Source organism: Lathyrus oleraceus, chromosome 5 (assembly GCF_024323335.1).
Source record: "Lathyrus oleraceus cultivar Zhongwan6 chromosome 5, CAAS_Psat_ZW6_1.0, whole genome shotgun sequence".
Lineage (NCBI taxonomy): Eukaryota > Viridiplantae > Streptophyta > Magnoliopsida > Fabales > Fabaceae > Lathyrus > Lathyrus oleraceus.
This window is the reverse complement of record NC_066583.1, coordinates 359,223,743-359,367,921: the sequence shown is the minus strand read 5'-3', so window position 1 is coordinate 359,367,921 and position 144,179 is coordinate 359,223,743. Positions and strand designations below refer to the sequence as shown.

Genomic DNA, 144,179 nt, shown 5'->3' with positions numbered 1-144,179 from the left:
GATTGATTAATTAAATCGGGACAATATTTCTCTTTAATAGGAAGAAACTTAAATTAAATGAAATATTTACGTTCGCTAAATCGAAACCGAGTTTTATTCTAAAATCTATATTGTCGTTGTCGCGGTTCAACGTGTTAAAGTATAAAATTTATGTTTTTGAAAATCAAGAACTTCTAATTATTTAAAAAGTCATTTCGGGTGAATTTTTTTAAGACGATACCAGTTGTCGCTCGCGTAGCACCAGAGTTTAAACTTACAAACGTTTGTTGCCGCAACACATTTATTCTTCTAAACACTTCTTTTGAAAATGATTGTTTTTTCAATTTAAAATAAGCCTTACTATCGCAATTAATTTAGTTTAAAATCTTGTTTTTATTTTCTTGCTCAGATACGGGTTCATTTCTTTCGAAACGGAACTGATATCTCTAAGTTTAGCACTTTCGCGGTAATCGATTGCAGTTTAAAACATTAAAAATCGGTTCCAAAAATGAATCCCAATTTAACCGATAATTTCCAACTTAGATGCAAGTACCGTCAAAATGACAGTCCTCATATTCAGACCCTAAATGGTTTAGCCGGACAGGTTTGACATAATATTCATACTATGCATAGCAAATACAAGTCTAAACATAATGATATAATGATGATAGTGAGTAATAGTAGTAATTAGCATGCAATGTGAATGTATCAGGACAATACGTGTTAATTCAGTTTGATATATTTATGCAAGTGATCAAAACATTAGGAATTAAAATAATCAAAACTAACAATTATAATACTAAGTAGTGAAATGGTAAAATTAAGAATTAAAATAATAAAGGAATATGTATTGAAAAATAATACAACTGCGGAATTGGAAGCAAAAAACTTGTAACTAAAATTCTGAAATTAATATGGCGACATAATTACAAAACGAACAATCCAAGAAAAGTCTGTAAATCTTAAAATCATAGCTCTAGGGTGCACTTATCACTCGATATGGGCAAATAAGTGCTTTTCAATGAGTGTTTTTCTGCCTACTTCAATTCTAAAAACATGGATATTCAAAACCTAAAAAATATGGGTTTATATAGTGCCTAAACTAGTAGAAAACTTCCAGAATTCATGCTAAGGAAGTGGGAGAAAAGTATGGGAAGTGGGAGAAACGAATTTCACGCAACTGCTATTTTTCAGCTCCTAAAGCCCATGGCGGGCGCCATGAGTGTTAACTTGGTGAACATGCGCTGACTGGGGGTCTTGGCAAACGCCATGCCACTATGGCGAATGCCATCAACTTCAGAGCATTTTTTTTTGCATTTTCTTCAAGGTGGGTGGCGCCTCATGGCTTCCACGTCATGAAGAATGCCATGGAGGTCGCCACCAGTACATTTTCTTCATTTCTTCTTTGTTTTCAGCCGTTTTCGTCTCATTTTCTCGCGTACCGACTTCCACCTGTAAAGTACCTGAAACAAACACAAACTACCAGTATAACACTACAAAGAGAATAAAAGATCTTTGCTGAGTTGTCTACTGTGAAAGGTGTATTGGATCATCTTAAGGAGTCTACTCTTATGGTCAACGTTAATGATACTGAAGGTGCCTCTGCTCCTTCACCTGATAATTTACCTTAGAACTTTCATGCATCATGTCATACCATCACATGCATTTTATGCTTATTTTGTCTGTTTCAATTTTAGACTTATTTAAGTACATTATACTATCTTTTAAATATTGTTATGGAAAATGTTGTTTTATATATTTTGTGGCATGTTGAGCCATTATTTTGATATGTTGATCAACTTTTGTGTTTGATCAATCTTTTACCTCGTATCTCTTATAATTTTCCAAAATTGTGTATATTGGGGTTATGCATGTGTGCAAGTTTCTAGTTCTTAATTAATTTGAATCTTTGGCATTGTGTTCCAGGCTTTATGTTTTTCATGGCTTTTCGTTTGTGTTTTTCTCTCTTTTTTATATTTTTCAAAGGGGGATAAGTTGTCGAGAGATTATTGATATTTACGTGCAATAAGCGTTTAATGCAGGGGGTCATGAGAGCTCAAGTCTTAAAGTGTATACTATCATCGTTCAATAAACCAGATTTATGAATCGTTTAATACCACTTCAAATTCAGATAATTTCTCAAATCAAATTACCATTAATATATCCAAATTTTCCAAACATAAAAAATGGGGAGACTGAAATTGCAGTCATTGTTGGTATTGTTTTTAGTTGTGATTGTTTGTCAATTTTCATGTATATTCATTATTTGATTTATCGTGTGTTTGTAATTTTTACATTATATGAATTTATTTTCAATATTGTTGTTGTAATTCATTTGGAATAATTTGTATTTGTTCGCTTCAGTTATATGTAGTTTTGTGTACCTTTGATAAATCTATTCATTCAATGTCATAGTAGTTGTATTCATGTCTTTGTCTCTTTTTTTAGCTTAACAATTGGTTGTGTATCAATATTTTGAGTATTGCTTGAGTCACAATTTAGAATACTTGCAACAAGGCTAGAAAGATGTATGATTAGAATCATGCATTGTGTGACTTGAATCATGAAGTCTCGTGAAAGTTGGGAGTTGGCTTTGTCTCATTTGAGTCGAATCAAGAAAGAGTGTGATTTAAATCACAACTCCATTTGACTCGAATCATGAGATATACATGACTCGAATCATGTCCTTTTTCCCTTCTATCTAACCTTTGATTCAAGTTGTTATTTTTTTGATTCGAATCATTACTTTATAATTTGATAAAAATATATTGTCTTAGTTGTTTTTAGAGAGTAGAAACATGTGAGTGTGTGTCAACTCTCTTGCATCATTTTTCATCCTTTTCTTTTTCTTTTATCAATGAGTGAGAGTTGATCACCATGAGAGAGAGAGAGAGAGAGAGAGTATCTGAACAAATAAGAACACACATCTCTTGTAACATTCATTGTGTCATGTTGTTGTAGTGAAAAAAGAAACCTAGAGAGAGAGGATTGATCAATCAAGTGATATAATTGATCAATCTCTGAGCATTTCACCAAGAACCTAAAAACCTGTTGTTGCCAAGAAACTTGAGAGAATCTAGTGTGTTCTACATTCACCAACACCTAACTTCTTGTTAATACCTTACGATTAACCTCCTAAAATATGGATCTTGTGAGTTTTATTATTGTGTGTGTGTGATTCTTCAGATACTATTCATCATCATCAATCTTTGTATGTACCAGGTGGAAGAATTGTTTCTTGGGCATAGATTTTGGTTGTGTTATTCACATAGACGGATGGGTGTCTCTATACTCCATTGAAGACTTTGGTGAAACCATGTGAAGATTGTCACATAACAAAGTTGGGAGTTATCCAATTATTCGAGGCTAATGGTAATCGCTCGGATAAGTCTTCGTCAAATTCGAAGAAAGAATGTTGCAGAAATGAAGCTTAAAGTAGGTTATTGTGGATAGCATGATTATTGGATTAAGATTATTAAGGATCTTGTGTGTAGTAGTTAAGTATATGCATCAACATGAGGAATTGTCATTTGATTTATGTATAGGTTGTTGGTGTTCGGATTGATGAAAGTTCGTTGTATCAAAACACTTGTATATTAACTTTGAAAATAGTGAAAGTCTTGATTATTTCTGAATGGTTATAACCATTAAAGAGCGGGGTAGGCATAACGATGACGGTTGTCGAACCACTATATATGTCTTTATACTTACTCTCTTCTCTATCTCTTTAATTTCTCTTCATTCGTCATGTTAAAGTTAAATCATTACATAGTTTGTATGTCATCTATGTTAGGTCATGCTTGTAGTGATTTATTTTATAAGCATAGGTTTGTGTTGCATCCAACCTATCAAATCATGCTTAATTTGAATGTGATAAAAGGCATGTCTACGTTGACATTAAAATTTCTTTGGTTAAGCATCTTGAATGATCATATTTGGTTTTGGTCATTGTTTGATCATACTCTTAATGATGACATTGAAATATATTTGTTAGAATTCATATCGATTAGATTATATGCTTCTATTCTATTTTATTTTATCTTTTTCCCATCAAATTCTGATTTTGTATTAAAAGTTTTAAAATAAGTTTTTAATGGGATCAGTCTATTCAACCCTCCTACTACACCTTTTTCACACTTTTATTCCCAACCAACATTAATGTTGAGTCCTGTTATAACAATCTCCTCCAACTTTCTCTTTAAAAAATAACAAATTGTATGTTTAAAGTTTGAGAGCCCTTCGATAATGCTGTGGATTCCACTTGAATAGTTACGCCTATTTGAGTGTCTTATAGGTATAGGTAGGCTATCCGAAAATGTGTATAGTCTCCCAATGATGCTTGCTATAGTGAGGAAGATGTCATTGACTGAATGTCCCTTTAGAAATGGTGGGTTCCCTCTATGTAACCGTCAATATCCTCCCACTATTTTGTCTTGACAATCTCATGCAGCCATTCTACTCGTGAATTGTTGGTGTAAGCCCTAGAGGCCAATACTTTTGGTACTTAAATTGAATTATTTATTAATAATAAAAGGATTGTTTCTTTATTATGTTTGTCTAATAAAGTCCCTAGAATAGATAGTTCGTTTAATGTATCAAGTGTGACTTAATCATGAGATAACATTAAACATAAGGAAACTATTCTTAAAGTATCCATAGTCAAGCTTTATTGTGAAGTGGGATAACATTAAAGCATTAAGACTATTATGTATATAGACTAATGATCACATCTCATGGATCATGGATAAGGAGTTATCAAGTCTTAAACATAGGTATGAATATTAAGAGTAATATTTATACTGGATTGACCCGCTATGAGAATACTATATAGAATGTTATGCAAAGTGTCATAAGTTATTCTCATGGTGATAATGGTGTATACCACCCTTCGACCTGAAACCACTATGGACCCTAGATGTAGAGTCGAGTGTCTTATTGCTGATCAAACATTATCCATAACTGGATGACCATAAAGACAGTTGATAGGTACTCCACGAAGCATGCTAAGGGGCATGAGTGACCTAGATGGAATTTGCCCATCCTGCGTAACAGGATAAATGTCTATGGGCCCAATATTGAACTGGACAAGGATGACACGGTCTATGCCTTGTGTTCAATATAGACATAAGGGCAAAAGGGTAATTATACACATAAGTATTATCACAAAAGGATTTGTCAGATCACATGACATTTTCGTGTCTTGGGTAGCAGTGATGTGTTGCTAGATACCGCTCACTGTTTATTATGTTAAATGCGTGATTTAATATAATTGCCAATGCCGCGAAAACCTACAGGGTCACACACAAAAGGACGGATTAATGAGAGATAGAGTAACTAAGAAATACCGTAATGTACGGTGCACTTAAGTCAATTGTAGAACATCGTAAGGTACGGTGTACTTAAGTAGAATACGAAATATGGTAGGGTACCATGCGCTCAAGTGATTTTGGCATATTATAAGATATGGGCCACATACACTTGAGTGGGCTTTTTAGCTTGCAGCCCACATAAGTGGTTCTATAAATAGAACCCTTGTGTAGAAGCGGTTGTGCAGTTGCAATTTTGTTTCTCTCTCTCTCTCTCTCTCTCTCTCTCTCTCTCTCTCTCTCTCTCTCACACACACACACACACACACACACACACACACTCAAAGCCTTCCTTCGTAGCACCTAGCACATAGATTGAAGGAATCCGTTCGTGTGGACTGAGTAGAGGCATTGTCATCGTTCAACATTCGTGATCGGTCCGTAGATCTGCACCAAAGGTTACAATTGCCACAAGAGGTAACAATTCTATCACTGATCATGCCCATTTGTAAGGATCACTAAAGGAGAAATTTTAAATTTCGCTGCGTTTTGGATTGCTCTTCTCCTTCAGTGGTATCAAAGCCACTTACGAAACCATGCATCTGATAGCTGTTTATTTTCTGTATTTTCTGTATTAATACGATTAAAAGACAGAGTGAATCAAAGAATAAACGAGTAATTAAATTTGGCATCATGTGTGTATGATTTGGATGATTGATGTTGACTATGCTTCGGAATCCGACATTAGTATGGTGAAGCAGCGATACATCGATCGTCCATAGGTTATGAAATTGAGATCGATCAAGTTATATATATGATATAAGTAATCCTGATGCAAAATACGGTATATATGATATATTGTTTCTGTTTCGTTCATTCAAACACTTAATGATTGTTTTCCTTTGAGCGATCAATGGTCGTTTGCTTCTTGATCCGACATTAGTATGGTGAAGCAATGACATGTTGATCAATCATACTGAATTAACAATCGAGGTGTGTTTGACGGTCTGAAATTGGTATATTAGGGTTAATGACGGCACAAGGGTTGTGTTGTCAAAGAGTTATGCGATTAGGGTTGTGATTGCGCAAGAGTTGTGCTTTAAAGTATCAAGTGTTGATGCGAAAAACGACGTCGATTTCAAATGAATTGTTCATTAAAAATTTCGGCCAGGGGCGCTGCCTCTTCAACCCCGTAAGGGGGCACTTCCCCCTTGACCCCCGTCCGCTGATCGGTCAGCGGAACCCCCGTCCCACTGACCGGGTAGCGGACATCCGGCTAACTCTGCATAGTGTGATTGGTCGCCGAAATTTAATTTGGTTTTTGTAACACCCCAAAATTTGCCCTCCTCATTCATGCATTCACTTTTTAGGTCATTTAGCATTTCATACCACATTGCATCATGTCAATCGGAATTAGCTCCAAGAAGCTCGGACATCATCCAGGACATTTTGTGGGTTCTACTTAGACGATCAGTCAACACAAGGAAAAGACTTGAGGTACTACCAACAGGGCCAGATGGGGCCTATTCACCGTGCAAATCGCCAGGCTGGAAGAAGCAAGAATCTGCTGCTGAGCTATCATGCTCGCTAGGCGAGCAGATGCTTTGCCTAGCGAAAAGTACTGCCATGCTCGCTAGGCGAGCAGGTCCTTCGCTAGGCGAAGGGCGTGCACTTCAGAAAATATTAGAAAGATTTTGGGCTTGAGTTGCCCTCATTTGAGCCCACTACCCACGAAATCAGTCTATAAATATAAGAGTTGCAGTAGAGGACTAAACACTTGGAGTTTCACTGGAGTTTCACCGAAGAAAGGTCTTGAGAGAAAGAGACCTAGGAACTACTATGCAACAATCTTCAGGCAACTCTGAGAAGTTCACTCCGATTCACACACTCTTTTGCCTCCGCCTCACGCAAACCCTAACAGAGCTTTGCAAATCCAGCCGCGTCGTTCGATCGGCCTCTCTCATCAGGTATGCCTTTGTTCCTATTACTCTATGCGTTGAATTTGAATACTATGAATGCATGAGGTAACACCAGGTTTTGCACACGGGTTTATGCTTGCGTATGAATATGTGAATAGTGTCTTGAATGTTTAATAATTTCGTTTCCGAAAGGAATGCCATAGGGTTTGGAATCCTTAAAATCGTACAGTTATCGATGGGAAATTCAAAACCCGCAGGCGCTCGCTAGCCGCTTCGCTAGGCGAGCACGCAGCAAAGCTTCGCTAAGCTTTCGTCAGGCGAGGCAGTAGCGAACGCAACAGTTTTCGTTTTTTCTTTGTTCTGTTTGTTCTAACCTGTCTTGTGTTGCCATGACATTATTTTCCTTAGATTTCATCTTGTTTGTCTAACCTTTTGTCGAGTTTTTGTGAGGACTCACATACTCTTGCAGGGATACCATGCGGAGGTTTATTCTGATTACTCGTATTGACTGATTTTCTTTGATGGTCTAGCTGGAGAGATCTCAGGGTTGCTAATCCTTTAATTGCTGTAACTTCGGATCTTTATCCGTGTGGTAATTTTTTTCCCTTTCTCGTACTTTATCGCTTTCTTAGCTGGAAGACCTCGATAGGAGGCAATGTTTGAGCCCCTTGGTGGCATTTTACTTTAAGATACATGTTTTGTGTGGTGTGATCGCTTACCCATAGGACACGAGGCTTCAGATAGTCTCCCGTTTGCATGCCAATTAAGGTAGCACTGTTCCTTCGCCTAGAACTTCCTTTTTGCATGCAACGCGAACAAACCCTAAAACACAAAGCAACATGTTATCTCCTTCTACTACAGGCGAGTAAGTCTCCAAAGGTCGAGCATCCGGTAGATTGCGTAGTGACGTTGTTCGTCCAAAACCCAATCCATAACCCCGTAGTTAGCCGAACTACGGCTTGCTCTGATTCTCATTCCAGATGAGATACATAGGCATAAGACGCGATGTCTTAGCGAGCACACCCCCCCCCCCCCAACCCATAGGTCAGCCGAGCTACGAAGACTCTGATTCTCATATTCAGATGAGATACGTATGCAGTGGATGCGACATCCGCGCGAGTCATTTCTCTTAACCTTTTTTAGTAAATAAACACATTAGATAAACTCATACCTTTTAGACAAGAACCACAAAAGTGGATCCCGTAGAGTACTATGGATGTGTAGGGGTGTTAATACCTTCCCTTCGCATAACCGACTCCCGAACCCAAGATTTGGTTGCGAGACCTCGTCTTGTCATTTCCTTTTTTAGGTTTACTTCGAGCGTTTCCTTTCCCTCCTTTGGGATGAATAACGCACGGTGGCGACTCTTCTGTCATTTTCTTTCGCCGGTTGTTTTTTCACGCACTGTATTTTTTTAGGTTGCCACAGCTGGCGACTCTGCTGGGGACATAAGAAGTTGACATCTTGCTGGTCCATCTTCCCTAAGCGAGTCCCTCCTAGCTTTTGTGATTTCTGGTTCATTGGGTGTTCATGCTTTTGTACATTTATTTACTTACTTGCTTGCATTCATCTGCTGTATCTGTTGGAGCTGTTGTTTGTTTGTTGGGATGGGATGTTCTACGAGATAAGCCCATTACCCAGGCTTGAGTGTACACACAGGTTTTAGAGTGGATGATCATGAGGCTTGCGTGGCATGTTGCTACGTTAAGTCGTTCGTGAAGAACCACACCCAGACGAGGTTTCTTTTGGATATATTATGTCCTACGGATGTTCCGTAACGACATGATGTTCCTTTAGAAATCGTCGACTCTGGTGACCATTTCCCGAGAACTCGGTCGAGGCCTCTCCTCCGAGACGTGATTATGTTAGCTCTGGTGGGCGCATTCTCGCTGATCAATCCGAGGACCCCGAGACTGGGAACTTGCTTTAGGATGTCCTGTTGAGGGGAGTCAATGGAGGTCTTTTATCCCGTAATAATGCCAAACCTTCAGTGGTAAACGTATTATTCGCGACTGAAGGGCTGAAGTTGACGAACTTCTGTTCTTAGAACCTACCAGTGAAGGGCGGGCTAAATACAGGAAACCTTAACCTCCAACCAACCCGGTTTTCTGGAGCAGAGCTTTGATCTTGTATTATATTCCTCAGTGGTTTTCTCTTCAGACAGTGCAACCCGACAGATGTTCAAGCAGATACAGCAATCCTGATTGACATGCCACTGCATTGCATTCACATCATCACATCATTTGCATTCATATCATTTAACACATGTTTATCCATTTCAAGGGGGTTTACATCTTCTTCTTGATTCCAATCGGAGTTTTTCTGGTTCTCTTAAGATGGATATTGGCAGAAAGAGACTTGTCGTCTACAAGTTTCCGGTGGTCTGTCTAGAGCCCATCCAACAGTTGATGAAGTTAATGGATCCTGGTTCTCTAGAAGGATTCCGAGAGGATTACGGTCTGATTCTAAGTTTCGTCACGGTTCTTTCCAAAGATCAACATGACGCTCTATTCACACTGCTACAGTTCTATGACCCTCCACTGAGATGTTTCACTTTCCCGGATTATATTTTGGTCCCTACTCTGGAGGAGATTGCCAGTTTTCTCAGAGTTCCTATCAGGTCACAGTTATTGTTCTACAGTTCTGAGTTTCTGTCCGATCTCAGTATGGTTGCTTCAACCACATATTTGGAGGAATCAGTCTGGAAGGCTAATATGTGTCAAAAGGGAGAAGTTAGTGGTTTTCATCTGAGTTTCTTACTGGGAGAAGCAAAGAAGAAGCTGGAAGACGGTAACCAGAGGGGTTTCAAGGCTGTGTTGGCTCTTTGTGTGTATGGGATTGTCTTGTTCCCTAATGTTGCCAAATTTGTGGACATGGACGCAATACGCCTCTTCGTGTTGAGAAATCCAGTACCGACCTTGCTAGGAGATTTCTTTCATTCAGTGCACCACAGAAATAAGAATAGAAAAGGGGGATTGTTGAATTGTTGTGTGCCTTTGTTTTATAAGTGGTTCAGTTCTCACCTACCCAAATCAGGAGTGTTCGTTAATGTCAAGGACTCGTTGAGTTGGTCGAAGAGATTGATGGGGTTGAGAGCTGAAGATATTTCTTGGTGGTCCGACCGGAGCTTGCTTTGGGCAGATATTATTCATAGTTGTGGGAACTTCCCAAATGTTCCGTTGGTAGGAAGAAGAGGAGGAATCAACTATAATCCTTCTCTAGCAGTTAGACAGTTTGGATATGCTTTAAGAACTCCGCCTTTGGAAAAGGATGTGGAAGAATCTCTGTTTTTATATTCTTCGCCTGATTTGACGGTATCCCGTAAGGCAGCTGAGGCCTGGCTCAAGGTGATCAAGAGAGGAAGAACCGTCCTTGGAAAAGGAGATTGTAGAACTTACCCTCGGTATGAAGAGTGGCTTCAAGGAAGAGTCGAAGAGTTTGGTCTGCCGTTCCCTATTGAAGAACCTTTGTATCCACCTACTCCTGAGCAGTCAACAATGGTGAGCCGAGAGGAGTACGACAAGTTGAAGAGTGCCATGGAGGGACTTCAAACCAAGAACTCAGAGTTAAGTGAGAAGTTGCAAGACTGTATGCATCAATTCCAGGAGGCAGAATATCAGAAGGGGGAAGCCGTCAGAGTGCAAAAGGAAGCAGAGAGGAAATTTGCTGTGGAGGCGGACTTCTTCAGGAAGACAGACGAAGCCTTGAGATCATCCAGTTCTGAGTTGAGGCGAGTCAAGCAGCAGTTAGTAGATGCTCATGGTAAATTAGCTGGGTGGAAGGAGCAATGGGATGCATTTTCAACTTCTCGGAAGGCAAAGGAGGAGGAGACAGTAGCCGAACTGACTGGTCAGATAGAGAAATTGACGACTTTGCTGAAGGGGAAGAACAACGAGCTTCTATGTGCCCGTTCTACTAATGGCTACATCACATATCAACTCCATGAGGCTCGAGGACAGATTGAAGAACTCAAGGTGTTGGCAGGTTTGAAGAAATCCAGACTTGAAGAGGTATTCGGAGAAGATGATGGGAATTACTACAGAGAGCACATCAACGAACTGGATGGGATCATTCACAAGAGGAATCTGCTTATCCGGCATTTGACAGAATCTCTAGATCATCCCGACACGGTGGCATTACTGGATGAAGTGAGGAGCAGTCCTTATGGGTTGTATACAGGAGGCTGATTCCTGGTTTATGTTCCTCCCTTTACTTTTTGTTTTGTTGCTGTGTAGTGATAATCCACAGGCTTGTTGTGGGGATCCTCTTTTGATGTACTTTTGGCTAAGGCCCCTTTCCTGGAACTCATTTGTATGTTGGTTTCCCTTTGTTGCATCTTGATCTCAGAAGTTTATCCATGAATCAGTCTTCTTGCACTATTCGCCTGATGTGAGACCGGAATCAAGGGGGTAGAATACCTTTTGGATTTGATAAACATGTCATTGCATTTACATATCCATTGTCATATCTTGCATAACAGGTACCGCTGCAGTGTTCTCATATTGTTTGGTGTCCCACTAGCAGGATAGCTGACTCAGGCATTCACCGATACGGTACCCGAAGGAATCAACAGAGAGCGATGGAGAGCCTACAAGCAGAGCTCGCCGAGATGAAGATTCACATGAATCAATTCATGGATTTGGTTCAAGGGGTGGCTCAAGGACAACAGGAGCTTAGATTGTTGGTGCAGAGGGATCCCCCTATTACTCAACCGGAGACGTTGGCTGATCCTCCAGCTGGAGAGGCTAATGGTCCCAATGGACCGGGGCCTATCCCGATCCCGCATGTCAACCTAGATCAACAACCCATTCAGGATGGTCAGGATGATCAGTTCCCCTTGCTTCAGGAAGACTTTGGCATGGACCCCATGTTTAGAAGATTGGAAGAGAGGTTGAAAGCAGTGGAAGGACAAAATCCTCTGGGAGTAGATGTTGCTGACTTGGGGCTGGTCCCAGGTGTGAGAGTGCCACCGAAATTCAAGGTCCCGATATTTGACAAATACAATGGCAGCTCTTGCCCCAAAACTCACGTGCAAGCCTATTTCCGGAAAATGGTTGCATACTCTGATGACGAGAAGCTACTTATGTACTTCTTCCAGGACAGCCTGGCTGGGGTATCCTTGGAATGGTATATGAGGCTGGACAGAGCCCACATCCGTTGCTGGAGGGATTTGGCAGAGGCTTTCGTGAAGCAGTATCAGTATAATGCAGACATGGCTCCGGACAGAACTCAACTTCAGAATCTGTCTCTTAAAAGCAATGAGTGCTTCAGGGAGTACGCTCAACGCTGGAGGGAGACAGCTTCCCGTGTTCAGCCCCCGATGTTGGAAAAGGAAATGGCCAACATGTTCATGAACACTCTGCCCGGACCTTACTTGGAGCGTCTGGTAGGTTGCAATGTTTCCATTTTTGCTGATGTGGTCTCTACTGGAGAAAGGGTGGAGAATTACCTAAAGACCTATAAGAGCCAGAGTGGAGGTGGATCCTCATCAGGGGTGAAGAAGTCGTTCATTCAGGGACAGAAGAGGAGAGAAGGGGATGCAAATGCCATATCTTCTTATCAGAACAGGGATAACCAGAGGAATAACTTTCAGAATTATCATCAGCAACCGTATGTTGCGGATGTGACCATTCCAGCTGCAGCACCACTACAACAACAACAACCACAACGTCAACCAGCTCAGTATCAACAGCAGCAGCAACCGGGTAACAGACCCGCTTATCAACAGAGGCAAAGGATGATGGACCGGCGTTTCGACACCCTTCCAATGTCGTACGCTCAGTTGCTTTCTAGTCTTCAACAACTACAACTTGTGCAACTGCGCACTCTGGCTCCTCCTGTTAGTAGACTTCCGGTGGGTTACGACGCCAACGCTAGGTGTAGCTTCCACTCTGGGGCACCTGGCCACAATATTGAGAACTACAAAGCTTTTAAGCACGTAGTTCAGGACCTCATAGATTCAAAGGCCATCGACCTTGCACCGGCTCCGAATGTCGTTAACAATCCCATGCCCCAGCATGGTGGTGCGAACGTTAACATGATAGAGGGAAAAGCCAAGTCCATTAAGGATGTGTTGAAGTTGAAGACTCCATTTTTGGATATCAAAGGATGCTTGCTGAAGGCCGATGTTTTCCCCGGTTGTGGGAAGGGTTGTTTGGATTGTGCCACTCAGAGTGGAGGTTGTTTGAAGCTACAGCAGGGTATCCAAGCTTTGCTCGACAAAGGTATCCTCCAGGTTGAAGATTTGTTTGTCCAAGAGTTTGTGGAAGGGGTTGAGGAAGAAGGGTTTGAAGATGCTACTGATGAATTCGCAGATGTTGTTCCTACTGATTCTGTAATCCATGATGATGTAGTTATTTTTTCCAATGTGGATGATCCTGATGTAATTGAACTTGATCCCGATGTTTCGGATGCTTGCATTTCAATGAATGAGATTTCCGAGTACGACTGTGATATTGCTACTATCACTATTTTCTACCCAACTAATCAGATCAGTGTGCCAGAAGCGCAACCCGTGCCACCAGTGCGACGATCTACTATGACCATCACAACCCCTGGTCCTTTACCTTTCACCAGTGAAAGGGCCATTCCGTGGCATTATGGGGGGAGCCTGTATACGCACGATCATAGGGTGGAACGACCACTGAAAGTAGAAGAGGGTCAGAAGCCTGAACTTGACGGTCCCGCAGTGGATAATGTCGGTGGAATCGGCCGATTCACCAGGAGTGGTAGATTGTTCTCACCACCGGTTACCCAAGCTGATAATGCTGATGCTGTGGCGAAAACCAAAGGCAAGCAAGTCGTGAATAAGGGTACCTCTGCACCCCAGGATGGTTCTGAGCCAACTTTTACAAAGGATGTGGACGAGCTTCTGAGAATCATAAAGAAAAGCGACTACAAGGTAGTCGATCAGTTGATTCAGACTCCGTCCAAGATATCCATTCTCTCACTCATGTTGTGTTCGGAGGCACACAGGGAGGAACTTCTGAAGGTTCTTAATGCTGCATATGTACCTCAAGAAATCTCGGTAAACCAACTAGAAGGGATCGTCGCCAATGTGCATGCAAGCAACGGGTTGGGTTTTACCGATTCTGACTTGACACCAGCCGGACGCAATCATAACAAGGCTCTGCACATCTCGATGGAATGCAGAGACACCGTGCTATCGCATGTTCTGGTGGATACAGGCTCCTCTCTCAATGTGCTACCCAAGAGAGCCCTGTCGAGGTTAGAAGTAGAGGGTTTGGTCTTGAAACCTTCGGATCTTATTGTGAGAGCTTTCGATGGTTCTAAGAGATCGGTGTTTGGAGAGGTAGAATTGCCAATTCTGATTGGATCACAAACCTTCAACACTGTCTTCTACGTGATGGATATCAATCCTTCCTACAGTTGCCTGCTGGGTCGTCCTTGTATCCATAATGCTGGGGCAGTCTCTTCAACTCTACATCAGAAGATTAAGTTTCCGGTCAACGGACGAATTATCACCGTCTGTGGTGAGGAGGACATCCTGGTCAGTAACCTGTCTACATTCAAGTATGTAGAAGTAGAAGGTGAAATTCATGAGACTCTGTGTCAGGCCTTTGAGTCAGTTCAAGTCAAGGATGCAGCTCCGGTGGAAGAGGTTAAGGCGGGTGCCTCTATCTCATCCTTTAAGCAGGCACGGGCCGTGGTGGATTCAGGTGTTGCTCCCGGTTGGGGGCGTCTGTTGGAATTACCAATGAAAGAAGATAAGTTCGGGATTGGGTATCAGCCAGTTTTGACTTCTACAACACTTCAGGGGCCGATCACTTTCTCCAGTGCTGGCATCATTCAGTATGGCCAGGTCTCTGCGGTCAACGAAGAAGATGGGGATAGTGATTGTGACATTGACAACTGGGTGCGTCCGAGGATCCCGGGTGAAGTCATCGACAATTGGTCTTCTGAAGAGATTATCCAAGTCACTCTTCTTGAAAAGTAATTTTCTTTGTTTATTCATGCATATCCAAGTCTTACGTTCCGCCCAGGGCGTAATGACTCATTGTAGGGCTCATCTATGTGACACTTGCATTTTTATCATAAATAAAGGACGTATTTTTGCATTCAAATATTTCGTTCCCTATCTTTCTATTTTTGCAGTTTTTCAAAATAAAAATGGCAATGTTTTGTTTAGTTTTCACTTCTTGTTCACACTCATAAGCACATACCATCACTCATGCAAATGCACATCACCGGATCCTATTGACAACGTTTCTGCTACGGCTCGTTTCGACTTTGAAAATCCAATCTTTCAAGCTGAAGAAGAGGGTGATGAAGACTGTGAACTCCCTGAAGAGCTTACCAAGTTATTAAAACAAGAGGAAAGGGTTATTCAACCGCATCAAGAGTCTGTTGAAGTGATTAATCTCTGCACCGAGGACGCCAAGAGAGAAATCAAGATAGGGGCTGCTTTAGAAGACAATGTGAAGAAGGGGTTGATTGAATTGCTGCAAGAATACGTTGACATCTTCGCCTGGTCTTATCAGGACATGCCCGGGCTGGACACAGACATCGTGGTACACCGCTTGCCTCTCAAAGAAGGTTGTCCTCCGGTCAAGCAGAAGCTCAGAAGAACAAGACCAGAGATGGCTATCAAGATAAAGGAAGAAGTGCAAAAGCAGTTGGATGCAGGGTTTCTAGCTGTCACCAATTATCCGCCATGGGTTGCAAACGTCGTCCCAGTACCTAAGAAGGATGGAAAGGTACGGATGTGTGTCGACTACCGGGATCTGAACAGAGCTATCCCTAAAGATGATTTCCCATTACCTCACATCGACGTTTTGGTGGATAATACAGCTCAGTTCTCGGTATTCTCCTTCATGGATGGCTTTTCTGGCTATAACCAAATCAAGATGGCACCAGAGGACATGGAAAAGACAACTTTCATAACCCCATGGGGCACCTTCTGCTACAAGGTGATGTCGTTTGGTCTGAAAAATGCCGGAGCAACATATCAACGAACTATGGTGACTCTGTTCCATGATATGATTCATCATGAAATCGAGGTTTATGTGGACGATATGATTGCCAAATCTCAGACAGAAGAAGAACATTTGGTGAATTTGCAGAAACTGTTTGAGCGTTTGAGGAAATTCAAACTGAGACTTAATCCGAACAAGTGCACTTTCGGGGTGAGATCGGGAAAATTGTTGGGTTTTATTGTTAGCAGAAAAGGGATTGAGGTGGATCCCGACAAAGTAAAAGCGATACAGGAAATGCCAGAGCCAAGAACAGAGAAGCAAGTCCGTAGTTTCTTAGGGAGGTTGAACTACATTGCAAGGTTCATCTCTCACCTAACAACCACGTGTGAGCCAATTTTCAAATTGCTGAGGAAAGATCAGGCTATCAAGTGGAATGAAGATTGTCAAAGGGCTTTCGAGAAGATAAAAGAGTGTCTACAGAAACCTTCAATCCTTATACCTCCAGTTCCTGGGAGACCTCTGATAATGTACCTGTCAGTGACTGAGAACTCGATGGGGTGTGTATTGGGACAGCATGATGAGTCTGGTCGAAAAGAGCATGCCATATACTACCTTAGCAAAAAGTTTACCGACTGTGAAATCAAATATTCGCAGCTTGAGAAAACTTGTTGTGCTTTGGCCTAGGCTGCTCGCCGACTGAGGCAGTATATGTTGAACCATACTACCTTGTTGATTTCTAAGATGGATCCAGTGAAATACATATTCGAGAAGCCAGCTCTCACCGGAAGGGTTGCTCGTTGGCAAATGGTACTGACAGAGTACGATATCCAGTATACATCCCAGAAATCCATCAAAGGGAGTATTCTGTCAGACTATCTTGCTCAGCAGCCGATTGATGATTATGAGCCGATAAAGTTTGATTTTCCGGATGAAGACATCATGTTCCTCAAGATGAAAGACTGTGAAGAGCCAGTTATTGAGGAGGGACCTGATCCAAACGAAAAGTGGACTTTGTTGTTTGATGGGGCTGTCAACACCAGAGGAAGTGGAATTGGTGTTGTCATTACAACTCCGAAAGGTGCCCACATACCTTTCATCGCTCGTTTGACTTTTTAGTGCATAAATAATGAAGCTGAGTACGAGGCCTGTATTTTGGGTATTGAGCAAGCCATTGATCTGAGAATCAAGACTCTGGACATCTTCGGAGATTCAGCTCTGGTGATCAATCAAGTGAATGGTGATTGGAATACTCTCCAGCCCACTTTGGTCCCCTACAGAGACTACACGAGAAGACTGTTGACTTTCTTCACAACAGTAAAATTGTATCATATACCTCGTGATGAGAACCAGATGGCAGACACACTTGCTACTCTATCCTCCATGATCAAGGTAATTCGTTGGAACCATGCTCCCAGGATCGATGTGATGCGCCTTGACAGGGCCGCATATGTGTTTGCTGCTGAACTGGTAGTCGACGACAAGCCTTGGTATCACGATATCAAGTGCTTTCTGAAGAATCAAGAGTACCCTGCAGGGGTATCCAACAACGACAGAAAGACTTTGAGAAGATTGGCAGGCAGTTTCTTCTTGAACAAAGACAATGTGCTGTATAAGAGGAACTTCGACATGGTTTTGCTCAGATGCGTGGACAGACACGAAGCGGACATGTTAATGCAGGAAGTTCATGAAGGTTCCTTCGGTACTCATGCCGGCGGACATGCAATGGCTAAGAAATTGTTGAGAGCGGGTTATTATTGGATGACCATGGAATCAAATTGCTTCAAATATGCTCGGAAGTGTCATAAATGCCAGATTTATGCTGATAAGGTGCATGTGCCGCCAAATCCTCTGAATGTGATGACTTCGCCGTGGCCGTTCGCTATGTGGGGCATTTACATGATTGGAAAGATTGAGCCGGCAGCTTCCAATGGGCATCGCTTCATCCTTGTTGCCATCGACTATTTCACCAAGTGGGTCGTAGCAGCATCGTTCGCGAATGTCACCAGACATGTGGTTGCCCGTTTCATCAAGAAAGAAATCATTTGTCGCTATGGGATTCCCGAAAGAATCATTACTGATAATGGTTCTAATCTCAACAACAAAATGATGAAGGAGTTGTGTCAGAACTTCAATATTCAGCATCACAATTCTTCCCCTTACCGCCCTAAGATGAACGGCGTTGTTGAGGCGGCAAATAAGAACATAAAGAAGATTGTGCAGAAGATGGTCGTCACGTACAGAGATTGGCATGAGATGCTACCCTTCGCCTTGCATGGGTACCGTACTTAAGTACGTACGTCGATTGGGGCAACCCCTTACTCCCTGGTGTATGGTATGGAAGCAGTCCTACCTGTTGAAGTGGAGATTCCTTCTCTAAGAGTCCTGTTGGATGTCAAGTTAGACGAAGCCGAATGGATTCGGACAAGGTTCAATGAGTTGAGTCTTATCGAAGAGAAGCGAATGGCAGCCATTTGTCATGGGCAGTTGTATCAGAGTCGGATGAAGAGAGCCTTTGATCAGAAAATGTGTCCTCGTTGTTTCCAAGTCGGAGATTTAGTGTTGAAAAGGATCCTTCCTCCTCAGACAGATCACAGGGGCAAGTGGACTCCTAACTATGATGGACCGTATATTGTCACCAAGGTTTTTGATGGTGGGGCCTTAATGCTTGCAACTATGGATGGTGAAAACTTCACTTCCCCTGTGAACTCAGACGCAGTTAAAAAATACTTCGCATAAAATAGACTCGCTGGACAGTAAAAAGAATAGTCCAGGCAAAAATGGGCATCCCGACGAACCAAGAAAATGAAAAGGTTCGGGCAAAAATTAGAGATTAAAAAATAAAAAAGATTGTACACCCGGTAAGTTGAAAACCTGAAAAGGCAACTTAGGCAAAAATGAGTATCCCGGTGGATTGAAAACCCGAAAAGGGCGATCCAGGCAAAAATTAGGGATTAAGCGAATGACTGCGTTCTGAGTTAGTTCTGAATCTCATCTCATGTCGATGACTGGAAATTTTCGAAAGGTAGGAAACAGTCCAATCACCTTTTCAGAAGGCTGATCATCTGGAGGATCTTGAAGACGGGCAAGTCATAGCAGAATTGGAACCCAATAGAAATCCATTTCACATTGCCATTAGATTAATTTCTGTTTTTATCTTTTGTGCGATTACCTCTTTCCAGGGATTGCTTCCTGATGTAAATGCCTATTCAGAGGCCATTCAATCAATAAAATCATGTTATTCAGCATATCTCTGTTTTCATTTTCATTTTACTGTTTTGTTTGCAAAAATGACGTCCGAATTTTTGATAAACATTGCATCATGACACATAAGGGCTTTACAGGTACATGCTTAATAAACATTTAAAATTGCTGTAAATTTTAAGTGCTTTGGATCGTCTATTCAGAACAGATACCCTCGGGGCATTTCCTTAAAATCCTCTGCAGATGATCATGGATATCTTCTCCAATGAAGTCGCCAACAGACGAATTCGGTGTCTTATCCCTGCAGAGCTGATCAGAGTGTTGGATTCTTCAATCCCCAGCAGGTTCTCACCACTGTACTTCCCCAAGCGTTTGTTTCAGGACATACACTCCCCAGTAGAGTTGACAGTGCCAGATTGTATATCCCCAGCGGAGTTGATAGTGTCAGACTGTATCTTCCCAGCAAAAGTGGCTGCTCCTTAGAGTTCGAGGCCAGATCGATAATCCCAATGCCAAATCCATGGTTTCTTTCCGTGAAGCAGAACCTCGGTACCGTATCAGTGTGTGCTTCCCCTGCTGGGTCATCTCTCGCAGATCGTGGTTTCCAGAACCACTATCGCTTTCCCCAACAGCAGGTTTTCAGTGTCGTTCTCTCCCCAGTCAGAATCTCGGCATTTCATCATTGCTAGAACACCGTGTGGCGGGTCATTTCCCCACATAATTCTTTGCGTTGTGCATCTCCAGCAGCCTTGCCAAGGTCCAGAAGATGGTGATCATTTCCCCAGCAGATCCCCTTGCCTCAGCTTGGCATTCTACCCAGCATTTCGCATCCCTGCATGTAGAATCATATTGCATTGCATCCTTCCAAATCGCGTAGCATTTCCATTTTCATGGAGCATTACGCCATTGAAAAATTCAAACATACGCATGTAAGCATAAAACATTCTCGGTATCCCAAGTGATAAGCTAGAAGTTGTTTCCAGTACTCATACTGAAGATTGTTCATGACTTACCTTTGTTATCCCCAGCAAGTGTCATTGGCCCATGCGCCGCCTCTATTATCTTTCCCTATTTCTGCCGATGCTGACAGGCATGAAGTTTTTCCGGTATTCAGACCGAAGTGGCATTCAGGCCAATTTTCCGGTATTCAGACCGAAGTGGCATTCAGGCCAATTTCCGATATCCAGACCGAAGTGGCGTTCAGACCAGTTTTCCGGTATCCAGACCGAAGTGGCATTCAGGCCAGTGTTCCGGTATCCAGACCGAAGTGGCGCTCAGGCCATTTTTCCGATGTTCAGATCGAAGTCCTTTCCAGTATTTAGACTGATGAGCGGCATTCAGGCCATGGTTATTTCTGTGTTACCATTTATTTTGGTATCCAGTTTAACATTCCTTGTCGATATTCAGACGGACTTTCACCGTACCAGACAGATTCTTCTTTCAAGATCACCTCTTTGCCGATTCTGACAGGCATTGTTACTTCACTTCACTTCAGTGCAAATTTTTGGGCTTTTATTGTATTCAATCCCTTGATACCTCGAAAGTACGAAAGTCGCTGCCATCTTCTTTCCGGGTCTCCAGTTGATTGAATAGGGGCAGCTGTAACACCCCAAAATTTGCCCTCCTCATTCATGCATTCACTTTTTAGGTCATTTAGCATTTCATACCACATTGCATCATGTCAATCGGAATTAGCTCCAAGAAGCTCGGACATCATCCAGGACACTTTGTGGGTTCTACTTAGACGATCAGTCAACACAAGGAAAAGACTTGAGGTACTACCAACAGGGCCAGATGGGGCCTATTCACCGTGCAAATCGCCAGGCTGGAAGAAGCAAGAATCTGCTGCTGAGCTATCATGCTCGCTAGGTGAGCAGATGCTTCGCCTAGCGAAAAGTACTGCCATGCTCGCTAGGCGAGCAGGTCCTTCGCTAGGCGAAGGGCGCACACTTCAGAAAATATCAGAAAGATTTTGGGCTTGAGTTGCCCTCATTTGAGCCCACTATCCACAAAATCAGTCTATAAATATAAGAGTTGCAGTAGAGGACGAAACACTTGGAGTTTCACAGTAGAGGACAAAATCAGTCTATAAATATAAGAGTTGCAGTAGAGCACGCAGCAAAGCTTCGCTAAGCTTTCGCCAGGCGAGGCAGTAGCGAACGCAACAGTTTTCGTTTTTTCTTTGTTCTATTTGTTCTAACTTGTCTTGTGTTGCCATGGCATTGTTTTCCTTAGATTTCATCTTGTTTGTCTAACCTTTTGTCGAGTTTTTGTGAGGACTCACATACTCTTGCAGGGATACCATGCGGAGGTTTATTCTGATTACTCGTATTGACTGATTTTCTTTGATGGTCTAGCTGGAGAGATCTCAGGGTTGCTAATCCTTTAATTGTTGTAACTTCGGATCTTTATCCGTGTGGTAATTTTTTTCCCTTTCTCGTACTTTATCGCTTTCTTAGCTGGAAGACCTCGATAGGAGGCAATGTTTGAGCCCCTTGGTGGCATTTTACTTTAAGATACATGTTTTGTGTGGTGTGATCGCTTCCCCATAGGACACGAGGCTTCAGATAGTCTCCCGTTTGCATGCCAATTAAGGTAGCACTGTTCCTTCGCCTAGGACTTCCTTTTTGCATGCGTGTTCCTACAACGCGAACAAACCCTAAAACCCAAAGCAACATGTTATCTCCTTCTACTACAGGCGAGTAAGTCTCCAAAGGTCGAGCATCCGGTAGATTGCGTAGTGACGTTGTTCGTCCAAAACCGAATCCATAACCCCGTAGTTAGCCGAACTACGGCTTGCTCTGATTCTCATTCCAGATGAGATACGTAGGCATAAGACGCAATGTCTTAGCGAGCACACACCCCCCCAACCCATAGGTCAGCCGAGCTACGAAGACTCTGATTCTCATATTCAGATGAGATACGTATGCAGTGGATGCGACATCCGCGCGAGTCATTTCTCTTAACCTTTTTTAGTAAATAAACACATTAGGTAAACTCACACCTTTTAGACAAGAACCACAAAAGTGGATCCCGTAGAGTACTATGGATGCGTATGGGTGCTAATACCTTCCCTTCGCATAACCGACTCCCGAACCCAAGATTTGGTTGCGAGACCCCGTCTTGTCCTTTCCTTTTTCAGGTTTACTTCGAGCGTTTCCTTTCCCTCCTTTGGGATGAATAACGCACGGTGGTGACTCTTCTGTCATTTTCTTTCGCCGATTGTTTTTTCGCGCACTGTATTTTTTCAGGTTGCCACAGTTTTAATTAATTAAAAGAATTAAAATTAATAATAATGTGTTTATTATTATTGTCTTGTGGTGATCAATTATGGCCTTAGTTTTCCTTTATTTTGTTTTGGGTTTTTAAAATACGACCTGCGTGTCGTGCCTCTCTTTTAATCTCTTAATGTAACTTCTTTTCTCATCTCACTCCCTCGTATGTAAAACGAGTTTCTTTTATGTAATGTAATGTTATGAAGAAAGAGAAGAATTCAATATCAAAGGAGGACAACCTTGAAGATCTTGCTTGGAGAAGCTTAGATCGTTATTAGGTTAGTTTAGGTTCTCTCATTGGCTTGGGAGAACAATTGCGCTAGGGGCCATAACTGTTTCATTATGTATGTTGATGCATGTGAATGTATGTTGATGCATGTGAGAGACGATTTATATGATAAATAAGCCGGTGAGATCAGAATAATTGCAAATTCTCTCAAATTAAATATTAAGTTTATGCTTTCCAAGTTTTAGCACTCATCAAGACTAGTATCGGATAATGTAGGTTTCGCCTACGCGAGATGTATGTTCTATATTAGTAAGGTGCGATAGGATAATTGTAATATCCAAATGCTAAAACAATGGGTCAAACTTAACTAAACAAATTATAATAAGATTATATATGTTTAGAAGCAAGAGTTGGAAATGATCCATGTGATTGATTGGAATAAGGAGTTATTCATCCAACTAAAATATTCTAGAGTTGTATTAGATACAATTGGAAGGAGTTCCTACTTAAATAACCTAGTTTTGTGTAATCCGCCTATGCGGATTTAAAACAAAGTGAAATGTGGATCTCGACCCACTAGAAAATCTTCCAACGGGATTTTTCGAATCAAATGGTGAGGGTCATTTGTTTTAAGTAAAATAGTGGGAGCATAGTTAATTAAAGGCATAATTAAATATGTTATTGATACTTATATTTTCATTATTTTCATGTAGATTACCATGACAACAAATACCTCTAACAATATTTTGCGATCAATCCTTGATAAGGAAAAATTGTCTGGGACAAATTTTCTGGATTGACACCGAAATCTGAGGATTGTCCTCAAACATGATAGAAAGTTGTATGTCTTGGAGAAACCTGTTCCTGAAGAGGAACCTCCTAGTTCTCGACCTAAGGCAGAAAGAGATGCTTATAAGAAGCATGTCGATGATGCCAATGAAACTGCTTGTCTCATGCTAGCTACCATGAACTCAGAGTTGCAAAAGCAACATGAGAACATGGCAGTGTTCAATATGATCGAACACCTGAAGATGCTCTATCAAGAGCAAGCAAGGCATGAAAGGTTTGAAGTTTCAAAAGCCTTTTTTCAAGGCAAGTTAGCTGAGGGAGCCCCTGTAGGTCCCCATGTGCTCAAGATGATTGGGTATATGGAAAACCTTGAGAGGTTGGGTTTTCCCCTCGGAAAGGAACTTGCGACTGATTTGATCTTGCAATCATTGTCAGATAGATTCAGTCAATTTATCATAAATTTCAATATGAATGATATGGACAGATCTCTTCCTGAACTGCTAGCCATGTTAAGAACTGCTGAGCAGAATCTGAAGTCAAAAGGGAAGTCCATTCTGATGATCGGAAATGGAAAGAGACAGAACAAAAGACCCACCAAGCAGGGTGATAAAGGGAAAGGCAAGGAAGTTGCCAAACCCAAACCCAATGTTGTTGCTTTGAAGCCTAGTGGAGGCATAGCAAAGGAAGGCACCTACTTCCATTGCGGTAAGACCGGACACTGGAAGAGAAAGTTCCCAAAGTACCTGGAAGATAAAAAGAATGGAGTAGAGACTTCAACTTCAGGTATTTTTGTTATTGAAATTAATTTATCTACTTCTGCATCATGGGTATTAGATATTGGATGCGGTTCTCACATTTGTACCAATGTGCAGGGGCTAAAAAGGAGTAGAGATTTGGCAAAAGGTGAAGTTGACCTACGAGTTAGCAATGGAGCATAGGTTGATGCTTTAGCCGTAGGAACTTATGTATTGACTTTACCTAGTGATTTAATAATTCAGTTAGAGAACTATTATTATGTACCTGCAATTAGCAGGAATATTATTTCCGTTTCTTGTTTGGACGAGTTTGGTTTTTCATTTATAATAAAGAACAATTGTTGCTCAATTTATTTGAATGATATATTCTATGCTACTGCACAAATGAACAATGGACTATATGTACTTGATCTTGAAATGCCTATTTATAACATTAATACTAAAAGGATGAAACCTAATGAGTTAAATCCAACTTACCTTTGGCATTGTCGATTAGGCCACATAAATGAGAAACACATTTCCAAACTCCATAAAGATGGACTCTTGGACTCTTTTGATTATGAATCATATGAGACATGTAGATCTTGTTTAATTGGAAATATGACAAAGTCTCCATTCACAGGAAAAGGTGAAAGAGCTAATGATCTTTTGGCCCTCATACATACTAATGTATGTGGACCACTGAACATACCAGCCAGAGGAGGTTTTCAGTACTTCATCACATTTACTGATGATTTCAGTAGATATGGTTATGTGTATTTAATGAAACACAAATCAGAGTCCTTTGAAAAGTTCAAGGAATTCAAGAATGAAGTACAAAACCAACTAGGTAAGAATATTAAAACTCTTCGATCAGATGGAGGTGGTAAGTATTTAAGCCTAGAGTTTGATGACCATCTCAAAGAGTGTGGGATCCTATCCCAACTTACTCCTCCTGGAACACCCCAATGGAATGGTGTATCTGAGAGAAGAAATCGAACCCTGTTAGACATGGTCTGATCCACGATGAGTCACGCCGATCTTCCAAACTCCTTTTGGGGACATGCACTATTGACAACAGCTTACACACTTAACCGTGTTCCATCCAAAAAGGTTGAGAAAACACCATATGAGATATGGAGTGGTAAGAAACCACATATGTCTTACATGAAGATTTGGGGTTGCGAAGTTTATGTGAAACGACAAATTTCAACTAAGCTTGAGCCCAAATCTGACAAATGCTTATTTATGGGGTATCCTAAAGAAACAAGAGGGTATTACTTCTACAATCCTTCTGAGGGCAAAGTGTTTGTCGCTCGAACTGGAGTTTTCCTAGAAAAGGATTTTATTTCCAAAGGAATCAGTGGGAGGAAAGTAAAGCTTGAAGAAATTCAAGAATCACAAAGCATTGATACACCTATGGAGGAATTAGAGCAGGAAACACAAGTAGTTATGGAAGAGAAACCTGCTCAAGTAGAACAAGACCAGCGTAGGTCAAGCAGGATACGTTACCTACCTGAGAGATATGGATATCTCATCATTGATCAAGGCGATGTATTACTCATGGATCAAGATGAGCCTGTGACCTACCAAGAGGCCATAACTGGTCCCGAGTCTGAGAAGTGACTAGAAGCCATGAAATCTGAAATGGATTCCTTGTACACAAACCAAGTTTGGACCTTGGTAAAGCCTCTTGTAGAAGTTAACCCTATAGGATGCAAGTGGGTCTTCAAAAAGAAGACTGACATGGATGGTAAGGTACATACCTATAAGGCAAGACTGGTTGCAAAAGGATATAAAAAAACTCATGGGGTTGACTATGATGAAAACTTTTCACCAGTTGCAATGCTTAAATCTATTCGGATTTTACTTGTTATCGTTGCATATCATGATTATGAAATATGGAAAATGGATGTCAAAACTGCTTTCCTTAATGGGAATCTTCTTAAGGATGTGTACATGACACAGCCTGAAGGATTTGACATACCAGAAGAAGCCCAAAAGATATGTAAGTTACAAAGATCAATCTATGGATTGAAGTAAGCTTCAAGAAGTTGGAATCTTCGTTTTGATGAAACAGTAAAACAATATGGATTCATCAAGAACGAAGATGAGCCTTGTGTCTATAAGAAGGTTAGTGGGAGCATGATCATTTTCCCGGTATTATATGTAGATGACATATTACTTATTGGAAACGATGTCCCTACCCTGCAACAAGTAAAGTCTTGGTTGAGGAAATTCTTTTCTATGAAGGACCTAGGTGAATCAGACTATATATTAGGAATCAGAATCTATAGAGATAGATCACAAAAACTGTTTGGCCTAAGTCAGAGTACATACATAGACAAAGTGCTGAGACGCTTTAATATGCATGATTCCAAGAAATGATTCATACCTATACGACATGGCATGTGTCTATCAAAAACACAATCCCCTTCAACTAAGGAAGAAAGGGATCGCATGAATAAGATTCCATATTATCGCATTACGCGAAAAACCGACGGGAAACAAGAACAACAGAGCCGCCACCGTGCGTTATTTATCCCAAAAGAGGGAAAGGAAACGCTCAGAGTAAACCTGGAAAAAGCATGGTCTCGCGACCAAAGAGAATGGGATCGGGAGTCGGTTATGCGAAGGGAAGGTATTAGCACCCCTACGCATCCGTCGTACTCGACGGGATCCACGCACTAAAGGAAGGAAAATGGTTGCTAAACACTGCTCAAACACACACACACTGGCTGAAAGAGACACAAGAAAACAGACTGAAACTGACTCGGCAGGATATCGCATCCTGGGCCTACTTAGTCTATCAGGCATAGACATCAGAGTCGAAGTAGTTCGGACTGGGGAAACGACACATGCTCGCTAGGATATCGCCTCCTATGCATACGTATCTCCTTGGACGAAGGAGAATCAGAGCATTCGTAGCTCGGCTAACACGCACACAAACAAACACAGGAAAACGTGGAGCCTGACTGCCAATCACTGGACTTACATCAGCATCCGAACTAACAAACACACACAGGGAACCAACTGCCAATCGCTGGACTTACGTCGGACTCCAACCAGAAAAGGAGAAGAAAACTCACACAAACAAAACAAAAGGGCGCCCGGAGAGATCAGCTCATCTCCTGCCTACGTACCTCATCTGGTATGAGGATCAGGGCGACGTAGTTCCCCTACGGAGGGACACAGGACTAGCCTAACCAGATAACAGAGGGAGACACAACACTAGGGAGACTACGACTCTAGCCTAGATGTTATCATGCAAAATGATCCCTAAGTTAAGGTTTCTAGCTAACTTGCACAGGGAGCAAGCCTATCCTAAACATGACTTGCACAGGAAGCAAGCCACACCTAACCTAACTTGCACAGGAAGCAAGTCAAACAAACACACAAGCACAAGTAGCACACACTATATGCAAACAATGGGCTCAATCAAGGTTAGGTTTTAGTCGAGGGGTCATATCAACCTCAACAAACAAACCACTGGAACTGGGTAGTGTTAGCTCTTAACCTTGCCATTGAGGGGCTAAGGTGAAGCAGATGAAAGGTGAGTGAAGATAAGACTTCACAGCTCTTATCCCTGGCCTGGGAGAGCTTAAGATAAGAATGTGTGGGTTCAGAAAGGGGAAACCCTTCTACACATTTAAAACTGACTCAACTGTACAATTGTACAAGATCTTGGGTTTGTATCTGTAATGCATCAACACAGTGGTGTGAGCAAAGCAGATGACACACAGAATAGCAGGGGATAGGTTGCATATCCCTTGGGTTCTGCCAATTGCCTCTTCACTTAGGAGGTCTTTGACTCTATACAAGGACAAATGTAAACAGTCACAAACATTGCCTCTTAAGGAGGACTTCAGACAGTTGCCTGGCCAAGTAACAGGCCAGGTCTTCCAGACTACATGAAGATGAGAAAATATACCTCAATGCAAATTGCTATTCAAGCAAAGCAAAGCAAAGTTCATAAGGAACTATAAGCAACCAAAGTACCAAATCTGAAGTGCAGTTGAGCTACAGTTGTTGTTTGGTTGCAAAATGGCAAAAACAGTGACTCCACAAGCTTCCAAAAGATGAATGGTGGAAGGATTTTGGCTCAAGAATGTTCAAGGAAGCTCAAAACACGATCTGCCATGGATGAGTTCTTGAATGGCAGCTGAAGATTTCTTGCTCACAGTTGGGAAACAAGGCTTCCAATGAGCTCAAGAATGATGGTATATGATGCAGCAACCAACCAAGGCTCGAGCTCTTTACAATTTTTCAGTAAAAGTCTCAAAAATGAAAAATGAGAAGTTGAGAGAACGAGAGTTTTTTTTCTGTTTAGAATGTGGCTGCTAGGGCTTTTTCAGAGTGGAATTGATGTATTTGTATGCTGTTTAGTGTTTGCATTAGTTGGCTAATGGAAAAGTTAATCACACTTTGCATAATGACATATTTTGACCATTTTTGCTAAAAACATGCCATTTCACAAAGGGTGTATGAATATGCTCGAATTGGGCCTTGGACAACTTCCAAACATCATTTCTGATCAAATACAAGTGGTAAAGATCATGGCAAAGGCTTATTTTGAAAAGTCAATTTTTTACTTCACTTGAATTAATCCATGCCACTCCAAAAATGCCATTTTGATTGGTGATGTTTTGGTGAATGGTGATGACATATTTGGAAAGAGGGCATCAAATGTGACTTGTAGCAAAAAACCCCACCCAATTTGGCCAAATGGTTTGAGAGATATGGCCTTTTGAAGTTCAAAAATTTCTGAAAATGATTTGATCATAACTTGCCAACCATACATGGGAATTGAGTGTTCTTGGACTTTTTGGAAATGGGAGAACAAGATCTTCAACTTTAATGTTGGGCAAAAATTCATTTGAAGCTTGTATCATGATGTAAGTTTGAGGATCAAGACTTTCCATTTTTGGCAAATTCCAATTATAGGTCAACTTTCTATTTTTGGAAATTTCTTGACTGGCTTCAAATTCTTCCATGATGATGTTTGACATGTTATATGAGGCCTATATGGACATGAATGAACCCTCTCAAACCAATTCCCACCGTCAAATCACTGATTAAATGCACAGTTGACCAACAGTTGACTTTCTAGGGTTTCTGGTAGACTGCACATTGACTGATGACTTCTGAGCATCCAAACCTTGACCAAAACACTTCAAAAGGACCCCTAGGTCATGTGAACATGTTAGACCAACCCTAGGGCCTTGGCTCAATGAAAATTTCACTTGCTTGACTGATTGACTGATCTCCTGACCAGTTTGACCTAATCTGTCTGATGATCTTGCACTTGGGCAAAAGGGACAATGCAATGTTATGCAGTGGACTATGTTAATGCTATGACCTAATATGAGAATGTATGTACAAAAGGTAGATGTAAATTTGAGGTGTTACACATATGCATCTGCAATAGGATCTATCATGTATGCGATGTTATGTACTCGACCAGATGTCTCGTATGCTTTAAGTGCAACGAGTAGGTACCAATCTGATCCTGGTGATGCTCATTGGGTAGCTTTCAAGAATATCCTTAAGTATTTGAGAAGGACTAAGGACTCATTCTTGATATATGGAGGTCAGGAAGAGTTGGATGTAATTGGATACACCGATGCTAGCTTCCAGACAGATAAGGATGACTTTAGATCGCAATCTGGTTATGTGTTTTGCTTAAACGGTGGCGTTGTGAGTTGGAAAAGTTCAAAGCAAGATACAATTGTTGATTCTACAACCGAGGCCGAGTATATTGTTGCCTCAAGTGCAGTAAAGGAAGTTGTTTGGATCAAAAAGTTTATTAGTGAACTTGGCATAGTTCCTAGCATTGTGGATCCCATTGGTCTCTATTGTGATAACAATGGTGCTATTGCACAAGCTAAGGAACCTAGATCTCACCAACAAACCAAACACATACTTAGGCGTTATCACCTCATTCGAGAGATAATAGATAGAGGAGATGTGAAAATATGCAGAGTACCTACACTTGACAATATTGTTGACCCACTAACAAAGCCTCTTGCGCAGCAGAAGCATGATGGCCATACTAGATCTATGGGCATTAGGGGTATGCCTGATTGACTCTAGTGCTAGTGGGAGATTGTTGGTGTAAGCCCTAGAGGCCAATACTTTGGGTACTTGTATCGAATTATTTATTAGTAATAAAAGGTTTTTTCTTTATTATGTTTGTCTAATAAAGTCCCTAGAATAGATAGTCCGTTTAATGTATCAAGTGTGATTTAATCATGAGATAACATTAAACATAAGGACACTATTCTTAAAGTATCCATAGTCGAGCTTTATTGTGAAGTGGGATAAAATTAAAGCATTGAGACTATTATGTATATAGACTGATGATCACATCTCATGGATCATGGATAAGGAGTTATCAAGTCTTAAACATAGGTATGAATATTAAGAGTAATATTTATACTGGATTGACCCGCTATGAGAATACTATATAGAATGTTATGCAAAGTGTCATAAGTTATTCTCATGGTGATAATGGTGTATACCACCCTTCGACCTGAAACCACTATGGACCCTAGATGTAGAGTCGAGTGCCTTATTGTTGATCAAACATTATCTGTAACTGGATGACCATAAAGACAGTTGATGGATACTCCACGAAGCATGCTAAGGGACATGAGTGACCTAGATGGAATTTGCCCATCCTACGTAACAGGATAAATGTTTATGGGCCCAATATTGAACTGGACAAGGATGACACGGTCTATGTCTTGTGTTCAATATAGACATAAGGGCAAAAGAGTAATTATACACATAAGTATTATCACAAAAGGATTTGTCAGATCACATGACATTTTCGTGTCTTGGGTAGCAGTGATGTGTTGCTAGATACCGCTCACTGTTTATTATGTTAAATGCGTGATTTAATATAATTGCCAATGCCGCGAAAATCTACAGGGTCACACACAAAAGGACAGATTGATGAGAGATAGAGTAACTAAGGAATATCGTAATGTACGTTGCACTTAAGTGAATTGTAGAACATCGTAAGGTACGGTGTACTTAAGTAGAATACGAAATATGGTAGGGTACCATGCGCTCAAGTGATTTTGGCATATTATAAGAATGGGCCACATACGCTTGAGTGAGTTTTTTAGCTTGCAACCCACACAAGTGGTTCTATAAATAGAACCCTTGTGTAGAAGCATTTGTGCAGTTGCAATTTCGTTTCTCTCTCTCTCTCTCTCTCTCTCACTCAAAGCCTTCATTCATAGCAGTTAGCACTGAGATTGAAGGAATCTGTTCGTGTGGACTGAGTAGAGGTGTTGTCATCGTTCAACGTTCGTGATCGCTCCGTAGATGTGCACCAAAGGTTACAATCGCCACAAGAGGTAACGATTCTATCACTGATCATGTTCATTCGTAAGGATCACTAAAGGAGAAATTTTAAATTCCTATGCGTTTTGGATCGCTCTTCTCCTTCATGAATATTCTTTTTCCCCTCCAAACGTTCTTTATGAGGTTCCTCGTGAAACCATTGACGCCCTAATTGGAGTGTAAGTCTCTAGGTGAAACATCTAAAGAATTTGACATCAAGTTGCGATTATAATAAAAACATTGGATCGAAAATGATAAATATTGTTCTTCAAGTATTGTTGTTGATGATGGTGGTGTAGACGAACTCGGTACAACAATCTTCCTAATATAATTATGAAAAACAGCTCTCCTATTTTGAGGAATGAGGGCTAGAAAAGCCACAATTTTATATGAATTTACTCATTAGAGGTTGGAAAAAAACCATAGTTTCCCCATCCAAATATATAAATCCGGAGAGGTGTAATTTTTAAAAAATGATTGAAAATGATAGTAGCTCTCAATAAAAATCTCAACGTGAAAACACCACTAAGCATGCTACACATCCAAACACAACTAGAATGTGGTGCCATAATAAACCCAACTATAATTTTGTTTCATAGCACCCATACGTTTTTATTATTAAACATTTGGCATTTTGTTGCATAATTATGTGCTCCTCGTGTTTCCAATTAATATTCAAAGTTATTGCATTGAATGTGACTTAGATCCAATCATACAAATCAGAATCCTCACATATGTTTGTCACACATAAACCTTCATATATAATGTGAGTAATAATTTTTTACATATGAAATCCAAATTCTATAGAATAAGAAAATCATTAGGAAAAAAGCCATGAGACTTGGACCTTCATCATGTGATTCATAATATATTTATAAAAAAAACTATAAAAGTGCATATACTCAAGGGTAAGGAAAGCATAATGGAAAAAAGAAAAGTAAAAAGAAGAAAATCAAAGTATAGGTCTTTGAATTTAACATGTATTTGGAAAAGCAAACTTTGTAAAATGTGTTTTACAAGACCGAAAGGAAAAAAAATAGTTTTGTTTTTGTGGATCGATGAAGTGCTAATTTCCTAATATTATTGTTTTGTTTTGTTTGATTTATAAATAACTATGGAAATGATTTTGCCTTGGAATTACAAAGTGATGATGGAAAAGGGTGTTGTTGTTTTTGATTGCCACTAAGTGAAGAATGATATGATACCATTCGTGTGTTGGTGCTTGGTAGAGAGATTGATGTCTTAGGAATAGCATGACCCAAAGGAAAAGTCTATATGAACTAACTTTTCATATAACTTCACTCAACAATAAAAATGGTGGGTGGGGTTAGAGTAGGGACCATAATCAATAAACTATGCAATATTTCCCATCAACATATAATTGGTGTCTTCTTTTGTCTTATTGTTAAAATTATTTTCCATTTTTATTTTAGAAAATAAAATCCAACTTGGAATTTTTGAAGACATGGGAGGGTGTTGCAAAATTCTTGATTGAACCTTGTCCCTAATAACATGATCATCTATTTATGCGTTTTTTTGAACTCATAAAGGAGACAGCCAAGATAAGTTTTGAGAAGGTGAAAATGAAATATATATATATATATATATATATATATATATATATATATATATATATATATATATATATATATATATATATATATATATATATATATATATATATATATATATATATATATATATATAATTTGTGTATCAGGGACACAAATTAAAAATTAAATAAAAAAATATTATCTTAAAAATTGAAAATTCTACACTGACTTTAATAAAAATATAGAATAAATAAGTTAAGGATTACAAGCCTAATCATCTATTTTTTCAATTCTTTAATTTCTAGGAAAATGGAATCATAATCTAAAGTTTGTTGAAATGTAAATAAAGTCAGACTAAAGGTTATTCAAATTAAAATTCAAACTCGGGTTGTGAGGAATAATTCATTTTTAACTAATGTTTTTTTTAACTATTTGGACCCAATCATTTGATTAAGAATAATTCTTAAATGTCTCAATCAAGTTGAAATTGCAAACCATTTTTTCAAATATTGTAGTTGGACAAATGAAACTTGGTTGGGTCTCATACTAGAATACATTAGTATTTGAATATCTAAAATTGAAATTTTTAAGCATAGACATACATGTTCATAACTCCATCTACAAAGCTATCAAGTGTTGGAAGCTCTTTTTGGATGAGCAAAGACTGATTAATAGAAACTCCTAGATTGGCAATAACATTGATAAAAATCAAAATAGTTAGGAACCTCTTTCTATTGGATTTTTTTAAGTAAATATTGATGCAATCCTTTCGATCCATGACTTTGAAGATTTATAACATTTATATACAATGAGGGTAATTTGACTGTGTTACAACAATGACATGAAAAAAAGGAAGGTTAAAATAAGGCCATCATAGTTGAAGTTAGAACTATATTTAACACCATTGACCTTGCATCGGATTGTTGTTTCAAAAACGTCATTATTGAATGAGATTATGAAGTTTTGGTTTGAGCAACCAAGTTTAAAAAATACCCTAAAATCACTTGGTGATAAATTGCTCGCAATGAGAAGAAAATGAACGAGGTACGAGTTTCTTTCATTAAGTTTCATTTAAAATAAATAAATAAAGAGAGACGAAACACTAAAAAATTAAATTAAATAGAGATTAGTCTTAGGGTGGCAATCCCCAACAAATCAGCCATAAACAAAGAACTAAAGTTAGTTGGAGATTGTCATAACGAATCAAATTGAGACCATGATCACAACTCATGTTTGAGAGAGTATCTACACAAGCATTTGCTTCATACTATAAATAATTTATTTTGATCTCCCACTCCATAACCAAAAGTTGTCTGCTAAATTAGTCTCTAACATGCAACACTACTCATACTTCCTTTAATCAACGTATCAACGATAGTCTTTGAGTCATGAAGCTCAACTTTTGAAAATCCATGAGCTTGTGCAAGACATAAACCCTCAAAGACACCCGAAAGCTTAAAAACATAATCATTATATCTTCCGAGATTTTGGAAAAGCCACATAAGCATATACCCTAGTAACTTCTAAGTAACCCATGACACCTTCTCCTAGCATCAACAATGTTCAAACAAACTTAATCCTCCTCTGGAGCTCTCTGTGGGATCACAACTTACATATAACACCTACTTTTATGAACTGGACTAATGTTTTAAGCTAATTGATAATCTTTCACCCATTTTAAAATCTCATGACATAGTCATTATGGTATGTCGAAGGTATCATTATGCAGAACCATATCCCTCTGTCTCCAAAGAAAGTTGCAACTAATAGCCCACAATTTCGATCAAGTACTTCCCTCCTTACCTCCATAATCATTTATATTGTTGAGGAAAACTCATTATTTAAATTTTTCTCAGAAGAAAACTTTATGCTGCCTCGTGGAAACACAAATACACTATATGACTTTGGCCAAAGGGAAGTCGCACATTACATGGAGAATATCCTCTATCTCATCCTCGCAATTCATGCACCAAGGATTACGTAAAAACATTTTATTCTTAGTATGATTCATAAGAAATATATCGAGATACAAGTGTTGATTAAGTCACTCCAAACACAAGAGGGGGTGGTTGAAAATCAATGTCCAATTATAAATAAAAAAACTTGACTTATAAAAATATTTAAGTTAATTTTTAAAATGAACAGAGAATGAGCAGTGTACAAAATGAATGAAAGAATGAAGAAGAGATGAAGAGAACGAGATACAACATAAATAAAATTAAACGAAGTAAAAATAAAGAGATAAGAGAAAGAGAAAATGCACCAGAGATTTATACACGTTCAACTTAACCACTTTCCTTATTCTTGATCCCAAGAGTTTTCTCTTAAGAGTTCCACTAAAGATGTTAGCTTTTCACATATAAAGCCCACAAACCTTCTTAGAAAAAATTAGAAGAGCATCAATGATAGACTTTGACAAAGTAATTTCCACTGCAAAAGACAATTGCTTTGCTTTCCTCAATGACAACTTAGTTTTGGCTTGGTTAATGAGATAGCTATAATCTAAACGAAGAGGAGCCCTTCCAAATAACGAAGCACCAAAGTACTTTCTAAATGTGGTATCCTTTCAATATCCCAGTAAGTGGGTGAAAGAGGCCATCGAGTTTGTAGGTATGTTCCTTAAGGACATAATACTAGTTTTGTCTTAAGAAACCTATTGTCTAAATAAAAGACAAAAAAAATCTGACACCCAAGCACATAACTCATCTGGTTCTCTGTTTCTTGAGCAAATAGGAGTAAATCATTGAAAAACATCAAGTGAGAGATCAAATGACTATTTATCCCTTCTCTTAAAGGCTTCCAACCCCCATCGTGTACACCTTGCAATATAAAATATCACAACTTTTCCATACAAAAAATAAACAAATAAGGAAAGATAGGATCTCCTTGCCTTAAACCGCGTTGAGGGTGAAGTAGTCTGGTTTTTCCCTATTCCATTTGACATTTGTTCGAACACTAGTCATCGAAGCCATAATCACATTAATAATCTCACTCAGGTATGTTATTTCATGCAACATCTGATGAATAAATTTCCAATAAGACGGTCATACACCTTGTCTAAGTCTACCTTGATATCAAAATACTCCAATTTGCCGCTAACTTTTCCCATACTATAGGTAATCTTTTGAGCAACCACAATATTTTCATAGATACTCTAATCATAAATGAAACTAGTCTGATAAAGGAAGCAATCTTTAAGATAGATTTTTTCAGCCTAGTAGTCACCATTTTTCTAACAATATTGTAGAGAGTATTAAAAAAAAGTGATTAATGAACTATAGATGATCCACTTTTAGAATAAGACAAATGTTCGTACAATTACAGTCTTAAATAAGATTGGAGACAAACCAAACATATCTAACAAAATCACATACACTATGTTCGACGACTTCCAAAGATTTATAGAAGTCAGCATAGAAACCTTACAATCATGATTCATCCCAAAAACTACTTTCATTAAGTTTCTTTTCAATTAAAAAAAAATAGTAGTAACTTTGAATTTTTAATTTTCTTTTAAATGCACAATTTATCATTCGTTATTTTTTTTTGTTTCGTGCTTAATTGTTTTTTTAAATTATTTTTATTTTATAATTTCAAAAATATTTTTTAAGAGAACTATCTCAAAAATACTATAAGTTATTTTGAACTCATTATTATAATTTAAAATAACTATTTTTATATTCAACAATTTAATTATTTTTTATTATTGATCTTATGGTCAACACATATTGAAATCAATATTTTTGAAAATGAGACCAAACGTTTAGATAATCCTTATTAAAACCATTTATAGATAATCTTTATTAGAGATTTTAATATAATAAAAATTATATTCTTATCAAAATAACTCTTAAAAATGATTTTTTTTTAAAAGTTACTCAAATAACTTCTCATTTTAAATAGTTTGAAATTTGATTATAAAAAAACAGTAGGAAAATAATTAATTATCTCTTTTTCTATACCTTGTCTATTTTTATAAACTCTTTAGTTAAAGTTGATTATTTTAATTACTTTTTGCTAGTGTTCTCATCAAAATTTTCACTAATTTAAGTAAAGGTGGCGTTATGAATTCTACAACGTGCTTCTTTCAAAAAGTAGATAACAGCTTTTATCCTTCCTATTACTTTTGGAATTTAACCGTACCATAAATCCCAAACCTAACAATATCAAAAGTCTCATCAGATAGACTAAAATCAAAACCAAACGTAAACTACACATATTCTCAACTCTATTAACTAGTAAAAAAAATATAAAGTTTACTGCCATATCCTATTTTTCAAATTTTATTTTTAATATACCCCATTCTAAAAATTAATTCTCAGAATATCTCATTTTCAATATCCTATCACCTAATGAATGAACGAGCATGTGAAGAAAATTTTATGTTGTGTATGCTCAGCCAATGGTTGGCCGAATTGGTGAAGTGATGTTTTTTTTTTGTTTTTTTTAATGTAAATACATTATTATAATTTGAGTATATTATTAGGGTTATTAATAAATGTTTTTATAATTATTTTTTTATTTAAATAATATTAATTAATTTCTTTTATAATAATATTTTTGTAAATTAAATATTTGTTCTAATAATAAAATTATAATTATTATAATGAGACATATAAATAATTGTAATAAATAATAATTATTTTATTGATATACATGGAAAAAAAATACATTTTATTTGTTATAGTGACTGTCTATTCCATATCTTGTGCAAACTTTTTTGCGTTTTCTCTTGCCTAAGTCTTCTGGTCTTTGTCTTGGGGGAGATGGAGATGAGTCAGAAGACAAATCTTGATGTTGATCTTGACGTTGATTTTGATGTTGCTGTGATGTATTTGGACGCATATCCATACTGTCGAGTTCTTGAATGAAAAAAGTAGGCATATCTAGTAGATGCTCATCGGTGAGGTCAAAGTCGGGTAGTGAATGTGTTGGTTGTGTGAAGGTGTTGGGTTGGGTGTGTTGGATTGGAGGATAGTAGACATCATCAGGGTTGCATGTAGAAGTGGGTTGTGCGAATGTAGTGTTAAATGTTTGGGGTTGAGATTGGGGGTTTGCGTTATCAAAGTTGGATTGAGGAATTAGAGTGTATTGTATCGGTGGGCGTAGGTTGGTTTGTTGTTGATATTGTTGGTTGTAAAATTAGTTTGTTTGAGGGAATGAAGTGTGGGAATTTTGGTGTTGGGTTGAGGTGACATAAAATGTGTGTTGTTGGATGGTCTGGGTGTGATGGTAAGTTTGTTGAGTTGATGCCCCAAATTGGGATGTGTACGTGGGGGGAATGTCATGATGTAAGGGTGATGTAGTTTGTTGGGTTGAAGAAGAGACACGTTGACGGGGATCGTTCAAAAATTGTGTCGGAGCAATGTGCGTAAAAGGAATTGACAAAAATCAATTCATATATTCTCTACCCGACTTAAACTCACCAAGTACCGAGTTACCTTGTAATACCAAATGCCTTCTCTTTTTCCATTCTTTGACCTCTTCTTTGTTTAAATCTTGTCAATGTTTATCCCAAGCTTAGACCATAGTCATATTATGGTGTTCACTTAGACATCTTGGCTGAGACGAGATATGTTGTTCGAATCCAAATTGAACTTTGACCCGATTTGTCTAATGCATCTCAATGGTAAAGAAACATATTATATATGTTGTTGCACTCCAGACTCGGCTGTCACTATAATCAGACACTGGATATTGTATGTACGACCTCCATATAAACTGTCATAAGTAATATAATTGTTATAATGTAAAAAAGAAGGGGATGGCTGAAGAAGTCAGTAAAGCTAACATACATAACGTCATGCAATTTGATCGCGAGAGATTCTATTTCATGGTCCATGAAAAGATTAATCAAAATGATTGTCGACCAACCGGTACATTCAGCGTCGATCAGAGGAAACAACACTATGATTGTGGGAAATTTCAGGCATTTCACTTACCTTGCTCCCATGTAATCGCAGCATATTCGAGTATACACCAGCACTACTCCATTCATATACCAGACGTGTTCAAAATTCTTAACGTCTTCAAGGTCTATAAAGAGAGTTTCCTAGGACTTCCCCATGAGGAGAATTGACCATAATATGAAGGATTTACTCTTTACCACGACGACTCTATGAGAAGGAGGAAGAAATGGCGCCCAAATAGCACACGGATTAGAACCGAAATGGACAATGTTGAAAAGGAAAAGAGAAGGTGTGGGATTTGCCGCGAAATAGAACACATGCGTAAGAAATGTCCAAATGTTGCAGGACCCTCTAAATGATTATGTTTTTTTTATTATCAACTATTATGCACGTACTATATATCAACCCTTGTGTATTAATAATGTCTTTTGGAAATAAACATTATGGAATACATTTGATAATCAAAGGCTTCTGGTTACAAAGTACAATCACAACAGCTAAAATTCATAGAGCTTATTAACTAACTAATCAACAACAACAACCAACACAAGTGGACCTTCAACTCCTCTATTAACTTCACCACTATGTGCTGAAAACATACACTGAACATCTACATCATTTTCTATACGATCCAGGTAATACATGTGCATACCATCAGGGCTTGCATCAGTCAACGTTATGTATGGACAACGATACTCTACTTTTCTCACCTTCATTCGACGCCCGCCCAATTGTCGAAAATCAATGTGGATGGCTGCAATCAGTGTTCTGAAATTCCATTGCAGATCTAGGCAAACACTAATTTTTTTGTCTTGTCCATAAAACACAAGACCCTAAACAGACATTCTTACCAAAATAATTTGATGTTTGATCTGAATTACATTTCTACAACTCCTGTTATTTATAGAAAATTAATACATGAATACTCGACCATTCATTGACCGAGATACTACAAACACAAAGTTATCCATCGGTCAATGAAAGTCATGGGTGATAACTATATTATTTAAAAACAATATTAATTAATTAAATCTATTAAATTAATTTAAAAATTAAAAAATAAAAACACTTCATTCACTCGGCCATCCATTGGCAGAGTTCATGCATGGCGAAAAAGTGGTGGCAGGACTCGTCCAACCAATGGGCGAGTCAATACTAGCAAATTCACACATTCAGCAACTCGTTCATCCATTGGACGAAAGGACACTGCAAATTAGAACATTCTGAGAATTAATTTTCAGAATGAAGTATATTGAGAATAAAATTTGAAAAAGAGGACAAGTGATTTCATAATTGTTTTAAAGAAATAATAAAATCTAATATTCTAGCATGTAATTAGAATCCTAGGAGGATAATTTCGTAATTTTAAAAACAACATGTTAAAACGGTTACAATAAATATTTATACTGACATTATTATTCACTATTTTTATATTAAAATAAATTATAATTAATTCACACTACAACAATTATAATTAATATTACTATACTATATTCTACTACAATAAAGGAAGTAAATTTTCTTAATCTCTCTAATTTCTTTATTTTAACCAGTGATTTCATAATTGTTTTAAAGAGATAATAAATATTTTGTCGAATTATGAAACTATTAAAACATGAAGAAGGTGCAATGTTGTCCCTTCCACTGAAGGCCAGCATAAGTTTCATTAATTCTTTTATAGTAAAGACCACCCGACATGGTGACCAGATGTTGCATATTATTAAAATCTTATTCTTCTTTTTTCAAAATATTTCTCATCATCTCCATGTGCACTTCATTTCTACATCAGATTCCTCTGCCACTTCTTCCATCTATATATAAACAAACCATTTAAAGTGAATCCCAATTAATTCCTTTTTCATATTTTACAATGTCCTTTTATCATGTAGCATTAGTAACAACAAAAGTTTTGAGTATATGGGATTTGTGGAAAATATTAGAGGTGTAATGGGCAACGGATTCAATTCAATCTATTAAATAATTTCTTTTAAAGATGGGTTGATTATTAGATAAATAATTTTTTAATGAATTTTATTATCATTCCTAATAAATACTTGTTACACTTTTAATATTTCTCTCAAATTCTATAAATTTATGAAACTACCTACCTCTCTTTCTCTCTCAGCGTTTCGATAATAGAACACAATAATTTTCTTAAAATTTATATCGAAGTGGATTTTGGGATACTTATCAGAATATCGGATTATGATTCTAATAGAAGATAAATACTTGCGACAATGAAATGCAAAAGAAATGGTTGGTATAAAGAGCATTTCCGATAATTGAATTGAAACATGATGACATCATCCATAGTAATACTCATTGCACCGATGGAAAGATGAAATGATGACATCTTAGAGTTCTATCTCTCAACACATGCCGACAGAAGACCATGATCAATATAACCATCCATATCGTATTCTACAAAAGTCACGCTTCTAATAGTACTTTCTAAAATCATGGTTTATCTGGTTGTGACAGATATACTATCTTTCTACTATGATTAATACATTTTTATATCTTTCTGTAAAAATTAATATATCAACATCAAACATTTCATTTAGTATAAAAATCGTAAAACATGTGTAAAGAAGGCATAACTAAATATATTTGTTCTTTATGGTTGCAAATGGAGTCATAACTATCGATAATTATTTTGTCAACGGTCTCAACCATTGATCGAAACTAAACAATTAAAATTATGAGTTTTTGATTTGTCGAAGTAATAATATAAGTCATTTTATTTGTCTCAAACAACATAAATGAACTTTCAGAGAATTTAGGAGTGAATAGACAATTCCGTCTTTAAAATTGCAACAATAATTCAAATTCATGTTTGACTTTTACGAATTCACAGTTTTTTTTTTTACCGAAATTGTAACATGTCAATTAAAATTAATTGTTAGAGAACATGGTGCCATGTTAAATCAAAATGTGATGATCCATGTAAAATTTACCCCTCTACCATGTCTTTACCAACAAACAACATGGATACTCATGTTATTTACAATCTTAGGTAAGAAATTTCCTTTTCACTCTTGTTCAATATGGATACTCAATATATTTTTCATGCATTTTGACAGTAGAAACAAACCCAACAATAGCATCTCTTTACAATTTCTAGTTGTAGTTTTGAAAAGCACAAGGTAGCAACTATATAGATAGTTATGGCTCAACAACTTCCACCACATAAAAGTGGACCACAAAAACAGACCAAAATAAATACCATCCAAAAAATATTCCTAATGTTCCAATTGTTTGATAATCAACCTAGTATAATTGGTGAGGCATCCAATTTAATTTCACATTAGTTCTATCCTCTATCTACATACAAATTCCTAGTGTAGTAGTAGTGTGCTACTGACATGTACTTGGTTTCTTACCAACCATAGAAACTAAAATATTGGAAGGATAAACAGTAGTCACCAAATAATGCACAAAATAAACAACTTACTATTTATAGTGCCCATGTGGGGAGCAAAAACTTGTTCACATGATTTTTTAGCTCCACCATTTTTTTTCACATGATATTTTACTATCAGTGAAACCAGGGTCGTCTTTGAGCCCGTGTAACGCAGTCACGGCCCAAATAGAACTGAGACTTACCAGTACAAGATCTCGAAAAACTTAAAATGACTCTGATGAATGGAATCCATTCAAAAAGTGAAAATCCACCGGATAAAAAGTGAAAAGATGACGTGAGATGAACATGTATATGATTATTATAGAGAACGAAAACATGATCTATTCATTATTATGATTAAACAAACAAGAATTAGATTAATAAAAAGAAATAAAGAAGGTGGCTCTTGAAACAAGAACTTGTATACTCTTGTTTCCTCTATAAACAAAACATGGGTTTTCCCCCTCTACAATCCCAAAACAAATCAACAGTCCTATTCTCTCAACAATGTCTGAAAACTTAAGGAATCTCTCACTTTCTCCCAAAAACTTCTCCTTCACCTTCACCTTGTTTCTCTTATTAAACTCTTTTCTTCTCATTCCATTTTGTTACTCTAACTCACTCAATGAACAAGGACAAGCTCTTCTAGCATGGAAAAACAGTTTAAACAATACTTCAGAAGCTTTAGATGCATTATCATCATGGAATTCTTTAACCACAACACCATGCAACACCTGGTTTGGAGTGTATTGCAATCCACAAGGAGATGTCATAGAGATAAACTTGAAATCGTTGCGTTTACAAGGCGAGTTACCTTCGAATTTTCAACCTCTAAAGTCCTTGAAGGCTCTTGTTCTCTCGTCGACAAACATCACAGGAAGGATACCGAAAGAGATTGGAGATTATCACGAGCTCGTCCTCGTTGATCTAAGTGGAAACTCTTTGTTTGGTGAAATACCAGAAGAAATTTGCAGACTAAGCAAACTTGAGAGTTTGTTTCTTCACACGAATTTCTTCGAAGGAGACATTCCATCCAACATTGGAAATCTAACAAGTCTTGTGAACTTTACACTCTATGATAATCATTTGAGTGGCGAAATTCCAAAGAGTGTTGGTTTGTTGAACAAGCTTCAAGTGTTTCGAGCGGGTGGTAATAAGAATCTCAAAGGTGAGATTCCTTTCGAGATCGGAAACTGCACAAACTTGATCCTATTAGGCCTCGCAGAAACAAGTATTTCAGGAAGCATACCTTCTTCGATCCAAATGCTGAAGAGAATCAGAACTATAGCCATTTACACAACAATGTTATCAGGCTCAATTCCATTAGAGATTGGAAATTGCAGTGAGTTGCAGAATCTTTACTTGTATCAGAACTCTCTCTCGGGTTCAATTCCAACTCAAATTGGAGAACTTCACAATTTAAAGAGTCTACTCTTATGGCAGAACAATTTAGTAGGTACTATTCCAGAAGAGCTTGGAAGGTGCAAAGAGATTCAAGTCATTGACTTTTCGGAAAATCTCTTAACAGGTAGCATACCGAAGATTCTCGGCGAGCTTTCAAATCTTCAAGAGCTTCAACTGAGTGTGAATCATCTCTCAGGCATCATACCTCCGGAGATTTCAAATTGCGTTTCTTTGACGCAACTTGAAGTTGACAACAATGCTCTCTCCGGTGAGATTCCTCCTCTTATTGGCAACTTGAGAAGCTTGAACTTGTTCTTTGCATGGCAGAACAAGTTAACAGGAAAAATTCCGGAGAGTCTTTCAGATTGTCAAGAACTTCAATCACTCGATCTTTCTTACAATAACTTGATCGGTGCAATACCAAAAAAGCTATTTAATTTGAGGAATCTCACAAAACTTTTGCTCATTTCCAATGATTTATCAGGCTTTATACCACCTGATATAGGAAACTGCACAAACCTCTATAGACTTAGATTGAATCACAATAGAATATCAGGTAACATTCCGAATGAAATCGGTAACTTGAATAGTTTGAATTTTGTGGATATAAGTAGCAATCATCTAGTAGGTGAGATTCCTCCAACACTTTCTAGATGTCAAAATCTTGAGTTTCTAGACTTTCATTCAAATAGTCTCACCGGTTCGATTCCAGATTCTCTTCCTAAAAGCCTACAATTGATTGATTTGTCGGACAATAGTCTATCAGGTGAATTGAGTCATACCATTGGTTCGTTGGTCGAGTTAAGTAAACTAAACTTAGGAAAGAATCAATTAAGTGGAAGAATCCCATCAGAGATTTTGTCTTGTAATAAGCTACAGCTTCTAGACCTTGGAAGCAACAGTTTCACTGGAGAAATTCCAAAGGAATTGAGTCTAATTCCTTCTCTAGAAATCTCTCTTAATCTCAGTTTCAACCATTTTTCTGGTGAAATACCATCACAATTCTCGAGTCTTGGGAAACTAGGAGTGCTTGATCTCTCGCATAACAATCTCTCAGGGAATTTAGATTCTCTTTCCGACCTTGAAAATCTTGTTTTGTTAAATGTTTCCTTCAATTCCTTCTCTGGTAAGTTACCTAACACTCCTTTCTTTCGGAAACTCCCTCTTAGTGATCTTGCCGAAAACGAAGGTCTCTACGTTGCTGGAGATATTGGTGATAGAATGGAATCCAAAGGTCATGCAAAACCGGTTATGAAATCTGTAATGTCTATTCTATTAAGCACGAGTGCAGTGGTAGTTCTGCTCACAGTCTATGTCTTGATTCGTTCGCACATAGCGGACAAATCACTCATGGAAAATGAAAGTTGGGAGGTGACTTTGTATCAAAAGTTTGAACTCTCCATTGACGACATTGTCTTGAATCTGACATCATCCAATGTGATTGGCACCGGAAGTTCAGGAGTTGTTTACAAGGTAATAATTCCAAACGGCGAAACACTCGCGGTTAAAAAGATGTGGTCATCAGAAGAATCAAGAGCATTCGATTCCGAAATTCAAACTTTAGGTTCAATCAGACACAAGAATATCATTAGGCTTCTCGGTTGGGGATCCAACAGGAATCTGAAGCTTCTGTTTTACGACTATCTTCCCAACGGAAGCCTTAGCTCGTTACTTCATGGTTCAGGAAAGGGAAAAGCGGAATGGGAAACAAGATATGATGTTATATTAGGTGTGGCTCACGCACTTGCATATTTGCACCATGATTGTGTTCCTGCTATAATGCATGGAGATGTCAAAGCCATGAATGTTTTATTAGGTCCAAGCTATCAACCTTACCTCGCCGACTTTGGCTTAGCAAGAATCGCAACTGAAAATGACGACGATACTAATTCGAAGCCAGCTCAAAGACATTACCTTGCTGGTTCATATGGATACATGGCTCCTGGTAAATCTTTTAGATTATTTCATAAGCTCTCCAAGATAGTTTATGAAAACAGCTTATAGCTTATATAAAAATAGTAAGACTTTATTTTATCTTTTGCTATAGAAATAACTTATACATAAGCACTTATATGATAAGCACTTAACCATTTGGTAACCCTTTAATAGTACTAATTTTTGTTTTTTTGTTTTTTTGTTAATCTCAGAACATGCATCAATGCAGCCTATAACTGAGAAAAGTGATGTTTACAGTTATGGTATGGTTCTACTTGAGGTCTTAACAGGAAGGCACCCGTTAGATCCGACTCTTCCGGGAGGTGCAAACATGGTTCAATGGGTTAGAAACCATTTATCTAGCAAAGGCGATCCTTCTGAAATCCTCGACACAAAGCTTAGAGGAAGGGCTGATCCTACCATGCATGAAATGCTACAAACTTTAGCAGTGTCATTTCTCTGTGTAAGCACGAGAGCGGTTGACCGTCCCGCAATGAAAGATGTTGTCGCAATGCTCAAGGAAATTAAGCCTGTCGAGACATCAAGAGCAGACACTGATGTATTGAAGTTAGGAGGTTTAACATCATCTCATAGTTCTCCACCACCTCCTAAGAATGTACTTTCGCATGGATCTTCTACTTGCTCCTATAATTTCTCGGACGGTTGATTCAATTCTAGTTGAGCAAGAACACATCATATGAGATCTATGTAGCACTGACATCTCTGATTAAAGTCGTGTCTGATGTCTAACATTGTCTAACACTATCAGTGTTTGACATCGACACATCACTTCCGTTTTCTTAAATTATTACCGGTGTCTAGTGTCACTGTCATGTGTCATGGAGAAGTTGTGCTTCATTCCATTTGTACAGTCTAATGCAATGCCAAGTTAGAGCTTGAATTATTAGTTAGTGATTTTATGGCAATCTAGTGTGGTAATTTTCTACCCTTTTAATGTAATTTTGCATATTTCAAGAATCCATATATTGAGTATATATATAAATAAATATTATTTCTTTCTTTAGAAATGTACCTAACAATTTTAGTTTCAATACTTCTATAAATAAATATTACTCTACATGAGGAAGAGAGTAATAAAATGAAACAATGATTGGCAATTTTGGATATTAGTATTTGTAATTTTTTGATACAGAACAATATTCCTTGACTCTCTCTCTATATCTCTCTCTCTTTCTCTCTCTCATCCCCACACAACTACAAAGGCACATCCAAGCCAGCCTTTCAAAACAGTTTTCACATGGTCCCATGTTCAATATCACATGACTGATGCAGATGCATGTGCTGTCTGAGAGACTTTCCAGCAATTGAAAACTTCCCCTTGAGTATGAGATGGGATTTGGTTAGATTACTAGATGAGTTTATTTTAATCATGCAATCTTTTATATAGATATTAAGATTGACTATTTAAAATTTTTACATTCATATAATATTTATGAGTCACACTGTGACAGAGAAATAAATCTTGACCATATAAATATACATAATACATATGTGATTAATATTATGTGTCGCGTTTCCGGTATCCGTGCTTTATAGAGTATTAGTCCCTTTAGTGCTACCGGTGTAATTGGATGGCAATGTTAATACTTGCATATGAGCAGCACCATGCAATGTTTTCCATACCATAAAAACACCAGATTTCTTAGACTAGACACACAAGAAGGATATTCTTAAAATTGTACTTGCTGCATTATCTAAACCTCATTGTATGAAAATACTGTAGGCTTTCATTGTACTTAGACAGTACAATTCTTGTATTGTGATCCCATTCCATCCCATGTGAGATTGACATTGATCAAATGGAAGCATTGAAATGACTAGTTTGTTGTCACGTTAGTAAGTGTCAATGGATCATGCTTCAATACATATCCATGTTATGTTGCACTTCTTCTTACATTCTGAAGAAACATGCATGGACCCTACTAATAATGAATTTCTAGTTTGGCATCAAAGGATGTGTCCAAATTGTGCACTATGTATGATCCTTCTCTCTAGCTTTCTCAACAGGAAATTAATGACATCATCTTAACCAAGGTGCTAATCCTTTTACAAGCTAATATTTGGCTCTCTTTTTTTTTTTTTATCTCATCACAGTCATTGTTCTTTAAAGCCATTTCAACTTCTTAGTATCAATTTGTTAATTGTTTGATTAGTCCAAATTTTTAGATTTTTCTGATGAGACGGGAGCATCTACAAAGGAGCCAGATCTATGAAAGTTGATGATAATTGAAGCATGGGTGCTTCCTCGACCCGCTACCCTTATCCTTCTCTTGCCCCCCTGAAAGGCGCACATTTTATAATGCAGTGTAAAGCACAATGCAACTTGCTTTGCAAGGATATGTCAATCAAAAACCAAATGGTTCATTTTCACTATGAGTGTGTTCTTTGACTAGAATGGTTGGCCAAAAACCTTGATCATCTATGTGGTACATTTAAGTCTTGAATAAATAAGTTGGATCAATAGTCCTTACCAAGTCCCATTGAATTAATTGTTATGGGTCATAAATTCACTTAATAGGCAAAAACAAAATCAATGATTGAGGATCTAATTAAATGAGCAACCATACTACCAGCTGTATGAAATCAACAACTTCAAAGACAATTTAACTTACTAGTCTTAGCTAACAACTTTAAATCACAGATCCTAGAAAACTCAATAACTCAGAAATATATTGATATACAAAGTTTAAATTACAAAGCATGCCCCGAATACAAGAGATAGGTTATAGGTAGCACAGATTAACCTCAAGATTTCAAAAGTGTATAAATTGTGTAAGCCGGAACTTCAACATCTGTAGTAGTTCCAGTACAAAAATAGACCTTATATTTTTTTATAAATTTAGTAATCTGTTTAACACGAAAAAACTCACGATAAACCAAAAAACTTTCTGCGTGGGGTAGATCGGCTCCTTCTAAATTCAGGCATGGATGTATTATTTCCTTCGTTATGATTACTACCTGAACTATTCAAAAGTTTGTTTTCAACTTTTCTAGCTGATAAAGGCTCTTCTGCTTGCACTATTCCTCTGCATATGACAAAAAAGCTCTATTATCATTACCATGATGCTAAGGAGACATGATCTTTTTAAGATAGAAACAATTATAGTAACTAAATTTACAAAAGAAACAATTATAGTAAAAAAAGCAAAGTTACTTCATGCTACAGCTAGCCATACCTTGATTCCAGGTACTGAAAATTCCTTGAAAAGTTTTGACGTATCTTATTTTGATTTAAAGAACCACGAACGCCAGACTCAACAAACCTAAGATCATTTTCGGGCTCAGAGTGATCACTCTTTGGAGGTGTCTCCACTGTCTTCTCACCAGCATATTCGATGCCAGCAGTAAACAACGGGATCAACTCAGGCTTTTGAATCTTAAAGGGAGATGATAGATTAGGTTTGGTCTTAGCCTTAGTTTCAACCTTGCTTTTCCTAATACCGCCTTGTCTTACAGCACTTAGTGCTTGCTTGAATTGTTCCTCTTCATGTTTTACTGGCTCTGGTGAATTCATATGCAACCTTGCATTATTCTCAAGGGTTGTAGCCATTGGCATTGTGACAAGAAATTTGTTAACAGGTACTCTAGCTGGAAATGGATGCTTTAATACTGGTTGGTTATCTGCTGTGTCACTTTTTAACTTGCTTTTAATGACTGATCCTCTGTCGGTAGATGTTGATCTTCTAACTGGAGGTGATGGTGATCTTCCTTTTGCTGAGCTGGCTAATTTTTCTTCAGTGAGAAGCGACATTTTTGGTATGGACTCCTTGTCCATTAATGCTGAGGGAAACCTTGACCTTCTTTGCTTTCCCGAAGAGCAACTTCTAGCCTGAAAATATAATTTCAGATGAATTCATTGAGAAAAAGTACAAGTTACGATTCGGTATTGCATAATTTCCAAATGTACGTGTTACACCGACTTCTATCATTGAGTATATAATTTTTCAATAACCTCAAAGTTTCTATCATCCATGAGTCTTTGACTAGTTTCAGGCTTAATGCTGCCACTAGTGCCATATTTGGGTAAGTGATAAGGTGAAATAGCTCTTGGTTTTGGAGACTCTGTAGCATTTCGAGTATTCCCAGCTTTCCACTGCTCCAGCTCTGTTTCTTTTCTTTCCAATGCTAATTTGAGACTTGATATCTGAAAAAAGATCCAATTTCCTTCATTTGTTGTTTATATTAGATTCAAAATTGCAAAGTTTATGACCGAAGTCCAAACCTCTTCCTTCAGTTCTCGAATTTCTCCAGTTTCTTTATTAGATTGAGCAGCCCCAAGTTCAATGGATGCAACCCTCTCAGCAAACTTGAGTGTGCTAATCGTCTCCCCAATAGCATTAAGTTCGGGATTAATATGAACAAACATCAAAGTTTTTGCATGCCCTCCTATTGATAAAACAACAAAAGAAACATGGACAAGTTTATTATGCGTATAAAAAATCAATCAAGCATACAACTTTGTCAATAACCATGTGCATTGTTATCATATTCCAATAAAATTATATAAAATGGAGCTAAAATCTTAAGTAGAGCAGTGTGTAAGGAAAAGTGAAATGGAGAACAAAACTAAATCTTAATGTTATTATCGCTAACTATTATGAGTAGTTTGCAACAGGGGGAAAAGAATAAATAGAGAGATATGTTACCTAAAGAATCTTGTAATACTTGTGTGAGCTTGCTGTTTCGGTAAGGGATATGTAGACTTTTCTGTGCCAAAGCAGAAATGACATCCCCAAGTGCTGAAAGTGATCTATTTATATGTTGGGCTTCCTTTAATCTTTCACCAACAGCCTCAGATTTGTCAACTCTCTCACTACCAGCCAAATCCACGAGATGGAGACAACCCCTAAGAATGGAGTTAGAAACTAACTCCCTGCCTCGAACATGAACAGTCAAAACACTGCAATAGAATGGGAAGGGATGAATAATTTTATTAAATACAACTATGAGGATCCTCAAGTCAATGAAGATGACATTTTACCTATGAGAACGACTGCTTCTCTCATTTAGAGCTGTAGCACCTACAGCACGGTTTTTCTGACCAATTCTCATTAAATTTAGAACATCTCGAGTGCAAGTAACTGGAACTAAAAATGCATCAGGCACATTGAGACCATTCAGCTGGGAAGTGTTCCGTACATCTAATGTATATCTTGTTAGGGAACTATAAAAACCATTAGATAAATGCTATTGCTAATATCCATACAATACAGTTAGTTAAGAATTTAAGCTACCTCACAGAAGTAAAAAATAATTATCAAACAAGCACTGCTTGCAAAAAGGATATCTTCTGTTAGAGCCATCACTGACTAATAAATCTCTCACTTGTTCATTGTATATTTCAATCATCTGGACGAAAACTTCATATTTTATGGAATCTGATCTTTCCTTTGATATATAAAATAAATCACGCAAAGCCCTATAGTTTACACCCCATGTCTCCTCAGCAGACAGATCAGGACCACTCTGCAGAAGCAATTAATCAAGTTAACTAATATACATATATGAGAAACATGACTGAACTATATAGTAGGTATCCTAATTGAAATTATTCTATACCTCCTTTGCCCGTTCAAATGATTTCATCGACATATATGTAATGTGAAATGTACTACAAATATTATGCAGGTGTAAATAATACCATTGTGTAGGTCTTCCCTGAACCGGTCTGTCCATATGCAAAGACACATACATTATAACCATCTAAAACAGATCTGATCAATGGTTGAGTGTCAGCATAAATTTGTTCTGAAGATGACAAAGAAGAAAACATCATGAGAAGGTTTAAACAATAACAACTAAGATCTAAAGTAACATAACAATTAGTATTTATTTGCAAGAACAAATCATTAATATATTAACAGGATCCCATGACCATTATTGAAATTTAAAGACTCAGCATGTACAAATATGTTATACTCGAATTTTACTTTTTATACTTGATAAGTCTTCTACTCTTCTTATCAGGAAGACAAAATAAATGCAAATGATACTAGTGGAACAAAGTACATGTCGGCCCTATACTATATATACCTTTTGCAGCAAGTTATCAAAATAATTAAAATACCTTGTGTTACACTTGTTCCAAACACCTTATCGAATGAAAATACCCTTCTTGCATCTTTTCCTTGCTTGAGGGGATTCACAATCATCATGTCTCCATTTTCTCCAATATAGTCTACTGTAGACTGCCCATTTGATTGTCCCGGTAAGAAGGGTCTCACTCTACAGTAGACCCTAATGGCCCCTGTTGCAAGACAATAAATTAATTAATCTAAATATTATTATAAAATAATGAATTCATCAAACTCATTGTTAGGATGCGTCTTGGATTCTTATGCACCTTTGAGGTCTTGTACTTGGTTGTAAAGAAAACGGTTCTCTTCCAAGACTTTGTGGTAAGAAGAGGAGGCCACTTCAAGGCTCTTAATATGATGCTCTGATTAGGACATACATAGAACTTAAGTCAGCATACAAGGAAGACATTATTCATGGAATTAAAACGAAGTACTACAGGATTACCTAGCCTACTAAATTCTTGTTCCCACTCTGATTGAATTTGCTTGACTTCAAGTTTTGTATCTTCAAAGAAGTATTTCACCGTCTGCAGCAAGAAAAAAGAAACTTAGCATATGGTGTGCTAAACTGCTAATTTAAATTCATATGTTAGAGCAACAAGAGAAGTAGGACCTGTTATTCAAAATTATACCTCAAGTTGTTTCTGTTGAGTATTGATAACTTCAGAATATTTGGCAGAGTAATTGACGTTTTGTCGAAGAATATCACGCTTGCCACCACAAATGCAAAATTTGGAGAAATCATTTGATGCCAAACTACTTCTTTGATTAAGATATAGTGAGATAGCTTCTACAAACTCCCTCTTTGAGAGACAACCAATATCCCCTTTTAATATTTTCTTCAGGAAAAGTCCAAGCTGCGGAAATTGGTGAGAAGTATATGTATTTTAATAAACCATTTTGCAGTAAGGAAAAGGAAAAGGATGAGTAAATGACAATCGTGTTGCAGGGAAAAGTAGAAATACATAAAATTCACGTATGAAGTACCTCAGTGCCTTGAGAAACGAGCAAAGATGAGAAATCTTTGACTACCTTGCTGAGTAAGGCATCAATTACCTACAAATTGTCACCTAAATCAGAAATAAGACAGCACGAAGCAAAGGAAATTATAAGCAAATGTTCCTTTTATAACATTATTCATATTTTCCATTGTTATACATTCAACATCATTTGAACTTCAATTAGCACTATATTTTCTATTGTTAGAACTTAGAACAACAAATCTGGTTCTAAAGAAAACAGATTGATAAACACACACAAGAACATAAACAATTGATCACAGAGTTCAACCAACCAATTGTTTCTATGTCTCTGACAACAGAATGGCTACTGTAGTTTTTCGATTATACAATCCTTAGGATTACATAGTACAATCCAGTGTTTCAATACTATGATCCAGTTTATAAGTTTACACCAGAACCGTACGGCTCCACTATATATCTTCTACATGGTCATCTATTAATTAATCATAAAAAACAAGAAATATTTTTTTAATAAACTAAAACAGAAGCTACAACAATGCAACAAACCAGTAAGGATCTTACCGACCATTGTATTCAGAGGCAGATCATCAATCCCATCTGTCTCTGTAATATAAGCCTGAAGAAGTCTGAGTCCAAAGTGATCAAAAAGGAAAGCAAGAACATTGGTAGTTTTGGTTTCTTCATTCAAGAACTCTTCAGATAGGGTAAGAAATTCTAGCAGATGTTCATACTGCGATGACTCGGACTCATCCAGTGAATCATCAGCACTTTCACTGCCAACTATGGAAGAAGAAGGAGACCTCTTTGGTAAGGAAGTAATTCTCACAGTTCCGCCATACCTCCACACACCAACTCCACCGGATAGTTTCCATTCATAGTATCCCTTCAAACATAGAATGCAGTCCACAACTTTATTTGACGAACCCCCCTGCATTTTCAAGTTTCAAAACACCAATCCTCCTTTAACAGAAAGCAAAAAATCATTTCCAGAAACAAAACAAACAAGTTAATTAAATTGAAATTGAGTAGATGTGTGTGTTTAGTTCTGTGGTGAAGAAAATCAATGTTGAATAAATTGATTTTGTAAAGTTGGTTCTGACTAAAAGTGATTTGAAAGTAAAATGACTTGTGTTTGGATAAATTCTTGCAAAATTGAGTTGAACATTAAATTTCAATATAAAAATCAAGTTTAGCCTCAAGCTACAAATTCTATCTTCAAGTAAAACAATTCTTGAGGCATAGAATTGATTTTGCAATGATTTTGTGGGGTTTGATTCTGCCTTCAGAATTGATTCTACTTGAAGTTAGAATTTGTAGCTTCTGAGTTTAAACATGATTTTTACATTTGAAATTTGTTTTACAACTCACTTTTACATAAATATATCCAAACATAAATCATTTTAAATCCAACTCACTTTTAAGCATAATCTTTTCTACAACATCAATTCACTCAGAATTCATTCTCGTCACCGCATAACCAAACACAAGCAATCAAACATATCAAAATCGAATCTACACATCCAAAATCAATTTTGGATGCTCCAAACTTCAAACAAAACATACACAATGTCATCTTCAAAGCCAAAATGTGTTTGGAAAACAAAATTATATAATTGAGTTATAATTGAATGCATGTGTAATAACAATATTCAACACCAACTATGCATACAGATTAAATTCATGAAGAAAAAAAAATCATTAACAGTAGTATGTCTAAAAAATCATATAATATTTACATAAATTCAAATATAAAATCTCAACAAAAGAAAATTATAAACGCCAATAAGAAAGAAAGGGGAAAAACGAACCTTCTCTAAATCAGAAGCTTCAAAAGTCAATAATTGCATATCCTTAACCGCATAAAGAAAGTTCCTCATATTCTCAAAATACTGAATCGCGGAATGCGCTGCTCCTTCTACAGTAGCAGCAGCAGCAAGTGCAGAATTGTCGACAACTTTGACAACGGCACCGGGATTGACTCTGTTGAGGACGTTGCAGAGAATGATACCGTTGCGAAGCGCGAGGTAGAATTGCTGTTGCGACGGTTTTGGAGGCAAGAATGAAGATGCAACAGTGTCCATTTGACGTAGCCATTCTGAGGCTTCGTATCGCCTTGAAGCTGTTTGCAGTTTTCACCATTAACAATAGCTTCGTTAGGTTCTTCATGGCAAATTAACGCAAATGTGATTCTTCATATACGACACCGTTTCAGCTATAAACACTTTTATTGTTATTATCTTTTACATGAAATTCTCAACAAAATAAAAATTGTGTGTAGTTTATTTTTAATGGACCAAAAAAATATTAGAGTTCAGTTTCTATATATATTAGATTTTTTAAGGTATTTTTTATTAAGTAGTAATTAAAAAAAAATCAATGTAAATCACTAAGATAAAATTATTATATGAATAAGAAATTATTCGTCTTATTAAGACACTTAGGCTAATAGGTATATAAGGAAATCTGATGCAAAAATACGACATCTCATTTATTCATTTTTATTAGGATAGATTTCATCCACTAGACTATCTAACTATAAAAAATTATTAATTGTTATTTAATATTAATTTATTATTGATTAATATTTTTTTAATTATTTTTTATTAGTTTAATTTAACCTGTTTATTTCATTATTTTATTATTTTATTTTCTTCAATCATAATCTATCATTTTTATTTTATATTATTAATTTTTAATATATTATATATTTTATATCCCATTAAACTTATTATTATATAGTGTTTTTATAATAATAAAATATATAATTTATAATTTAATATTTAAAAATTAATGTCAAATTAAATGCGATCAGACTAAATATTTTTAATCAATCTTTCAAAGTCGAACCGTCAGAGAATCTAATGGATTATTTTCAATAAAGTCTCTTATAATGTAAGACTTTACAAATTCAAATTGAGTTTCATTTCAAATAGAACAATGTAATATTAATAATATTAAAAGTATAATTTCAATGTCTTTTGCAATATCATAATTTTATCCACTCTTTTGTTCTCTTGAGATTAGTGAAGGGGTTCTATAATCTCTTTGACTTGTTGCTCAATTACTTCAAAATCAATCACATAGTATTAAATTTTAAAGTTAAAGTAAACCTTCAATCATTAGTTGTAGCAAAGTGTGTCAACTCATTATGTAACCAAAATTATAGTGCTCCTTGCTTACTTACAAAGTCATAATCAACAATTAAAGTCAAAGATTTTCATCAAAAATTATTTCCTACAACTCTTTCGGCTATATACTTAATTTGGACCCATTCTTTTTCTTTTATAGTCACTGTTTTCTTAACCTTTTTTTTTTGCTTTTGTTAATTAAAGAGGTGCCAAAGTAATAATTGGGTTGACAAAAAGAAAAAAAGGAAGAAACAAATTAAATTACATTACATCAAAAGAATCAAATGAAATGAAATTTGTTGCTTTTCATCACACCAAAAATTGTGCCTCAACTCAAGCATCTTTTTTTATCAATTAATCATCTTTTTTATCTTCATGTTTAGATTCATGTTGCAGAAGATTAAAAAAAATGTATGATAATTAAAGTAAATAATGTTACATATACTCCAACAAAATTACTGCATTTTACTCGGGATTGATAATTTTCATGCACATATAATATATGGCATGGGGTAATAATTAATATATGTAAAAATTGCATGTATTATTTACCTGCTTCTTCTGCTTTTCTGTGAGCCAAATCGTAATCGTTGAAACTCTCTTCCTCTGTGAAGTTCATAGAAACTATACCTTTCAATCCTCTTTTTGAAGGAGATGAGAAAAATGAGTTGTGTGATTGAGACACCTCCTGTGGCATTTTTCTGTCATATATACCAAAGAAAGTTATGAGATAACACGAAGCATGTATATGGAAAGATGAGAATTGATGAGACTGATATATAAGTATAGGAAACTATAAAGGTGGTTAAATTACCTGGAAGCTGAAAGAGGTTGTTGGTAAGTGACTCTTTGGTGAAGGAATGAGCATTCAAAAGTAGTACAAAGAAACTTACTACATTAAATGCATGTTATTAATTTGGCTTTAATATTGTAATTAGTGTGAGTGGAGGGAGAATGAGAAAGAGAAAGAGAAAGAGAAAGAGAGAGAGATATTAAAGCTTAGAAGGTCTTTGTTGAATTTCATTGATTGTTACCATTGGCAATGTTGTTTTTATGTTGTAGGACCATCCCAACTTACTAAAGGCAAACTGGAAAAGAGTGACTCAAGGCGTAATTTGACAAGAAGTGGGGTGCATCAAGTATACAATAAGAGATCTCTTTTAATAGATTCAGGGGTTATATATTCGAACTCAATCTTGAATACGTAGCAGTGTTAAATTCTTTTAAAAGAAACTTATGTCTATTGTATTCGTCCTTAATTCAGAAAATTAGTCTCTGAAATTGCATCCAAGAAATATATATATATATATATATATATATATATATATATATATATATATATATATATATATATATAACATTGTGAATAGGTTTTTTCTAGAACCTGTCATTTCCTGCTTTGCTTTGGTGTTATTACTCATTGTGTTCTTTGTGGATGAAAAAAAAGTGATGATATTTGGAGCACTGGTTTTTATTAATGAGTAGTAAAAGGAACAAATAAAGGAAACATTTGTTGATCTTTTTGACTATAGGTTAATTATCCTGCTTTTTGGTGGCACTGATTTTTATTAATCCATTGAGATTACTACTATTTATACCTAAATAAAGTTAATTTTTAGCTAAGAGTAAGAAGAAGTTGGATTCTATAGGTCACCATGTCAAATGTGGGTCTCTAGCATATTCTTAGCAACAGTAAAATTAAAGAGTAAAAGTAACGAGGATTGCCTGCAAAAATAGTCGAGCAAGGTTGAATTCTATAGGTCATCATTTTTTTTGTTAGTATGACTCGTTTTGTCTATAAGTACTACAGTTGTTCTTTTTATGAGAAATGAAAAATCATTCAAGATCAAGTTATCTTTGCAAGTTTATCTTTAAACTTTTCTTTTACTAATGTATTTTTTAGTTTAACAATAAGAAGAAAAATTCAACTATATACTTAATACTTTTTAGAAACACTATGCCAAACAAGACCTTAGACAGCGCTTTTTTTGCCTTAGACAGCGCTTTAAAGCGCTGTCTAAACCTCCGCTGCTAAAGGTTTAGACAGCGCTTTTTTAAATCTTAAAAGCGCTGTCTAAGCCCCCCCCCCTTAGACAGCGCTTTGGCCAAAAGCGCTTTCTAAGACCCTCCTATTTTAATTTTTTTAGGTATACTTTAGACAGCGCTTAAGGCAAAAGCGCTGTCTAGGGGGGGGGGGCTTAGACAGCGCTTTTCAAAAAGCGCTGTCTAAGCCCCCCCAATTTTAATTTTTTTAGGTATACCTTAGACAGCGCTTAAGGCAAAAGCGCTGTCTAAGGGGGGGGGCTTAGACAGCGCTTTTCAGAAAGCGCTGTCTAAGCCCCCCCCCTTAGACAGCGCTTTTGCCTTAAGCGCTTTCTAACCCCCCCTTTAGACAGCGCTTTTTACAGAAGCGCTGTCTAATGTATACGAAAATTTTTGTAGCTTTTGTTTTAAATCCCATTTTTTCCAGGTTTATAAACCAGAATTTCTACCTGTTTTCAACCAGATTTTGACAGACAGTTATCACATTTTATACATGCCATTTTGGCCTTTTTTCTACCAATTTTTGGCTAACAAATATATATATATATATATACCAATTCAAACCAATTTTGTACACATTTACAAATATGACAATTAGTATCAAAATATATACAAATTTATGTACACATTTACAAGTCATTACATATACTACAAATGTACACATATGTTCGGTGTCTCCATTGAATGCTTTTCTCCACCCACGGTAGTGATGTTTAGAATGTAAGAATCTACGATGACCGAGAAACACATTCTTCTGGCAAAGTTCCAATCGAATCGTATCGGTTCCGTCTTCACAAACAGGACACGCACGTTGACCTTTAATGCTATACCCAGATAGATTACCGTATGCTGGAAAATCATTAATTGTGCCAAACAACATCGCCCTCAAATTGAAACTTTCTTTCCTATATCCATCATAAACCTCCACACCGTTCTCCCACAAAATCTTTAAATCTTCGATCAGAGGTGTCAAGTATACGTCTATGTCATTCCCTGGTTGTTTAGGCCCAGAGATTAACATAGATAACATCATGTACTTACGCTTCATACATAGCGACGGAGGTAGGTTATAAATCATAAGAATCACAGGCCATGTGGTATGTGAGATACTTTGAAGACCATGTGGGTTCATTCCATCAGTAGATAATGCCAATCGAAGGTTTCTTGCTTCTGATCCAAACTCAGGATAATCATTATCAATCTTCGACCACTGTGGTGAATCAGCCGGATGCCGATACATTCCATCAATAATTCTTTCATCTGCATGCCAAGTAAGATGTCTTGCATCGGTTTCACTACGAAACATGCGCCTAAATCTCGGAATTATCGGAAAATACCATAAGACTTTTGCGGGAGATAATCTTTTCTTATATCGAGACAAACCGCATTTAGGGCACTCAGTTAACATTGCATATTCGTTACGAAACAAAATGCAATCGTTAGGACAAGCATGTATCTTATCGTAGCTCATGCCAATAGAGCACAACATTTTTTTTGCCTCATAGGTTCGATTAGGAAGAACATTATCATCCGGTAGCATTTCTCTCATAAGGGCCAACAACTCTGTGAAACTTTTATCCGACCATCCATTACCCGCCTTTAAGTTGTACAACTTTAATACCGCAGAAAGTCTTGAGAATTTAGTGCAACCTTTGTACAACGGTTTCTCAGCATCGCTTACCATCCTCTCAAACATTTCAGGACAATCATGAAGATCTTCTTCCAGTGCTTCTACAATCTCTTCAACTCGATCACAATTGTATGTTTCCGTGTCTTTGTCGTATGAAGCATAGGTCGTACTACTTTTTCCACTCGATTCAACATTCTCGTTAATTTTCTCACCATGAAATATCCAACACTGATAACTTTGATCAATTCCATGCCTCAGCAAATGCGATTTCAATCCATGTGCGTCAACCTTACCAATATAACAACAACGCAAGCAAGGACAATGCATTCGTCTGGGGTTTTCAGCGTGTTGAACAGCATACTTAACGAATTCCAAAACCCCACTCTCGTACTCTTTGGTCATTCGATCGGCACAGATCCATGTTTTATCCATGGTTTTCCTACTTATTAAAGTAAACAATTAAACCATGTCGTATAAAATTATTAACAAAGTGGTTGTAAATAGGTTGAAGATTATTATTCCTCCAACTATCTCTCCTTTTCAATCACGCTTTGTATTAGGGAGAAATATTCATGATAATATTATGATGGCATAAAAAATGGATCATAACATACATAAGATAAAAGGGAAGATAAGATATTTTGTGATTAAAGTTTATCATAATATACATAAGATAAAAGTGAAATATTTGTTATTTTTATTGTTAGTGAAATATTTGTGCAAATTCATAATTTAATCAAGCGAATTCTTAAATTTTTCTTCTTTTATTAATTGATTATATTGTAGTCTCTATTTCTAATATATTTCTAAGTTAATTGAAAAACCTTGTTGAAACAAAGATCGAAGGTGGACTGGCTCAAACTGGGAGATAGTAATAATAAGTACTTCTATGCTTCTCTCAAAAGTAAGCAAAATCAAAGTAATATTAGTTCCATGACTATGGAGTATGCTAATATCTTAACTAAGCATGAAGAGTTTGAAAGTGAAATTATGAGGTTCTATAGCAATTTAGTTGGCTCCACTGCAACCAACCTCCAAGGCATTTGCTAATTTTTACCAGGGGATATCCAACATCTATTAAGTTGGTTATGCAGAAATTCAACGAGTTTTCTCAAGTTACTGGTTTGGAGGTTAACCCTAACAAGTGCAGAGTTTATTTTGGAAAAATGGAGCCTAGTGATCAACAGGTAATCCAAAACATGACTCATTTTGTTGTTAGTCATATGCTTTTTAGATATTTAGGCATACCTCTCACAAGTAGCAGGAAGAAAAATTATAATGTTTACACGAAGAAAATAAAATATATCTATTCTCAGCATCATAATTTGTTAAACAAGCAAAATTTAGAAGAAAAAACAGAAAATCAAATGATTAAACACCCACAAAACAAGCATCCAACCTCCCAAATCTTGAGATGACTAATAATCAGCAGAAAAATCAATCTTTAACAGAAATCAAATTCCAAAAAGACATGCATACAGCGAAATGGGTGCTCTAAATTCCAAAATCAAATTCCAAAAACACATACCTTGTTTGAAAGAGACAGAGTACAGTCTTGTCAGTGTGGAAAAGGGTGTGTAGTGATTCAGCGAAATGGAAGAAAAAGGGTGAGAAGAAATACGTGAGCACCGCCGGTACCAAAGTTATTTAGGGTTTGTTTCCAGAGCTTCAATACGTGACCACGGCCGCCGAGAGTGAGAAGGTAGGGTTATTGTGTGAGTTGAGACGAAGGTAGGGGAAGAGGAAAAGGCGTAAGTGAAGAAGAGGGAAAACGAAATAACAGAGAACGAATGCGCTTTTCTGGTCTGAAATTTTATTTTAATTAGACCTTAGAAAGCGCTTTTGTGGAAAGCGCTTTCTAAGGGGGGCCTTAGACAGCGCTTTCCAAAAGCGCTTTCTAAACCCCCCCTTAAAAATATAAACAACTTTCAGAATGTTAATTTGTTTTGAAAATATAAACTAGCATTAATTTAAACGGAAACATAACCCAAAAAGAAAGTAAATCATGTTAAATGAAAAAACACTTTTTAAGAAGAATTAGTGTCATACATGGAACATATATGAAAAATGTAAAAAAGCTAATGGAAAAGATAACCTTTTAGTTTGAAGAAGGTTATCAGGACGAGTTCACTGCATTGGAAGAGAGAAATGTTAGGGTTTTGTTTTGAGAAAAAAGGAAGAAAACATATCAATAGCATGGAAGAAAGCATATGAAGAAGAAGACGGAAGAGAAAGCATATGAACTTCATGATGCTAATGAGGACTAGTTCGCGGCATGTGGAAGAGAGTGTTATTAGAGTTTTGTTAAGAGAGTGACGGTTATTCCAAGAGAAAGGATGATAACTTCGCTTATATATATATATATATATATATATATATATATATATATATATATATATATATATATATATATATATATATATATATATATATATATATATATATATATTGTAAGAATAAGATTTGGTTATGCATCTAGCCTTATTTTTTTATGATAAAAATACATTATTTCTCATAGAACAATTTTGTATCCTAATGATTTTGTCTAGTGTGTAACTTTTGCTAACCGGTTATGATTCTGAATGTAATATCCCATATTTCCTTAAATGCTCAATTAGTTGTCAGTTGAGACCAATTGAGTTCCTATGTACTCTATCTATTGTCAGTTGTAACAATTTGAGCTCATATGTGCTCTAAGTGTTATCAATTGGGACCAATAGAGTAACCAGTGAACTCTGAAGAGATTATTTATTAATAAAAGAGACAAACCAATATTAATAAATACAAGAGAGGACAATTTTGGTAACATTAATAATTGGTCAATTGGTACTGGAAGATAAAATATCAATTGGGATATTTTATATCACTACCTAATATTATAATATATATATTAATTATGTAGTAAATATTGTGTGTGGTCAATGAATCAACGAGTTTCCTTATGGAGATTTAATGAGTATTGATTAACCAAGTCAAGATAAGATGTCGTAATTATGTTTCGTGTAACTTAGTGCAAGGAAGGGAAGTCAGGTGGTTATGAGCAGGCGAAGGGTAAGGACAAGATAGAGTGATGTCTTGCTTACTTGATGTTTGGATGACTACTCTATTGTGTATATATTTTTGAGATCATTGTATAATGATCTAGCTCCTAGTTTTTATTTTGGGCACTTTTGTGTATGTTTTGTGTCATGTTATGTTTCCTTTGGGCATGTAAATATGTACACTGTTGCCGCTAGGTGCTTATGTATTTCAGTACCAGTATTACACTATGTATAATATGTATTCTAGATATATATTATATGTGGGTGTTAAAATTGGTATCAGAGCAGGTCGTATCCTCGACGTAGCCATGAGATATTATAAGTATTTCTTTCTGCCTCATATGTGGGTTGTCATCATTGTCCTTGATGTTATATTCATAGTATTGAGCATGATCAACTTAATCCTATTTGTATGACATTCAGGATCATGACTGACGGACGCAGAGGTCGTGGTAGACCCAGAACTCAGAATTCGGACTCTGAACCGCCAAGTGGTAGTGAAGGTTTTCAATGGCCCTAGTTCGTGCAACAAATGCAACAACAACAAAACCAATTCATGCAACAGATGATGCAACAGTGGAATGGTGGTTTTCATCCTCAAGGGGTTCCACAAGAAGCTGCAAGTGGTAATTTCCGAGATTTTTTCCACATGAATTCTCATGAGTTCCATGGTGGGTTAAATCATGTGAAGGCTCATGAGTGGATAACCAGCATGGAAAGGATTTTTCAGATAGTGCATTGTAGTGAAGAGAATAAGGTTGTATTTGTTTCTCACATGATGAGGGGTCCAACTGTGAGATGGTGGGAGAGTGCTTCGACTCTTATGACCAATCAAGGAGTACTTAGGGATTAAGAGCATTTTAAGACTACTTTCCTGGATAAGTATTTTCCTAGCTCTTTGAGGACTCGAAAAGAATTTGAATCTCAGTAGCTTAGGCAGGGTACTATGACAGTAGCTGCGTATGCTAAGAAATTTGAAGATATGGCTGCTTATGTTAGACAAGCCGCATACGCACCCAATGAGAAGTGGAAGATTGATCATTTCCTTTTTGGTCTAAGAGGTGGAATTTCTCATAGTGTTTCTCAAAGGGAATTCACTACTTATGCTGAATTGTTAAGGAAATGCTATGTGGCTGAGAACAGTTTGAAGAAAGTTCAAGAAGAAAGGGATCAGTATAGGAGTGGACAGAAAGACCAAGGGAGGCTAGGTAACCAGTTTAGGCCTAGACCTCAAGCTTTCAAGGGGAAACAAGTGCAGCATGCAAGACCCAACCATCAACCACAATATCAAGTGTGTAAGAGGTCTCATTTTGGAAGATGTGTTGGAAGTGGAATTAAGTGTTTTACTTGTCAAAGGGAGGGACACATGGCTAGGGATTGTCCTCAGAATAAGAATCAGATGCAAGGGGGGAGCACTGGTCGAGTTTATACTTTGGATGCGAGGAAGGATAAGAGCAATAATGCCTTGATTGCTGGTACGTGTCTCGTCAATGATCATCCTTGTTTTGTATTGTTTGATTGTGGGGCGACACACTCTTTTATATCAATCAGTGCATGAAGCATCTTGGCTTGCAAGCAATTCCCTTGCCTCCTCCTATGGTGGTTACTACCTCCATGGATGATTTGGTTGAGACACCGTTGATTTGTGAAAATTGTTCGCTCTCGGTGAATGGTAGGATTTTCCAGATTGATCTTATTTGTTTGCCACTTAAGAAGGTTGATGTGGTTTTAGGGATAGATTGGATTTCCGCCAACTCAGTGTTTATTGGATGTGAAGAGAAATTGATTATCATTCCATCTAGTGAAGCTAAAGGATGTATTAACTACTATCTTGGAAGGTACGGTTGGCATGGTTAATTTCTTATTTGAGAAGGAAAAGTCAGTTCTCTTGGTTCTCACCAAGGAATCTAGCGACAATATGAGTGTTACACAAATTCCTATCGTTTGTGAATTTCCGGAAGTTTTCCCCGAGGATGTCACTTCTCTTCCTCCTGAAAGGGAAATGGAATTCTCTATTGATCTGATACCTGGGACGACTCCAATCTTCGTTTCTCCGTATCGTATGGCACCACTCGAGTTGAGCGAGTTGAAGGATCAATTGGAAGAGTTGTTAACTGATCACACTGAATTACACTGTGTTTTTGACTCGGATTTCACATGTTTATTAGGACTTTATTATCATTTTGTTTGTATTATTCTCTCTTTTATCTTGTTTTCAGATAATTAGCACTTTCAGACTCTTTTGGAAGAAACAAAGCAAAAAGACCTAAAATTAGGGGTTTTCGGCGAAATTACACACATGGCAGCCGCTATAGGAGAAGCCATGAGTCATCAGCCCTCAACTAGGAGGTAACCGCCACGTTCCCATGATCCACCCCATTTACACACATGGCGGGCGCCATGAAGGGATGGCAGGCGCCACCTTTGGAAATCATGTTCCCACTAAGGAGAAGTTGGAGGGTACCATGGTCTTTACAAGCTGCTGAAATCCTCTATAAATAGTTCGTTCCATTTCATTTTCTAATCATCCAACTTAGTTTTACAACACTAAGCCTATATTTATCATTTGTAAAAGCGGTAATCCGTCACATCGGGGGGTTATCGCACCTTAGTGAGATTGAGTTGGGTCACTTCGAGTTGCTGTCGTCTTTAGCTTCAGGAGTCGGAGGTTTATTTTTGTACCAGATTTAAAGCCCTCCATTTGGAGCAGGTTCTTATTTATCGCTTTATTTATTTATTTCCCGCATCGCTTTTATTTTATTTATTTTCCGCACTCGCTTTACTTTATTTATTTTCCGCACTCGCTTTACTTTATTTATTTTCCCGCACTCGCTTTTATTTTATTTATTTTCCGCACTCGCTTTACTTTATTTATTTTACGCACTTTACTCGCTCTCCACGCCTCACATTCTAAAACAAACTTTTCATCATGATTAATACCGTTGTGTTTGTTTGTGTTACCATGTCTGGCTAAATCTTTTAAAGGTTAGAATGTAAGGATCGCGGTTAAAGTAATGTTTCACGTATTGAATTTGTAGAAATACTTTAAAGGCTGTTTTGATTTTTAACTTGAGTTTTCTAAAACAAACTTGGTTAGTTTTAATTATTCGAGGAGTGCGAAAGCACCCTGGCTTAGTAACTAGGAATTTTTATCACTTTAAGGAAAAACTATTTTTGAAACTGTTTTCGGACGCGTTGATGGATTTAAAATCAGGAAACTCCTTGGGTAAACTTTCCAAATCAAAATCACTTTTCAACTAAGTTTACGAGTCTCATTTCTTAAAAATAAGTTTACTACTTTAGCGTTATGCGCACCTTTTATAAGTGACAATAAAAGGCCTTAATTTAAGGGTAAACTCGGTTCTGAATACGCGAAAGTGACAGTTCCTGTTAAATGGATTCTTTTCAAGAGTAGAAAATATTGCCTCATAAGTAGTTCTATTTAGACAATCGAAACATCACTTAACTGACGTGAAATACATTCAACCTGTCTTTACCTGCATTTTTTACCATTATTTTGCAAACCCAATATCTCTTTTATACCCTCTTAGATAAACACCGTAACGATAGTAATCGATAAATTGACGATTGGTCTCTGTGGGATCGATATTCTTTTATATTACTTTGACGTAATTCGTGCACTTGCGAAACACGCGATCATTAACCAGGAATTTCATTTGACCTAGTGTCTCACCATGGGGAGCTCCAGTGTTATTAGTAAAGAAGAAGGATGGTAGTATGCGGTTGTGTATAGATTATCGCCAGTTGAATAAAGTCACCATTAAGAACAAGTATCCTCTGCCAAGGATAGACAATTTGTTAGATCAGTTGAAAGGAACACGTGTGTTCTCAAAGATTGATTTACGATTGGGCTATCATCAAATAAGAGTTAAGAATTCAGATGTACCAAAGGTCGCATTTAGAACCCGATATGGCCATTTGAGTTTCTTGTAATGCCTTTTGGTGTAACGAATGCCCCTGCTGTTTTCATGGACTATATGAATCGGATATTTCAAACTTACTTGGACCAGTTCGTGGTGATCTTTATTGATGACATTCTTATTTATTCTCGTACTCCCCAAGAGCACGAAGAACACCTAAGAATTGTCCTGTCAGTACTGCAAGAGAAGCAATTTTTTGCCAAGTTAAGTCAGTGTGAGTTTTGGATGAACGAAGTGAAGTTTCTTGGTCATGTCATATCACAAAGAGGAGTATCAGTGGATCCATCTAAAGTCGAAGCAGTTATTAATTGGGAAAGAACGGAAAATGTTTCCGAAGTCAGAAGTTTCTTAGGTTTGGCAAGTTACTATCGAAGATTTATAAAGGGGTTTTCGCAGATAGCCTTACCAATGACTAAAACTTATGAGTGAGGTAAACTTAGGAGAATATTAGGTAAATGACTTAGAAATATAACTTAAGTTATGAAATGATTTAGGTAGTGATGCTTGGAAGTAATCGTACTGTGGGTGTACAACGAACAAGTGGTCACAGAATGATACGTTAACATGCTTTGTATGGAACATGCGTGAATTATGTATGAGAATGGATAATGTTATGATATAATGAGAATTGTTTGATATTTTTGGTGAGGAGCATTTGTTCCAAAAGTCCTATTTTGGTGAGGAGCGTTGCTCCGAAAGTCCTATTGGTTATTGAGAATTAATCACGTATTTGGAATCAGTTTTGGTGGTGAACATACCACTTCAAAGGCTTAGGTAAAGCAGTAAGTGGGGATGTGGCACCAATGATTCATGCCTCAATTGGGTTTGAGCCCTAACCACGGCGGACGTGGGGGAAAGGTGGACACCTAAGTGGGTTAGAGTCTCATACGGTGAAAGATACCCTAAGTGGGTTAGAGTCCCATACGAGTGACAGTCGCTTGGAATGAGTTTGGAACTCATAGAGGACCTGATATCCACCGCGAAAGTCGAATAATACGAGCATGCATGAATCATGTTTGGCTTAGACGTAAGTCTGCTTGGGGATTGATGTTTCGTGCATCCGAATAGTGATTCGTTGAGTGGATGCACTCAACGACATGTTTCCATACATTGCAAATATCCCTTAGATACTTAAGTCCTAGTTACAAGGTGCGAGTGATGCACAAGTAACAGAAGGTGAATACTTGAGGTAGAATTGAGTAGAAACCCTGTAGAGTCGAGTGGACCCATAGGATATGATAACTCACTGATATTATTATCTCATCCCATTATTGTTGTTATTTTTCAGGTATTCCTTACAGGTGGAATTCAAGAGAAGTTGTCTACTGATGTTTCAAGGGACGTTGACTATCGTGATCTTCCACTGCGGAGTTGTGTGCAATGAAGATATTGCACATAGTTCTTAAATTTTTATTTTTATGAACTATTGTATAACATGTTCCATTGATGTTTTTAGTTTGGACATGTGTATATATTGATGCCATTAGGCACTTATGTTGGATCAGTACCAATTAATAACACTTGTATGATATTATTCTAGATATATATTATACGGGTTGTTACACTGAAGATTTAGCGTGAGACGTCATCAGATTCTGAACTCAACACACTTTGACTCTGAAGAGATATAAAAGTGTGTTTTACAAGATTATATCAAGTTCTAGAACGCTCTTAAACAATGGTTCTGATGAACATTTATGCTAAAGCTTCTGACTGTGACTCTGATATAAGAGCCTCCGAAGGTTTATCAAGCTCTCAAGATTATGCGCTCTCAAGTTCTGAAGATTATGAAGACGAAGTTCTGAAGACTTTGAATACCAAGTTTTGAGGAACTGCGTCAAGACTTTGAAGACCAATGTTCTGAGTTTCTCTCAACCAAACTCTTGATCCTTCTAAATATTCTTCAAGAACATTTATTCAGAAGCCTATGAAGATTAAAAGATAAGATCAAAAGGTTTTTCGTGAGAAAAATAGTACACGGTATAAAATCAATTATTCCTTTGACTACGCTGGTTTTGTGGAATAAGGATTGTACTATTGTACCATTTTGTCTCCCACATCTACAGTCTGTTATGCAAGGTGCCATCTCATTTGAGAAGGTTTCGATTTTACCCTCCAATGAATCTTTTCATTTCCTATATAAAGGATACTTGGAAGAATGAATGAAGCTGTTAATTCACGCTAATTTAAGTTCTACACACAATGCTTGTGTTGAACCGAATATTATTCTTGTGTATAAAGAAAAGAAAATACACATAGAGCTTTTATTCGTTTTTGTGTGATAAGTTCATTATACTGAAATTTGTGTAATCTGCTTTCTTAGAAGCAATCTTGTAAACACAATTCTTGTATCTCATTGATTGAGTTTGTATTCCTTGAGTGACTAGGGTATAGTCATAATTACTCAAGAAGACATTGACGGTTAGTCTTTGTGTGTCTGTAATCAGTTTTGTTATAGTGGATTAAGTCCTTGTTGATAAGGAAAAATCACCTTGACAAATGGGCTGGAGGTAGCTTAGTTAATAACGAACTAGGATAAAAATAAACGTTTCATTATTTTTGTTCTTTGTTTACTGTTTGTTGTATTGGGTTGAAAAAGCTTTCATTTTTAGAAACTCAATTCAAACCCGCCCTTTCTTGTGTTTCTTGCCACCTTCAATTGGCATCAGAGCTCTGGTTCTGGTATTGATAAGATTATTAAACACTTAATTGTGTCAAATAAAGATCCAGTATGTGAAACACAATGGCGGCTAATCCACATCCATCTGATGTAAATGATAGAGATCACTATAATGTTAAATCTCTTATTTTTGATGGAGAAAGATTTGGTTACTAGAAAGATAAAATAGAAAGCTTATTTCTAGGTCATGATGTAGACATATAGGATATGGTAGTTGATAACTACATACATCATGTAGATGCTAAGGGAAACAATAGAAAGAAGAGTGATAGCTTACATCAACGTTCATGTCTGAAGCACTAACGAGAGTTCTACTGTATTGTTTAATCAACGATCTCTCAACCTATCAAACAATACGAAGCATTAAGATTTGATACTCATGCGAATTTTAAACCTAAATCTATGTCTAGAGTTTATAATCTAACAGATGATTATCCTAGATCTAGATTCGAAGAGTATTTCTCAATAATGGTTTAAATCAATAGATAAAGAAGTAAACAATGATAACATCGATATAAATTCATGAATAGGTCATACATAACGCCATGATTAATAAAAATACATACTATAAAAGTGAACTTATATATAATCCCAACCAGAAAGAGATTACAAGGAGAATAATGAAGATGAACAAACATCCACCATGATTTCCCAATGATAGAGGAAAATCCAACTTCGGATCTTCAAGAGGCATCCTAACTTGTTGTTTTCTAAGTATTTATCTCTCCTAACTACAAAAAATGGTATTGATAGAATTGGAAATAAAAGTTCCAAAAAACATACCCTAAAAATCCGTGTACAAATGAATAAATAGGGACTGAAAAAGTGGAATCACGCTAAGCCCTACCAGAGACCAACAAAAATAAACTTAAACCGCCTTGATTCACACTAAGTGCGCTCCTAGCACACTCCTAGTATGAATTTCCATGTTCCTGCCTTTTGTTTTCTGTAAGCGCGCTAAGGTCGCGCTTAGCCCAAGTAGCATAACTTTTATTCCCAAAATTGCACCTTGAAGCTTTGCTTTTGTATATCAAGTTCCCAAACCATGCAAGGAAACCTACAAAAAGAGATGAAAACTATCAAACTAAGCGATATTTACATGATAATGCAAACTATACAATATATGCGCAAAAGTTGATGTTTATGCATGAAAAATAATTGAAACAAGTCAATAAGTGCCAATTATTCACACACACAAAACTTATCAACTACTAAGGAATTTTTGAAGGGGAGTGAATGACTAGACGTTACCATATTACAATTGTGGTGCTCGTAAGTAAATTTTTTACGTTTATCATTTCTATTTATATTCATGAATTCTCGTACTTTAACAATAAACATTTGACTATTGCAGAATACTTGCATGAGATGTATGTTGAAAGGGGTTTAAGAAAGTATTTTATCGTAGATCCAAATTTCATTAGCCTTCATGGTGGTACGATAGTAAACAATGTCAAGGTTTACTTAAAAGACATGTTGATATAAGAGAATAAAGAATGTTATTTGGCTCCGTTTTACCACGCGTAAGTATATATTAATTTGTGTTTTCATTTATAAATTAATTTTATACATGTTGTTAATTATTCTGAATGTTTATGCAGTAATCATTGTCAACTAATTATTATATGCCTGAGGCAAAATATTTTAGTTATGTTTTGCTCTATGCACAATCCCCTTAATGAAGTTATGTTAAATACTTTGTGTGGATAATTAGCATTAATCTTTATTCAAATTTGACCTTTAGTTTTGAATAGTGTTTATGTGTGTTTAATTTTTATCGACATGTGTAGAGCGATGGAGGGATACAATGCAATCAAACGTGATTTAATTGGTAAAAGGGAAAGGATAATTTCCCCAAAAGTAATTATTCTTGTGCTTTTTGATATTCTTTTATTTGTGTATATTAATTAGTAAATATATGAACATTATTTGTAGTCGGGAAGATAACACGATAAGTATTCTTGTGGATACTATGTTATGAAATATATGTATGATATTATCACCGGAGACATTATAAATGGATGAACCAAGCGTAAGGTATTAGCTTAATCCATCTACATATAATTTATGTATATTTCTTAAGTTAATGTTGTTTTTGTTGTTAATTTACCATAATTTAAACTTTATTCTAATTATAGAATTTTAACGATAATACACCATTCTCACAAGAAGAGATAGATGATATCCGATCAATTTGGGTTGGTGTCTTGTTATCATCTTGTCATGAATTTCAACAATAATAGTTTTTCTTTTGTTATAAATAGAATTTGTACATATAGAGCTTTTGACATTTTGATTTGCAAAACTCTAACTTTTGTATTATGTGTTGATGATAATAATATAAATTTGTACATTTGGTTTTGCCACAATATAAATTTGTAATTATGTATAAAAAAGGAATATCAATTTTGTTATCTTTTTCTAATTTGGTATTTTGTGCTAACTTGGTATCCTGTAGCAATTTTATAGTTTCTGCATGTGTACAAAATGGTACAAGTTTGCTAGTAAAATGAGAATCAAAACAAATTTATGTAGCAATAAAATTGATTAAGCCCATGGGATAAAGTCAAAAAGTGACATACAAACATATCTTATTATCTCGATTGTTGAATAAAACCGAGAGATATGTTTCGCGCACTAGTTAGTTTTGAAAATAAAAATATGTTGTCATTAGGGGTCGAACCGTTGACCTTTTGCATTTTAACCTCGACTTTATAAACACCGAGGGGATAAAGTTTCCACTTTTCATGTCATAGTTCGTCACCTCGATATTGTAACCGAGATGAAATCCATTTCGCGTCCGACATGACATGGATTATTTGTAGTAGTGACACTTACTAATACTCATAATTTTTCCTCTTATTCGTCTCAAAATCGAATGAGACAATTAATTTTAGAATATTCATCTTAAAATCAAATAAGACAATTAACATCATAATATTCATCTCAAAAACAAATGAGACAATCAATATCATATTTTTTTATCTCATTCTCTTTATAGTCAATCATTTCTGACATGTGGTGCCTTAGTTCTTGAGGGTATTGTTGATATTCATAAACCAATTTATTAACTTGTTTGAGAGAAAGAAACATAATTTTCTCATGAGGATCAAAGTTTAATCTTCATAAATCAATTTATTAACTTGCTTGAGGGAAAAAATCATAATTTTTTTTAGTGAGTATCAAAGTTTAGTATATTAATAGTTACTATATGAATTGGTTTATAATCAATTCTTTTTCGTTCAATTTTGTTCTTTAGCCATATCTCTCCCCCAAAGTCAATATTCTCAAAGAACTTTGAAGATTCTCTCTTCAAATACTCTTTAACCTATGGGATCAAAATTTATGTTTCTCACACATTTCAACAAATATATATAGTCATAAGTCATAACTGAAAGACTCAGACAATATCAATTGTTAATTGTATTTATTTTCAATGATCACATACTAACAATTACTCCCTCCGTTCCTTTTTAAGTGTTACTTTCTTGATAAATTTGTGTTTCTTTTTAATTGTCACTTGTAAAATTCAAGGTAGTATTAAATGCACTTTTGTCAAAATTACCCCTATGTAATTATTACAGAGAGAGAAAAAGTAAAATGAATGTAGAATATAGTTAAGGGTATTATAGGTAAAATGAGAATTATTATTTAAAAAGTAACAATAATAATTAGTTTTCTTGGTATGTGTAAAAAGTCAAAATGTGACACTTAAAAAGGAACGGAGGGAGTAATATTTATAAATAATAAATTCTTACCATCGTGAGTAAATTTAAAAGATTACTCCAAATCTTAACAACTTATTTTCATTAATCTAGCGGCTTGAATTGATAATTTAATCTTATTATTTTTGGAAATATTTTTCTATATAAATAATCAATTAAAGAGATTAGATTAATGAAAATTGAGAGTTAAAAGATAGAGTAAAAATATTCCTCCTCGTATATATATATATATATATATATATATATATATATATATATATATATATATATATATATATATATATATATATATATATATATATATATATATATATATATATATATATATATATATATATATATATATATAATATATATATATATATATATATATATATATATATATATATATATATATATATATATATATATATAGTAAAGTAATAAGCTTAGTCAAATAATAGACGATTTTGATATCAACAATTATTCACATGGATAAATTTAATGATTACCATATATTTACCATCACATGTATGCAATTGTTCGGTCAAACTGCGTCTTCCTTTTGGTAAATCATAACAGTTCGCATGAATAATTACACTTTGGTATGATTAAATCAAATTTACACAATAGAAGTTACTTTTGCAAACGGTTGTATCAACCAACTCAACCAAAATTATTAGACATTGTAATAAATTGAATAGAAAGAGTCTTAATATAACACCATGAATAATATATATCTAGAATAATATCACACGTATTATTAATTGGTACTGATACAACATAAGTGCGTAACGACACCATTCATATACATGTCCAAGATACCCAAAATACATCATATGGCACATGGTATACATAAGTACCTACAAAATACTATGATATACATACAACAAAACTATCTAAATCCTCGAAACATCTTCGTACGACTCTACCTTTGCCTTTGTCTTGCCTTGAGTTACCTGAAAAACAATAATAATAGTGGGATGTGATAATAATTTCAGTGAGTTCCCCTATCTTATGGATTCACTCGGCTCTAAAAGGATCTCTTATCAATTATTAACTTAAGTCATTCAACTTCATCCTACTTATGCATACTTACACAATAGTGAAGGAGAATTGCGGTCCAAAATGCAGCGGAAATTAAAATTTTCTCCTTTAGAGATCCTTACGAATGGTCATGATCAGTGATAGAATATTTACCTCTTGTGACGATTGAAACCTTTGGTGCAGATCTCTTGCGACAATCAAAACCTTTGATGCAGATCCACGAAGCGATCACGTACGTTGAACGATGACAACGTCTCTACTCAGTCCACACGAACGGGTTCCTTCAATCTCAGTGCTAGCTGGTACGAATGAAGGCTTTGAGTGAGAGAGAGAGAGAGTGAAAACGAAAAGAATGCAACCGCAACCAATGCTTCTGCACAAGGGTTCTATTTATAGAACCACTTGTGTGGGCTTCAAGCTAAAAGGTCCACTTAAGTGTATTTTGGCCCATATCTTATAATATGTCCAAAATCACTTAAGCCCATGGTACCTTACCATATTTTGCATTCTACTCAAGTACACCGTACCTTACGATGTTCTATAATTCAATTAAGGGCACCGTACCTTACGGTATTCCTTAGTTACTCTATCTCTCATCAATCCGTCCTTTGTGTGTGACCCTGTAGGTTTTCGTAACGTTGGCAATTATATTAAATCACGCATTTAACATAATAAACAGTGAGCGGTATCTAGCAACACATCACTGCTATCCAAGACACGAAAATGTCATGTGATCTGACAGTTCCTTCTGTGATAATACTTATCTGTATAATTACCCTTTTGCCCTTATGTCTATATTGAACACAAGGCATAAACCGTGTCATCCTTGTCCAGTTCAATATTGGGCCCATAGACATTTATCCTGTTATGCAGGATGGGAAAATTCCATCTAGGTCACTCATGTCCCTTAGCATGCTTCGTGGAGTACCCATCAAATGTCTTTATGGTTATCCAGTTACGGACAACGTTTGATCAGCAATAAAGCACTCGACTCTACATCTAGGATCCATAGTGGTTTCAGGTCGAAGAGTGGAATACACTATTATCACCATGAGAATAAATTATGACACTTTGCATAACTTTCTATATAGTATTCTCATAGCGGGTCAATCCGGTATAAATATTACTCATAATATTCATACCTATGTTTAAGACTTGATAACTCTTTATCCATGATCCATGAGATGTGATCATCAGTCTACAAACATAATAGTCTTAACACTTTAATGTTATCCCACTTCACACTAAAGCTCGGCTACGGATACTTTAAGAATAGTGTCATTATGTTTAATGTGATCTCATGATTAAGTCATACTTGATACATTAAACAGACTAACTACTCTAGGGACTTTATTAAACAAACATAATAAAGAAAAAGCCTTTTATTATTAATAAATAATCCGATACAAGTACCAAAAGTATTGGCCTCTAGGGCTTACACCAACAAATAGAGCCAATATTTAAGCATCTAAGGAAAATTTACGCTTCATATGAAAAGCACACAACATGAGTTCACATAACTTAATGAATCACTATTCTTGTATCTATCATGCAACACAAAGGTGATTAGCCTAAGACCGATCATAGAGATCTTCTAAATCCATCCGTCAGATATGCCCAACGACAGTACCCAACCTCCACCGTGTAGAATACACTATCTACTAGATATAGCCACCGATACTCCTAGCCTTCATTGCGTGAACACACTGACCACCGGATATGACCAACGACAATACCCAACCTCCACCGTGTATAATACATTATCTACTTGATATGGCCACCGGTACTCCGAGCCTCCATTGCATAGTGATACATAATCCATCATATATGGCCAACGGTAGTCCTAGCCTTCACTGAATGGATTACATGATCCATCAGATATGGCCAACGTCACTCCTAGTCCCCATTGTATGAAATGAACTTACGAAATCATAGTAAGTCCTCTCACTAAGGAACATTTTCTCCCCGGCCAATCCAAATCCATAGACTATGGACACGGATCACAGTATCCAACTCAATAATTTGTCTATCCCGATCACTACTTTATATAAGACTTGGATTCATGATAAGCACGAATGGGGGTTATTCTCGAACACATGATTATTCTCATCAATTTCCATGCGACCATAACATAATCATAATATGTTCTCATACAAGCTCATTGTATCACAACTATGACATCGTTTTTCATCCATGCCTATGTCATTCTCGTAGATGTGATGACTTATCTCTCGTGACTACTCGCTCACGGGTACACACTGAGGTACCTGTTACATTCAAACATCACAACTGAAGTTAATTACCATAACCTAAGTTATCTTTACTAATTCCATTCACCTAGCTATCGCTCTAGATTTACTCTCATTTATTATGGAACTGACCTCATTCATCATTCATTTAACACATGTACATCATAGTATAATACATGAAACACACATAAAAGTTCATCACCAAATAGGAATTTTGGAACAAAGGTTCCTCACCAAATATCCAACCAATAATTAGAATATAAGTATATTTTCTCCTTACCAAAAAAGTAGGTTTTCAATATATTCGACCTCACATCAATAGGAGTTATGAATCACATTATATGGTGGAAACATGAAACAAAATTTGCATATATGATAGTTTATAATAACTAACAACATAAAATCATGGTTTCGCCTCAACTTCTAATTGACCATTGGAATAGTTTTTCAACATATCTGGCCCCACATCAAATGGAGTTGCGGTTCCCATTTTATGATGGAAACAAAGACACTGATCATTTTCAAGTATCAGAACCCTCGTTGAGCTCGAGGCGAGGCACAAAGCCTAAGCCTCAAGATTTCCCTTGTCTCGTTTAGCGATACCCAACAAGGTCTTCAAGAAAGCTCTCTCCTAGGGAGCTCCCAGCAAGACTTAGATGATACCAAGAAGAATGTCACATTTCCTCAAGATCAGTTGTCTCTCTTAGCGAGACCCATCCTTGCCTAGCGAGGATAGCGAATTTTTCCCTCGCCTAGCGAGATTTCTAAAACTCATCCAGCAAAAAAACATAACATGATGAAGAAAACAAGTAATAACAACATCATATCATAGTATATCACACCAAAACAACATCATCATCATCATGAATGATCACAAGTAAACAAGAAAGACACCAAGAACTTCATAGATTATCATTAATTTCATGATTATGTCAAAACACACAAACCGTAATCCTATCTTCATGAATTCCCCCCTAAGCTATGACTATATAGAAACTCACCTTTTAAGAATAAGATTGATGAAGAAACTGCGATGATTCTTCTTGCTCCAAGTCTTAATCTTCACTCCTCAAGTCTTTTTCCTATTTTCCTTTCCTCTTTTTTTTCTTTCTCCTCTTTCTCTTCTTATTTCTTCACTAACAAAATGGCATGTAAATGGTAGATAGGGTGAAGAGAAAATATCTAGATTGGGATTTGTCCTCTAGTAACAATTTACCATTTAACATTGTTACCAAAATGTCCTTTCTTGCACTAATTAGTGAGGATCAAGCGAATTGAGTAAGAATTAATCACTTTTGAGTTCACTAATTACTCTGTTAGTCTCAACTGACAAATAATAGAGCATTTAGGAACTCAATATATCCCAACTGACAAGGAATAAAGCCCTTGAAAGGATATGAAGTATTATACTTAAACTTACAAGACACTGTCCATAAAATAAATGCAGGTACAATTCATTTAGGATGCCATTTGATAATAATAAGATTGATTGATTTTCTTTAGTGCGAGAACAAACTCACAATATAACATAAATTTTATGAATTTATATAAATTGTATGATTAAAAAAAAATTATTTTAGAAAGCTTAATAACAATAAATTCAAATAGCATAACTATGCTAAATATTTAATTTTAAATCAGATAAATATTAAAGTTTATATACTCAAGAGAAATGTCACAACGAATTAACATATTTACAAAATATTCTTAAATTAAATAATTTTAGAATCAATAAAAAACAATTCTAAAATCAAATATCCACAATTTAAAGATTCAAATCTTTAATTTTAACCTATAATTTTGTGACACATTCAAAAGATTAAATAAATATTTCATAAATAATATATAATAACTAAATATATATTACTCAAATTCGTATTTGTCTTATCTCTAAAAATTTAAATTTATGTGCCAATTTTTATGTGAATCAAATTAAAAGCTAAAACAAAACTTAAATTAAAAGAATGATTCGATTATTAAACAATTTCAATTCGAAATAAACAATCAAATAACGAAAATTAGATTTAAATTAATATTTATTATATTCAAATAATTAACATAAATATATATTTTTAGATATATTCTTTATAACCACAAATCCTTTAAAATATATATATTTTATAATTCTTAAACATCAATCATAACTGTATATTGATTATAAATATATTTATCATAATATATATTAAATAAAAAATCACACAAACAAAACCAAAATATTCATAAATACTTTTCTTTCCAAAAGAAAATAAAATTTAACTTTAAAACAAATTTTTATCGTATAATTTTCAAATCATATTGAGAACTTTACTTCATAGCACAAACTATACTTAAATAAAATCTAAAATTTGTGAAATACATCAAAATATAATATTGAAATTTCATAAACCAAAAAAAAACAAAAACTCCTATTTGACTAAAATCTGAAATATAATATATATGATCTACAAGAAAATTATATATGAATATGAATTATATAAGAATAATCCTTTATTATGACGAGAAACAAAAATAGATCATAATGAATAAATAACTATGATCCGAAAAACACATATAAGGGAACCATAAAAATGAAAAAAATAATAAAATTTTTAATTTTCCATAAAATTCATATATTCATTAATAGTGGATTTTCAAGAAGACAAAAAATAAAATAAACAAAGAGTTTCAATATTAAGTGAAATATTCATTATTAAAATTAAAGTCCGGCAAATTAACAAATAGAAATATTTTATATTTAAAATTTAGTGTCACACCAAAGTTTCACATTCAAATTCGAATATATAAATTTTTACTTTTATACCATATACAAATTTATTATTTCTCTTTTAACTATAGAAATCTAATTAAAATAGCAATAATATTTTCATATATACTTAAAAGATTGGGAGAACATGTATAAAATATAAACACGGTTTTTAGATATATTCCAGAATCCATATTAACAAACTAAACATGAAGATGTGATGCCAATTATTAAAATTAATTTAATAACTGATATTATATATATATATATATATATATATATATATATATATATATATATATATATATATATATATATATATATATATATATATATATATATATATATATATATATATATATATATATATATAAATTCTTAAATACCCATGAATTTTAGTTGGATACTATTGGCAAAATGTATTAAAATTTTTAATTTATTTAAAAATAAATTATTATAAAAATATAATATGTATTTCATAAATGAGTGCCCTAAGGTTTTTAGCATGACCACTTGTAGAAAAGAATAATAATAAAACGGTCAACTTATTGTTTGTGAACGTTGGATCCTAAAATTTGAATCATTGCACATGTTAGCTTTGTGCTTTTCATTTGCCACTCCATTTTATGGACCACTCAAAGAAGACCTTCACGCTTTTTTCTCTCATTATATTGTTGATTCACTCTACTAGCTTTTTCTTGGTTTGTTGGTTAGAGGTGGAAAAGAAGAAACTTCATCTTCAAGCATGCATGAAGTAACTAATTTCTCATACTAATGTCAAGTTTAGGATATTTGTCATTCTTATATTATTTATTATTTTAATTTATTTGATTTTACTTCTATTTCTTTTGATAGGAGTATGTTACTCATTTGTGTTACATTTATAATAATGAAAATATACTAATAATTACTATGAATAGTTGAGTTAAATTATCATTTATTTTCTTTTATCTATTTGTGCAAATGAATAAAACGATAACTATTGTAGAATCTAGATAGGATATTAATCTTACAGCTGTTCTTATCAAAATAAATAGAAATTTCAAACGAATATGTTCCATACACTCAAAATGTTCTACAACTATTATACACGTAGCATCATGAAACTTTAATCAAAATTGGATAACTCACATTGGCTATTCAATCTCCCTTTGATTAGTTTGGTTTTTGCAATGTTTTCTCAAAAACATGTTCTAAACCCAATAAACTAATGAAAAATGAACTGCTTTGGTTCGGTTAACTATTCATTTTATTTGGGAGAAGGTATGGCTCGTGGCAAATTAAAAAAAAAACACCACCTTTACAACACCAACAATGGACGGGAAGGAGATGGGAGGTGAAATCAAGTTAAGTCAAAACGGAAGCAACCATGGAACAATGCAAAATCATTTCATTCAAAAGAAAAAGGGAATTGGATATTTCAACATTTTTCTTCACTTCTTTTTCTGAGAAGATGAGGGCTAAGGAGTTGTACAATATTTTCAAGGTATTCAGTGAGATTGATGAGGTTATCGTTCCAGCAAAGAGGGATATTATGGACAAATGATATGAGTTCGTAAGTTCTTCAAGGTGCATGACGAGAGGTTGCTGGCGACAAAACTAGACAATATTTTTCTAGGTAATATGAAGCTTCAGGTGATCACCTATAGGTTTGCAAGATCTCAGCATGGGTCATTCAAAGGAGGAGGTAGTAAGGTTTACGTTGCGGTGAGCTCTGTCACGGTAAATTCATGACCATCAGACTATTGATAAATTTGACGTCAATAAAAACAGAGTCTCCACCGCGCATTTATTGTTTCCAAAGGAAAAGGAAAAAGTACGAAGAAAACCCAAGGATAAGAAGTTTTCAAATGAAAACTAATAAAATGTCAGAGATTACAGGAAAAGAGGTTGGTCACACAGAGGGAAGGTGTTAGCACCCCAAGTGTCATAGGTACTCCTAGAGAGCCCTTTTTTGTGTGCATATATTTTTGGGTATAAATGATGTTAGATAAAATATAAAATGTGCGGATGAGAAAAGAATTCATTGATTATATTTTTGTGTTTGACAAGACCTTTGGTCTTGTGCCTACGTACCAACATAAAAATGAGGGATCAAAACCTCGTAGTTTGTGGTAAAAAATTCAAAGAAGTTGGTGAATTGATTTTAACAAAAAAGTTTAAGTAAAAGGGCATAAAAGCCAAAGATTAGAATGTGGTTGTTAGTTCTTTTTTTCTTTTGAAGTTTAAGTCAATATGGTTAAGTTTATTTACGAATTTGATTAAGAATTTTTTTTAAAACTCACTGGCAAAAGGCCAAAGTTTCTAATCATTAAAACATGTCTAAGTTTAAAAACACAGGCAAAGAAGGTTTTTGAAAAAAGGGAGAAATTTTGAAATTAAAGAAGTAAGAGGAGATGAAGAGACTATCCTAAGTAACAATTTAAAAGTTAAGAGTTGAAAAGATTTGACCAATGAGATGCAATCCAACAGACAAGAATGTCATATAGAAACCCATTTTCCTTTGGACTTTGATCAAGCTATAAGCAATAAGCAATGAGCAATATCCAGACATCCTAAAGATCAAGGCATCAAATAAAGATAGCCACATCCAAGCAAGCATTCCAATAGCTAGCAGTCTTTATTGTCTTCCAATGTATCAGATGAAATATTCCTTGATCAACTCAGAACAAAACATCAGACATAAGCAATAACAAGATAATAATTAGGCACAAAGACAAAGTAACATATGAATCAAAGAGATTTAAGGTCTTGCATCAGATGAAAGTCACTGTCACAGATAGCTCACTCTCAAATGTTGGCATTGGCCAAGTCCTTTAGCACATAGAATGTTGCCTAATTCTAAGTCCAAAAACTCAGATCAAGTCTCAAGTCTCAATAATCCACCAAATGATTTTAGGGTTTTTGTTGTTATTAGGTGTTTTAGGGTCCTAAGACCACAAACAAAATCAAAACACACAAACAATATATACAATCACAAGATATGGATCAAGTGAGCAAAGTGAAAAAAAGGACTTAAACATAAACAAGTTGCATGAAATGTAAATGGAAATGAATGATAAATGACTAAAATTTAAATTGCATAAAGTAAATGACTTGGAAGTAAAATCATAATAAATAAGAGTTAGTCAATGGTTATCCAAATGTTAGTGTTAAATTTTAACTTATTAAGTCATTCTTTGGAGAATACTCAATCATTCATTCACAAGTATGAATCCTTTAACCAAGACATCTTCCACGAGAAGGGCTCCAACTTGGATGATTCAACAAGTATGCCACTAGCTCTCATGAAAGGAAAAAAGCTCAAGTTTCCACACAATGCCATGAAGAATGGAGGACTTACAATCTCACTGACTAGAATGCTATGCTTTGATGGTCAAATTTAGCTCTATGTTAAGCAACCGTAATTGGACTTATGTATAAGTCACAACTATCTGAGGTCGGGCAATAAAAATATAGGTGTTAATGAATGTTAGAGATTTGGTATAAAGGATCAAACTCCTAAAACATACCACACACTAAAATAAAATGGGAGGGACATATCTCAGTCAGACTTGTATTGATTCATCTGACACAAGGTCATTGATGAATCAATTAGCATTTAGACATTAGAGATTTCATTGGTCAAATGAGGGAGTGAGGAGGAATAGGGATGGAGATGAAGAGGGAAGGGGAAATAGAAACACATATTGATCATGAGAGGAATTTCATCTGATCAATATCATCCATTCATTTTGGGAGATGAAATGTACATTTCATCAATCCCCTAAATCCAATGGTTTTGATCAAACAAAAGTCAAATCAACCATGACCAAGACCCAAATAGAAAGTCAAACATCACAAGACCATAAAAGTAGCTCAACAAAATTTTCAAGCAATTATTCAATTAAAAATCAATTTAAAAATAAATTAAAATGCATTTTTTATTTGGACAAAACCTCAAATTCCTTCAAAACACCAAATAAATGGCCAAGGGTTTTACCCTAGGTCAAACAAGGTCAAAGGACCTTAGACAAAAAAAATCATGATTTTTTAAATAGTCAAAAGTATTTTTAAACAATTAAAAATATGTACAAAAACATTTAATTCATGAAAAATACCAAAGTTAATCCAAAAAATAATTTTAGTTCAGAATATGGAAGAGAAAAATATTTAAAGATTTTTGGTGAAAGTCCATATTTTTGGATTAAAAATGAAGTTTCTATGAATTAAATAAAATAAGGAAATTAAATGGAAATTCAGAAAATACAAAAAAAAACAAGGGCCATCAGATCTCCCTCATTAATTGAGGTGGCAGATCTGATGGCCAAGCGTGCGCGTCCCATGGAGAACCAGAATCAATGCATCACACACGTGGTAATCAGAATCAAAGGTCAAGATTAAAACATTTCAAAAGGATCAGATGGTTTGGAAGGTGCCAACGCACCACCGGAGCTAGGGCTCCGGTCATCTTCTCCGGTGTACCTCACCGGACTAGTCCACCACAAACCACCACAAAAATGAAAACTAAGGACATGGTTTTAAAGGAAAAATGCTCACGAGCTCAAATCTGACCTCTATTTCATTCAATTCCAAGTATATTGAAAGATGCATGGATTTGAAATTCGAGGTTCATGATCTGAGTGACTTCGATTTGACCTCAAAGCAACCCAGTCTTGTTGCCTATATTGGTAGGACTTCAGACAACCAATAATCAAGCAAAATAGTTAAGAAATGAGGAAGAATCGAAGAAGAGAAGTTTGAGAAAAATCATCTTTGGGTAGCTTCAACTTAACTTGATCTTGCTTCCAATTTGCCTCGGCTCGACTCTAGAAGCTTGCAGGAAGTGAAATGGATCAAAGAGAGTCTTGGATTCTTGGAGTCTCAATCTCAAAGCAGAAGGAGAATCGAAACTTGATTTCAATTGAAATATTCAAGTTTATCCTTTAATGGGGGCTAGGGATGCAAGGGTTTAAAGCTTGGGCCGAAGGGATCCTCCTTCTGATCACAATGGTCATGTATATATAGCCTAGCAAGTTGCTTTTCACACACTTTGAAATTTTGCCAATTTTAGAAACTTTGATGCATGGATGCATGGGTAATAATTTGGGTCCAATTCATGATGTTATCACACTCCAATTCATGCACAATGGATCATGCAGCATTAACATGTAAGCATGCAAAAGGAAATGGACAAATGAATTCAAATCTTGCCAAAACAAACCTATGAAAGGAACCATGCATAAGTCCCTCAAATCTTGTCCAAATGAAGTGATCTTGGACTTTTAGGAAAGGTGACACCAAGGGGAACAACTTTTATGTTGAACACTTTTTCATTTGGAGCTTGGATCATGATGAATTTTGAGGTGGAAGTTTGAGAAATCAAACATAATTGAAAATTTTCTAAGTACCAAGTCAAATGACCACTTCTTCCATCTTGAATAACTTTTTCTATGAGCTACAAATGGAAATAGTTCCTTCATCAAAGTTGTAGAAGTTTCAATCCTATTAAATTTTGTCACAAATTTGACATCATTTGGATTTTTTACGAGGGAGTTATGCATTTTAGAAGTTGAGGAAAATTGCTTATTCAATGGTAATGGCCCAACATGACCTATAACGTTTCCTCTTAGAACATGCCCTTGCAAGTTGAATTTGACATTTATCAAAGAATAAACTTTATAGAATACATATTTATATTTATTATGAAACTTGGATGTACTTTATATCATAAAAATTGAGCAAGTTATGGTCCTTGGAAGTTGACCTCCTAACTAGGTCACAGACAAAATGACCTATAATGTTTCACCATAAAAAATGACTTTACAAGAAAAAATAGCTCTTTATGTCAACATGAAAGTTGTTTGGAATGTCATAAAAAGTAACGTTTCTCTTGGAATCATTTGCATATGACAAAAAGTGTAGGAGATAGGGTCTAGGGAACCCCAGTTTTGACAAGTTGACTTTCTCTAGTCAGCCTCTTTGAACCAACTTGCAAACTTGTAGTTATCTTGATCTTTTGGACTCATTGTAGATCATAAATGCATAAAATGATGTTACATGAAGTATCCCTTGATATATTGGACCAAATGTTGAAGAAACTTGCTGAGGAAGTCACACAAGATACCCAGATGAATTAGGGTTTCCAAGGTAAACAAGCTTCAAACTCTTGACGGTTTCTTGATCCAAATGATAAATGAAGAACATGGGGATCCATATATGATATTTAGAATAATTTTGAACCATATATTAATTAATATCCTTGCACTGATGGTCTTAAACCCTAGTTGTGAGTTTGATGGGGCATTGGTGGATGCACACACTACCTACAAAAGAAACAAAACTATACATAGACATATTTTTGTATTTTGGTTAGTAAACAAGGAAAAATAAAGTATGATACAATCAAATATGATTGGTGATCTCTCCCATTACAAATCCATTGAATGAGGGGTAAGGAGGATGCCAAGTTGTGATCCCAAAGCCAATGCAAATGATGAGATATCATGAGGGATCTTAGGGTCAAAATTAGGGTCTTACAGCTGTACCTATTTAAGGACATTCTAACTGAGGATGTGAAGGTTAAAATCTTCGTGTCAACTCCGTAGTGTGGACTTAAACAACAACATCAAGAAACAAATTTTGGTCCCTAAGAGACCTCATGATGCATATGATATGAATGTTAAAAGAATCTTTGTGAGGAATATATTGCCACAAAGGAAAAGAATCCAGAGAGACCGAAAGTCCAAAGGAGCACAATGCATTCCGTAAGGAAAACTCACTGAGGAGATAGAGACTCTAAGGGATAAAAAGGTATGCGTAGGCCAGGCTACAACTTGAAAACTGCTGGAGACACGAGGGGTTTTCTATGAAAATAAATCAATGGAAGGACTCGGCCTGAGGATAAGGTTATCTGTAGGGGATGGAGACTTCAATAAGGAAATACGTGCCCAAACTCAACTGGGGAAGAACGAACTTCAACATAGGAGTAAAAGAGATGTATTATCTACTATCGATTACTGGGTAAGAAGATCAATACACTCAGACAGAGGGACATCCGTTATCGGTTAGGGTAAACATATCAAGGATGACTCGCTGAGGAAAAATAGGTCTATTTATTACCAGTTACTAGGTAAGAATGACCTACTGGGGAGAGAAGATCAAATAGGATTTACAACTACCTGTTACTGGGTAGGAGACCAAAGATAAAGAATATCCGTCATCGGTTAGGATGAACATATCAAGGATAAACTCAAAGGAAGAATATTTGTCATCGGTTAGGATGAACATATCAATGATGGACCACCTGGGGAAAGAGGAAGAATATCCGTTACCTGTTAGGGTAAACATATCAAGGATAAACTGCCAGGGAGAAATAGGAATTACAACTATCAGTTACTAGGTAGAAGACCAAAGATAGAGAATATCTGTCATCGGCTAGGATGAACATATCAAGGATATACTTTGCAGAGGAAATGAGATTTATAACCACCAGTTACTGGGATGAAGACCACAAAAATAGAAAAAATCTGTCATTGGTTAAAGTGAACATGTCAAGGATTAACTATGAGGGGAAAAGTAGAATTTATATCTACCATTTACTAGGCAGAAGACCACAAAGAGGAGAAAAACTATCATTGGTTAAAGTGAACATATTAAGGATTACAACTACCTTTTTACTGGGTATAAAACCAAAAATAGAGAATATTTGTCATCGGTTAGGATGAACATATCAAGGATAGACTCATCGAAGAAACGTGAAAATGAATCCGTTGGGGAAAATAAAGGAAGTAGGTTACATTTTACCGGGTATTGGGCAAAAGTAATATACTCAACATCAAGACAAATATTACCAGTTGTAGCACCTCAAATTTGCACCTATCATTGTACATACATTCTCATATTAGGTCATAACATAACATGGTCCACTGCATAGCATTGCATTGTCCCCTTTGCCTCAAGTGCAAGCCAATCAAGAGAATTAGGTCAAACTGATCAGGAGATCAGTCAATCAAGCAAGCAAGTGTGTTTCTCATTGAGCCAAGGCCCTAGGGTTGGTCCAACATGTTCACATGACTTGGGGATCCATTTGAAGTGTTTAGGTCAAAGATTGGAGGCTCAGAGGTCATCAGTCAATGCACAATCAGTCAGAAACCCTAGAAAGTCAAACTTGGTCAACTGGGTTTGATTTTATGGTTTTGATGGATAGATTTGGTTTGAGAGAGCTTATTCATGTCCAAATAGGCCTCTTATATCATGGCAAACATCATCATTGAAGAATTTGAAGCAAAATCAGAAATTTCCAAAAATAGAAACTGGACATGTAATTTTAACTGCCAAAAATGGAAACTTCTTGATCTTAAACTTACATCATGATACAAGCTTCAAATGAATTTTTGCCCAACATGAAAGTTGAAGATATTGTTCTCCCATTTCCAAAAAGTCCAAGAACACTCAATTCCCATGTATGGTTGGCAAGTTATGATCAATTCAATCTCAAAAATTCTTGAACTTCAAAAGGCCATATCTCTCAAACCATTTGGCCAAATTTGGTGAGGTTTTTTCCAACAAGTCATATTTAACCTCCTCTTTCCAAAAATGTAACTTTCATGTACCAAAACATCACCATGCAAAATGGCCTTTTTGAACTTGCTTTAATTAATTTCAAGTGAGTTGGAATTTTGAGTTTTCCAAATAACCAATTTTACTCATTTTGGCCAATTGGGAATGTTCAGAAATGTCATTTTGGTCATGCTTGTAAGCCCAAATTCGTGCACCAGCCACTACACCTCCACATGTGAACCAAAACCACCAATTAGCAAAAACTTACCATTAATCAAATTGTGTTTAGCTCTTACTAATGCAACCTTAAACAGAAGCATTTAAGCACATTTTCTGTCATTCTAAACCCTATCTAGTTGCCTCCATAACACAGAAAAAACTCATTCTCTCAAAAACTCCCAATTTGCTTCATTTTTCGAAACTGCAAAAAACCCTTAAGAACATATGCATTGCTTGCTTGTTCCATCACCCATTAACCATCTGGAAGTTGTTGTGAGCCTCACATTTCAACTGTAAACAAAGGAAAGGCAGTTTCTATATCAACATCTTCCCATGGCAGATTTCGAATCGGTTTGTTTCAAGCATCACTGAGCTAAAGTCATTCAACCATGCATCTTTTGGAAGCTTTGTGGACCTCTGTTTGAGCTTGTATCATCAAAACAACAATTGTTTCCTCCATTTCTTCCAAATCAAGTAAGGTATCGAATTCTATTATTCTCAAAATGTTGCCATGTTTTGTGTAGTCCTTGCCTTGCTGAGTATTGTGGGCTTTGAATCGTGCTAAACGATTGAGCCATGTGTGAGAAATCTAGCTTTTAAGTTTTATGCTCATTATTGTTCTTGCATGATTCACATTGTTGAGCTCGAATTAATGTAAATGGTTTTTAGATTCATGATGTGCATTGCTTGTTATTTCTGTTGATATGTTGTTTTGCCATTTCTGGAAAATAATCTTGCGATTTCGATTGAAGAAGATGATGTGTGTTGATGCTACAGTAAAACCCTAAACCCCATTTTCCAGAATTTCGTTTTGGTCTGTTTGCATGAACTTGTTCCTGTTCCATTGGCCATGATGAATCAATGCTTGCCACGTCTGGGGGTGCTGCGCACCGTTTCATTAAAAGACCCCCAGAATTACAAAATTGCCACTCGGTGTCACATTATTTCATTTATTCATGTTATTTTCTTCAATATTCATTTCATTTTGTGACCAAACTTTAAAAAATCATAACATCTTCATTTCAAATCCAAAATTCATGGGAATTTCTGCATTGTGTTCATCTTGATGTCTAGTATTTTATCATGATTTTTCCTGAATTTTTGGATGAGTGAATTTTAAATGGTATTAGGGTTTGTGACATGTATGCATATTTTGTACCTTTTACCAATTCAATTGTGAAATGATGATGATATATCCAATGACCCTGAAATTTTTTGTACACAAACTAGACACATTCATGGTGATTTTGGTATAGAGTTTGTGAATTTATCTTGTCTGGATTGTGAGTTATGAATTTTTGAAGTAGGGTGTGACAATTTCTGTCACACCATTGATGTGCAACTTCATGATTTTTGATACCATGCTTCCTGACCTCCAATTGATGTGAATTTTTGCATGAACCTACTCTTGTATGTCTAGTTTACATGTGAATTTTCTTGGAATTATTTGTGGCGTTTCCTAATTGTTTGAGATTTTCTCCCCTGTTTGACCAAAATGTTGACTTGTGTGATACATGTTGCCATTTCATTTGTGAAATTCTCATACTTTACTGGATGATCATGAAATTTTACATGTGAATACTAGACATCTCAAGCTTTGCCATGGTGTTGATCCCATTCATTTATCATGTGTTATCACTGGTTTATGAATTTTTCAAGTTGATGCATGTTTGGTTGACTTCTTTGAGCATGTTCAAAATTGCTTTGACTTTATGATTTTCATTGACTGCCTTCCACTTGACCAAATGAGATGAAATTTGACATGCTTACCATGATATGTGTTAGGATTGATCATGATTTATTTGATGATTTTTGGAAATGTTTGAGTTGACTTTTGATGCAAGTCTTTCTGTTGACTTCTATGAGCTTCTAAATGCCATGCCTTGACTTAAATTGTTCATGAAATGATGATAGTGATTGATATGAATGTGAAACCAATTGGCATTGATTCTTGATTGTTTGAACATGATTTTGGATGTTTGCCCTTTGCTGTTTTGGCTTTTTCATTCTCTTTTGACCCTAGGCTTGCCCTAGTGGTCCTGTTACTTACCTTTGAGCTTATGTTTTCAGGTTGACCAACAAATGACCAATGAGACCAATTCTTTTTGATTGAGCTTGCCTGAATATCATTGTTTAACCTCTTTGTTTTGTAGGTTGCTTGGCTCATATGCCTTGAGCAGTGTGCTTTGCACATCTGTTAATTGTATTGACTATTGATTCCTACCTCCTTTGCTTTAGCTTTTGAAGTTGCATACTAACATCTGCTTGACTATTTCAGGTGCTTTTAGTTGCTCAGTTCCTTGTGAACTTTTGCTTTGCTTTGCTTATTAAGCAATTTGCATTGAGGTATATTTCTAATCTTCATGTAGTCTGGAAGACCTGGCCTGTTACTTGGCCAGGCAACTGTCTGAAGTCCTCCTTAAGAGGCAATGTTTGTGGATGTTTACAATTTGTCCCTGTACATAGTCAAATACCTCCTAAGTGAAGAGGCAATTGGCAGAACCCAAGGGATATGCAACCTATCCCCTGCTATTCTGTGTGTCATCTGCTTTGCTCACACCACTGTGTTGATGCATTGCAGATACAAACCCAAGATCTTGTACAATTGTACAGTTGAGTCAGTATCAAATGTGTAGAAGGGTTCCCACTTTCTGAACCCACACATTCTTGTCAAATGCTCTCCCTGACCAGGGATAAGAGCAATGAGGCACACCCCTCATCTCCTTTCATCTGCTTCACCTTAGCCCCTCAATGGCAAGGTTAAGAGCAACATCTACCCAATTCCAGAGGTTTGTTTGTTGAGGTTGATATGACCCCTCGACTAAAACCTAGCCTTGATGTTTGAGCCCCCCTTGTTGGTGTGTTTATTTTATGCTGTATGTGCTTGTGTGTGGTGTGATTGTGTCCCCTAGGTTTGTTAGACTCCGCGTAGTCTCGTTTGCATGTCAATTAAAGTAGCACGGTTCCTTCGTATAGGACTTCCTTTCTTGCTTGAGCTTTCCTAAAACACAAACAAACATTATTCCCTCTTAAGGATACGTTAACTCCTTCTACTACAGGTGAGTAAGTCTCCAAAGGTCGAGCATCAGGTAGATTGCGCAGTGACGTTGTCCACTTAAAAAACACAAACCAACAGGAATAGTTTAGCCGAACTACGGCAACTCTGATTCTCATGTCCAGACGAGATACGTAGGCACGAGATGCGATGTCTTGTCGAGTTTGACTAACAACTAACACTAATTCTCTTCTCTCGCCCTCGTTGCGATTGAGACCTCCCCTTTCTCTTGCCCTAGTTGCAATCGAGACCCTTGCTTCCTGTGCAAGTTAGGTTAGGTGTGGCTTGTTTCCTGTGCAAGTCATGTTTAGGATAGGCTTGCTTCCTGTGCAAGTTAGCTAGAAACCTTAACTTAGGGACGACTTTGCATGACAACATCTAGGTTCGAGTCGTAGTCTCCCTAGTGTTGTGTCTCCCTCTGTTATCTGGTTAGGCTAGTCCTTTTCCCTGCGTAGGGGAACTACGTCGCCCTGATCCTCATACCAGGTGAGGTACGTAGGCAGGAGATGAGCTGATCTCTCCGGGCGCCTTTTTCTTTTCCGCCCTTTTTCTTTTTCCACCTTTTGTCTTCAACCCTCCTGTGTGTGTTGTTGTGTGCTTGGAAGCTGATGTAAGTCCATCGAGTGGCATTCGGGTTCCAGTGTGGGTTTGTTTTGGTTCGGATGCTGATGTAAGTCCAGTGATTGGCATTCAGGCTCCATGTTTGCCTTTGCATGTGTTTGTTTGTGTGCGTGTCAGCCGAGCTACGAATGCTCTGATTCTCCTTCGTCCAAGGAGATATGTATGCATAGGATGCGATATCCTAGCGAGCATGTGTCGTTTCCCCGGTCCGAACTACTTCGACTCTGATGTCTATGCCTGATAGACTAAGTAGGCCCAGGATACGATATCCTGCCGAGTCAGTTTCAGTCTGTTTTCCTGTGTCTCTTTCAGCCAGTGTGTGTGTGTTTGAGCAGTGTTTTAGCAACCATTTTCCTTCCTATTGTGCGTGGATCCCGTCGAGTACGACGGATGCGTAGGGGTGCTAATACCTTCCCTTCGCATAACCGACTCCCGATCCCATTCTCTTTGGTCGCGAGACCATGTCTTTTCCAGGTTTACTCTGAGCGTTTCCTTTCCCTCTTTTGGGATAAATAACGCACGGTGGCGGCTCTGTTGTTCTTGTTTTCCCGCCGGTTTTTCGCGTAATGCGACAGCTGGCGACTCTGCTGGGGATACAAGAGAAGTTGACCTGTGCTGGTCCATCTTCCCTAAGCGAGTCTCTCCTAGCGCTCTCTAGGTTAGGGTTTTGGTTGCTTTGCACTGTTTTATTGCATTCTTTGTATATATTTGCATTTACTGTTTGCATTTATTATTTGCATTAATGTTTGCATTCATTCATATTCATCTGTTCATCTGGCTGGTTGTCTGTTTCTCTTTGTTGGGGTGGGAGTTACTTGAGGTAAAAGGTCCAATACCCAGACCATGAGTGAAATCTAGGAAACCTAGGAATAGAGTGATTCATGGGAAGCGGGTGGTATTGTGCCACTCAGCGGAACATTGATATCACGAACAGTTCAGACCCTGGTGGAATATTGTCGTTGCATACTTCAGGTGTGTATATGATGATATTCTGCGAAAGGTTATTTATGCTGTGTTTCTCTCGACCTTACCCTGGCCTAGACTACACCTGTGAGTGGGGAAGGGTTGATCATTTTAACAGGTACAGTTGGTGACTCCTGGTACTGATAGTGACTACGAGTTATATTTCTGGACGCCGGAGGTTTGACCCTGGTATTGATCAGAGGGTTCCGTTTATTTCGGATCCCTGGGCTGAATTTGAGGGTACTCGCTCAGATGGTGACTCAGTTCTCCAGATATGGGTTCAGATGCCAGTTGATCAGGTTGACTTTGGGTTTCAGATGTTTGTGATCAGAATTCAAGCCAAAGCTCCGATCCGGTGTTCTAAGATGCACAGCCTGTCAGTCTTGGCTCCATCATTTGCATCATAACATGTTTATTTTTTCAAAAAAAAAAGTAATAATGCATGAAAAAAGTTAACTCGCATACGCATATCCTTTTCAGGATCATTCATGATAAAATAGCATCCCCATATCATGCATATCATGCACATATCTTGCATTACAGACATGTTTGGAGAGACTCCTCACTTTGGTTCTTAACTGAGACAGGATAGCTGATCGAAGACCGCATCGGTACTCAACCAGACTCGATCATCAGAGGATTATGGATCAGGTTCAAGCAGAGTTGGCTGAGATGAGGGCAAACATGGCCCAGTTTATGACGATGATGCAAGGAGTTGTTCAGGGGCAAGAGGAGCTGCGTGCCTTAGCCCAGAGACTGGAAGCCGTGATTCCACCAGTCCACCGTGCTCCACCAGTGGATGTACCCGTTCATGAGAATGCTGCTGTCACTATTCTCGTCGATGATTATGCCGTGGGTGATGAATTGAAGGGGATCAGAATCAGTAAACAGCCTCTTGCTGCAGAGCCTGTTAATGTCAGAGCAACCCGCACTCCGGTTCGCCATCCTGGCTCTTCAAGTTCTTCCGGTTCTAATAAGCCATCCTCTGGGGCACCCAACAGGGGAGAGAGTGAAACAAATGCTATGCACCGTCGGAGGAGCGCAAACAGAGGACAGTATCGTCAGGCTGCTGCTGTGACTATTCCAGCTACTCAACCCCAACAGCAGAGAAGGCCAACTCAGCAGTATCAGCATCAACAACATCGTCCTCAGCAGCAGGCTTCCCAGCCTCACAATGATAATCAAGTCGGTACAAGTAATGAGAGGAAGAAGATCATTTTTGATCCAATCCCCATGTCCTACGCCGAACTGTATCCCTCTCTGTTAGAGCGGAACTTGATTACTCCCAGAGACCCGCCGGCTATACCCGTCAACCCTCGGTGGTGGTATAGGCCTGAACAGCAGTGTGTGTATCATTCGGGTGCTCCTGGTCATGATGTGGATAGTTGTTTCCAGCTGAAGATGAAGGTTCAAGACCTCGTGAGGTCAGGTATTCTGAACTTTGAAGATTTGGGTCCCCGTGACAATCAAGCCTGAAGATAACAAGTCCTGGGCTGGCGCCGACTTTTTCTTCAGAAGGGTTGTTCAGAAAACAGAAGCTGCTGATGCAAGAGATACTGACAGTTGTCATCCCCGGTGGGATCTATCACAATTGGGTCACTGTGGGCTTTCCTACAGTGGTTCATAAGTCAGAGCAATAATCACTTTGTTTAAAAACCCTTCTCCCATGCCAAAAGGAGAAGTGATGACATTGTTGGCATTATTTTGTGCAATGATATTTTCTTTCAAATAAATTCATGTTAAACATTTGTTTTTCCATTTGTTTTCCCTTTTCGCTTTTTGCATGAAATTGGTGATCACAAAAAACCTTAAAAAACAGGAATAAAAGCAATCTTTTCATCTGCATAACGATTGTCTTGTTTGTTTTCCAAAAAGCTTTTCATATCAAAATCTTTATGCAGGTTGTTTCTCAAACCCATTGAACATAATGATCGGACGTCATCTCCCAATTTTGAATTCCCTGTATTCGAAGCGGAAGAAGATGATGTTGAAGGGATTCCTGACGAGATTTCCCGACTTCTTGAGCAAAAAAGAAGATCACTCAACTGCATCTCGAGAATCAGCAGAACAGCCAACTGGGGCATATAAAAAAAAAAGAAAAAAAAAGAGGAGGGTGCAAAATCAAAAGAAATCCAAATCAAAAGAAAGAAAAAGAAAGAAAGAAACAAAAGAAAATAGCACCCTCGAAGTCCCAAGTTGACTGATGCTGAATGGATTCAGAGTCACTACGACCAAGTGAATCCGATCGAAAGGAAGAGATCAACTGCCATGTGTCATGGACAGTCATATCAGCAGAGAGTGAAAAAGCATTCGATAAGAAGGTCAAGCCTCGTGTGTTCCGAGAAGGTGACTTTGTGCTCAAGAAAGTCTTGTCTTTCGTGCCCAATTCCAGGGGCAAGTGAACTCTGCAAGCCATGAACGTCCATATGTTGTCAAAAGAGCCTTTTCAGGCAGTGTTCTGACACTTACTACAATGGATGAAGAAGTTCACTCCTCCTGTGAATCCCGATGCAGTCAAGAAATACTTCGCCTAAAAAAAAAAGCAAAACAACTCGCTAAGTCGAACACCCCAAAGGGCGACTTAGGCAAAAAGGAGCGTCTCGGTGGATTGAAAACCCGAAAGGGCGATCCAGGCAAAAGTTAGAGACATTGAAAAAAGAATTTGCATCCCGCTAGATTGAACACCTCACACTGGGGCAATCTAGGCAAAAATTAGGGATTTGGCAAGTAACTGCATCTTGACAAGACTGTGCTCTATATCTGTCATCCGTCAGGGATTCTCGATTCGTCGTCAACTGAAGCCCCGAATACATCGAAAATTCGGAATGGTAGAGGAAAGGTCATTATGTTCAATGTAGCCCTCTCCAATATATATCATCGATTTCAAACTTGTACAGATCTATGGAGTCCTGCCCTTTGCAGACTACCATTCCATCACATTAATTTGAGCTTTTATCCAATTATTTGCACTCTTATTTGTTTTAACTCAACAAATGCTTTGCATGTTTTAATTGATAAAGTATCATTGTTTTCAAAATAAACAAATTTTTCACAAATTGTTCTTAAACAAAGTGAACCTTCATAATGATGGAAGAATACTTAGGAGACCTGCAGTGCTCTCCCAAGGGTGGTATGATTATCAACAGGTAAGACAATTGTTTGTATCTCAAGCATGACTGTATCTTTGTCCTACAGAACATTTTCATGGTTTCTCCTCAGCAAGGTTGCTCAGTGCAGTTTGGTTGAAGTTGTTTATCTTCATGTTCCCGGCAGTACAACTTTCTTCCTCCAAGCCCCTGTTAGCCCTATTGTGGGGCATCTCCAGTATAGGTTTGTTTGAGCCCTATCGTGGGGCATTCCCAGCAAAGTTGCTGTGGAAATACTTTTGTGGGGCAGTTCCCCAAACAGAGTGTTTATTGAAGACTTCAACTTTCCTCTCTCCAGCAGAGCAGTCTTCATCTCCCCCCAACACGGGTGCTTTTCTTGGAAGATTCAGTATTCGGTGGATTGGCAATCCAGTACTCCATCATGTCCTCAGATAGATCCCCGAGCGGAGTTGTTGGCATGATGAGCTTTCTCTATGCCTATCTATCCTCATCAGAGATCTGGTTGCTCCTTGGTATATCTGATTTCCAGCACGAGTTGTTGTGGCGCGTCCGCCAGTATGTTGAACTCTGTTCTCCGGTTGTGACCGACGATCCCTCCGGAAGCCTCTTGTGGCTCTTCCTTCCCTGCAGGATGGTGTTGCTCCCTAATATCCCAGTCTCCAGTGGATTTTCTTGGCTCTCTGGTGACTTTGGTTTTCTCTCCGGATGATTGATTTCCGGACCTGTGGTTTGAGCATGTCTGTTTGTCAGCATTCATCATACATTTTAGGTAGAACGCATACATGCATAATCATAGCATTTGGATACTCATGTTGCAGCTGTTGCCATGTATCTGTTGATTGTTGCCTCTTGCTGTTTGGTGATAAGAATCTCTCCAGTAGATTTTCCCCTAGCAGATGTGGGTGTGTCTGATCTCTCCATGTAGAGCCAACCCCTTAAGCAGAAAGTGTCTATCCTTTCCTGCCATTTCCCCACTGAGATACATCCTCGTGGATGACGGTTGTTTCCGTTCCCTCCCACACATAACGGGATGGGTTTTCCCTATTGAGTTCTTTCCTCATTAGGATGAGTCTTGTTTCGGTCTGCCTTTTTGGATCGATCCTAAATTGGCTTCCTGTTGGCTGTCTCCTGTGCTTCCCTGGGGCATAAATGAATAGTCGTTCACTAACCGGCACTCATTCATCTTATCCTCAGCGGAATTTGTTGGCTTCTACCTACGAACCGGTAGCTGTAAGTCCTTTCTTTACGGTCTTCTACCCGTTACCCGGTAGTTGTAAATCCTTTTTTCTCACTCTGTCTCTCAGCAGATTGTTTGGTGGCCTCTACCTACAAACCGGTAGTTGTAAGTCCTATCTTTGTGGTTTTCTACCTACAAGCTGGTAGTTGTAAAATCCCACGTTCTCCCCTTGGTGGAGTTAACCCTTTGTGCTCATCATATCGATGACTGGTTACCTTTCTATGGTTTTCTACCTACTGGCTGGTAGTTGTAAAATCCCACTTTCATCCCCTTGTTGGAGTTAACCCTGTGTGCTCATCCTATCGATGACTGGTTACTTTTCTGTGGTTTTCTACCTACAAACCGGTAGATGTAATCCCCTCCTTGCAGTTATCAGTATCCGGTTTGCGGTGTTGATATTCTTTTTCCCTTTGGATACTTGCTTTGATCAAGCAGTATTGTCCCCATCGGGTCTGCCCTTTCCTTTTGGATACTTGCTCCGAGTTAGCAACTTTATCCTCTTTTGATTGGTCGTCTTTGCATACCTAGTCCTGGTACCGATGCCTTTCTTGTCGGTCGATTATTCATTTAACAACCTGCAACCCGGTTATGGATAATCTTCCATGCGAGGTTATTATCTACGTTTTGACGGCTATAGATAATATATCTCATGCACTCTTTGGTCAATCTTTCGATTGTTATCTCCAGCAGAGTAAGATTCGTATTCCTTGTGGAATCGAATGTCCATCCTTTAACAAGTTTGCCTTCGCTCTCTTCAGGATGATGTCGGTCGATTATTCATTTAACAACCTACAACCCGGTTATGGATAATCTTCCATGCGAGTTTATTATCTACGTTTTGACGGCTATAGATAATATATCTCATGCACTCTTTGGTCAATCTTTCGATTGTTATCCCCGAGTGGAGCGGGTTTCACGAAATATTTCTCCAGCAGAGTTCATCCCACCAGTGGATTGGACAGGTTTCAGTATCAGATCAGTGTGTGCATCCCCAGCTTGAGTCTATTCTACCTGTGCATTGTGTGGGTCGTCCCCGGCAGAGTAACAGTTATTTCCCAAAGCAGAGTTTATCATATCTGAGGTTTGCATGAGACTTATCCCCAGAAAGTTGCCTGGTTTATCTTCCCCAGCGGAGCAGTTTTTTCCCCAAACGGAGTTTTATCCTACCTGTGGATTAATGGGGATATCCCCAGCAATTTTACTTTTGTCAGTAGCAAGCTGCTTTATTACTCCCCAACGAGTTGCCTTGTCCTCCCCTAGTGGATTTGTATTGATGGTTCCCTAGCAGTTGTATTGTTTCCCCGGCGGAATTGTATTGAAGATTTCTCAGCACAGTCGTCCTGTGTACTCCCCGGCGGAGTCCTCATCATTTTGCATTTTGCATATAGTGATCATTGCATCCTCAAAACTGCGTAGCATTTCCATTCTATATGGAGCATTACGCCATAGAAAAATTCAAACATATGCATTCATGTGTTCGAAACCCCACCAGACCGTATCCCCAACAGAGGTGGATCTTTTTTGTTCAACATCAGCACAGCAAGTCTGCTACAGTGGCTTCGACATCCTTCAGAATTGGTTATCCCCACAGAGGTTTATTTCCTCACCCGATGGTGACAGAAAGATTGTTTCTCCTCAGTAAGATACCCAGCAAGTGATCAATCGTGCCTTGACATATCTAAGATGTCGTTCCTGTGATACCAGTAAGTGTCATGTCAACACCCGCGTGTGTTCTTTGTTTGGTGTCGGTAAACACCATTGTTTCGGTGTCGGTAAACATCGAGTCTAAGTTCCAGTCATCGGTAAATGTCTGGTCATTTTTGGTGTCGGTAAACACCATTGTTTCGGTGTCGGTAAACATCGAGTCTCACCCAGTCATCGATAAATGTCTGGTCATTTTTTGGATGTCGGTAAACATCATCTTTCGATGTCGGTAAACATCGAGTCTCACCCAGTCATCGGTAAATGTCTGGTCATTTTTGGTGTCGGTAAACACCATTGTTTCGGTGTCGGTAAACATCGAGTCTTTCCCTCAGTCATCGGTAAATGTCTGATAATTCCCCAGCTAGAAATCCCCAGTAGAGTCATCTGTAAATGTCCTATTTGGTTTCCGGTGGCGAATATTTGTTTTTCTCTTCCCAATAAAGTTTCTCCCAGTCATCGGTAAATGTCTGGTCATTTTTGGATGTCGGTAAACATCGTCTTTCGATGTCGGTAAACATCGAGTCTCACCCCAGTCATCGGTAAATGTCTGGTCATGTGTTATCTTTCTTGTTAATAAAATCAAAATCCCCAGAAGTCGTCGGTAAACGTCTTGGCTGGTTCTACCACAAAGATTTTTGTTCCTCTCCAAGCAGAGATGCCATCGGTAAATGGCCCAGTTTTCTTCGATATCGGTAAATATCGAATTCCCAGTTGCAGCAGCCATCGGTAAATGGTCTTGCTTCCTTTCTACATCAAATTATTTCCCAGCAACCATCGGTAAATGGTCTTGCTGAAGTTGATATCGGTAAATATCAAGTTTTTAACCATCGGTAAATGGTTCTGTTTTTCTCAAGTTATTTTCCCAGCAGCCATCGGTAAATGGTCTTGCTGAAGTTGATATCGGTAAATATCAAGTTTTTAACCATCGGTAAATGGTTTCGTTTTTCAGAAGTTGTTTCCCAGCAGCCATCGGTAAATGGTCTCGCTGAAGTTGATATCGGTAAATATCAAGTTTCCAGTTTTTAACCATCGGTAAATGGTTTCGCTTTTCTGAAGTTGTCATGCAGTTGTCATCGGTAAATGACGTGGTTCTTCTTGTATTATATCCAGTCGGTGCAAATTTCTACGGTCCTTTGGTATTCAATCCCTGTTTACCCTGAAAGTCTGACAGTCGTTGCTCTCATCCCTTCGGGTTCCCAGTTGATTGAATAGGGGCAGCTGTAGCACCTCAAATTTGCACCTATCATTGTACATACATTCTCATATTAGGTCATAACATAACATGGTCCACTGCATAGCATTGCATTGTCCCCTTTGCCTCAAGTGCAAGCCAATCAAGAGAATTAGGTCAAACTGATCAGGAGATCAGTCAATCAAGCAAGCAAGTGTGTTTCTCATTGAGCCAAGGCCCTAGGGTTGGTCCAACATGTTCACATGACTTGGGGATCCATTTGAAGTGTTTAGGTCAAAGATTGGAGGCTCAGAGGTCATCAGTCAATGCACAATCAGTCAGAAACTCTAGAAAGTCAAACTTGGTCAACTGGGTTTGATTTTATGGTTTTGATGGATAGATTTGGTTTGAGAGAGCTTATTCATGTCCAAATAGGCCTCTTATATCATGGCAAACATCATCATTGAAGAATTTGAAGCAAAATCAGAAATTTCCAAAAATAGAAACTGGACCTGTAATTTTAACTGCCAAAAATGGAAACTTCTTGATCTTAAACTTACATCATGATACAATCTTCAAATGAATTTTTGCCCAACATGAAAGTTGAATATCTTGTTCTCCCATTTCCAAAAAGTCCAAGAACACTCAATTCCCATGTATGGTTGGCAAGTTATGATCAATTCAATCTCAAAAATTCTTGAACTTCAAAAGGCCATATCTCTCAAACCATTTGGCCAAATTTGGTGAGGTTTTTTCCAACAAGTCATATTTAACCTCCTCTTTCCAAAAATGTAACTTTCATGTACCAAAACATCACCATGCAAAATGGCCTTTTTGAACTTGCTTTAATTAATTTCAAGTGAGTTGGAATTTTGACTTTTCCAAATAACCAATTTTACTCATTTTGGCCAATTGGGAATGTTCAGAAATGTCATTTTGGTCATGCTTGTAAGCCCAAATTCGTGCACCAGCCACTACACCTCCACATGTGAACCAAAACCACCAATTAGCAAAAACTTACCATTAATCAAATTGTGTTTAGCTCTTACTAATGCAACCTTAAACAGAAGTATTTAAGCACATTTTCTGTCATTCTAAACCCTAGCTAGTTGCCTCCATAACACAGAAAAAACTCATTCTCTCAAAAACTCCCAATTTGCTTCAATTTTCGAAACTGCAAAAAACCCTTAAGAACATATGCATTGCTTGCTTGTTCCATCACCCATTAACCATCTGGAAGTTGTTGTGAGCCTCACATTTCAACTGTAAACAAAGGAAAGGCAGCTGCTATATCAACATCTTCCCATGGCAGATTTCGAATCGGTTTGTTTCAAGCATCACTGAGCTAAAGTCATTCAACCATGCATCTTTTGGAAGCTTTGTGGACCTCTGTTTGAGCTTGTATCATCAAAACAACAACTGTTTCCTCCATTTCTTCCAAATCAAGTAAGGTATCGAATTCTATTATTCTCAAAATGTTGCCATGTTTTGTGTAGTCCTTGCCTTGCTGAGTATTGTGGGCTTTGAATCGTGCTAAACGATTGAGCCATGTGTGAGAAATCTAGCTTTTAAGTTTTATGCTCATTATTGTTCTTGCATGATTCACATTGTTGAGCTCGAATTAATGTAAATGGTTTTTAGATTCATGATGTGCATTGCTTGTTGTTTCTGTTGATATGTTGTTTTGCCATTTCTGGAAAATAATCTTGCGATTTCGATTGAAGAAGACGATGTGTGTTGATGCTACAGTAAAACCCTAAACCCCATTTTCCAGAATTTCGTTTTGGTCTGTTTGCATGAACTTGTTCCTGTTCCATTGGCCATGATGAATCAATGCTTGCCACGTCTGGGGGTGCTGCGCACCGTTTCATTAAAAGACCCCCAGAATTACAAAATTGCCACTCGGTGTCACATTATTTCATTTATTCATGTTATTTTCTTCAATATTCATTTCATTTTGTGACCAAACTTTAAAAAATCATAACATCTTCATTTCAAATCCAAAATTCATGGGAATTTCTGCATTGTGTTCATCTTGATGTCTAGTATTTTATCATGATTTTTCCTGAATTTTTGGATGAGTGAATTTTAAATGGTATTAGGGTTTGTGACATGTATGCATATTTTGTACCTTTTACCAATTCAATTGTGAAATGATGATGATATATCCAATGACCCTGAAATGTTTTGTACACAAACTAGACACATTCATGGTGATTTTGGTATAGAGTTTGTGAATTTATCTTATCTGGATTGTGAGTTATGAATTTTTGAAGTAGGGTGTGACAATTTGTGTCACACCATTGATGTGCAACTTCATGATTTTTGATACCATGCTTCCTGACCTCCAATTGATGTGAATTTTTGCATGAACCTACTCTTGTATGTCTAGTTTACATGTGAATTTTCTTGGAATTATTTGTGGCATTTCCTAATTGTTTGAGATTTTCTCCCCTGTTTGACCAAAATGTTGACTTGTGTGATACATGTTGCCATTTCATTTGTGAAATTCTCATACTTTACTGGATGATCATGAAATTTTACATGTGAATACTAGACATCTCAAGCTTTGCCATGGTGTTGATCCCATTCATTTATCATGTGTTATCACTGGTTTATGAATTTTTCAAGTTGATGCATGTTTGGTTGACTTCTTTGAGCATGTTCAAAATTGCTTTGACTTTATGATTTTCATTGACTGCCTTCCACTTGACCAAATGAGATGAAATTTGACATGCTTACCATGCTATGTGTTAGGATTGATCATGATTTATTTGATGATTTTTGGAAATGTTTGAGTTGACTTTTGATGCAAGTCTTTCTGTTGACTTCTATGAGCTTCTAAATGCCATGCCTTGACTTAAATTGTTCATGAAATGATGATAGTGATTGATATGAATGTGAACCCAATTGGCATTGATTCTTGATTGTTTGAACATGATTTTGGATGTTTGCCCTTTGCTGTTTTGGCTTTTTCATTCTCTTTTGACCCTAGGCTTGCCCTAGTGGTCCTGTTACTTACCTTTGAGCTTATGTTTTCAGGTTGACCAACAAATGACCAATGAGACCAATTCTTTTTGATTGAGCTTGCCTGAATATCATTGTTTAAACTCTTTGTTTTGTAGGTTGCTTGGCTCATATGCCTTGAGCAGTGTGCTTTGCACATTTGTTAATTGTATTGACTGTTGATTCCTACCTCCTTTGCTTTAGCTTTTGAAGTTGCATACTAACATCTGCTTGACTATTTCAGGTGCTTTTAGTTGCTCAGTTCCTTGTGAACTTTTGCTTTGCTTTGCTTATTAAGCAATTTTCATTGAGGTATATTTCTAATCTTCATGTAGTCTGGAAGACCTGGCCTGTTACTTGGCCAGGCAACTGTCTGAAGTCCTCCTTAAGAGGCAATGTTTGTGGATGTTTACAATTTGTCCCTGTACATAGTCAAATACCTCCTAAGTGAAGAGGCAATTGGCAGAACCCAAGGGATATGCAACCTATCCCCTGCTATTCTGTGTGTCATCTGCTTTGCTCACACCACTGTGTTGATGCATTGCAGATACAAACCCAAGATCTTGTACAATTGTACAGTTGAGTCAGTATCAAATGTGTAGAAGGGTTCCCACTTTCTGAACCCACACATTCTTGTCAAATGCTCTCCCTGACCAGGGATAAGAGCAATGAGGCACACCCCTCATCTCCTTTCATCTGCTTCACCTTAGCCCCTCAATGGCAAGGTTAAGAGCAACATCTACCCAATTCCAGAGGTTTGTTTGTTGAGGTTGATATGACCCCTCGACTAAAACCTAGCCTTGATGTTTGAGCCCCCCTTGTTGGTGTGTTTATTTTATGCTGTATGTGCTTGTGTGTGGTGTGATTGTGTCCCCTAGGTTTGTTAGACTCCGCGTAGTCTCGTTTGCATGTCAATTAAAGTAGCACGGTTCCTTCGTATAGGACTTCCTTTCTTGCTTGAGCTTTCCTAAAACACAAACAAACATTATTCCCTCTTAAGGATACGTTAACTCCTTCTACTACAGGTGAGTAAGTCTCCAAAGGTCGAGCATCAGGTAGATTGCGCAGTGACGTTGTCCACTTAAAAAACACAAACCAACAGGAATAGTTTAGCCGAACTACGGCAACTCTGATTCTCATGTCCAGACGAGATACGTAGGCACGAGATGCGATGTCTTGTCGAGTTTGACTAACAACTAACACTAATTCTCTTCTCTCGCCCTCGTTGCGATTGAGACCTCCCCTTTCTCTTTCCCTAGTTGCAATCGAGACCCTTGCTTCCTGTGCAAGTTAGGTTAGGTGTGGCTTGTTTCCTGTGCAAGTCATGTTTAGGATAGGCTTGCTTCCTGTGCAAGTTAGCTAGAAACCTTAACTTAGGGACGACTTTGCATGACAACATCTAGGCTCGAGTCGTAGTCTCCCTAGTGTTGTGTCTCCCTCTGTTATCTGGTTAGGCTAGTCCTTTTCCCTGCGTAGGGGAACTACGTCGCCCTGATCCTCATACCAGGTGAGGTACGTAGGCAGGAGATGAGCTGATCTCTCCGGGCGCCTTTTTCTTTTTCCACCTTTTGTCTTCAACCCTCCTGTGTGTGTTGTTGTGTGCTTGGAAGCTGATGTAAGTCCATCGAGTGGCATTCGGGTTCCAGTGTGGGTTTGTTTTGGTTCGGATGCTGATGTAAGTCCAGTGATTGGCATTCAGGCTCCATGTTTGCCTTTGCCTGTGTTTGTTTGTGTGCGTGTCAGCCGAGCTACGAATGCTCTGATTCTCCTTCGTCCAAGGAGATACGTATGCATAGGATGCGATATCCTAGCGAGCATGTGTCGTTTCCCCGGTCCGAACTACTTCGACTCTGATGTCTATGCCTGATAGACTAAGTAGGCCCAGGATACGATATCCTGCCGAGTCAGTTTCAGTCTGTTTTCCTGTGTCTCTTTCAGCCAGTGTGTGTGTGTTTGAGCAGTGTTTTAGCAACCATTTTCCTTCCTATTGTGCGTGGATCCCGTCGAGTACGACGGATGCGTAGGGGTGCTAATACCTTCCCTTCGCATAACCGACTCCCGATCCCATTCTCTTTGGTCGCGAGACCATGTCTTTTCCAGGTTTACTCTGAGCGTTTCCTTTCCCTCTTTTGGGATAAATAACGCACGGTGGCTGCTCTGTTGTTCTTGTTTTCCCGCCGGTTTTTCGCGTAATGCGACACCAGTTACTAGGTAATAGACTCTTGGAGACCAAAAGATCTATCTAGGTAAGAACTAGAAAGAAATGGTCAATCAAAGACTCGACCCAATGAGGATGCAACTCAAGAGGAGTGGTTCCATCCAAATAATAAACTGGGGAGGAAACTAAAATAATAATCGTCCACGAGGAAATAACTCAGTGGGGAATAAGAAAGGATAAACTCTTTCTGTTTAAGGGGTTGACACTCAACAATTGAAGGAGGACAAACACACCAAATCTGCATGGGGAAATAATATCACCAAAGCAGGGGATCAGAATAAAATCAATGTGATAAAATGCACAATGAAATATCTGATGATGTGTTTTATGCATGAATATGCATGTGTATGATTATGATTATATCGACAAAATAGCACAAAGGATACAAATAACAGAGATTTGAACCATCACTATAAAACCCTCAGCCAATCTCAACAAGATAGAAACACCAACTAGAGAATATGCTAGGGATGAAAGTAAATCATCTAGCTCTGAATAAATCAACTCTGGTTGGGGAAAGACATGGAGAACATGCTTCCAATCAATCAAGGCAAACTCTGCGAGAAGAGAGCACTGTTGAAGGATGATCAACCAAACATGCCGAGGATAGAGAAGGATCTGCTGAGGATCCAAATAAATCAACACTGCGGGGAAATAGGGAACTTCTATCAGAAGACGAACTTCGTCGGGGATACAAGAGGTAAAACTCTGAATGAGGAATCGAGCAAATTCGTCGGGGAAAGAGGACTCCTCAATAATCATCAAATTCTTCATGGAAATTGCGAAATAAACCAATTCCAAGGCATAAATAATCGGATCTGACTCATACAAGGGAGAAATTGTCGAAGTTATGAAACACAAATAAATGCAAATAGGGATATGGATACCAAATAAAGGTTCTGGGATGTCCAGGAACCAATCATCAAATCACAAACTAGAGAATGAACACCTTAGTTGGGGATAATGAGTTCACAAAGGGGACCAATCATCAGCTCAACCAGGGATAATAGGTTGCTGGAGAGCAACTTCTTAACCAAGCTGGGAACGAACGATGAAATGTTGGGGAGGAAAAATTTACCAAACCAATTGCTTGGGGAAGACGAATAATGCTCCACACTTCAAGACTTACATGTTCTTAGATTGCTGTTGACATTCCTTGCTGAAATCGACTATTCTTAAAGTGGGTGTTTTTATTATTTTAAGAAAAATAATGATTCATTGATTTATTTCAAAATTATCATCATACAATTCAATTTTATTTAAGAGAAGTAAATAAGAATAGAAATAATTAGATAAAAGCTCAAATTTATTTAATAAAATGGTAGTCCGCGAATGACAGGACTCCATGGATCTTTACAAAGTTTGAGAAATGGTAATTTACATGGAAAAGGGCTACATTGAATACAATGATCACTACTCTCCCTACCAACTTTGAAATCCGATGTGCTCTTGTCTTTGGTTGAGAATGACGAATCAGAACCAAATGACTATTCAAAATTGCCTCAAAGATCGGGACTGGCCGGATGTAGTTACTTGCCATAATCCCTAATTTTTGCCTAGATTTCCCCAAGATGGGGTACTCAATCTATCGGGATGAATTTTCTATTTTATGTCTCTAACTTTTTCTTGGATCACCCTTTCGGGTTTTCAATCCACCGAGACACTCATTTTTGCCTAAGCCTCCCTTTCGAGTTTTCAACTTAGCGAGTTGTTTTTTTCTTTTTTAGGCGAAGTATTTCTTGACTGCATCGGAATTCACAGGACGAGTGAACTCTTCACCATCCATAGTTGTAAGAATAAAAGCACCGCCTGAAAAGGCTCTCTTAACAACATACGGGTGTCACGGTGAGAATCAGATATCAAGCTATTATATTAACTTGAATCACAAAACATTAAATGTTCACCACCGAACTTTAATTTATCCAAGGTAATGGGAAAAGAATAAAACCCTAATTGTGCAATGTAAAAACAATGCGAAGAGATCTAAAGTTTGGGGGTTGGTTATACTAAGGGAAAGTATTAACATCCTCAGTATCTATAGTATCCTGTAGGAACCTTTTGAAAGTATTTGTGTTATGTTATTATTTGTTTTCTATTATTTGGAAATGTTTTGTTGGAAAGGACCTAAATGTTTTATTAAGTTTTCTCGCCAAAACTTCGTGGTCATGTGCCTACGTATCCTTATAAGGATGGAATTAGAGCAACCGTAGTTCACCTAACTAAGGGTGAAAGAAAACTTGGTAGTGATCAAGGTTCCTGTAAGACCCTAATTTTGACCCTAAGATCCCTCATGCTATTCTCATCACATGCATTAGCATTGGGATCACACCTTGGCATACTCCCTACCCCTCATTCATTGGATTTGCTTTGGGAGAGATCACCAAGCATATTTGATTGTATCATACTTCATTTTCCTTTATTTTTACTAACCAAAATACCAAAAATATGTCATTGTATAGTTTAACTCTTTTGTAGGTAGTGCACATGCTCACCTTTGATCTATCAAGCTCATATCTAGGGTTTAAGACCCTCAATGCAAGGAGCTCAACCAAGAAGTGGTGTATTATGGCTCTAAGTATCATATATGAATCCCCATGATCTTCACATGTTATTTTGATCAAAAAATCATCAAGAGTTTGGAGTTGGTTTGCCTTGGAAACCCTAATTCATCTAGGTATCTTCTGTGACTTCTTCAACAAGTTTCTTCAACATTTGATCAAATATTTCAAGAGATACTTCACATTTCATCATCTTATGAATATATGATCCTCCATGAGTCCCAAAAGTCAAGAGAATATCAAGCTAGAAAGTTGGTTCATGGTGGTTGACCAGAGGAAGTCAACTCATCAAAACTGGGGTTCGCTAGACCCTATCTCCTACAATTTTTATCATATGAAAATGATTCCAAGAGAAAAGTTACTCTAAATGAAATTCCAAACAACTCTCATGTTGAGGTATAGAGCTATTGTTTCTTGGAAAGTCATTTTTTATGGTGAAAGATTATAGGTCATTTTGTCTAAACCCTAATTTGGAGGTCAACTTCCCAAGACCATAACTTGCTCAATTTTTATGAGATGAAAGCTATTCAAGTTTCATGTTCAAATTCAAGATGTCTACTTCAACTTTGATGTTTAGAGGAAGTGAAAATTTAACTTTTAAATGCATGTGATACAAGGAAACATTATAGGTCATTTTGGGCCAAAACCATTGAACAAGTGATTTTCCTCAACTTCTAAAATGCATAACGCCTTCATGCTAAATCCAAATGAGGTCAAATTTGTGACCAATTTTAAGGACATTGAGAGAGATACAACTTTAATGAAGGAACTATTCTCATTTGAAGCCCATAGAAAAAGTTATTCAGGTGGAAGAAGTGAACATATGACTTGATACTTAGAATTGTTTTTGATATGTTTGATTTTGCAAACTTCCACCTCAAAATGCATCATGATCCAAGCTTCAAATGAAAAAGTGTTCAACATGAAAGTTGTTCCTCTTGATTCAACATGAAAGTTGTTCCTCTTTGAAAGAAGTGTGCAATTATCAAGTGCCTTGGCTATAAATAGAACCCTCCACACTCAAAATTGAGGATCCTTACGCGCCAGTTTTGAAACGACAACCCTAAACCTTCATATTCAAAGGATAAGCTTGGTTATTTTCATTGAAAATCGAGTTTGAAATCTCCCACTGTTTTGAGATTCAAACTCCTAGAGTCCTTCTTATTACTTGATCCATTTCCACTCCATCAAGCATCTGAAGCAAGGCCAAGCACAATTGAGAGCAAGATCGTGTCCATCTAAACCTGCAGTGAAGGTGAATTTCTGAATTTTTTCATCTCTTCGATTCTCACTCAATTCTCCATTATTCTTGTTGATTTTTGGTTGTCTGAAGTCCTACCAATGTAGACAACAAGATTGAGTTGCTTAGAGGTCAAATCGAAGCAACTCAAATCATGATCCTCAAAATTCAACTCCCTGTATCTTTCAATATACTTGGAGTTAGGTGAAATTGAGGCCAAATTCGAGCTCCTGAGCATTTTTACTTTAAATGCATGTCATCCTTTTTTATTTTGGTGATGGTTGAGGGTGGACCAGTCCGGTGAGGTCCACCAGAGAAGAAGACCGGAGCTCTGGCTCCGGCGATGTGTTGGTATGTCTCGAGACCACATGATCCTTCTATTTTGTTTTAATCTTGAGCGTCCAAATTGATTACCACGCGTGTGGAACATTGACTAAGGTTCACCATGGATAACGCGCTCTGATCCACTTGATCTGCCACCTCAATTAATGAGGGAGATCAAGTGGTCCACATTTTTTAGCATTTTCTGATTTTCATTTTATTTGACTTATTTTCATTAATTCATATTAATTTTAATATTGATCCAAAAAATATGGGACTTTCACAAAAAATGTTCAAATATTTTTCTCTTTCATTTTCTGAATTAAAATTATTTTTTTGATCAATAATAATATTTTTCATGATTTAATTGTTTTTGTGCATATTTTTAATTGTTTAAAAATACTTTTAAGCTTCCAAAAATTATGAAAATTTTTCTCCAAGGTCCTTTGACCTTTTTTGACCAATGATAAATCTCTTGGCCATTTATTTGATGTTTTGAAGAGGTTTTAGGATTTTGACCAACCATATTTAATTTAATGCGTTTTTTAGTTGATTTTTAATTGTTAAAATGTGAATAAATTGTGTTGAGCTATTTTGATTGACTTATTGAGTTTGAATTTTGTTGCTGGGCCTTGGTCAATATTGATTTGACTTTGTTGAATTAAAATCATTGGATTTAGGGGATTGATGAAATGTACATTTCATCTCCCAAAATGAATGAATGATTTTAATTTGATAAAAGTCCTCCCATAACCAATTTGATTTGATTTCCTTTCCCCTCCCTCTTCATATTTAATCCCAATCTATCCCATCCATTTCATTGACCTATGATATCTCTATATCCTAAGGCTAGTTGATTGCAAAATCAACATAAGTATGGATGAGATTAGGTCCACCCTCTTGCCATTTTCTTTTAAGTGTGGTATGTTTTAGGAGTATGGTTCATAATACCATATCTCTAACATGCATTAACACTAAAATTTCTTTTGCCCGACCTCAAATAGTTGTGACTTCTACATAAGACCAATTACGATTGCTTAACATAGCGCTAAATTTTGACCCAAAAGCATAGCATTCTAGTAAGTGAGATTGTAAGTCTCCCCCCTTTCATGGTATTGTGTGGAAACTTGGTCTTTTTTCCTTCCTTTGGAATATGTCTTGGTTCAAGGATCCGTGCTTGTGAATAGAGGATTGAGTGTTCTCCAAAGAATGACTTAAACAATTGAAAAGCAAAAACATTACTAACTTCTAATCAACTAACATTTGACTAACTTTTAATTTCAAGTCATTTACTTTATGCACTTTAAATTCATGTTTTTATCATTTGCCATTATTCATACCATTTAACTTGTTTATTTTAAATTCCATTTTCACTTTGCTCACTTGAGCCATATCTTGTGATTATATTGTGATTGTATATACTTGTTTGTGTATTTTGTTTGTGTTTGTGGTCTTTTGACCTTAATGTACAGAATAACAACAAAAACCCTAAAAAAAATATTTGTGTGGACTATTGGATTTGATCTAAGACATTGAACTTAGAATTAGGCAACATTCCCTATGCAAAAAGGACTTGGCCAATCCCAACTTTTCTGAAGCCAGTCATTGTGAATTGAACTTTCATCTGAAGCAAGTATTGAGATCCCTTTTGAGTTCATCTGCTACATGATCTTAATGAAGTTGTCACTTTGAACCTGTATCTAATGCCTTATTCCGAGCCATTCAAGGAGTATGTCATCTGATACATGGGAGATTATGAAGAAGATCATGGAGTTGCTAAGCTTGGATGTGGCTATCTTTATTTGATGCCTTGCTCTTCACCTTGCTATTGTGTGTATTGATATTGCTTGATTCTAAAAGTCCAAGGGAAAGTTGGGTTTCTATATGACATTCTTGTCTATTAGATTGCATCCCATTGGTCAGATCTTTTCAACTCTTAACTTTTAATTTTTTCTTAGGATTAGTCTCTTCATCTCCTCCCACTTATTTAATTTCAAATCTCTCCCTCCTTTTAGAATCTTCTTTACTTGTGATTTTTAAACTTAGACTTTGTTGCAAATTAGAAACTTTGGGCTTATGCCATTGCATTTTCAAACTTTCTTTTCTTAATCAAACTTGTAAATGAACTTAACCATACCTGACTTAAAAATCTCAAAAGACAAAAAGAACTAACACCCATTCAAACTCTTTTAGGCCTTTTGTGCCTCTTTCAAACTTAAAATTTTGTTTAAAGCAACTCAATCACTTTGAAATTGTTACCACGAACTACAAGGTTTTGATCCCTCATTTTTATGTTGATACGTAGGCACAAGTTCGAAGGTCTTGTCAAACACAAAAATATAATTAATAAATTCTTTTCTCATCGACACACTTTATTTATTGAAAACATCTTTTATACCCAAAACACATGTACACACAAAGAAGGGCTCCCTAGGAGTACCTAAGACACTTTGGGTGCTAACACCTTCCCTCTATGTAATCAACCCCCTTACCTGTAATCTCTAGCATTTTATTAGTTTTGATTTGAAAACTTCTTATCTTTGGGTTTTGTTCGTACTTTTTCCTTTTCCCTTGGAAACAATAAAAGCGTGGTGACGACTCTGGTTTAATTGACATTAAGTTTATCCATAGCTTAATGGTCATGAATTTACCGCTACAGAAATTAAGTGGCGACTCTGCTGGGGAGTAGTCCCTAGTGGGTTTAACCTACTTTTTTGTGTGTATATAATTGTATATTTGATGTCTGTATATTTGTTTGTATGATATAATCTGCTTGTTATGCTTTATGATCTCTGAGTGGTGAGTGTCGCATTACGCGAAAAACCGGCGGGAAAACAAGAACAACAGAGCCGCCACCGTGCGTTATTTATCCCAAAAGAGGGAAAGGAAACGCTCAGAGTAAACCTGGAAAAGACGTGGTCTCGCGACCAAAGAGAATGGGATCGGGAGTCGGTTATGCGAAGGGAAGGTATTAGCACCCCTACGCATCCGTCGTACTCGACGGGATCCACGCACTATAGGAAGGGAGATGGTTGCTAAAACACTGCTCAAATAAACATCTACACAGGCTGAAAGAGACACAAGAAAACAAACAAGACTGACTCGGCAGGATATCGCATCCTGGGCCTACTTAGTCTATCAGACATAGACATCAGAGTCAAAGTAGTTCGGACTGGGGAAACGACACATGCTCGCTAGGATATTGCATCCTATGCATACGTATCTCCTTTGGACGAAGGAGAATCAGAGCATTCGTAGCTCGGCTAACACGCACACAAACAAACGCAGGCAAAGGCAAACGTGGAGCCTGAATGCCAATCACTGGGCTTACATCAGCATCCGAACCAAAACGCACTCAAGAAGGCAAACATGGAGCCCGACTGCCAATCACTGGACTTACGTCGGCATCCGAACCAAACACACGCACACTGGAACCCGAATGCCACTCGATGGACTTACATCAGCTTCCAAGCACACAACAAGAAGAAGGGTCTCGATTGCAACCAGGGCAAGAGAAAGGGGAGGTCTCAATCGCAACGAGGGCGAGAGAACAGAATTAGTATTAGTCGTTAGTCAAACTCGACAAGACATCGCATCTCGTGCCTACGTATCTCATCTGGACATGAGAATCAGAGTTGTCGTAGTTCGGCTAAACTATTCCTGTTGGTTCGTGTTTTTTAAGTGGACAACGTCACTATGCAATCTACCGGATGCTCGACCTTTGGAGACTTACTCACCTGTAGTAGAAGGAGTTGACGTATCCTTAAGAGGGGATAGTGTTTGTTTGTGTTTTAGGAAAGCTCAAGCAAGAAAGGAAGTCCTATACGAAGGAACCGTGCTACCTTAATTGTCATGCAAACGAGACTACGCGGAGTCTAGCAAACCTAGGGGATACAATCACATCACACAAACATATACAGCATGAAATAAACACACCAACAAGGGGCTCAAACATCAAGGTTAGGCTTTAGTCGAGGGGTCATATCAACCTCAACAAACAAGCCTCTATATCGGGGTCAGGTTAGCTCTTAACCTTGCCATTGAGGGGCTAAGGTGAAGCTAGATGAAAGATGATGAGGGGTGTGCCTCATTGCTTCTATCTCAAGTCAGAGAGAGCATCAGACAAGGGAGCGTGGGTCCAGAATGGGGGGACCCTTCTACGCTCAGGACATAGACTCGACTGTACAATGTACAAGATCTTGGGCTTGGATCTCAATGCTACAACCATGTAATGGGAGCAAGGAGAAGACTCACAGAATAGTGGGGGATAGATTGCTTATCCCTACCTTCCACCAATTGCCTCAAATGAGGACTTTTCCTGCTTGGGACAAATATAAACATACACAAGCATTGCCTCTTAAGGAGGACTTCAGACAGTTTGCCCGGCCCGGTAACAGCCGGGTCTCCAGACTACATGAAGAAGAAGGTGCAATACCTCAATGCTAATCGCTTATAAGCAAAGCAATTCAAGTTCTTAAGAGAACTGAGCAACTAAGGGTACCTGGAAACAGTCAAACAGAATCAGCATCCCATTCATAATCAGACAACAACATAATGATCAACAGTGTACAATCACAATCAAACAATGGTGTGCATAGCACAAAGCTCAAGGCTCAAACATCCTACAAAACAAACACATTAGTTTATAGGTCAAGCAACACAATCCCAAATGTGAAACAAATGCCTTAATCCTTAACTTCTTAACCTGAAAAGGCACAATCAACTTCAAATGTAAGTAACATGACCACTAGGACTAGCCTAGGGTCAAAAAGATGGAAAAATGTTAAAACAGCAACCAATTCATGATCAAAGTCAAGCTATTTCAATAACAAAGGGGTCCCAATTGGTCCCATATCCAAACTATACACCTATCTCATTTTATGCAACCTGTAAGGCAAAGGGAGCAATGTTAAACCACATATGAGCAATCAGCAAGATCACATCACAAAAAATATCAAAACAGCATGGAAAATTCCACAAAAATTATATCCTAAACAGAGGACATTCAACAAGCTACATGTCAATTTTCAAGCAATTTGGACTGATGGAACTATGGGAATTAATTAAACATGTCAAAGCATGCAAAAACACAACCAAATGAAGCTACAAAATGTACACTAACTTCAATCAAATGGTAAACAGTGACATTACATGGGAAATTAGTAGGACCAAAGCCAAATGAAAGCTACACATGTCAGGAACTATTCTACCAAATTTCATGGTCATATCATTCATCATGCTCATTCTATGCACAAAATAAGGCAAACTAGTTCAAAGGAAGCACTAAGCCTACGAACAGAATTATTGCATTCAAATTCACATTAAAACAACTTTAGAAATTCTCAAATAAATTACACCTAAACAGGACCTAATCCAGGTATGGCACACCAAATTTCAGCTTAATTGGGCAAATGAAACCATGTCAATGAAAATCAACAAAAACAGGCACAATTATAGGCTCCAAATCACAATATCAACACATGCTTCCACTTCAAAAATTCATAACTCAATGAAAATAAAAATAAAAATGGATGAGACCAAAACAGGGAGGTCCTAACATGTGTCTTCTACAAGCATATCAAATTTCATGACCATACAGTACCATATGAGCATTTCACAATGAATCTACCAACCCATGTCACATGGATTTGCAAATTCAACCACCAGAAATGAAAAATCATGATCAATTAGAAAACACAATGAACAATTCCACAAAAATTCACAAAGGAACCTAACATGTTAATGAACATCCATACCAAATTTCAATCAATTCTAACAAGGATAGGTCATGCAAAAAATTTCCACAAGTTGGCATCATAAGGTGTGACACAAATTGTCACACCTAAGTTCAAAAAATTGTAACTCAAAGGCCAGGTATCAAAAAATCAAGAAATTTACATGGAAATAAGCATCAATCAGTCAAGGATCATCACAAAAATTTTCAGCCATTTATCATACAATATGAGAATTTCATGATCAAATTAGTCTAAGGTATCAAAATATACACATGTGGAAGAAACCCTAGGTCAAATGAAAAATATTCCATGCACAACTTTGACCAATAGGTCAAAAATCATCTACACTCAATGACAAAGTCAACAACACAATTTTCACATTTTTCTGATTTTTCTATATTTTTCTACGAATTTTTTAAGGTGCTAAAGTATTTTTTTACAATTTTTTAGAATTAATTAATTAATTAATGGAAATATTGAATAATGGCAGAAATGTAATTAAAGAGGCGGGGGCGGTAAACGCCCAATTTGAATTTTCAAACTGGAATCTGGATCAAACGCGTCTATCTCCTTCGTTCCAAACAAGAAATTTCCCAGAATTTTGAAGAACATCCAAGAACACCAAATCCACAAATCCTAACCAAAACGAGCGATCTTATAGTCGTTGGAACCGTTACAACATGTAGATCACAAATCTCAACTCCAATTAACCTAACAATTACTAAATCTCAAGAATCAAATGAGTTAGGGTTTTAGATTCAAACTTCGAGTTACGATTTCTCACGCTATAGTCAACCATTCGCAATTCTAAGAGTATCCTCATGATCTACATGACACGACCTACACCACGCACACAATCATGGATCAAAAGCTTGAGGTCGAATTTGGACCTACCTGCTATGGCAGTGGTAGCTCGCGTGTCCTTTGCGCGCGTTCGGATGAAACAGTAGCAGAATGATGCTTCGTGAAGTGGATGCAGCTCGCGGTTTGGCTCGAATCTACCTCTATCACTCGCAATCTTCAAACACCATAGATGAAGCTCCTTTGGACAGTGGAGTTTGGCACGGCTATGGATGCTACCAGCTGCAAACAGATGAAGTTTTTGATGATGCAAAATCAATGCAAAAAGAAGAATGCAAATTGATCAAGGTTTTGTGGAGGTTTTTGGATTTTGGTTCTTGTGAGTTCTTGAAGATTCTAGAGAGGATTGTGATGATTTGATCCAAATTTTGGTGAAAGTGAATTCTGTTATGTTTAGGAAGAGATTAAGCTTATATATGTTAGCTTTAATCATGATTAATCAAGGTAATTAACCAAATTGGCAATGTTAAGCTAATTGTGCATTTTCCTTCAATTTGGCCAAAATGCCCTCTCTCCAAATCAGTTCATGTAGCAGCTCAATTTTGGTTCCAACAAGTCCAAAATACCATATGTAATGTGTAGAAACAAGTTTCATTTCAATAGGCCATGTATCTTGCAATTTCACTATGTGGTAGAAAAATGCCTAATTATGCACTTTCATTCTTCAAGCCAAAACTCAAATTATGAGGCCTAGCCATGAAATGATGGTTCAAACACATTCTAAATGCCATTCCTGAGGTGTTACAAAAAGTCCCATCTCAAAATTCCAAATATTTTGACATTTGGACAATTTTGCCCCTGATCCAATTTAACAGTCCAGTTGAAAAAGTGACTTTTTGCCTTGGCCATTTTTGGAAACATCCAATGATGCACCCTCGAAGTACATGTCAAATGGAGTTTGTGCATATAAAGAACTTGCAATTTGGACAAAGTATGTGGTAGTTATGGCCTCCTGATTACGGGTCTTTTCTGAAATTCACTGAGCCATATCTTGTCAACCATAAATTGGATTTTTGAGTTCTTGGACTTTTTGGAAAGGTGAGAACAAGATCTTCAACTTTCATGTTGGACAAAATTCCATTTGAAGCTTGTATGATGAAGTTATCTTGAGGAGAATAAGTTTCCATTTTGGGCAGCTGAAATCACAGGTCCACTTGCCATTTTGGGAAACTGTCTGTCTGACCTCAATTCCTTCAACCTTGACCTTTGAAATGTCAAATGAAGTTTATATAGACATGAATGAGACCTTTCTAACCAATTCCAATCATCAAATCACTGATTAAATGCACAGTTGACCACAGTTGACCACAGTTGACTTTCTAGGGTTTCTGGTTGACTGAACAATGACTGGTGACTTCTGAACATCCAATCTTTGGCCAAACCACTTCAAAATGATCCTTGGACCATATGAGCTTGAAAAATCAACCCTAGGGCTTTGTCTCAATGAAAATGGCACTTGCTTGCCTGATTGACTGGTTCTCCTGATCAGTTGACCTGATTCATCAACTGAGCTTGCACTTGGGCACATGGACAATGCAATGTTATGCAGTGGACATTGTTAATGCTATGACCTAGTATGCAATGAATGTACACAATGGTAGGGTGCAAATTTGAGGTGCTACAGCTGCCCCTATTCAATCAACTGGGAACCCGAATGGATGAGAGCCATGGCTGTCAGACTTTCAGGGTAAACAGGGATTGAATACCAAGAACCGTAGAAATTTGCACACTGCTGGGAATTTTTTCTTTTTCTATTTTCAGGGTACAACCACATCCAAGCATCGACACACGATGAATGGGAACAGAAATCATCTCAACTAGACGCCAACGGACAACCAGGAAAAACTCAACGTTTACCGAGACCAACAGAGAGGTAACCCATCATCATCGGATGAATGGAAAGAGATATACAACCATACGTCAGCGGACGGAATGGGAAAAACTCAACGTTTACCAAAACCAACGGAGAGGTAACCAGACATCATCGGATGAATGGAAAGAGATATACAACCATACGTCAGCGGACGGAATGGGAAAAACTCAGCGTTTACCAAGACCAACGGAGAGGTAACCAATCATTAATGAATGATTGGAAGGATAGTGATACAACCATACGTCAGCGGACGAAATGGGGAAAAACTCAACGTTTACCAAGACCAACGGAGAGGTAACCAATCATTAATGAATGATTGGAAGGATAGTGATACAACCATACGTCAGCGGACGAAATGGGGAAAAACTCAACGTTTACCAAGACCAACGGAGAGGTAACCAGACATCATCGGATGAATGGGAAGACTCGACCAGACGTCATAGGACGAAAGGGAGAAGCTCGACGTTTATCGACACCAACGGAGAAGGAGAAAACTCAACCAAGACGTCATAGGACGAAAGGGAGACTCAACCAGACGTCATAGGACGAAAGGAAGAAGGAGAAAACTCAGCCAGACGTCATAGGATGAAAGGGAGACTCAACGTTTATCGACACCAACGGAGAAGGAGAAAACTCAGCCAAGACGTCATAGGACGAAAGGGAGAAGGAGAAAACTCGACCAGACATCATAGGATGAAGGGGAGACTCAACGTTTATCGACACCAACGGAGAAGGAGAAAACTCAGCCAAGACGTCATAGGACGAAAGGGAGAAGGAGAAAGCCACTTCACAAGGGAAAGGCACCACAACCGGAAACCGAATAGGACGTCTACTGGGAATTCTGGCTGGGAAATCAACCAGACATTAATGAATGAACTGGGAATGGGGTATACAATCAGACGTCATCGGACGAATGAGAAAAACACAACGTTTATCGAAACCAACGGGGAGGTAATTCCACTTGGGGAAAGGTACAACTAGACGTCATAGGACGAATAGGAAAAACTCGACGTTTATCGACACCAACGGAGAGGAGAAAACTCTGAGGGGAATCATATGGTATTACCAAATGATCTGTAGGGAATAAGCAACTAGACATCATCGGACGACTAGGAAAAACTCGACGTTTATCGACACCAACGGAGAGGAGGAAACTGGAGAAGATCCTGTGGGGAAAGATATCAACTATACGCCAACGGACACATAGGAAAAACTCGACGTTTATCGACACCAACGGAGAGGAGGACTCTTCTAGGGAGAGCGAACACAACCAAATTATCAGCGGATAATTGGGAAAAACCCGACGTTTATCGACACCAACGGAGAGGAGGAATGCTCTTCCCTAGGGAAGGCAGGACGACGTTACGAACATCGAAAGATGATGTTTACAGACACCAAAGAATACCAGACACTACGCATGACTGGGAAAGCACCGAAAGATGGTGTTTACCGACACCAAAGAAACAACACACGCGGGTGCTGACAGGATACTGACATCTACATGTCTGGGCAAGACTGAACACTTGCGGGGGTCTCACTGGGGAACAAGGTCACGACAGCGAGCAAACAGGAAGGAACACCAAGGATACCGGGTTGTAGGTATGAAACAGGTGACCGACCAAAGCGTGAATTGGTTTGTGTTCCAAAACACTCAACATCCTGAAGAGGGCTAGAAAAGCAGTCTTGTTAGAGGATGGACATTCGATTCCATAGGGAATACGAATCTTACTCGACTGGGGAGGACGACTTCGACCCAAGAGCGCGTGAGATAGATTACCTATAGCCGTCAAAACGTAGATAATAGACTCGCATGGAAGATTATCCATAACCGGGTTGCAGGTTGTTAAATGGATAAACGACCGACATCATCCTGAAGAGAGCGAAAGCAAACTTGTTAAAGGATGGAAATTCGATTCCACAAGGAATACGAATCTTACTCTGCTGGAGAAAACAATCAAAAGACTGACCAGAGAGTGCATGAGACATATTATCTATAGCCGTCGAAACGTAGATAATACACTCGCAGGGAAGATTATCCATAACCGGGTTGTAGGTTGTTAGATGGATAAACGACCGAAAAGAAGGGCATCGTGTACCAGGAACAGGTATGCAAAGATGACCAATCAAAAGAGGATAAAGTTGCTAACTCGGAGCAAGTACCCAAAAGAAAGGGAGAGACCCACTGGGGACAATACTGCTTGATCAAGGCGAGTATCCAGAGGGGAAAAGAATATCAATACCGCAAACCGGATACTGATAACTGCAAAGAGGGGATTACATCTACCGGTTAGTAGGCAGAAAACCACGGAAAAGTAACCGTCATCAATCATGATGAGAACAAAGGGTTAACTCCACCAAGGGGAGAACGTGGGATTTTACAACTACCAGCTTGTGGGTAGAAAACCACAAAGATAGGACTTACAACTACCGGTTTGCAGGTAGAGGCCAACCGACAGAATGAACCACAAAGGTTACCTCTGCTAGGGGATGAAAGTGGGATTTTACAACTACCGGCTTGTAGGTAGAAAACCACAAAGATAGGACTTACAACTACCGGTTTGCAGGTAGAGGCCCACCGACAGAATGAACCACAAAGGTTACCTCTGCTAGGGGATGAAAGTGGGATTTTACAACTACCGGCTTGTAGGTAGAAAACCACAAAGATAGGACTTACAACTACCGGTTCGCAGGTAGAGGCCCACAAATCCCGCTGAGGATAAGATGAATGAGTGCCGGTTCGTGAGCAACTATTCATTTATGCCCCAGGGAAAGACAGGAGACAGCCCAAAGAGGCCAATTCAGGATCGATCCCAAAAGGCATACTGAAACAAGACTCATCCTAATGAGGAAAGAACTCAATAGGGAAAACCCATCCCGAGGGAGGGGACGGAAACAACCGTCATCCACGAGGATATAACTCAGTGGGGAGCGCAGAAGGGAATGACAGACACTTTCTGCTTAAGGGGTCAACTCTACATGGAGAGATCAGACACACCCACATCTGCTAGGGGAAAAGATCCAAGTTGGCAAGATGCTACCAATTGGGGAGTAACAATGCTGGGGATACCCGCTCGACTAAGGAGTCACTTGTTGGGGAAACACCCTCTCTCAACCCTGCTGGGGAACCACATTCTGAAATCGATCCAAGCGATGCTAAACTCTTTCCAACAATCCTATCTTGGTCACCACGGCCTCGGGCTAATGGATATGCTTGCAATGCAGATGCATGAGTTTTTTTTTTTTAGCGCAATGCCCCATGATTATAGAAATGCTACGCCCTAGTGATGCAATATGCTATGCTTATCTACATGATGAATGCATAAAAACACGTCCCCTCCAGAGACAACACTGGGGAACTCCAGGAACCGCGCTGAGGATCTCATTACTAAGTCAATTTCCACCCTGCTGGGGAAAGACAAACCTTGCTGGGGATGACCTCCATCGAACCCGAACTGCCCGGGATTACTCTGCTAGAGGAGGCAACCAACGCTTATCTCTACTGGGGATGATTTTCTCCGAACCCGATCCGCTTGGGGACCTCGCTGAGGGAAAACCATCAACACAAACTCTGCTGGGAAGACAGCTTCAGACTTGGAAAACAACCACAACTCCGATGGGGACACGGTAACCTTCATGCTTGCTGAGGAGGCACTGATCTCAAATTTGTTAGGGAACTAACACTCTCACACCCACTGGGGATACAGCCTATTGGGTACGGAACGCCTGTCCAGTCGTCGAACAACGTCATCCATCGTCCACCCACAGTGTCAGCTTTCCACTTTTGAGAACTCCCAGACTTGCCTGGACTTTTCTGATTCATCCCACGAAGATCAAATTCCTGGGATTCATACAAACTTTCCAGTCCTTAGACTTTGAAGAGTCCTCTTGGTTAACTTTCCAGGATCGTCGTCGTAATCCTTCACCGTCCTTTCATTGTTCGTCTATCCCTTGCCCCTGGTTGGACTCTGTGGGGATTTCTTTTGCCAAAAGGGTTCATATCACTACCTGCCAGTGAATGAAGATATCTCACAGCACCTGCACAGGAGATTGTTAGATAAAAGCGTGCCCCAGGCGTGCCAACACTTCAACATCTAAGTCACTCCAACTTCCGAATAAGATTTCCAGATTTCAATCTTATAAGCATGCATCGGAAGGGACCTCTATGTTTCAAAATGCAAGTATTCTTTATCAAAACGAACGGATGTTTTCGTAATCAAAGCGGTAATGAAAACAAAAACAAAACTATTTGACTGAACACACACTTTATTGACTGAAACAAAAAAATGGCTCAGAATTGAGCAACCCACAGGAGGCAAACCCTGGAAAGAGGTGATTGCGTATAAAGAACAAATCTATCCTATTGGCAATGCGGAACCGTGATCTCATCGGGTTCCAACTCGGTTACACCTCATATGTCCTCAAGACTTTCCTCACTTTCGGCCTTCTGAACAAGACGCTTCCAATCGATTTCTGTCGGAGACTAGCCGAGTCATATCTCAAGCACACACGATCATGCCGGATGCAGTTGTTCGTTTCAATCCCTCTTTTGCCTGGACCGCCCTTTTGGGTTTCAGTCCACCGGGATACCCTTTTTTGCCCAAGTCGCCCTTGTGGGGTTTTCGACTTGCCGGGTGTACAGTTTTTTCATTATCCCTAACTTTTGCCCGAACCTTTTCTCCTTTTTCTTGGTTTGCCGGGATGCCCTTTTTTGCCTGGACTCTGTTATTCTTTTTGTCCAGCGGGTCTCTTTCACGAAGTATCTTCTAACTGCGTCCACATTCACATGGGATGGAAAATCTTCATCATTCGTGGTCGTCAGCAACAAGGCTCTGTCAGAGAAAACCTTCTTGACCACGAATGGACATTCATAACTGTGTGTCCGCTTGCCCCACGATCGTTGAGGAGGAAGGATCCTTTTCAACACCATATCTCTCATGATACCCACGAGGTCCAACTTCTCGGTTAACAACACGCTTCATTCACTGGGCACAACTGCCCCGCGACAAATAACTGCCAGCCTCTTTTCCTCAATCAGGCTTAACGCGTCATACTGAGTCCTTATCTACTCATCCTTTTCAAGTCTACGTCCAACGGGACTCCATGACGAAACCTGGGTCTCAAATGATAGTGCAACTTTCATCCCAGACCCGAGTGAGAAAGGCGTTGCCCCAGTAGATGCACTTACCGGAGTACGACACTCAGGATACCAACTTCGTACTCATCCACCATCGTTGGTGCTTTCAACTGTTATCGGGGAAGCACTAGCTCATTCTCTTTAAACTCTCCCCATCAGACATCAGAATCCGTTCGGATTCAGGGTCAGGCCCCTCCTCCGGGATCGGTCACTCTCAATCTTTCGATTTGATTACCTCGAGATGTCCTCATCAGGGACTTCAGACTTCCTTGGTTGAGAATCATCGATGGGTTGTTGGGCGAGATAAACATACAATACCCTCCTCTTGATTGCTTTCTGGGAGATGTACTGGTTATCGTATCCAGTCGACGCCATTTGCTCTTTCGCAACCCGTTCGTTCAACGCCATCTCCTCAAGCACATACTTGATCAGATCCATTTTGGACATCCACAAGGTGGTATGAACCAGCATACTGTCTCAGTCGGCGAACGGCCTATGCCAAAGTACATCAAGTTTTCTCGAATAGTGAGTGTATTGTTTCACAGTCGATAAACTTTTTGCTTAGGTAAAATGCATGCTCTTTTCGACAAGACTAGTCATGCTGACTCAATACGCCTCATAGACCCCTTGAAGGCTGTCAAGTACCAGATTAACAGTTGTTTCTTCCAAGGAAGGTATCAGAATCAGAGGTTCCTGCTACTCATTTTTTTTCCATGCCCCTTGGCAGTCATCATTCCACCTGACCATTTGATTTCTTTTCTCTCTTTTTTTTTGTTTGTTTTTGGTTCAGGCGTTTCTTGTATTGTTTTTTCTTTCTTTTTTTTTTTTTTTTTTTTTTGCAGGATCGACCTTGATTCCTCTTGTTTGCCCACAACAAGCCTCGGCAGCTCACCGGACAACACTCCATAAGTGCACTGACTTAGACTCAACAGTATGAGTTATCTCAACCGGTCAAACAACTTGATCAAGTCCACCGGGATACCCTTTTTCTGCTTGGGACTTTGTCATCATGTCATCAACATGGCATTCGCTTTCACGATGAGTCATATCATGAAACAAAGTCACCGTAGCCCTTTGATCCGTGGCACCGACCCTCTTCTTCACTAGAGGATAGTCTTCTCTTGATGGTAGCTCGTGCCCCACGACATGGGTATTCCCCCCTGGTGTATCTTGATGCAACCGGTGAAGATATCAACCTGCTCTTTCAACAGGGCTACCATTATGTTCTTGACTTGCCTCTGAAGCGGCCTCAACTTTCATTTCCCTTCTGACCTCGGCGGTACTTGGGATTACCATCTTGACTCGCTCCTCGCATGGTTGAATCACCTTCTCCTCTTGTTTCAACAACCTGGCTATTTCCAGCAGATTACAATCTTCTTCGCCTTTTTCTTCGGCATGATAGCTTGGATTGTCGAAGTCATATAGAGGTGTAACCAAATTGTTATCGATGAGATCAGGAGGGTAATCACTTTTGTGGTTGGAACAAGACAAGTTCAAAAGAAAAACGAAAAACATTGCCATTTTTATTTTTTTAAAACTGCAAAAAATGAAAGACAGGGAACACCGCTTTTGATCACAAAAACATCCATTTATTACTGATGCAAAATGTTGCAAAATGAGACACATGAGGTGGCCCTTACAATGGACCAGTACGTTTCGGGCAAAACGTATGGCTTTCATGCAAACAAAATTAACACAGAAAAACTACTCTTCTGGATGAGCGACAGTGATGCTTTTGGAGGCCTTCCAATCGCCTGGTACGCACGACTTTATCCACAACTCGAGCTCGCGGTCGCGGTCGATCTATTCACTCACGGAACAAGCATGATCAGAATTCAGCATTCCTGCACTGACGAAGATGTACGGTGGACGACATCCTCTGTTTGGTCTAGACGACTCTTGATCTGGATAACCAATCCCGTACATGTCTGCCTTCACCACTATGTCAATGATCCTTCCCCAACCTCGGGCCTCTTGGTTTTTCACCACTTCCAGAGCTTGTTTATAAGAAGAAATGGACAACTTCCTCTCTTTCTCAACAACAAGAGCGCTCTCCACCTGTACGGTTTCGATTGCTTGACTGGGCGTTTCAAGTATTTCACTATCCATTTCCACTTCTTTCATCTTCCGGGTCGTATTTCCCATCAATGTACACCCCCTCTGTGGCAACGGCCGCGCAACAATCATCAATAACAGGGAAAGCTCCATCCTGCATCGGAGGTTTTGGGACCATAGCCGATGGAACCTTTAACTGACCTTCCTCAGTCATCTCTATTCCTTTCTTGGTCTTTTTCCCCATCTTCATCTTTACAGGACCCTTCTTGGGTACAGGGTTGACACCCCCATCCATGATCTGTGCCAAGATGATGATCTTTGAGTCCACCATGTCCTGGACGACATGCTTGAAAGCCCTACAACCCTCAACGATGTGCCCGGGTGCCTCAGAATGGAACTCGCACCTGGCATTCTCATCATAGTGTGCAGGCCTCTTCTGTTGTGCTATGGGAATCAGAATCCTTGGCCGGACTAACCCCAAATCCCTCAATCTCCTGAACAAAAGGGTGTAGGTCACAGGTGGTTCCTCGAACTGACGCTCCTCCTTTTTCTTCTTCACCTGGCTCCTAGCTCTCAGTGCCTTCTGTTGAGGTGGTAGTTGTTGCGGTGGTACAAGTGGATTACCAACAGGAGCGGTTACAGCAGCAGCATAAGGATGATAACGATCCTTACTGCGTTCTTTCTTTGCTGGCACACCGCTTGACTCAACCTCTTTTTTGAGCGGACCACTACCAGAGAGTTTCTTCACTACAGAGTCAGAGGGATTTGTCACTTCGGATGATGGAGCTTTTCCCTGAACTTTCTCCTTGATCATCCAGCCCTCAATCCTTTCCAACCTCTCGGCCATGGCTTTCTGCCCCAGGGCAAGCCCTTGCACAATACCGAACAAATCTCTCACCATCTCTTTCAGTTCGAGGATATCGGCGTTGGGAGGATCCATCAGCTCAGATTTGTTGCCCCTAGCAGGATGTCTTAGCAGACGAGCTATGCGCACCGGTTGACACCTACAAAACAGCAAATGGGTTAGTATGACTCACACATGCAATGTCTATCCGTACTAGGAAAATTCTGTCCTTGGATTCCGGTTTCATCGAGACAGATAAAATTTTATCAACAATGACATCTGGATGTCTCTCAACCTGAATCTCTGTTAAAAATAATGGACCCTGAGTACGGACAGACATGAGTTGAATGCAGATGAATGCGAAATGAGACCAATGCAAATGCATGAATGCAGGTCGCTGTGCCACCAAGTCATCTGAAGACCCATTCTCTGAACCAGTCACTGTCAACTGAGTCACCATGAATCCGACTTGGGGAGTTCCGAAATAAACGGAACTGGAGATTACATCACTATCATCACAGGAACATCCACTGACGGATGACAGTCAGATCCTCTGAACAGGTACTCTCAAATTCAACCCGGGGATCCGAAATAAACGGAACCCGTTGACAAACCACGGACAGAACTCCGGCGTCCCAGAAATAAATGTCCATAATTCACAGTCACCATTAGTGCCAAGAGTCACCAACAAGTCACCAACAAGTCAGCAACAGTACCTGTAATAATCATCCCCTCCCACTCACGGGTGTCATCTAGGCCAGGGTAAGGTCGAGAGAAACGCAGGATAAACAACCCTTTCAAGAATATCATCCTGTGCACACCCGATGTATGCACCGATAATACCCCATCAGAGTCTGAACTACTCGTGATATCAATGTTCCGCTAAGTGGCGTACACCACCCGCTTCCCATGAATCACTCTATTCCTAGGTTTCCTAGATTGCACTCATAGCCTGGGTATTGGGCCTTTTACCTCGAGTAACTCCCACCCCAAACAGAGAAACACAGCCAGCACAGCATATGAATAGGAATGAATGCAAACATAAATGCAAACAATAAATGCAAACAGTAAATGAATGAATGCAATAAATAACAGCAGATAGCAACCAAAACCCTAACCTAGAGAGCGCTAGGAGAGACTCGCTTAGGGAAGAAGGACCAGCACAGGTCAACTTCTCTAGTCGTCCCCAGTGGAGTCGCCAGCTGTCGCATTACGCGAAAAACCGGCGGGAAAACAAGAACAACAGAGCCGCCACCGTGCGTTATTTATCCCAAAAGAGGGAAAGGAAACGCTCAGAGTAAACCTGGAAAAGACGTGGTCTCGCGACCAAAGAGAATGGGATCGGGAGTCGGTTATGCGAAGGGAAGGTATTAGCACCCCTACGCATCCGTCGTACTCGACGGGATCCACGCACTATAGGAAGGGAGATGGTTGCTAAAACACTGCTCAAATAAACATCTACACAGGCTGAAAGAGACACAAGAAAACAAACAAGACTGACTCGGCAGGATATCGCATCCTGGGCCTACTTAGTCTATCAGACATAGACATCAGAGTCAAAGTAGTTCGGACTGGGGAAACGACACATGCTCGCTAGGATATCGCATCCTATGCATACGTATCTCCTTTGGACGAAGGAGAATCAGAGCATTCGTAGCTCGGCTAACACGCACACAAACAAACGCAGGCAAAGGCAAACGTGGAGCCTGAATGCCAATCACTGGGCTTACATCAGCATCCGAACCAAAACGCACTCAAGAAGGCAAACATGGAGCCCGACTGCCAATCACTGGACTTACGTCGGCATCCGAACCAAACACACGCACACTGGAACCCGAATGCCACTCGATGGACTTACATCAGCTTCCAAGCACACAACAAGAAGAAGGGTCTCGATTGCAACCAGGGCAAGAGAAAGGGGAGGTCTCAATCGCAACGAGGGCGAGAGAACAGAATTAGTATTAGTCGTTAGTCAAACTCGACAAGACATCGCATCTCGTGCCTACGTATCTCATCTGGACATGAGAATCAGAGTTGCCGTAGTTCGGCTAAACTATTCCTGTTGGTTCGTGTTTTTTAAGTGGACAACGTCACTACGCAATCTACCGGATGCTCGACCTTTGGAGACTTACTCACCTGTAGTAGAAGGAGTTGACGTATCCTTAAGAGGGGATAGTGTTTGTTTGTGTTTTAGGAAAGCTCAAGCAAGAAAGGAAGTCCTATACGAAGGAACCGTGCTACCTTAATTGTCATGCAAACGAGACTACGCGGAGTCTAGCAAACCTAGGGGATACAATCACATCACACAAACATATACAGCATGAAATAAACACACCAACAAGGGGCTCAAACATCAAGGTTAGGCTTTAGTCGAGGGGTCATATCAACCTCAACAAACAAGCCTCTGTATCGGGGTCAGGTTAGCTCTTAACCTTGCCATTGAGGGGCTAAGGTGAAGCTAGATGAAAGGTGATGAGGGGTGTGCCTCATTGCTTCTATCTCAAGTCAGAGAGAGCATCAGACAAGGGAGCGTGGGTCCAGAATGGGGGGACCCTTCTACGCTCAGGACATAGACTCGACTGTACAATGTACAAGATCTTGGGCTTGGATCTCAATGCTACAACCATGTAATGGGAGCAAGGAGAAGACTCACAGAATAGTGGGGGATAGATTGCTTATCCCTACCTTCCACCAATTGCCTCAAATGAGGACTTTTCCTGCTTGGGACAAATATAAACATACACAAGCATTGCCTCTTAAGGAGGACTTCAGACAGTTTGTCCGGCCCGGTAACAGCCGGGTCTCCAGACTACATGAAGAAGAAGGTGCAATACCTCAATGCTAATCGCTTATAAGCAAAGCAATGCAAGTTCTTAAGAGAACTGAGCAACTAAGGGTACCTGGAAACAGTCAAACAGAATCAGCATCCCATTCATAATCAGACAACAACATAATGATCAACAGTGTACAATCACAATCAAACAATGGTGTGCATAGCACAAAGCTCAAGGCTCAAACATCCTACAAAACAAACACATTAGTTTATAGGTCAAGCAACACAATCCTAAATGTGAAACAAATGCCTTAATCCTTAACTTCTTAACCTGAAAAGGCACAATCAACTTCAAATGTAAGTAACATGACCACTAGGACTAGCCTAGGGTCAAAAAGATGGAAAAATGTTAAAACAGCAACCAATTCATGATCAAAGTCAAGCTATTTCAATAACAAAGGGGTCCCAATTGGTCCCATATCCAAACTATACACCTATCTCATTTTATGCAACCTGTAAGGCAAAGGGAGCAATGTTAAACCACATATGAGCAATCAGCAAGATCACATCACAAAAAATATCAAAACAGCATGGAAAATTCCACAAAAATTATATCCTAAACAGAGGACATTCAACAAGCTACATGTCAATTTTCAAGCAATTTGGACTGATGGAACTATGGGAATTAATTAAACATGTCAAAGCATGCAAAAACACAACCAAATGAAGCTACAAAATGTACACTAACTTCAATCAAATGGTAAACAGTGACATTACATGGGAAATTAGTAGGACCAAAGCCAAATGAAAGCTACACATGTCAGGAACTATTCTACCAAATTTCATGGTCATATCATTCATCATGCTCATTCTATGCACAAAATAAGGCAAACTAGTTCAAAGGAAGCACTAAGCCTACGAACAGAATTATTGCATTCAAATTCACATTAAAACAACTTTAGAAATTCTCAAATAAATTACACCTAAACAGGACCTAATCCAGGTATGGCACACCAAATTTCAGCTTAATTGGGCAAATGAAACCATGTCAATGAAAATCAACAAAAACAGGCACAATTATAGGCTCCAAATCACAACATCAACACATGCTTCCACTTCAAAAATTCATAACTCAATGAAAACAAAAAAAAAATGGATGAGACCAAAACAGGGAGGTCCTAACATGTGTCTTCTACAAGCATATCAAATTTCATGACCATACAGTACCATATGAGCATTTCACAATGAATCTACCAACCCATGTCACATGGATTTGCAAATTCAACCACCAGAAATGAAAAATCATGATCAATTAGAAAACACAATGAACAATTCCACAAAAATTCACAAAGGAACCTAACATGTTAATGAACATCCATACCAAATTTCAATCAATTCTAACAAGGATAGGTCATGCAAAAAATTTCCACAAGTTGGCATCATAAGGTGTGACACAAATTGTCACACCTAAGTTCAAAAAATTGTAACTCAAAGGCCAGGTATCAAAAAATCAAGAAGTTTACATGGAAATAAACATCAATCAGTCAAGGATCATCACAAAAATTTTCAGCCATTTATCATACAATATGAGAATTTCATGATCAAATTAGTCTAAGGTATCAAAATATACACATGTGGAAGAAACCCTAGGTCAAATGAAAAATATTCCATGCACAACTTTGACCAATAGGTTAAAAATCATCTACACTCAATGACAAAGTCAACAACACAATTTTCACATTTTTCTGATTTTTCTATATTTTTCTACGAATTTTTTAAGGTGCTAAAGTATTTTTTTACAATTTTTTAGAATTAATTAATTAATTAATGGAAATATTGAATAATGGCAGAAATGTAATTAAAGAGGCGGGGGCGGTAAACGCCCAATTTGAATTTTCAAACTGGAATCTGGATCAAACGCGTCTATCTCCTTCGTTCCAAACAAGAAATTTCCCAGAATTTTGAAGAACATCCAAGAACACCAAATCCACAAATCCTAACCAAAACGAGCGATCTTATAGTCGTTGGAACCGTTACAACATGTAGATCACAAATCTCAACTCCAATTAACCTAACAATTACTAAATCTCAAGAATCAAATGAGTTAGGGTTTTAGATTCAAACTTCGAGTTACGATTTCTCACGCTATAGTCAACCATTCGCAATTCTAAGAGTATCCTCATGATCTACATGACACGACCTACACCACGCACACAATCATGGATCAAAAGCTTGAGGTCGAATTTGGACCTACCTGCTATGGCAGTGGTAGCTCGCGTGTCCTTTGCGCGCGTTCGGATGAAACAGTAGCAGAATGATGCTTCGTGAAGTGGATGCAGCTCGCGGTTTGGCTCGAATCTACCTCTATCACTCGCAATCTTCAAACACCATAGATGAAGCTCCTTTGGACAGTGGAGTTTGGCACGGCTATGGATGCTACCAGCTGCAAACAGATGAAGTTTTTGATGATGCAAAATCAATGCAAAAAGAAGAATGCAAATTGATCAAGGTTTTGTGGAGGTTTTTGGATTTTGGTTCTTGTGAGTTCTTGAAGATTCTAGAGAGGATTGTGATGATTTGATCCAAATTTTGGTGAAAGTGAATTCTGTTATGTTTAGGAAGAGATTAAGCTTATATATGTTAGCTTTAATCATGATTAATCAAGGTAATTAACCAAATTGGCAATGTTAAGCTAATTGTGCATTTTCCTTCAATTTGGCCAAAATGCCCTCTCTCCAAATCAGTTCATGTAGCAGCTCAATTTTGGTTCCAACAAGTCCAAAATACCATATGTAATGTGTAGAAACAAGTTTCATTTCAATAGGCCATGTATCTTGCAATTTCACTATGTGGTAGAAAAATGCCTAATTATGCACTTTCATTCTTCAAGCCAAAACTCAAATTATGAGGCCTAGCCATGAAATGATGGTTCAAACACATTCTAAATGCCATTCCTGAGGTGTTACAAAAAGTCCCATCTCAAAATTCCAAATATTTTGACATTTGGACAATTTTGCCCCTGATCCAGTTTAACAGTCCAGTTGAAAAAGTGACTTTTTGCCTTGGCCATTTTTGGAAAAATCCAATGATGCACCCTCGAAGTACATGTCAAATGGAGTTTGTGCATATAAAGAACTTGCAATTTGGACAAAGTATGTGGTAGTTATGGCCTCCTGATTACGGGTCTTTTCTGAAATTCACTGAGCCATATCTTGTCAACCATAAATTGGATTTTTGAGTTCTTGGACTTTTTGGAAAGGTGAGAACAAGATCTTCAACTTTCATGTTGGACAAAATTCCATTTGAAGCTTGTATGATGAAGTTATCTTGAGGAGAAAAAGTTTCCATTTTGGGCAGCTGAAATCACAGGTCCACTTGCCATTTTGGGAAACTGTCTGTCTGACCTCAATTCCTTCAACCTTGACCTTTGAAATGTCAAATGAAGTTTATATAGACATGAATGAGACCTTTCTAACCAATTCCAATCATCAAATCACTGATTAAATGCACAGTTGACCACAGTTGACTTTCTAGGGTTTCTGGTTGACTGAACAATGACTGGTGACTTCTGAACATCCAATCTTTGGCCAAACCACTTCAAAATGATCCTTGGACCATATGAGCTTGAAAAATCAACCCTAGGGCTTTGTCTCAATGAAAATGGCACTTGCTTGCCTGATTGACTGGTTCTCCTGATCAGTTGACCTGATTCATCAACTGAGCTTGCACTTGGGCACATGGACAATGCAATGTTATGCAGTGGACATTGTTAATGCTATGACCTAGTATGCAATGAATGTACACAATGGTAGGGTGCAAATTTGAGGTGCTACAGTGAGATAAGTTCTAACCCGAACTTGAGTGCAATTAAGATAGGAGGATGGTATAGTCATATTCGACTTGTGTGGAGTAGTCCTTAATAAGTTGGCTTGAGACCCATCTACTCAGTGGGAACCCTTTTGGAGCTATTGATGTCACACAAGTTATTTGTGGTTAGGCATTACTTTCTCTGATTTAGGGTCCGAGAAACTGAGGACCGTAGAACATTTAACCCAACTTGGCCTATTTAGGACATAGCGCGGAGACTATTCAGGTGTAGACTTGATAACAGTTGTTACGCGATACTACACTCAGACGAGTTTCTCTTGAGAATATTATGGGTTGATGAGTCAGTCATCCTAACCTGTAATATCCGATAGATGGAATCAAGACTCTGGGAACTTTTTAGAACATTATCTACAGGTTTTTATCCTTAGTACACTCCTTTAGGATGGTTCTTAACCCGACTCCATGCTCGTGACTCACAACAAACCCTAGATTCTTGGTTGATCCGATCAAGTCTTGTCAATATCAATGGAACTTGGATGTTGATAAGGTGAAAACCATAATCCACCAAAATGGATGATTGATCTTGACAATGACTTGATTCATCCATTAACCTTTGTTTGTTTACCTTGTGTGTGATCCCTTATTTGTGATTGTTGCATTCATGCATTCATGCACATCATAACATTCATCACACGAAAAAAATAACTTCAAGGAACTGAGGTCTTATTTGCAAATATTTTCAGACCATGGATTGTGGACGAAGGAACACTAAGAAGTACAGTTTCAGATGTCCTGATTTGAAAGAGCTAAGGAAGCTATCATACTTTGTATTAGATCCCTTAGACTTCAAACAACGTCATGGGAAGCTTCTATCTGTATTGTCTAGTGATGTGGTTGAAGGACTCTTGAGTGTATTGGTTCATTTTTATGACTATCTCTATCGTTGCTTCACTTTTCCTGATTACCAGCTTATACCTACGTTAGAGGAGTATGCCCATCTCTTGGGAATACCCGTTTCTGAAAAAGTACCTTTTAATGGATTGGAGGAGATTCCCAGATCTCATCTTATAGCTGAAGCTCTTCATCTGAAGAAGTCTGAGATTGAGGCTCATTGGGTGAAGAAAGAAGGAATGTTTGGTTTAACTTCTGAGTTCCTCATTAAGAAAGCTACTCCTTTTGCTCAAGCCGGTAGTTTGGATGATTTTAAAGCTATCTTTGTGTTGCTCTTCTATGGGTTGGCTTTATTCCCTAACATTGACGGTTTTGTTGATGTTAACTCCATTAGGATTTTCTTGATTGGAAATCATGTGCCTACTTTGTTGGGTGATGTATACTTCTCTTTGAATTTGAGGAATTCTGAAGGTGGTGGAACTATTGTGTGCTGTGTCCCCCTTCTGTACAAGTGGTTTATTTCGCACTTGCTTCAGACGGCTACTTTTGTGGAGAACAAACAATGTCTAAGGTGGTCTCAGAGACTTATGTCTCTCACTAATGATGATATAGCCTGGTATGATTCTTCATTAAGTATATTGGAGATTATTGATTGTTGTGGTGAATTCTCTAATGTGCCTCTCATTGGTACTCAAGGAGGAATCAACTACAATCCTACTTTGGCTCGTCGTCAACTTGGGTTCCCCTTGAGAGACAATCCTAATAACATTCAATTAGAAGGTCTTTTCTATCAAGAGGATAAAAATCCCAAACATTTGAAGCATAATATGGTACATGCTTGGCATAATATGCATAGGAAAGGAAGATCCGAGCTTGGTCTGTGCAGCTGTGTAGCTTTGAAAGCTTACACTCTTTGGGTGAAGAAGAGAGCTTTGGAGTTGAAGATGCCTTATGCTTGTGAGAGACCTATGTCTATGGTTGTGGTTGAGCCATTAAATCTCCCTAACCAAGATGTAGAGGAGTTGGAAGACTTACTCGCCAAGATGAAGCAAGAAAAGAATATGTTGGAAGAGCGGTTCTGTGCTTTGAGCAGGAAGCATGAGGAGTTACAACTTGAGTCTAAGGACAAAGATGCACTTATTGAGCTTCTTGAAGACCGAGTAGTAAAGAGATAGAGGGTCCATCTTCCTCTAGTATGCCTCAGCCTTCCGTTGTTTGGAAGAAGAATGTTGATCAGCTTGTCCTCGAGAAGGCTCAGATGAAGACTTCTTTTGAGTCTGAGATTCGACGCATCCGAAGGAAGTACACGCCTGCAGCCAGATCATCTGATACTGTTGTTAGGGGATCCTTAGGATGATTAGTTTCCTTTTATCTTGTATTTTGTATTTTTTTTTGTTTCTAAAATTTTACTCAGTGTAATCCTTCCAAATTATATAAATAAAAGAGATTTCTATGGTCAATCAAATTGTTACAATTGTTGTTATTATATATTTGCAAATAAAATAGTATGTTCCTTGAAAATAAAAACAATCAAAACATTGCATTTCATGCATCATTTGCATAACAGGTTTTTCTTAGGCCAACTGTCTTATTGGTTATTCTTCTGTGCTTCAGCCAAGCTGACTCATCGATACAATACCTGCGCCAATCATCTGAGAATCATGGAACACTTAGAGCAAGAGAACCGAGAGCTGAAGGACGAGATCGCCCGCCTGACTGCCATGATGGAGTCAGTTCTAGCTGCTCAAAGTCAATCTTCTCCAACACCAGCAACTCCTCCTCCTTAAAGGACTGTCATTTTAGAAGTTGTTACTTCAACTGTGCCAGCCACTCAGTTTGCGCCTGCTATGCCTGCCGGATTCCCGTGGGGAATGCCGCCCAACTTTATGCCTGAAGGTTTTGCGCCTACATTTGCTTCCATGCTGGCATCTAGCCCGGTCATGTCTGTTCCTCCTCCAGTTGTTCACACGCTGCCTCGTGTTGAAGACACCATCTACAATTCCGAGCTGTCTGAGTGTCCGGATGTTTATGAGAAGATGGACGAGATGAAAGACCAATTCCTTGAGCTGCGAAAGGAGTTGAAGACCTTGAGGTGAAAAGGTTTGTTTGGTAAGAGTGATGCGGAACTTTGCTTGGTTCCCAATGTCAAAATCCCGATGAAGTTCAAAGTCCCTGACTTTGAAAAGTATAAGGAAAACACTTGCCCGCTCAGCCATCTCGTCATGTATGCTAGAAAGATGTCGACGCAAACTGATAATGATCAGTTACTGATTCATTATTTTCAAGATAGTCCGATTGTTCCGTTCTGAGGTGGTACATGGGTTTGGATAGTGCGAGTGTCCACACGTTCAACGATTTGGGTGAAGCATTTGTGAAACAGTACAAATACAATATGGATATGGCACCAGATAGAGACCATCTTTGGTCGATGTCTCAGAAGGATAAAGAGAGGTTTAAAGAATATGCTCAAAGATGGAGAGGGATAGCTTCTCAGATTACCCCTCCTTTGGAAGAAAAGGAGATGGCCAAGATTTTTCTCAAGACCCTGAGCTCATTTTACTATGAGCGAGTGATTGCTAGTGCCCCCAGTGACTTTACTGAAATGGTAAATATGGGGATGAGATTAGAAGAAGGTGTCCGTGAGGGATGGTTGTCTAAAGAAAAAGCATCATCAAGCAAGAGGTATGGTAACAATTTTGCTAAGAAGAAGGAAGCTGAGACCAATGCAGTATCAGTTGGGAGGCAGAGGAGGCCTCATGTCAGAAGAAGTCCACAACCCCGTCAACACCATCATCAAGTATCATTTGTTATTCCAGTATTTTCCAACAATCAATCTATGCCAGTTCAACAACAATGTCAACAACAACCACAACAAAGAACAAGCAACTTATACAATAATAACACCAACAATAATCAACAACAACCGAATTTTGAGAGGAAGGTCTCTTTTGACCTTATTCCCATGTCGTATGCAGAGTTATATCCATCTTTGGTTCTCAAGAACCTACTTCAACGAAGAAATCCGCTGCAAATTCCAGAAGCACTTCCATGGTGGTATAAGCCAGAGCTTCATTATGCCTTTCACCAAGGGGCTCCTGGCCATGATATGGAGAATTGCTACCCGCTGAAGTATGAAGTCCAGAAGCTCGTGAAGAGTGGGATGGTGTCCTTTGAGGACCGTGCACCAAATGTTAAAGCAAACCCATTACCTGCTCATGGTAATTCCTTTTTCAACATGGTAGATGGTTGTCCAGGGAGTTTCCGAGTATTTGATGTGCGACGTATTCATCGATCTTTGGTTGAGATGCATAAAACCCTGTGTGCTATTAGTGATTGTGAGCACGACCATGCGAGTTGTGCAGTCTGCACTGTGAACCCCCGTGGGTGTTCAGTTGTCAAGAGAGATATCCAGAAGTTGATGGATGAGAATGTAATCCAGATTCAACAGTCGAGGGATATAGATGATGTCAACGTGATAATACCAATGTTCAAAACTCCTGAGAGGGTGGTAACTCAGTTTGATAGCAACAACAATAACAACAACAATGGATCGGTATCACCGTTAGTAATACGGTTAGCGGGTCCAGTCCAGTATGCATCCGCTAGAGCTGTTCCATACCAGTACAATGCGACTATGTTAGAGAATGGTCAAGTGGTTCCATTGCCTACGACCAGTTCTATTGTGAATATTATTGATGTAACGAAGGTGACTAATTGCCTACGACCAGTTCTACAGAGACCAAATCGTCAATCTATCGATTACTATCATTACGATGTTTATCTAAGGCGGTATAAAAGAGATATTGGTGTTGCAAAATAAAGGTAAATAATAAATACAGTGCAGATAAAGACAGGTTTGAATGTATTTCATGTCAGTTAAGTGATGTTTCGATTGTCTAAATAGAACTACTTATGAGGCAATATTTTTTACTCTTGAAAAGAATCCATTTAACAGGAACTATCGCTTTCGCGTATTCTGATAACATGAAATTACATCATATTTTAGGACTTAATTTAATTAAATTTTATCATTATTTATTCCAGTTCACTTCATTTTATTAGATATTATGCGGTATTTTCTTCCTATTTGTCTCAGGTGGCTTATTTTGAAGCGCAAGTAAAAATGGAAGAAAAGGAGGTGCAAAAAGAGAGAAAATGAACCAAATGTCAAAGCCCAGCCCAAAGTACAAGAACACGGGTGCTGTGCCTGTGACGGGCGTCACAGAGGCTGTGACGAGCGTCACGCCTTGCACACTCCTGTGACGAACGTCACACATGCTGTGACGAACGTCACACCAGTCCCCTACACTTTTGGCGCAAGCAACGCTTCAGAGACGTTGAGGGAGAGTTGAAGCCGATGTCCACGCCTAAATACTTTGCACGTTGAAGACCTTTGGAAGCGGAAGCAGTTACTCAAGGCACCAATATAAATAGCCACTGGCCAAACCTAAAAGGGTTGCCGGGGGGAAGCTTTTCCACATTTTTTCCTTTGCCGTTTTCGCTTTTGCACATTTTCTTTTCCAGCAACTTAAGTAGTATTGTTTCTTTATTATTTTTACGAATTCTACACTATCTCCCTTGCAATTTCTATTTTCCTTTTTCCTTTTTAGCATTTAGTTAATTCTTTTCGCACAATAGTTTCTACACCGGAAACTATTGTGTACCTTTTTATCGGATCTAACCTTACGTTAGAATCCAGTTTTTTATTTCCTTCGTTTTAATTTGTTGTTTAATTGAAGAATCCAAGAACAAATCCTACCGGCTTGTGGTGGAGTGTTCAAGACTACTGTTTAACTTATTCAGGTTCTTTAATGATTATTTAATGCTTTGTTTTATTATTTGTTTATATTATCTGCCTGGGATGAGTCTGTTTATGCATGATAAGTATTTAAGTTTGTTTAGCATGTCTGGCTAATTCGCTTAGATATCGGTATGTAAAGTAAGCGGAATAAGGGATCATAACTAAGTCGGTTTAATTAAATTTAAAATTAAAATCACTCTTTTTACGGTCTCAATTTACAGGTTTAATAACAAAGGTTTTTGCGAAAGTAAAAGACATAAAGAAGTTAAAATCAATAGAGCGAGAGTTTGAGGTTTTAACTGGACAGTGTAAATTAGACATTAATTCTAGATCAGGGCGAGAGCAAGTTTTAGAGTTAATTAAATTCCGATCTTTTCCAAAAAGTATTTTTAAAGATTGAATGTGAGGACGAGAGTTAAGCATTCAAATTTAATTATATAACCTAAGTCAACAGAGCGAGAGTTTGAGATAAGGGTGTTTAAACGGTCAGTGTTTTCTTGAAAAGAGTTTCTATGGACTGTATTGCTTTCAAAAAATGGTTTTTTGACTTAATTATAAGTGACAGCTACATTAACATAAAATCATGGTTTATTCAATAGAGCGAGAGTTTGAGATAAAACTTTTAATCAATAGAGTCAACTGAAAAGATTTATTTTAAAACCAAGAAACCGACAAAGAATTGATTCCCTAATTACGACGAACTACATACCGGTATCCGCTTTATTAATATTTAATTTAGATTCTATTTTTAGTTTTAGCTTTTCCCCCAAACAATCGAACATTATCCACCTTAGCTTTACGAAGTAACCTTAGATAACGGTATATCGATTCATAAGTCCCTGTGGGATCGATATCTTTGAAAACTACGCGATAGAACTGTGCACTTGCAGTTTGTACCCCATTTTCGACTCATAAAGTCGCGATCAAGTTTTTGGCGCCGTTGCCGGGGACTTTATTTAGTCGATATCGTAACTCTTCTGTTACGCTGTAGAGACTAAGGCAATTTTTTTTTAATATTTTTTTTCTCTCTATTACTATGTATCACCCAAACTTTCTCTACGATTATCACTCCCAGTATTTTGAGGAATCGCAAGATTCCTATAAATCCAACCTGGAAATATTAATGGAGGATTTCATTGAGACGCAAACTCACTCAAGGATAGAATCTATGATGGAACGCTTTGTGGCTACACAAACTCTCCAGAATGAAGAATTTAGAAAACAAAGTCTCTATACCAATGAAACCCTTACGCAACTGAACATTGTGGTCGAGTCCCTCGTCACTCACAACGAGGCATTGGAGACTCAAATCTCCCTACTTGCGCAGACACCTCTAGGACCTTTCCCTGAGAAACATGCGGATATGGTAACAACCACCAGTGAAAGATTTACCGAAAATCCTAAGGATAGTGATAATGAGGAGAGTTCAGGTGAGAAAAAAATAGAGATTGAGAAAGTTCCACAAACACCACCCGAAAGGGAGGTTGTCAAAAAGGTAGAGAAGGAAGAGCTATGTGTTGTCCCTCCTCCCTATAAATCACCAATTCCTTTCCCGCGAAGGTCTGTGGAAGTTAAGGTAGACCTCAAATCCGAAAGAAATAAGGAGCTATCAGAAAATATCCACACCAATGCACCTTTATTTGACACCCTGAACAAGAAGAGAGAATTTGAAGCCCATGAAATTAGGGAACTAATTGGTATAAAAAGGGGCAAACCAGACTTTGAGGTGGTGTTTTCAAAAATTGAACCTAAACCTGAAAAGCTAGCTCCCATAATAGAGCCAGAACCACCACCACAAGTTCAGGAGGATAAACTACCTCGCAGAAGAAAAAGAAGAAAAAGTGACGGTTATGAGAGATGGATTGATAAGTGGCCATGGAAATCAAGGATAGTTAAAAGTTTGACCGAGGATTCATCCTCGAAAGAACCACCATGAGTACTTACACTCCTGAGTCACCGCGCTATCGACGTAAAACATAGCGAATATTTCCAGTTCTATTAATGTCAATTTTTCTCTCTATCCATTTTTTTTTCTTCCCTTTCATAAAGTCAATCCGTATTTTTCTTTAATAACCATTACTGACTTAATGCCAGTATCTACTTGAATTCATCGAGCTACTGACTTTCATCATGCAACCAGTAGATACCATTTTCAGAGGCAGTGTTCAGAGAAGGCGGTATGATTATCTAGCCCAGAAGGATATGGCACTGACCATATATTATGGACCGACCATGGATAAATTAGGCATCTGAGATATCATTCCTGTTTATGTTTAACCAGCTTGGGTAGGAAAACGCAGCCATTAAGAGACTGTTTGTCACGTACCGTGAGCTAACCTTAGAATTCCTGATTTCCCTTGTATACATCCCTGAACATGGTTACGGACTTAACAAAGGGTTAATATCCTTTAGGTTATTTAGCATGGACTTCACCTACACCCGTCGAGACCTTGCTGACCTCTTAGGATTCCCTAACGGCCCTTTCGTCTTTAATACCCGCCAGGAGGACCTTATTAATGACATTGATCTTGATGACTTCTGGGGTTGCATATCCGGAGAATCCAACCCAAACCCGAATGAGATGCACTCACAAAAGATCCATAACCCTGCTATCCGATATTTTCATAAAATACTAGCCCACACCTTATTTGGTAAGGAAGAGAATAACACCTTAGTGGCCCGACTATTTACCTTGCCTAACCATGAGAGAACGAGTGTTCACAACCACAATAGCTGACTTTATGACTTAGATGAACACCCTATTGATCCACCTCCATCCTCCCGACGTCGTCGCAGAAGGAGGCCAGCAACTAATGAGGATATCATGGACGCCATTGATACCATACAGGCGCAGAATGTCGAAGTGATGCAACTGATGCGCCAGATGCAACAACAACAGGAAGCAAGGAATGCAATAACCGACCAGCGGTTCACTGAGTTGCTTAGCAGGTTTGACGACTTAGGAGTACGTCAACGATCACCAGGTCCCAGAACACGAGGCGGAAGGCAGCATTGACTTTTTCTTTCATTTTTCTATTCATTTTCTTTTGTTTTCTTTGAAACATTGGGGACAATGTTTCATTTAAGTGTGGGGGGGAAAACCTTGTTCTTTCAACCTTCCCTTTTCAAGTATGTTATTTTCCCTTTCATTTCCCTTTCTTATTATGAAAAAAATTATTATAATATATATTTATTTTAAGTCAAGTCCCTAGTGTGAAAAATTCTTATTATCGATTCCCCTCAATTTTCTTGAGCCATAACAAAAATTTAACACACCCAATAAGTATAAAGGTCGCTTATTTTATAAAACTTGAGTGAAATCAAGACAAAAATTATTACCATAACAACGCTCTAAGAACCTCAACATGTTAGATCAGGATAAGTACCTATTATACCAATCCCTTGAACTTTTAGTTTTATAGTAACCCCGAGTAGTTTATACGAGAAGTCAGCACCATCTTAATAGCAAACTACGTGGAGAGCCGATGAATATAAGTGAATGATTCGCAAAGTAACATAAATAAATATATATATATATATATATATATATATATCAGGAAATGCACTAATTAAGTTAGGTGATCCTTACCAGATCATTTAATCTAAAGGTCGCAGATCATACAAAAGCATAACATGAAAGATCCATTATGAGTTGGTTCAGTAGGTATCTGGTACTGAACTTGGTAGGGCGGACTACGGTCCGATCCCCCGCAATTTGCAATGGACTGAATAACGAAGTTATCCGACTTACGTACCAGAACTTCAGGCTAAAAAGGGGATCAGAATCACTAACCGGTTACTCCACTATGTGCGCTAAAAGATAAAGGGCTTAATGTGATTTCGCTAGAATGAAAACGGGTGAAATAAGAGTAAAGGAACTAGGATAGCTATAATGACATTACTCGAACTGGTTTGCATAAGGTGGGGTTATCTGAGGTTGTGACGGTGGTTGTTGATGTCAAGATTAAACTCAAGTTGCTTCTAAACTAAATCCACTTGCAACCTATTACGAATTGATGTGTGTTTTGAAATTTTATCTGGCTAAAACCTTTAACGAGTTCTATACTGAATTTTTGCTTGAGGACAAGCAAAGATCTAAGTATGGGGGAGTTTGATAACATGAAGTTACATCATATTTTAGGACTTAATTTAATTAAATTTTATCATTATTTATTCCAGTTCACTTCATTTTATTAGATATTATACGGTATTTTCTTCCTATTTGTCTCAGGTGGCTTATTTTGAAGCGCAAGTAAAAATGGAAGAAAAGGAGGTGCAAAAAGAGAGAAAATGAACCAAATGTCAAAGCCCAGCCCAAAGTACAAGAACACGGGTGTTGTGCCTGTGACGGGCGTCACAGAGGCTGTGACGAGCGTCACGCCTGGCACACTCCTGTGACGAACGTCACACATGCTGTGACGAACGTCACACCAGTCCCCTACACTTTTGGCGCAAGCAACGCTTCAGAGACGTTGAGGGAGAGTTGAAGCCGATGTCCACGCCTAAATACTTTGCACGTTGAAGACCTTTGGAAGCGGAAGCAGTTATTCAAGGCACCAATATAAATAGCCACTGGCCAAACCTAAAAGGGTTGCCGGGGGGAAGCTTTTCCACATTTTTTCCTTTGCCGTTTTCGCTTTTGCACATTTTCTTTTCCAGCAACTTAAGTAGTATTGTTTCTTTATTATTTTTACGAATTCTACACTATCTCCCTTGCAATTTCTATTTTCCTTTTTCCTTTTTAGCATTTAGTTAATTCTTTTCGCACAATAGTTTCTACACCGGAAACTATTGTGTACCTTTTTATCGGATCTAACCTTACGTTAGAATCCAGTTTTTTATTTCCTTCGTTTTAATTTGTTGTTTAATTGAAGAATCCAAGAACAAATCCTACCGGCTTGTGGTGGAGTGTTCAAGACTACTGTTTAACTTATTCGGGTTCTTTAATGATTATTTAATGCTTTGTTTTATTATTTGTTTATATTATCTGCCTGGGATGAGTCTGTTTATGCATGATAAGTATTTAAGTTTGTTTAGCATGTCTGGCTAATTCGCTTAGATATCGGTATGTAAAGTAAGCGGAATAAGGGATCATAACTAAGTCGGTTTAATTAAATTTAAAATTAAAATCACTATTTTTACGGTCTCAATTTACAGGTTTAATAACAAAGGTTTTTGCGAAAGTAAAAGACATAAAGAAGTTAAAATCAATAGAGCGAGAGTTTGAGGTTTTAACTGGACAGTGTAAATTAGACATTAATTCTAGATCAGGGCGAGAGCAAGTTTTAGAGTTAATTAAATTCCGATCTTTTCCAAAAAGTATTTTTAAAGATTGAATGTGAGGACGAGAGTTAAGCATTCGAATTTAATTATATAACCTAAGTCAACAGAGCGAGAGTTTGAGATAAGGGTGTTTAAACGGTCAGTGTTTTCTTGAAAAGAGTTTCTATGGACTGTATTGCTTTCAAAAAATGGTTTTTTGACTTAATTATAAGTGACAGCTACATTAACATAAAATCATGGTTTATTCAACAGAGCGAGAGTTTGAGATAAAACTTTTAATCAATAGAGTCAACTGAAAAGATTTATTTTAAAACCAAGAAACCGACAAAGAATTGATTCCCTAATTACGACGTACTACATACCGGTATCCGCTTTATTAATATTTAATTTAGATTCTATTTTTAGTTTTAGCTTTTCCCCCAAACAATCGAACATTATCCACCTTAGCTTTACGAAGTAACCTTAGATAACGGTATATCGATTCATAAGTCCCTGTGGGATCGATATCTTTTAAAACTACGCGATAGAACTGTGCACTTGCAGTTTGTACCCCATTTTCGACTCATAAAGTCGCGATCATATTCAAAACCGAGTTCACCCTTAAATTAAGTCCTTTTATTGTCACTTATAAAAGGTGCGCAGAACGCTAAAGTAGGAAACTTATTTTTAAGAAATAAGACTCGTAAACTTAGTTGAAAAGTGATTTTGATTTGGAAAGTTTTACCCAAGGAGTTTCCTGATTTTAGATCTATCAACGTGTCCGAAAACAGTTTCAAAAATCATTTTTCCTTAAAAAGATAAAAATTCCTAGTTAACTAAGCCAGGGTGCTTTCGCACTCCTTGAATAGTTAAAACTAACCAAGTTTGTTTCAGAAAACTCAAGTTAAAAATCAAAACAACCTTTAAAGTATTTCTACAAATTCAATAT

General features: G+C 37.8%; 3 protein-coding genes across 4 annotated transcripts; 2 read left to right on the top strand and 1 right to left on the bottom strand.

Moving 5' to 3' along the window:
* Positions 1-42,955: 42,955 nt before the first annotated feature.
* LOC127084696 (leucine-rich repeat receptor-like serine/threonine-protein kinase RGI4) lies at positions 42,956-46,945 on the top strand. Its single transcript, XM_051025195.1, has 2 exons — positions 42,956-45,935; positions 46,138-46,945. The coding sequence occupies exons 1-2, from the start codon at positions 43,094-43,096 to the stop codon at positions 46,590-46,592; spliced, it is 3,297 nt and encodes a 1,098-aa protein (XP_050881152.1). The 5' UTR covers positions 42,956-43,093; the 3' UTR covers positions 46,593-46,945.
* Positions 46,946-48,591: 1,646 nt separating this feature from the next.
* On the bottom strand, positions 48,592-57,219 carry LOC127084695 (kinesin-like protein KIN-14F). 2 transcript variants are annotated; one of them, XM_051025193.1, is made up of 17 exons: positions 56,949-57,219; positions 56,687-56,835; positions 54,815-55,125; positions 53,572-53,934; positions 53,011-53,079; positions 52,656-52,880; positions 52,469-52,550; positions 52,290-52,385; positions 52,014-52,193; positions 51,588-51,694; positions 51,234-51,412; positions 50,928-51,092; positions 50,593-50,846; positions 50,169-50,332; positions 49,899-50,090; positions 49,123-49,775; positions 48,592-48,972 (listed from the first exon to the last, which is right to left on the bottom strand). In XM_051025193.1, the coding sequence occupies exons 2-17, from the start codon at positions 56,829-56,831 to the stop codon at positions 48,813-48,815; spliced, it is 3,345 nt and encodes a 1,114-aa protein (XP_050881150.1). In that variant the 5' UTR covers positions 56,832-56,835; positions 56,949-57,219; the 3' UTR covers positions 48,592-48,812. The 2 variants fall into 2 exon arrangements, with proteins under 2 accessions (XP_050881150.1, XP_050881151.1); XM_051025194.1 differs by lacking the exon at positions 56,949-57,219 and having other exon boundaries at positions 56,687-56,887.
* Positions 57,220-63,794: 6,575 nt separating this feature from the next.
* On the top strand, positions 63,795-123,685 carry LOC127080689 (uncharacterized). Its single transcript, XM_051020998.1, has 3 exons — positions 63,795-64,323; positions 64,425-64,686; positions 123,619-123,685. Exons 1-3 carry the CDS (start codon positions 63,795-63,797, stop codon positions 123,683-123,685), a joined length of 858 nt encoding a protein of 285 aa, XP_050876955.1.
* The last annotated feature ends 20,494 nt before the right edge of the window (positions 123,686-144,179 follow it).

Coding starts and splice junctions, on each gene's coding strand:
- LOC127084696 (XM_051025195.1), top strand. CDS start 43,094: ATGTCTGAAAACTTAAGGAATCTCTCACTTTCTCCCAAAAACTTCTCC. Junction 45,936..46,137: donor ATATGGATACATGGCTCCTG/GTAAATCTTTTA, acceptor TGTTAATCTCAG/AACATGCATCAATGCAGCCT.
- LOC127084695 (XM_051025193.1), bottom strand. CDS start 56,831: ATGCCACAGGAGGTGTCTCAATCACACAACTCATTTTTCTCATCTCCT. Junction 52,881..53,010: donor TCGTTTCTCAAGGCACTGAG/GTACTTCATACG, acceptor CAATTTCCGCAG/CTTGGACTTTTCCTGAAGAA. Junction 51,413..51,587: donor CAGGGAAGACCTACACAATG/GTATTATTTACA, acceptor TTGCTTCTGCAG/AGTGGTCCTGATCTGTCTGC.
- LOC127080689 (XM_051020998.1), top strand. CDS start 63,795: ATGACAGTAGCTGCGTATGCTAAGAAATTTGAAGATATGGCTGCTTAT. Junction 64,324..64,424: donor CAATAATGCCTTGATTGCTG/GTACGTGTCTCG, acceptor TTGGCTTGCAAG/CAATTCCCTTGCCTCCTCCT. Junction 64,687..123,618: donor ATTAACTACTATCTTGGAAG/GTACGGTTGGCA, acceptor TTTTTTTTGCAG/GATCGACCTTGATTCCTCTT.